The sequence below is a fragment of the Equus asinus genome, unplaced genomic scaffold (assembly GCF_041296235.1).
Source record: "Equus asinus isolate D_3611 breed Donkey unplaced genomic scaffold, EquAss-T2T_v2 contig_196, whole genome shotgun sequence".
Lineage (NCBI taxonomy): Eukaryota > Metazoa > Chordata > Mammalia > Perissodactyla > Equidae > Equus > Equus asinus.
In genome coordinates this window covers 3,257,011-3,394,390 of record NW_027224845.1, presented here as the reverse complement: position 1 = coordinate 3,394,390, position 137,380 = coordinate 3,257,011, and positions in this window count along the sequence as shown.

Here is a 137,380-nt window from a genome sequence, read left to right as displayed (position 1 = left end):
TGCTCTTACAGCCTACCGGGAACATCTCTTACCAAGGCCTGTGAAACGCCGTTTCCTGGCAGGCCTGATTTGGCTGAAGTAGAACTTCTGCTCTGGGTGTGCTCCATTGCCCTAGAGCTGCCAGGCCCAAGGTGCTGCCTTGTTTCCAAAGGGGCAGAGAGGCCCCAAAGCATCTTGCTTCCAGCTCTCTGGGAAGCTAAGAACCAACTCGCTCTGCCCCGTGCTCTTACAGCCTACCGGGAACATGTCTTTGAAAGGCCTGTGAAACGCAGTTTCTTGGCAGGCCTCATCTGGCTGAAGTAGAACTCCGGCTCTGGGTGTGCTCCATTGCCCTAGAGCTGCCAGGCCCAAAGTGGTGCCCTGTTTCCAAGGGGAAGAGAGGCCCAAAGCATCTTGCTTCCCGGTCTTTGCGAAGCTAAGACACAACTGGCTCTGCCCAGTGCTCTTACACCTACCGGGAACATCTCTTACCAAGGCCTGTCAAACGCTGTTTCTTTGCAGGCCTGATCAGGCTGAAGTAGAACTCCTGCTCTGCGTGTGCTCCATTGGCCTAGAGCTTCCCGACCCAAAAGGCTGCCTTTTTCCCAAACGGGCAGAGGGGTCCCAAGCATCTTGCTTCCAGCTTTTCAAGAAGGTAAGAAACAACTGGCTCTGCCCAGTGCTCTTACAGCCTACCGGGAACATCTCTTACCAAGGCCTGTGAAACGCAGTTTCCTGGCAGGCCTGATCTGGCTGAAGTAGAACTTCTGCTCTGGGTGTGCTCCATTGCCCTAGAGCTGCCAGGCCCAAAGGGCTGCCTTGTTTCCAAAGACGGAGAGTGGACCCAAAGCATCTTGCTCCCAGCTCTTCGGGAAGCTAAGAAACAGCTGGCTCTGCCCAGTGCTCTTACAGCCTAAGAGAACATCTCTTTGAAAGGCCTGTGAAACGCAGTTTCTTGGCAGGCCTGACCTGGCTGAAGTAGAACTTCTGTTCTGGTTGTGCTACATAGGCCTAGAGCTACCAGGACCTAAGGGCTGCCTTGTTTCCAAAGGGTGAGAGAGGCCCCAAAGCATCTTGCCTCCAGCACTTTGGGAAGCTAAAAAACAACTGGTTCTGCCCAGTGCTCTCACAGCCTACTGTGAACATCTCTTACCAAGGGCTGTGAAACGCAGTTTCTGGGCAGGACTGATCTGCCTGAAGTAGAACTTCTGCTGTGGGTGTGCTCCATTGGCCTAGAGCTGCCAGGCCCAAACGGCTGCCTTGTGTCCAAAGGGAGAGAGAGGCCCCAAAGCATCTTGCTTCCAGCTCTGTGGGAAGCTAAAGCAACTGGCTCTCCACAGTGCTCTCACAGCCTACCGGGAACATCTCTTACCAAGGCCTGTGAAACGCAGTTTCTTGGCAGGCCTGATCTGGCTGAAGTAGAACTCCTGCTCTGGGCGTGCTACTTTGGCCTAGAGCTGCCAGGCCCAAAGGGCCGCCTTGTTTCCAAAGGGGCTGAGAGTCCCCAAAGCATCTTGCTTCCAAATCTTTGGGAAGCTAAGAAACAACTGGCTCTGCACAGTGCTCTCACAGCCTACCGGCAACGTGACAGAGAAAGGCCTGTGAGACGCAGTTTCTTGGAAGGCCTGATCTGGCTGAGGTAGAACTTCTGCTCTGGGTGTACTCCATTGGCCTAGGGCTGCCAGGCCCAAAGGGCTGCCTTTATTTCCAAAGTGTGAGAGAGGCCCCAAAGCATCTTGCTTCCTGCTCTCTGGGAAGCTAAAACAACTGGCTCTGCACAGTGCTCTCAAAGCCAACCGGGAACGTCACATACAAAGGCCTGTGAAACGCAGCTTCTTGACAGGCCTTATCTGGCTGAGGTAGAACTTGTGCTCTGGGTGTGCTACTTTGGCCTAGAGCTGCCAGGCACAAAGGCTGCTTTGTTTCCAAAGGGGGAGCGAGGCCCCAAATCATGTTGCTTCCAGCTGTTTTTGAAGCTAAGAAACAACTCGCTCTGCCAGGTACTCTGACAGCCTTCCGGGAACACCTCTTACGAAGGCCTGTGAAAAGCAGTTTCTTGGCAGGCCTGATCTGGCTGAGGTAGAACTTCTGCTCTGGGTGTGCTCCATTGCCCTAGAGCTGAAAGGCCCAAAGGGCTGCCTTGTTTCCAAAGGGGGAGAGAGGCCCCAAAGCATCTTGCTTCCACCTCTTGGGAAGCTAAGAAACAACTGGCTGTGCCCAGTGCTCTTATAGCCTAAGAGAACATCTCTTATCAAGGCCTGGGAAACGCACTGTCTAGGCAGGCCTGATCTGGAAGAAGTAGAACTTCGGCTCTGGTTGTGCTCCATTGCCCTAGAGCTGCCAGACCCAACGTGCTGCCTTGTTTCCAAAGGGGCAGAGAGGCCCCAAAGCGTCTTGCTTCCAGCTGTTTGGGAAACAAGGAAACAACTGGCTCTGCACCGTGCTCTCACAGCCTACCGGGAACGTCACATACAAAGGCCTCTGAAACGCAGTTCCTTGGCAGGCCTGATCTGGCTGAAGTAGGACTTCTGCTCTGGGTGTGCTCCATTGGCCTAGAGCTGAAAGGCCCAAAGGTCGCCCTTGTTGGCAAAGGGGCAGGGAGCCCCCAAAGCATCTTGCTTCCAGCTCTTTGGGAAGCTAAGAAACAACTGTCTCTGCCCAGTGCTCTTACAGCCTAAGAGACAATCTCTTACCAAGGCCTGTGAAACGCACTTTGTTGGTGGCCTGATCTAGCTGAAGTAGAACTGCTGCTCTGGGTGTGCTCCATTGGCCTAGAGCTGCCTGGCCCAAAGGGCCGCCTTGTTTGCAAAGGGGATGAGAGGCCCCAAAGCATCTTGCTTCCAGCTCTTCGGGAAGCTAAGAAACATCTGGCGTTGCCCAGTGCTCTTACAGCCTACCGGGAACATCTCTTAGCAAGGCCTGTGAAACGCAGTTTCTTGGTGGCCTGAACTGGCCGAAGTAGAACTTCTGCTCTGGGTGTGCTCCACTGGCCTAGAGCTACCTGCCCCAAAGGGCTGCCTTGATTCCGAAGTGAGAGAGTGGCACCAAAGCATCTTGCTTCCAGCTCTTCGGGAAGCTAAGAAACATCTGGCGTTGCCCAGTGCTCTTACAGCCTACCGGGAACATCTCTTACCAAGGCCTGTGAAACGCCGTTTCCTGGCAGGCCTGATTTGGCTGAAGTAGAACTTCTGCTCTGGGTGTGCTCCATTGCCCTAGAGCTGCCAGGCCCAAGGTGCTGCCTTGTTTCCAAAGGGGCAGAGAGGCCCCAAAGCATCTTGCTTCCGGCTCTCTGGGAAGCTAAGAACCAACTCGCTCTGCCCCGTGCTCTTACAGCCTACCGGGAACATGTCTTTGAAAGGCCTGTGAAACGCAGTTTCTTGGCAGGCCTCATCTGGCTGAAGTAGAACTCCGGCTCTGGGTGTGCTCCATTGCCCTAGAGCTGCCAGGCCCAAAGTGGTGCCCTGTTTCCAAGGGGAAGAGAGGCCCAAAGCATCTTGCTTCCCGGTCTTTGCGAAGCTAAGACACAACTGGCTCTGCCCAGTGCTCTTACACCTACCGGGAACATCTCTTACCAAGGCCTGTCAAACGCTGTTTCTTTGCAGGCCTGATCAGGCTGAAGTAGAACTCCTGCTCTGCGTGTGCTCCATTGGCCTAGAGCTTCCCGACCCAAAAGGCTGCCTTGTTCCCAAACGGGCAGAGGGGTCCCAAGCATCTTGCTTCCAGCTTTTCAAGAAGGTAAGAAACAACTGGCTCTGCCCAGTGCTCTTACAGCCTACCGGGAACATCTCTTACCAAGGCCTGTGAAACGCAGTTTCCTGGCAGGCCTGATCTGGCTGAAGTAGTACTTCTGCTCTGGGTGTGCTCCATTGCCCTAGAGCTGCCAGGCCCAAAGGGCTGCCTTGTTTCCAAAGACGGAGAGTGGACCCAAAGCATCTTGCTCCCAGCTCTTCGGGAAGCTAAGAAACAGCTGGCTCTGCCCAGTGCTCTTACAGCCTAAGAGAACATCTCTTTGAAAGGCCTGTGAAACGCAGTTTCTTGGCAGGCCTGACCTGGCTGAAGTAGAACTTCTGTTCTGGTTGTGCTACATAGGCCTAGAGCTACCAGGACCTAAGGGCTGCCTTGTTTCCAAAGGGTGAGAGAGGCCCCAAAGCATCTTGCCTCCAGCACTTTGGGAAGCTAAAAAACAACTGGTTCTGCCCAGTGCTCTCACAGCCTACCGTGAACATCTCTTACCAAGGGCTGTGAAACGCAGTTTCTGGGCAGGACTGATCTGCCTGAAGTAGAACTTCTGCTGTGGGTGTGCTCCATTGGCCTAGAGCTGCCAGGCCCAAACGGCTGCCTTGTGTCCAAAGGGAGAGAGAGGCCCCAAAGCATCTTGCTTCCAGCTCTGTGGGAAGCTAAAGCAACTGGCTCTCCACAGTGCTCTCACAGCCTACCGGGAACATCTCTTACCAAGGCCTGTGAAACGCAGTTTCTTGGCAGGCCTGATCTGGCTGAAGTAGAACTCCTGCTCTGGGCGTGCTACTTTGGCCTAGAGCTGCCAGGCCCAAAGGGCCGCCTTGTTTCCAAAGGGGCTGAGAGTCCCCAAAGCATCTTGCTTCCAAATCTTTGGGAAGCTAAGAAACAACTGGCTCTGCACAGTGCTCTCACAGCCTACCGGCAACGTGACAGAGAAAGGCCTGTGAGACGCAGTTTCTTGGAAGGCCTGATCTGGCTGAGGTAGAACTTCTGCTCTGGGTGTACTCCATTGGCCTAGGGCTGCCAGGCCCAAAGGGCTGCCTTTATTTCCAAAGTGTGAGAGAGGCCCCAAAGCATCTTGCTTCCTGCTCTCTGGGAAGCTAAAACAACTGGCTCTGCACAGTGCTCTCAAAGCCAACCGGGAACGTCACATACAAAGGCCTGTGAAACACAGCTTCTTGACAGGCCTTATCTGGCTGAGGTAGAACTTGTGCTCTGGGTGTGCTACTTTGGCCTAGAGCTGCCAGGCACAAAGGCTGCTTTGTTTCCAAAGGGGGAGCGAGGCCCCAAATCATGTTGCTTCCAGCTGTTTTTGAAGCTAAGAAACAACTCGCTCTGCCAGGTACTCTGACAGCCTTCCGGGAACACCTCTTACGAAGGCCTGTGAAAAGCAGTTTCTTGGCAGGCCTGATCTGGCTGAGGTAGAACTTCTGCTCTGGGTGTGCTCCATTGCCCTAGAGCTGAAAGGCCCAAAGGGCTGCCTTGTTTCCAAAGGGGGAGAGAGGCCCCAAAGCATCTTGCTTCCACCTCTTGGGAAGCTAAGAAACAACTGGCTGTGCCCAGTGCTCTTATAGCCTAAGAGAACATCTCTTATCAAGGCCTGGGAAACGCACTGTCTAGGCAGGCCTGATCTGGAAGAAGTAGAACTTCGGCTCTGGTTGTGCTCCATTGCCCTAGAGCTGCCAGACCCAACGTGCTGCCTTGTTTCCAAAGGGGCAGAGAGGCCCCAAAGCGTCTTGCTTCCAGCTGTTTGGGAAACAAGGAAACAACTGGCTCTGCACCGTGCTCTCACAGCCTACCGGGAACGTCACATACAAAGGCCTCTGAAACGCAGTTCCTTGGCGGGCCTGATCTGGCTGAAGTAGGACTTCTGCTCTGGGTGTGCTCCATTGGCCTAGAGCTGAAAGGCCCAAAGGTCGCCCTTGTTGGCAAAGGGGCAGGGAGCCCCAAAGCATCTTGCTTCCAGCTCTTTGGGAAGCTAAGAAACAACTGGCTCTGCCCAGTGCTCTTACAGCCTAAGAGACAATCTCTTACCAAGGCCTGTGAAACGCACTTTGTTGGTGGCCTGATCTAGCTGAAGTAGAACTGCTGCTCTGGGTGTGCTCCATTGGCCTAGAGCTGCCTGGCCCAAAGGGCCGCCTTGTTTGCAAAGGGGATGAGAGGCCCCAAAGCATCTTGCTTCCAGCTCTTCGGGAAGCTAAGAAACATCTGGCGTTGCCCAGTGCTCTTACAGCCTACCGGGAACATCTCTTAGCAAGGCCTGTGAAACGCAGTTTGTTGGTGGCCTGAACTGGCCGAAGTAGAACTTCTGCTCTGGGTGTGCTCCACTGGCCTAGAGCTACCTGCCCCAAAGGGCTGCCTTGATTCCGAAGTGAGAGAGTGGCACCAAAGCATCTTGCTTCCAGCTCTTCGGGAAGCTAAGAAACATCTGGCGTTGCCCAGTGCTCTTACAGCCTACCGGGAACATCTCTTACCAAGGCCTGTGAAACGCCGTTTCCTGGCAGGCCTGATTTGGCTGAAGTAGAACTTCTGCTCTGGGTGTGCTCCATTGCCCTAGAGCTGCCAGGCCCAAGGTGCTGCCTTGTTTCCAAAGGGGCAGAGAGGCCCCAAAGCATCTTGCTTCCGGCTCTCTGGGAAGCTAAGAACCAACTCGCTCTGCCCCGTGCTCTTACAGCCTACCGGGAACATGTCTTTGAAAGGCCTGTGAAACGCAGTTTCTTGGCAGGCCTCATCTGGCTGAAGTAGAACTCCGGCTCTGGGTGTGCTCCATTGCCCTAGAGCTGCCAGGCCCAAAGTGGTGCCCTGTTTCCAAGGGGAAGAGAGGCCCAAAGCATCTTGCTTCCCGGTCTTTGCGAAGCTAAGACACAACTGGCTCTGCCCAGTGCTCTTACACCTACCGGGAACATCTCTTACCAAGGCCTGTCAAACGCTGTTTCTTTGCAGGCCTGATCAGGCTGAAGTAGAACTCCTGCTCTGCGTGTGCTCCATTGGCCTAGAGCTTCCCGACCCAAAAGGCTGCCTTGTTCCCAAACGGGCAGAGGGGTCCCAAGCATCTTGCTTCCAGCTTTTCAAGAAGGTAAGAAACAACTGGCTCTGCCCAGTGCTCTTACAGCCTACCGGGAACATCTCTTACCAAGGCCTGTGAAACGCAGTTTCCTGGCAGGCCTGATCTGGCTGAAGTAGAACTTCTGCTCTGGGTGTGCTCCATTGCCCTAGAGCTGCCAGGCCCAAAGGGCTGCCTTGTTTCCAAAGACGGAGAGTGGACCCAAAGCATCTTGCTCCCAGCTCTTCGGGAAGCTAAGAAACAGCTGGCTCTGCCCAGTGCTCTTACAGCCTAAGAGAACATCTCTTTGAAAGGCCTGTGAAACGCAGTTTCTTGGCAGGCCTGACCTGGCTGAAGTAGAACTTCTGTTCTGGTTGTGCTACATAGGCCTAGAGCTACCAGGACCTAAGGGCTGCCTTGTTTCCAAAGGGTGAGAGAGGCCCCAAAGCATCTTGCCTCCAGCACTTTGGGAAGCTAAAAAACAACTGGTTCTGCCCAGTGCTCTCACAGCCTACCGTGAACATCTCTTACCAAGGGCTGTGAAACGCAGTTTCTGGGCAGGACTGATCTGCCTGAAGTAGAACTTCTGCTGTGGGTGTGCTCCATTGGCCTAGAGCTGCCAGGCGCAAACGGCTGCCTTGTGTCCAAAGGGAGAGAGAGGCCCCAAAGCATCTTGCTTCCAGCTCTGTGGGAAGCTAAAGCAACTGGCTCTCCACAGTGCTCTCACAGCCTACCGGGAACATCTCTTACCAAGGCCTGTGAAACGCAGTTTCTTGGCAGGCCTGATCTGGCTGAAGTAGAACTCCTGCTCTGGGCGTGCTACTTTGGCCTAGAGCTGCCAGGCCCAAAGGGCCGCCTTGTTTCCAAAGGGGCTGAGAGTCCCCAAAGCATCTTGCTTCCAAATCTTTGGGAAGCTAAGAAACAACTGGCTCTGCACAGTGCTCTCACAGCCTACCGGCAACGTGACAGAGAAAGGCCTGTGAGACGCAGTTTCTTGGAAGGCCTGATCTGGCTGAGGTAGAACTTCTGCTCTGGGTGTACTCCATTGGCCTAGGGCTGCCAGGCCCAAAGGGCTGCCTTTATTTCCAAAGTGTGAGAGAGGCCCCAAAGCATCTTGCTTCCTGCTCTCTGGGAAGCTAAAACAACTGGCTCTGCACAGTGCTCTCAAAGCCAACCGGGAACGTCACATACAAAGGCCTGTGAAACGCAGCTTCTTGACAGGCCTTATCTGGCTGAGGTAGAACTTGTGCTCTGGGTGTGCTACTTTGGCCTAGAGCTGCCAGGCACAAAGGCTGCTTTGTTTCCAAAGGGGGAGAGAGGCCCCAAATCATGTTGCTTCCAGCTGTTTTTGAAGCTAAGAAACAACTCGCTCTGCCAGGTACTCTGACAGCCTTCCGGGAACACCTCTTACGAAGGCCTGTGAAAAGCAGTTTCTTGGCAGGCCTGATCTGGCTGAGGTAGAACTTCTGCTCTGGGTGTGCTCCATTGCCCTAGAGCTGAAAGGCCCAAAGGGCTGCCTTGTTTCCAAAGGGGGAGAGAGGCCCCAAAGCATCTTGCTTCCACCTCTTGGGAAGCTAAGAAACAACTGGCTGTGCCCAGTGCTCTTATAGCCTAAGAGAACATCTCTTATCAAGGCCTGTGAAACGCACTGTCTAGGCAGGCCTGATCTGGAAGAAGTAGAACTTCGGCTCTGGTTGTGCTCCATTGCCCTAGAGCTGCCAGACCCAACGTGCTGCCTTGTTTCCAAAGGGGCAGAGAGGCCCCAAAGCGTCTTGCTTCCAGCTGTTTGGGAAACAAGGAAACAACTGGCTCTGCACCGTGCTCTCACAGCCTACCGGGAACGTCACATACAAAGGCCTCTGAAACGCAGTTCCTTGGCAGGCCTGATCTGGCTGAAGTAGGACTTCTGCTCTGGGTGTGCTCCATTGGCCTAGAGCTGAAAGGCCCAAAGGTCGCCCTTGTTGGCAAAGGGGCAGGGAGCCCCCAAAGCATCTTGCTTCCAGCTCTTTGGGAAGCTAAGAAACAACTGTCTCTGCCCAGTGCTCTTACAGCCTAAGAGACAATCTCTTACCAAGGCCTGTGAAACGCACTTTGTTGGTGGCCTGATCTAGCTGAAGTAGAACTGCTGCTCTGGGTGTGCTCCATTGGCCTAGAGCTGCCTGGCCCAAAGGGCCGCCTTGTTTGCAAAGGGGATGAGAGGCCCCAAAGCATCTTGCTTCCAGCTCTTCGGGAAGCTAAGAAACATCTGGCGTTGCCCAGTGCTCTTACAGCCTACCGGGAACATCTCTTACCAAGGCCTGTGAAACGCAGTTTGTTGGTGGCCTGAACTGGCCGAAGTAGAACTTCTGCTCTGGGTGTGCTCCACTGGCCTAGAGCTACCTGCCCCAAAGGGCTGCCTTGATTCCAAAGTGAGAGAGTGGCACCAAAGCATCTTGCTTCCAGCTCTTCGGGAAGCTAAGAAACATCTGGCGTTGCCCAGTGCTCTTACAGCCTACCGGGAACATCTCTTACCAAGGCCTGTGAAACGCCGTTTCCTGGCAGGCCTGATTTGGCTGAAGTAGAACTTCTGCTCTGGGTGTGCTCCATTGCCCTAGAGCTGCCAGGCCCAAGGTGCTGCCTTGTTTCCAAAGGGGCAGAGAGGCCCCAAAGCATCTTGCTTCCAGCTCTCTGGGAAGCTAAGAACCAACTCGCTCTGCCCCGTGCTCTTACAGCCTACCGGGAACATGTCTTTGAAAGGCCTGTGAAACGCAGTTTCTTGGCAGGCCTCATCTGGCTGAAGTAGAACTCCGGCTCTGGGTGTGCTCCATTGCCCTAGAGCTGCCAGGCCCAAAGTGGTGCCCTGTTTCCCAGGGGAAGAGAGGCCCAAAGAATCTTGCTTCCCGGTCTTTGCGAAGCTAAGACACAACTGGCTCTGCCCAGTGCTCTTACACCTACCGGGAACATCTCTTACCAAGGCCTGTCAAACGCTGTTTCTTTGCAGGTCTGATCAGGCTGAAGTAGAACTCCTGCTCTGCGTGTGCTCCATTGGCCTAGAGCTTCCCGACCCAAAAGGCTGCCTTGTTCCCAAACGGGCAGAGGGGTCCCAAGCATCTTGCTTCCAGCTTTTCAAGAAGGTAAGAAACAACTGGCTCTGCCCAGTGCTCTTACAGCCTACCGGGAACATCTCTTACCAAGGCCTGTGAAACGCAGTTTCCTGGCAGGCCTGATCTGGCTGAAGTAGAACTTCTGCTCTGGGTGTGCTCCATTGCCCTAGAGCTGCCAGGCCCAAAGGGCTGCCTTGTTTCCAAAGACGGACAGTGGACCCAAAGCATCTTGCTCCCAGCTCTTCGGGAAGCTAAGAAACAGCTGGCTCTGCCCAGTGCTCTTACAGCCTAAGAGAACATCTCTTTGAAAGGCCTGTGAAACGCAGTTTCTTGGCAGGCCTGACCTGGCTGAAGTAGAACTTCTGTTCTGGTTGTGCTACATAGGCCTAGAGCTACCAGGACCTAAGGGCTGCCTTGTTTCCAAAGGGTGAGAGAGGCCCCAAAGCATCTTGCCTCCAGCACTTTGGGAAGCTAAAAAACAACTGGTTCTGCCCAGTGCTCTCACAGCCTACCGTGAACATCTCTTACCAAGGGCTGTGAAACGCAGTTTCTGGGCAGGACTGATCTGCCTGAAGTAGAACTTCTGCTGTGGGTGTGCTCCATTGGCCTAGAGCTGCCAGGCCCAAACGGCTGCCTTGTGTCCAAAGGGAGAGAGAGGCCCCAAAGCATCTTGCTTCCAGCTCTGTGGGAAGCTAAAGCAACTGGCTCTCCACAGTGCTCTCACAGCCTACCGGGAACATCTCTTACCAAGGCCTGTGAAACGCAGTTTCTTGGCAGGCCTGATCTGGCTGAAGTAGAACTCCTGCTCTGGGCGTGCTACTTTGGCCTAGAGCTGCCAGGCCCAAAGGGCCGCCTTGTTTCCAAAGGGGCTGAGAGTCCCCAAAGCATCTTGCTTCCAAATCTTTGGGAAGCTAAGAAACAACTGGCTCTGCACAGTGCTCTCACAGCCTACCGGCAACGTGACAGAGAAAGGCCTGTGAGACGCAGTTTCTTGGAAGGCCTGATCTGGCTGAGGTAGAACTTCTGCTCTGGGTGTACTCCATTGGCCTAGGGCTGCCAGGCCCAAAGGGCTGCCTTTATTTCCAAAGTGTGAGAGAGGCCCCAAAGCACCTTGCTTCCTGCTCTCTGGGAAGCTAAAACAACTGGCTCTGCACAGTGCTCTCAAAGCCAACCGGGAACGTCACATACAAAGGCCTGTGAAACGCAGCTTCTTGACAGGCCTTATCTGGCTGAGGTAGAACTTGTGCTCTGGGTGTGCTACTTTGGCCTAGAGCTGCCAGGCACAAAGGCTGCTTTGTTTCCAAAGGGGGAGCGAGGCCCCAAATCATGTTGCTTCCAGCTGTTTTTGAAGCTAAGAAACAACTCGCTCTGCCAGGTACTCTTACAGCCTTCCGGGAACACCTCTTACGAAGGCCTGTGAAAAGCAGTTTCTTGGCAGGCCTGATCTGGCTGAGGTAGAACTTCTGCTCTGGGTGTGCTCCATTGCCCTAGAGCTGAAAGGCCCAAAGGGCTGCCTTGTTTCCAAAGGGGGAGAGAGGCCCCAAAGCATCTTGCTTCCACCTCTTGGGAAGCTAAGAAACAACTGGCTGTGCCCAGTGCTCTTATAGCCTAAGAGAACATCTCTTATCAAGGCCTGTGAAACGCACTGTCTAGGCAGGCCTGATCTGGAAGAAGTAGAACTTCGGCTCTGGTTGTGCTCCATTGCCCTAGAGCTGCCAGACCCAACGTGCTGCCTTGTTTCCAAAGGGGCAGAGAGGCCCCAAAGCGTCTTGCTTCCAGCTGTTTGGGAAACAAGGAAACAACTGGCTCTGCACCGTGCTCTCACAGCCTACCGGGAACGTCACATACAAAGGCCTCTGAAACGCAGTTCCTTGGCAGGCCTGATCTGGCTGAAGTAGGACTTCTGCTCTGGGTGTGCTCCATTGGCCTTGAGCTGAAAGGCCCAAAGGTCGCCCTTGTTGGCAAAGGGGCAGGGAGCCCCCAAAGCATCTTGCTTCCAGCTCTTTGGGAAGCTAAGAAACAACTGTCTCTGCCCAGTGCTCTTACAGCCTAAGAGACAATCTCTTACCAAGGCCTGTGAAACGCACTTTGTTGGTGGCCTGATCTAGCTGAAGTAGAACTGCTGCTCTGGGTGTGCTCCATTGGCCTAGAGCTGCCTGGCCCAAAGGGCCGCCTTGTTTGCAAAGGGGATGAGAGGCCCCAAAGCATCTTGCTTCCAGCTCTTCGGGAAGCTAAGAAACATCTGGCGTTGCCCAGTGCTCTTACAGCCTACCGGGAACATCTCTTAGCAAGGCCTGTGAAACGCAGTTTGTTGGTGGCCTGAACTGGCCGAAGTAGAACTTCTGCTCTGGGTGTGCTCCACTGGCCTAGAGCTACCTGCCCCAAAGGGCTGCCTTGATTCCAAAGTGAGAGAGTGGCACCAAAGCATCTTGCTTCCAGCTCTTCGGGAAGCTAAGAAACATCTGGCGTTGCCCAGTGCTCTTACAGCCTACCGGGAACATCTCTTACCAAGGCCTGTGAAACGCCGTTTCCTGGCAGGCCTGATTTGGCTGAAGTAGAACTTCTGCTCTGGGTGTGCTCCATTGCCCTAGAGCTGCCAGGCCCAAGGTGCTGCCTTGTTTCCAAAGGGGCAGAGAGGCCCCAAAGCATCTTGCTTCCAGCTCTCTGGGAAGCTAAGAACCAACTCGCTCTGCCCCGTGCTCTTACAGCCTACCGGGAACATGTCTTTGAAAGGCCTGTGAAACGCAGTTTCTTGGCAGGCCTCATCTGGCTGAAGTAGAACTCCGGCTCTGGGTGTGCTCCATTGCCCTAGAGCTGCCAGGCCCAAAGTGGTGCCCTGTTTCCAAGGGGCAGAGAGGCCCAAAGCATCTTGCTTCCCGGTCTTTGCGAAGCTAAGACACAACTGGCTCTGCCCAGTGCTCTTACACCTACCGGGAACATCTCTTACCAAGGCCTGTCAAACGCTGTTTCTTTGCAGGCCTGATCAGGCTGAAGTAGAACTCCTGCTCTGCGTGTGCTCCATTGGCCTAGAGCTTCCCGACCCAAAAGGCTGCCTTGTTCCCAAACGGGCAGAGGGGTCCCAAGCATCTTGCTTCCAGCTTTTCAAGAAGGTAAGAAACAACTGGCTCTGCCCAGTGCTCTTACAGCCTACCGGGAACATCTCTTACCAAGGCCTGTGAAACGCAGTTTCCTGGCAGGCCTGATCTGGCTGAAGTAGAACTTCTGCTCTGGGTGTGCTCCATTGCCCTAGAGCTGCCAGGCACAAAGGGCTGCCTTGTTTCCAAAGACGGAGAGTGGACCCAAAGCATCTTGCTCCCAGCTCTTCGGGAAGCTAAGAAACAGCTGGCTCTGCCCAGTGCTCTTACAGCCTAAGAGAACATCTCTTTGAAAGGCCTGTGAAACGCAGTTTCTTGGCAGGCCTGACCTGGCTGAAGTAGAACTTCTGTTCTGGTTGTGCTACATAGGCCTAGAGCTACCAGGACCTAAGGGCTGCCTTGTTTCCAAAGGGTGAGAGAGGCCCCAAAGCATCTTGCCTCCAGCACTTTGGGAAGCTAAAAAACAACTGGTTCTGCCCAGTGCTCTCACAGCCTACCGTGAACATCTCTTACCAAGGGCTGTGAAACGCAGTTTCTGGGCAGGACTGATCTGCCTGAAGTAGAACTTCTGCTGTGGGTGTGCTCCATTGGCCTAGAGCTGCCAGGCGCAAACGGCTGCCTTGTGTCCAAAGGGAGAGAGAGGCCCCAAAGCATCTTGCTTCCAGCTCTGTGGGAAGCTAAAGCAACTGGCTCTCCACAGTGCTCTCACAGCCTACCGGGAACATCTCTTACCAAGGCCTGTGAAACGCAGTTTCTTGGCAGGCCTGATCTGGCTGAAGTAGAACTCCTGCTCTGGGCGTGCTACTTTGGCCTAGAGCTGCCAGGCCCAAAGGGCCGCCTTGTTTCCAAAGGGGCTGAGAGTCCCCAAAGCATCTTGCTTCCAAATCTTTGGGAAGCTAAGAAACAACTGGCTCTGCACAGTGCTCTCACAGCCTACCGGCAACGTGACAGAGAAAGGCCTGTGAGACGCAGTTTCTTGGAAGGCCTGATCTGGCTGAGGTAGAACTTCTGCTCTGGGTGTACTCCATTGGCCTAGGGCTGCCAGGCCCAAAGTGCTGCCTTTATTTCCAAAGTGTGAGAGAGGCCCCAAAGCATCTTGCTTCCTGCTCTCTGGGAAGCTAAAACAACTGGCTCTGCACAGTGCTCTCAAAGCCAACCGGGAACGTCACATACAAAGGCCTGTGAAACGCAGCTTCTTGACAGGCCTTATCTGGCTGAGGTAGAACTTGTGCTCTGGGTGTGCTACTTTGGCCTAGAGCTGCCAGGCACAAAGGCTGCTTTGTTTCCAAAGGGGGAGCGAGGCCCCAAATCATGTTGCTTCCAGCTGTTTTTGAAGCTAAGAAACAACTCGCTCTGCCAGGTACTCTTACAGCCTTCCGGGAACACCTCTTACGAAGGCCTGTGAAAAGCAGTTTCTTGGCAGGCCTGATCTGGCTGAGGTAGAACTTCTGCTCTGGGTGTGCTCCATTGCCCTAGAGCTGAAAGGCCCAAAGGGCTGCCTTCTTTCCAAAGGGGGAGAGAGGCCCCAAAGCATCTTGCTTCCACCTCTTGGGAAGCTAAGAAACAACTGGCTGTGCCCAGTGCTCTTATAGCCTAAGAGAACATCTCTTATCAAGGCCTGTGAAACGCACTGTCTAGGCAGGCCTGATCTGGAAGAAGTAGAACTTCGGCTCTGGTTGTGCTCCATTGCCCTAGAGCTGCCAGACCCAACGTGCTGCCTTGTTTCCAAAGGGGCAGAGAGGCCCCAAAGCGTCTTGCTTCCAGCTGTTTGGGAAACAAGGAAACAACTGGCTCTGCACCGTGCTCTCACAGCCTACCGGGAACGTCACATACAAAGGCCTCTGAAACGCAGTTCCTTGGCAGGCCTGATCTGGCTGAAGTAGGACTTCTGCTCTGGGTGTGCTCCATTGGCCTAGAGCTGCCAGGCCCAAAGGTCGCCCTTGTTGGCAAAGGGGCAGGGAGCCCCCAAAGCATCTTGCTTCCAGCTCTTTGGGAAGCTAAGAAACAACTGGCTCTGCCCAGTGCTCTTACAGCCTAAGAGACAATCTCTTACCAAGGCCTGTGAAACGCACTTTGTTGGTGGCCTGATCTAGCTGAAGTAGAACTGCTGCTCTGGGTGTGCTCCATTGGCCTAGAGCTGCCTGGCCCAAAGGGCCGCCTTGTTTGCAAAGGGGATGAGAGGCCCCAAAGCATCTTGCTTCCAGCTCTTCGGGAAGCTAAGAAACATCTGGCGTTGCCCAGTGCTCTTACAGCCTACCGGGAACATCTCTTAGCAAGGCCTGTGAAACGCAGTTTGTTGGTGGCCTGAACTGGCCGAAGTAGAACTTCTGCTCTGGGTGTGCTCCACTGGCCTAGAGCTACCTGCCCCAAAGGGCTGCCTTGATTCCAAAGTGAGAGAGTGGCACCAAAGCATCTTGCTTCCAGCTCTTCGGGAAGCTAAGAAACATCTGGCGTTGCCCAGTGCTCTTACAGCCTACCGGGAACATCTCTTACCAAGGCCTGTGAAACGCCGTTTCCTGGCAGGCCTGATTTGGCTGAAGTAGAACTTCTGCTCTGGGTGTGCTCCATTGCCCTAGAGCTGCCAGGCCCAAGGTGCTGCCTTGTTTCCAAAGGGGCAGAGAGGCCCCAAAGCATCTTGCTTCCGGCTCTCTGGGAAGCTAAGAACCAACTCGCTCTGCCCCGTGCTCTTACAGCCTACCGGGAACATGTCTTTGAAAGGCCTGTGAAACGCAGTTTCTTGGCAGGCCTCATCTGGCTGAAGTAGAACTCCGGCTCTGGGTGTGCTCCATTGCCCTAGAGCTGCCAGGCCCAAAGTGGTGCCCTGTTTCCAAGGGGAAGAGAGGCCCAAAGCATCTTGCTTCCCGGTCTTTGCGAAGCTAAGACACAACTGGCTCTGCCCAGTGCTCTTACACCTACCGGGAACATCTCTTACCAAGGCCTGTCAAACGCTGTTTCTTTGCAGGCCTGATCAGGCTGAAGTAGAACTCCTGCTCTGCGTGTGCTCCATTGGCCTAGAGCTTCCCGACCCAAAAGGCTGCCTTGTTCCCAAACGGGCAGAGGGGTCCCAAGCATCTTGCTTCCAGCTTTTCAAGAAGGTAAGAAACAACTGGCTCTGCCCAGTGCTCTTACAGCCTACCGGGAACATCTCTTACCAAGGCCTGTGAAACGCAGTTTCCTGGCAGGCCTGATCTGGCTGAAGTAGAACTTCTGCTCTGGGTGTGCTCCATTGCCCTAGAGCCGCCAGGCCCAAAGGGCTGCCTTGTTTCCAAAGACGGAGAGTGGACCCAAAGCATCTTGCTCCCAGCTCTTCGGGAAGCTAAGAAACAGCTGGCTCTGCCCAGTGCTCTTACAGCCTAAGAGAACATCTCTTTGAAAGGCCTGTGAAACGCAGTTTCTTGGCAGGCCTGACCTGGCTGAAGTAGAACTTCTGTTCTGGTTGTGCTACATAGGCCTAGAGCTACCAGGACCTAAGGGCTGCCTTGTTTCCAAAGGGTGAGAGAGGCCCCAAAGCATCTTGCCTCCAGCACTTTGGGAAGCTAAAAAACAACTGGTTCTGCCCAGTGCTCTCACAGCCTACCGTGAACATCTCTTACCAAGGGCTGTGAAACGCAGTTTCTGGGCAGGACTGATCTGCCTGAAGTAGAACTTCTGCTGTGGGTGTGCTCCATTGGCCTAGAGCTGCCAGGCGCAAACGGCTGCCTTGTGTCCAAAGGGAGAGAGAGGCCCCAAAGCATCTTGCTTCCAGCTCTGTGGGAAGCTAAAGCAACTGGCTCTCCACAGTGCTCTCACAGCCTACCGGGAACATCTCTTACCAAGGCCTGTGAAACGCAGTTTCTTGGCAGGCCTGATCTGGCTGAAGTAGAACTCCTGCTCTGGGCGTGCTACTTTGGCCTAGAGCTGCCAGGCCCAAAGGGCCGCCTTGTTTCCAAAGGGGCTGAGAGTCCCCAAAGCATCTTGCTTCCAAATCTTTGGGAAGCTAAGAAACAACTGGCTCTGCACAGTGCTCTCACAGCCTACCGGCAACGTGACAGAGAAAGGCCTGTGAGACGCAGTTTCTTGGAAGGCCTGATCTGGCTGAGGTAGAACTTCTGCTCTGGGTGTACTCCATTGGCCTAGGGCTGCCAGGCCCAAAGGGCTGCCTTTATTTCCAAAGTGTGAGAGAGGCCCCAAAGCACCTTGCTTCCTGCTCTCTGGGAAGCTAAAACAACTGGCTCTGCACAGTGCTCTCAAAGCCAACCGGGAACGTCACATACAAAGGCCTGTGAAACGCAGCTTCTTGACAGGCCTTATCTGGCTGAGGTAGAACTTGTGCTCTGGGTGTGCTACTTTGGCCTAGAGCTGCCAGGCACAAAGGCTGCTTTGTTTCCAAAGGGGGAGCGAGGCCCCAAATCATGTTGCTTCCAGCTGTTTTTGAAGCTAAGAAACAACTCGCTCTGCCAGGTACTCTTACAGCCTTCCGGGAACACCTCTTACGAAGGCCTGTGAAAAGCAGTTTCTTGGCAGGCCTGATCTGGCTGAGGTAGAACTTCTGCTCTGGGTGTGCTCCATTGCCCTAGAGCTGAAAGGCCCAAAGGGCTGCCTTGTTTCCAAAGGGGGAGAGAGGCCCCAAAGCATCTTGCTTCCACCTCTTGGGAAGCTAAGAAACAACTGGCTGTGCCCAGTGCTCTTATAGCCTAAGAGAACATCTCTTATCAAGGCCTGGGAAACGCACTGTCTAGGCAGGCCTGATCTGGAAGAAGTAGGACTTCGGCTCTGGTTGTGCTCCATTGCCCTAGAGCTGCCAGACCCAACGTGCTGCCTTGTTTCCAAAGGGGCAGAGAGGCCCCAAAGCGTCTTGCTTCCAGCTGTTTGGGAAACAAGGAAACAACTGGCTCTGCACCGTGCTCTCACAGCCTACCGGGAACGTCACATACAAAGGCCTCTGAAACGCAGTTCCTTGGCAGGCCTGATCTGGCTGAAGTAGGACTTCTGCTCTGGGTGTGCTCCATTGGCCTAGAGCTGCCAGGCCCAAAGGTCGCCCTTGTTGGCAAAGGGGCAGGGAGCCCCCAAAGCATCTTGCTTCCAGCTCTTTGGGAAGCTAAGAAACAACTGGCTCTGCCCAGTGCTCTTACAGCCTAAGAGACAAACTCTTACCAAGGCCTGTGAAACGCACTTTGTTGGTGGCCTGATCTAGCTGAAGTAGAACTGCTGCTCTGGGTGTGCTCCATTGGCCTAGAGCTGCCTGGCCCAAAGGGCCGCCTTGTTTGCAAAGGGGATGAGAGGCCCCAAAGCATCTTGCTTCCAGCTCTTCGGGAAGCTAAGAAACATCTGGCGTTGCCCAGTGCTCTTACAGCCTACCGGGAACATCTCTTAGCAAGGCCTGTGAAACGCAGTTTGTTGGTGGCCTGAACTGGCCGAAGTAGAACTTCTGCTCTGGGTGTGCTCCACTGGCCTAGAGCTACCTGCCCCAAAGGGCTGCCTTGATTCCAAAGTGAGAGAGTGGCACCAAAGCATCTTGCTTCCAGCTCTTCGGGAAGCTAAGAAACATCTGGCGTTGCCCAGTGCTCTTACAGCCTACCGGGAACATCTCTTACCAAGGCCTGTGAAACGCCGTTTCCTGGCAGGCCTGATTTGGCTGAAGTAGAACTTCTGCTCTGGGTGTGCTCCATTGCCCTAGAGCTGCCAGGCCCAAGGTGCTGCCTTGTTTCCAAAGGGGCAGAGAGGCCCCAAAGCATCTTGCTTCCGGCTCTCTGGGAAGCTAAGAACCAACTCGCTCTGCCCCGTGCTCTTACAGCCTACCGGGAACATGTCTTTGAAAGGCCTGTGAAACGCAGTTTCTTGGCAGGCCTCATCTGGCTGAAGTAGAACTCCGGCTCTGGGTGTGCTCCATTGCCCTAGAGCTGCCAGGCCCAAAGTGGTGCCCTGTTTCCAAGGGGAAGAGAGGCCCAAAGCATCTTGCTTCCCGGTCTTTGCGAAGCTAAGACACAACTGGCTCTGCCCAGTGCTCTTACACCTACCGGGAACATCTCTTACCAAGGCCTGTCAAACGCTGTTTCTTTGCAGGCCTGATCAGGCTGAAGTAGAACTCCTGCTCTGCGTGTGCTCCATTGGCCTAGAGCTTCCCGACCCAAAAGGCTGCCTTGTTCCCAAACGGGCAGAGGGGTCCCAAGCATCTTGCTTCCAGCTTTTCAAGAAGGTAAGAAACAACTGGCTCTGCCCAGTGCTCTTACAGCCTACCGGGAACATCTCTTACCAAGGCCTGTGAAACGCAGTTTCTTGGCAGGCCTGACCTGGCTGAAGTAGAACTTCTGCTCTGGGTGTGCTCCATTGCCCTAGAGCTGCCAGGCCCAAAGGGCTGCCTTGTTTCCAAAGACGGAGAGTGGACCCAAAGCATCTTGCTCCCAGCTCTTCGGGAAGCTAAGAAACAGCTGGCTCTGCCCAGTGCTCTTACAGCCTAAGAGAACATCTCTTTGAAAGGCCTGTGAAACGCAGTTTCTTGGCAGGCCTGACCTGGCTGAAGTAGAACTTCTGTTCCGGTTGTGCTACATAGGCCTAGAGCTACCAGGACCTAAGGGCTGCCTTGTTTCCAAAGGGTGAGAGAGGCCCCAAAGCCTCTTGCCTCCAGCACTTTGGGAAGCTAAAAAACAACTGGCTCTGCCCAGTGCTCTCACAGCCTACCGTGAACATCTCTTACCAAGGGCTCTGAAACGCAGTTTCTGGGCAGGACTGATCTGCCTGAAGTAGAACTTCTGCTGTGGGTGTGCTCCATTGGCCTAGAGCTGCCAGGCGCAAACGGCTGCCTTGTGTCCAAAGGGAGAGAGAGGCCCCAAAGCATCTTGCTTCCAGCTCTGTGGGAAGCTAAAGCAACTGGCTCTCCACAGTGCTCTCACAGCCTACCGGGAACATCTCTTACCAAGGCCTGTGAAACGCAGTTTCTTGGCAGGCCTGATCTGGCTGAAGTAGAACTCCTGCTCTGGGCGTGCTACTTTGGCCTAGAGCTGCCAGGCCCAAAGGGCCGCCTTGTTTCCAAAGGGGCTGAGAGTCCCCAAAGCATCTTGCTTCCAAATCTTTGGGAAGCTAAGAAACAACTGGCTCTGCACAGTGCTCTCACAGCCTACCGGCAACGTGACAGAGAAAGGCCTGTGAGACGCAGTTTCTTGGAAGGCCTGATCTGGCTGAGGTAGAACTTCTGCTCTGGGTGTACTCCATTGGCCTAGGGCTGCCAGGCCCAAAGGGCTGCCTTTATTTCCAAAGTGTGAGAGAGGCCCCAAAGCACCTTGCTTCCTGCTCTCTGGGAAGCTAAAACAACTGGCTCTGCACAGTGCTCTCAAAGCCAACCGGGAACGTCACATACAAAGGCCTGTGAAACGCAGCTTCTTGACAGGCCTTATCTGGCTGAGGTAGAACTTGTGCTCTGGGTGTGCTACTTTGGCCTAGAGCTGCCAGGCACAAAGGCTGCTTTGTTTCCAAAGGGGGAGCGAGGCCCCAAATCATGTTGCTTCCAGCTGTTTTTGAAGCTAAGAAACAACTCGCTCTGCCAGGTACTCTTACAGCCTTCCGGGAACACCTCTTACGAAGGCCTGTGAAAAGCAGTTTCTTGGCAGGCCTGATCTGGCTGAGGTAGAACTTCTGCTCTGGGTGTGCTCCATTGCCCTAGAGCTGAAAGGCCCAAAGGGCTGCCTTGTTTCCAAAGGGGGAGAGAGGCCCCAAAGCATCTTGCTTCCACCTCTTGGGAAGCTAAGAAACAACTGGCTGTGCCCAGTGCTCTTATAGCCTAAGAGAACATCTCTTATCAAGGCCTGGGAAACGCACTGTCTAGGCAGGCCTGATCTGGAAGAAGTAGAACTTCGGCTCTGGTTGTGCTCCATTGCCCTAGAGCTGCCAGACCCAACGTGCTGCCTTGTTTCCAAAGGGGCAGAGAGGCCCCAAAGCGTCTTGCTTCCAGCTGTTTGGGAAACAAGGAAACAACTGGCTCTGCACCGTGCTCTCACAGCCTACCGGGAACGTCACATACAAAGGCCTCTGAAACGCAGTTCCTTGGCAGGCCTGATCTGGCTGAAGTAGGACTTCTGCTCTGGGTGTGCTCCATTGGCCTAGAGCTGCCAGGCCCAAAGGTCGCCCTTGTTGGCAAAGGGGCAGGGAGCCCCCAAAGCATCTTGCTTCCAGCTCTTTGGGAAGCTAAGAAACAACTGGCTCTGCCCAGTGCTCTTACAGCCTAAGAGACAATCTCTTACCAAGGCCTGTGAAACGCACTTTGTTGGTGGCCTGATCTAGCTGAAGTAGAACTGCTGCTCTGGGTGTGCTCCATTGGCCTAGAGCTGCCTGGCCCAAAGGGCCGCCTTGTTTGCAAAGGGGATGAGAGGCCCCAAAGCATCTTGCTTCCAGCTCTTCGGGAAGCTAAGAAACATCTGGCGTTGCCCAGTGCTCTTACAGCCTACCGGGAACATCTCTTAGCAAGGCCTGTGAAACGCAGTTTGTTGGTGGCCTGAACTGGCCGAAGTAGAACTTCTGCTCTGGGTGTGCTCCACTGGCCTAGAGCTACCTGCCCCAAAGGGCTGCCTTGATTCCAAAGTGAGAGAGTGGCACCAAAGCATCTTGCTTCCAGCTCTTCGGGAAGCTAAGAAACATCTGGCGTTGCCCAGTGCTCTTACAGCCTACCGGGAACATCTCTTACCAAGGCCTGTGAAACGCCGTTTCCTGGCAGGCCTGATTTGGCTGAAGTAGAACTTCTGCTCTGGGTGTGCTCCATTGCCCTAGAGCTGCCAGGCCCAAGGTGCTGCCTTGTTTCCAAAGGGGCAGAGAGGCCCCAAAGCATCTTGCTTCCAGCTCTCTGGGAAGCTAAGAACCAACTCGCTCTGCCCCGTGCTCTTACAGCCTACCGGGAACATGTCTTTGAAAGGCCTGTGAAACGCAGTTTCTTGGCAGGCCTCATCTGGCTGAAGTAGAACTCCGGCTCTGGGTGTGCTCCATTGCCCTAGAGCTGCCAGGCCCAAAGTGCTGCCCTGTTTCCAAGGGGAAGAGAGGCCCAAAGCATCTTGCTTCCCGGTCTTTGCGAAGCTAAGACACAACTGGCTCTGCCCAGTGCTCTTACACCTACCGGGAACATCTCTTACCAAGGCCTGTCAAACGCTGTTTCTTTGCAGGCCTGATCAGGCTGAAGTAGAACTCCTGCTCTGCGTGTGCTCCATTGGCCTAGAGCTTCCCGACCCAAAAGGCTGCCTTGTTCCCAAACGGGCAGAGGGGTCCCAAGCATCTTGCTTCCAGCTTTTCAAGAAGGTAAGAAACAACTGGCTCTGCCCAGTGCTCTTACAGCCTACCGGGAACATCTATTACCAAGGCCTGTGAAACGCAGTTTCCTGGCAGGCCTGATCTGGCTGAAGTAGAACTTCTGCTCTTGGTGTGCTCCATTGCCCTAGAGCTGCCAGGCCCAAAGGGCTGCCTTGTTTCCAAAGACGGAGAGTGGACCCAAAGCATCTTGCTCCCAGCTCTTCGGGAAGCTAAGAAACAGCTGGCTCTGCCCAGTGCTCTTACAGCCTAAGAGAACATCTCTTTGAAAGGCCTGTGAAACGCAGTTTCTTGGCAGGCCTGACCTGGCTGAAGTAGAACTTCTGTTCTGGTTGTGCTACATAGGCCTAGAGCTACCAGGACCTAAGGGCTGCCTTGTTTCCAAAGGGTGAGAGAGGCCCCAAAGCATCTTGCCTCCAGCACTTTGGGAAGCTAAAAAACAACTGGTTCTGCCCAGTGCTCTCACAGCCTACCGTGAACATCTCTTACCAAGGGCTGTGAAACGCAGTTTCTGGGCAGGACTGATCTGCCTGAAGTAGAACTTCTGCTGTGGGTGTGCTCCATTGGCCTAGAGCTGCCAGGCCCAAACGGCTGCCTTGTGTCCAAAGGGAGAGAGAGGCCCCAAAGCATCTTGCTTCCAGCTCTGTGGGAAGCTAAAGCAACTGGCTCTCCACAGTGCTCTCACAGCCTACCGGGAACATCTCTTACCAAGGCCTGTGAAACGCAGTTTCTTGGCAGGCCTGATCTGGCTGAAGTAGAACTCCTGCTCTGGGCGTGCTACTTTGGCCTAGAGCTGCCAGGCCCAAAGGGCCGCCTTGTTTCCAAAGGGGCTGAGAGTCCCCAAAGCATCTTGCTTCCAAATCTTTGGGAAGCTAAGAAACAACTGGCTCTGCACAGTGCTCTCACAGCCTACCAGCAACGTGACAGAGAAAGGCCTGTGAGACGCAGTTTCTTGGAAGGCCTGATCTGGCTGAGGTAGAACTTCTGCTCTGGGTGTACTCCATTGGCCTAGGGCTGCCAGGCCCAAAGGGCTGCCTTTATTTCCAAAGTGTGAGAGAGGCCCCAAAGCATCTTGCTTCCTGCTCTCTGGGAAGCTAAAACAACTGGCTCTGCACAGTGCTCTCAAAGCCAACCGGGAACGTCACATACAAAGGCCTGTGAAACGCAGCTTCTTGACAGGCCTTATCTGGCTGAGGTAGAACTTGTGCTCTGGGTGTGCTACTTTGGCCTAGAGCTGCCAGGCACAAAGGCTGCTTTGTTTCCAAAGGGGGAGCGAGGCCCCAAATCATGTTGCTTCCAGCTGTTTTTGAAGCTAAGAAACAACTCGCTCTGCCAGGTACTCTGACAGCCTTCCGGGAACACCTCTTACGAAGGCCTGTGAAAAGCAGTTTCTTGGCAGGCCTGATCTGGCTGAGGTAGAACTTCTGCTCTGGGTGTGCTCCATTGCCCTAGAGCTGAAAGGCCCAAAGGGCTGCCTTGTTTCCAAAGGGGGAGAGAGGCCCCAAAGCATCTTGCTTCCACCTCTTGGGAAGCTAAGAAACAACTGGCTGTGCCCAGTGCTCTTATAGCCTAAGAGAACATCTCTTATCAAGGCCTGGGAAACGCACTGTCTAGGCAGGCCTGATCTGGAAGAAGTAGAACTTCGGCTCTGGTTGTGCTCCATTGCCCTAGAGCTGCCAGACCCAACGTGCTGCCTTGTTTCCAAAGGGGCAGAGAGGCCCCAAAGCGTCTTGCTTCCAGCTGTTTGGGAAACAAGGAAACAACTGGCTCTGCACCGTGCTCTCACAGCCTACCGGGAACGTCACATACAAAGGCCTCTGAAACGCAGTTCCTTGGCAGGCCTGATCTGGCTGAAGTAGGACTTCTGCTCTGGGTGTGCTCCATTGGCCTTGAGCTGAAAGGCCCAAAGGTCGCCCTTGTTGGCAAAGGGGCAGGGAGCCCCCAAAGCATCTTGCTTCCAGCTCTTTGGGAAGCTAAGAAACAACTGTCTCTGCCCAGTGCTCTTACAGCCTAAGAGACAATCTCTTACCAAGGCCTGTGAAACGCACTTTGTTGGTGGCCTGATCTAGCTGAAGTAGAACTGCTGCTCTGGGTGTGCTCCATTGGCCTAGAGCTGCCTGGCCCAAAGGGCCGCCTTGTTTGCAAAGGGGATGAGAGGCCCCAAAGCATCTTGCTTCCAGCTCTTCGGGAAGCTAAGAAACATCTGGCGTTGCCCAGTGCTCTTACAGCCTACCGGGAACATCTCTTAGCAAGGCCTGTGAAACGCAGTTTGTTGGTGGCCTGAACTGGCCGAAGTAGAACTTCTGCTCTGGGTGTGCTCCACTGGCCTAGAGCTACCTGCCCCAAAGGGCTGCCTTGATTCCGAAGTGAGAGAGTGGCACCAAAGCATCTTGCTTCCAGCTCTTCGGGAAGCTAAGAAACATCTGGCGTTGCCCAGTGCTCTTACAGCCTACCGGGAACATCTCTTACCAAGGCCTGTGAAACGCCGTTTCCTGGCAGGCCTGATTTGGCTGAAGTAGAACTTCTGCTCTGGGTGTGCTCCATTGCCCTAGAGCTGCCAGGCCCAAGGTGCTGCCTTGTTTCCAAAGGGGCAGAGAGGCCCCAAAGCATCTTGCTTCCGGCTCTCTGGGAAGCTAAGAACCAACTCGCTCTGCCCCGTGCTCTTACAGCCTACCGGGAACATGTCTTTGAAAGGCCTGTGAAACGCAGTTTCTTGGCAGGCCTCATCTGGCTGAAGTAGAACTCCGGCTCTGGGTGTGCTCCATTGCCCTAGAGCTGCCAGGCCCAAAGTGGTGCCCTGTTTCCAAGGGGAAGAGAGGCCCAAAGCATCTTGCTTCCCGGTCTTTGTGAAGCTAAGACACAACTGGCTCTGCCCAGTGCTCTTACACCTACCGGGAACATCTCTTACCAAGGCCTGTCAAACGCTGTTTCTTTGCAGGCCTGATCAGGCTGAAGTAGAACTCCTGCTCTGCGTGTGCTCCATTGGCCTAGAGCTTCCCGACCCAAAAGGCTGCCTTGTTCCCAAACGGGCAGAGGGGTCCCAAGCATCTTGCTTCCAGCTTTTCAAGAAGGTAAGAAACAACTGGCTCTGCCCAGTGCTCTTACAGCCTACCGGGAACATCTCTTACCAAGGCCTGTGAAACGCACTTTGTTGGTGGCCTGATCTAGCTGAAGTAGAACTTCTGCTCTGGGTGTGCTCCATTGGCCTAGAGCTGCCTGGCCCAAAGGTCGGCCTTGTTTGCAAAGGGGATGAGAGGCCCCAAAGCATCTTGCTTCCAGCTCTTCGGGAAGCTAAGAAACATCTGGCGTTGCCCAGTGCTCTTACAGCCTACCGGGAACATCTCTTACCAAGGCCTGTGAAACGCAGTTTGTTGGTGGCCTGAACTGGCCGAAGTAGAACTTCTGCTCTGGGTGTGCTCCACTGGCCTAGAGCTACCTGCCCCAAAGGGCTGCCTTGAGTCCAAAGTGAGAGAGTGGCACCAAAGCTTCTTGCTTCCAGCTCTTCGGGAAGCTAAGAAACATCTGGCGTTGCCCAGTGCTCTTACAGCCTACCGGGAACATCTCTTACCAAGGCCTGTGAAACGCAGTTTCCTGGCAGGCCTGATCTGGCTGAAGTAGAACTTCTGCTCTGGGTGTGCTCCATTGCCCTAGAGCTGCCAGGCCCAAAGGGCTGCCTTGTTTCCAAAGACGGACAGTGGACCCAAAGCATCTTGCTCCCAGCTCTTCGGGAAGCTAAGAAACAGCTGGCTCTGCCCAGTGCTCTTACAGCCTAAGAGAACATCTCTTTGAAAGGCCTGTGAAACGCAGTTTCTTGGCAGGCCTGACCTGGCTGAAGTAGAACTTCTGTTCTGGTTGTGCTACATAGGCCTAGAGCTACCAGGACCTAAGGGCTGCCTTGTTTCCAAAGGGTGAGAGAGGCCCCAAAGCATCTTGCCTCCAGCACTTTGGGAAGCTAAAAAACAACTGGTTCTGCCCAGTGCTCTCACAGCCTACCGTGAACATCTCTTACCAAGGGCTGTGAAACGCAGTTTCTGGGCAGGACTGATCTGCCTGAAGTAGAACTTCTGCTGTGGGTGTGCTCCATTGGCCTAGAGCTGCCAGGCCCAAAAGGCTGCCTTGTGTCCAAAGGGAGAGAGAGGCCCCAAGGCATCTTGCTTCCAGCTCTGTGGGAAGCTAAAGCAACTGGCTCTCCACAGTGCTCTCACAGCCTACCGGGAACATCTCTTACCAAGGCCTGTGAAACGCAGTTTCTTGGCAGGCCTGATCTGGCTGAAGTAGAACTCCTGCTCTGGGCGTGCTACTTTGGCCTAGAGCTGCCAGGCCCAAAGGGCCGCCTTGTTTCCAAAGGGGCTGAGAGTCCCCAAAGCATCTTGCTTCCAAATCTTTGGGAAGCTAAGAAACAACTGGCTCTGCACAGTGCTCTCACAGCCTACCGGCAACGTGACAGAGAAAGGCCTGTGAGACGCAGTTTCTTGGAAGGCCTGATCTGGCTGAGGTAGAACTTGTGCTCTGGGTGTGCTACTTTGGCCTAGAGCTGCCAGGCACAAAGGCTGCTTTGTTTCCAAAGGGGGAGCGAGGCCCCAAATCATGTTGCTTCCAGCTGTTTTTGAAGCTAAGAAACAACTCGCTCTGCCAGGTACTCTTACAGCCTTCCGGGAACACCTCTTACGAAGGCCTGTGAAAAGCAGTTTCTTGGCAGGCCTGATCTGGCTGAGGTAGAACTTCTGCTCTGGGTGTGCTCCATTGCCCTAGAGCTGAAAGGCCCAAAGGGCTGCCTTGTTTCCAAAGGGGGAGAGAGGCCCCAAAGCATCTTGCTTCCACCTCTTGGGAAGCTAAGAAACAACTGGCTGTGCCCAGTGCTCTTATAGCCTAAGAGAACATCTCTTATCAAGGCCTGGGAAACGCACTGTCTAGGCAGGCCTGATCTGGAAGAAGTAGAACTTCGGCTCTGGTTGTGCTCCATTGCCCTAGAGCTGCCGGACCCAACGTGCTGCCTTGTTTCCAAAGGGGCAGAGAGGCCCCAAAGCGTCTTGCTTCCAGCTGTTTGGGAAACAAGGAAACAACTGGCTCTGCACCGTGCTCTCACAGCCTACCGGGAACGTCACATACAAAGGCCTCTGAAACGCAGTTCCTTGGCAGGCCTGATCTGGCTGAAGTAGGACTTCTGCTCTGAGTGTGCTCCATTGGCCTAGAGCTGCCAGGCCCAAAGGTCGCCCTTGTTGGCAAAGGGACAGGGAGCCCCCAAAGCATCTTGCTTCCAGCTCTTTGGGAAGCTAAGAAACAACTGGCTCTGCCCAGTGCTCTTACAGCCTAAGAGACAATCTCTTACCAAGGCCTGTGAAACGCACTTTGTTGGTGGCCTGATCTAGCTGAAGTAGAACTGCTGCTCTGGGTGTGCTCCATTGGCCTAGAGCTGCCTGGCCCAAAGGGCCGCCTTGTTTGCAAAGGGGATGAGCGGCCCCAAAGCATCTTGCTTCCAGCTCTTCGGGAAGCTAAGAAACATCTGGCGTTGCCCAGTGCTCTTACAGCCTACCGGGAACATCTCTTAGCAAGGCCTGTGAAACGCAGTTTGTTGGTGGCCTGAACTGGCCGAAGTAGAACTTCTGCTCTGGGTGTGCTCCACTGGCCTAGAGCTACCTGCCCCAAAGGGCTGCCTTGATTCCAAAGTGAGAGAGTGGCACCAAAGCATCTTGCTTCCAGCTCTTCGGGAAGCTAAGAAACATCTGGCGTTGCCCAGTGCTCTTACAGCCTACCGGGAACATCTCTTACCAAGGCCTGTGAAACGCCGTTTCCTGGCAGGCCTGATTTGGCTGAAGTAGAACTTCTGCTCTGGGTGTGCTCCATTGCCCTAGAGCTGCCAGGCCCAAGGTGCTGCCTTGTTTCCAAAGGGGCAGAGAGGCCCCAAAGCATCTTGCTTCCAGCTCTCTGGGAAGCTAAGAACCAACTCGCTCTGCCCCGTGCTCTTACAGCCTACCGGGAACATGTCTTTGAAAGGCCTGTGAAACGCAGTTTCTTGGCAGGCCTCATCTGGCTGAAGTAGAACTCCGGCTCTGGGTGTGCTCCATTGCCCTAGAGCTGCCAGGCCCAAAGTGGTGCCCTGTTTCCAAGGGGAAGAGAGGCCCAAAGCATCTTGCTTCCCGGTCTTTGCGAAGCTAAGAAACAACTGGCTCTGCCCAGTGCTCTTACACCTACCGGGAACATCTCTTACCAAGGCCTGTCAAACGCTGTTTCTTTGCAGGCCTGATCAGGCTGAAGTAGAACTCCTGCTCTGCGTGTGCTCCATTGGCCTAGAGCTTCCCGACCCAAAAGGCTGCCTTGTTCCCAAACGGGCAGAGGGGTCCCAAGCATCTTGCTTCCAGCTTTTCAAGAAGGTAAGAAACAACTGGCTCTGCCCAGTGCTCTTACAGCCTACCGGGAACATCTCTTACCAAGGCCTGTGAAACGCAGTTTCCTGGCAGGCCTGATCTGGCTGAAGTAGAACTTCTGCTCTGGGTGTGCTCCATTGCCCTAGAGCTGCCAGGCCCAAAGGGCTGCCTTGTTTCCAAAGACGGAGAGTGGACCCAAAGCATCTTGCTCCCAGCTCTTCGGGAAGCTAAGAAACAGCTGGCTCTGCCCAGTGCTCTTACAGCCTAAGAGAACATCTCTTTGAAAGGCCTGTGAAACGCAGTTTCTTGGCAGGCCTGACCTGGCTGAAGTAGAACTTCTGTTCTGGTTGTGCTACATAGGCCTAGAGCTACCAGGACCTAAGGGCTGCCTTGTTTCCAAAGGGTGAGAGAGGCCCCAAAGCATCTTGCCTCCAGCACTTTGGGAAGCTAAAAAACAACTGGTTCTGCCCAGTGCTCTCACAGCCTACCGTGAACATCTCTTACCAAGGGCTGTGAAACGCAGTTTCTGGGCAGGACTGATCTGCCTGAAGTAGAACTTCTGCTGTGGGTGTGCTCCATTGGCCTAGAGCTGCCAGGCCCAAACGGCTGCCTTGTGTCCAAAGGGAGAGAGAGGCCCCAAAGCATCTTGCTTCCAGCTCTGTGGGAAGCTAAAGCAACTGGCTCTCCACAGTGCTCTCACAGCCTACCGGGAACATCTCTTACCAAGGCCTGTGAAACGCAGTTTCTTGGCAGGCCTGATCTGGCTGAAGTAGAACTCCTGCTCTGGGCGTGCTACTTTGGCCTAGAGCTGCCAGGCCCAAAGGGCCGCCTTGTTTCCAAAGGGGCTGAGAGTCCCCAAAGCATCTTGCTTCCAAATCTTTGGGAAGCTAAGAAACAACTGGCTCTGCACAGTGCTCTCACAGCCTACCGGCAACGTGACAGAGAAAGGCCTGTGAGACGCAGTTTCTTGGAAGGCCTGATCTGGCTGAGGTAGAACTTCTGCTCTGGGTGTACTCCATTGGCCTAGGGCTGCCAGGCCCAAAGGGCTGCCTTTATTTCCAAAGTGTGAGAGAGGCCCCAAAGCATCTTGCTTCCTGCTCTCTGGGAAGCTAAAACAACTGGCTCTGCACAGTGCTCTCAAAGCCAACCGGGAACGTCACATACAAAGGCCTGTGAAACGCAGCTTCTTGACAGGCCTTATCTGGCTGAGGTAGAACTTGTGCTCTGGGTGTGCTACTTTGGCCTAGAGCTGCCAGGCACAAAGGCTGCTTTGTTTCCAAAGGGGGAGCGAGGCCCCAAATCATGTTGCTTCCAGCTGTTTTTGAAGCTAAGAAACAACTCGCTCTGCCAGGTACTCTTACAGCCTTCCGGGAACACCTCTTACGAAGGCCTGTGAAAAGCAGTTTCTTGGCAGGCCTGATCTGGCTGAGGTAGAACTTCTGCTCTGGGTGTGCTCCATTGCCCTAGAGCTGAAAGGCCCAAAGGGCTGCCTTGTTTCCAAAGGGGGAGAGAGGCCCCAAAGCATCTTGCTTCCACCTCTTGGGAAGCTAAGAAACAACTGGCTGTGCCCAGTGCTCTTATAGCCTAAGAGAACATCTCTTATCAAGGCCTGGGAAACGCACTGTCTAGGCAGGCCTGATCTGGAAGAAGTAGAACTTCGGCTCTGGTTGTGCTCCATTGCCCTAGAGCTGCCAGACCCAACGTGCTGCCTTGTTTCCAAAGGGGCAGAGAGGCCCCAAAGCGTCTTGCTTCCAGCTGTTTGGGAAACAAGGAAACAACTGGCTCTGCACCGTGCTCTCACAGCCTACCGGGAACGTCACATACAAAGGCCTCTGAAACGCAGTTCCTTGGCAGGCCTGATCTGGCTGAAGTAGGACTTCTGCTCTGGGTGTGCTCCATTGGCCTAGAGCTGAAAGGCCCAAAGGTCGCCCTTGTTGGCAAAGGGGCAGGGAGCCCCCAAAGCATCTTGCTTCCAGCTCTTTGGGAAGCTAAGAAACAACTGTCTCTGCCCAGTGCTCTTACAGCCTAAGAGACAATCTCTTACCAAGGCCTGTGAAACGCACTTTGTTGGTGGCCTGATCTAGCTGAAGTAGAACTGCTGCTCTGGGTGTGCTCCATTGGCCTAGAGCTGCCTGGCCCAAAGGGCCGCCTTGTTTGCAAAGGGGATGAGCGGCCCCAAAGCATCTTGCTTCCAGCTCTTCGGGAAGCTAAGAAACATCTGGCGTTGCCCAGTGCTCTTACAGCCTACCGGGAACATCTCTTAGCAAGGCCTGTGAAACGCAGTTTGTTGGTGGCCTGAACTGGCCGAAGTAGAACTTCTGCTCTGGGTGTGCTCCACTGGCCTAGAGCTACCTGCCCCAAAGGGCTGCCTTGATTCCAAAGTGAGAGAGTGGCACCAAAGCATCTTGCTTCCAGCTCTTCGGGAAGCTAAGAAACATCTGGCGTTGCCCAGTGCTCTTACAGCCTACCGGGAACATCTCTTACCAAGGCCTGTGAAACGCCGTTTCCTGGCAGGCCTGATTTGGCTGAAGTAGAACTTCTGCTCTGGGTGTGCTCCATTGCCCTAGAGCTGCCAGGCCCAAGGTGCTGCCTTGTTTCCAAAGGGGCAGAGAGGCCCCAAAGCATCTTGCTTCCGGCTCTCTGGGAAGCTAAGAACCAACTCGCTCTGCCCCGTGCTCTTATAGCCTACCGGGAACATGTCTTTGAAAGGCCTGTGAAACGCAGTTTCTTGGCAGGCCTCATCTGGCTGAAGTAGAACTCCGGCTCTGGGTGTGCTCCATTGCCCTAGAGCTGCCAGGCCCAAAGTGGTGCCCTGTTTCCCAGGGGAAGAGAGGCCCAAAGCATCTTGCTTCCCGGTCTTTGCGAAGCTAAGACACAACTGGCTCTGCCCAGTGCTCTTATACCTACCGGGAACATCTCTTACCAAGGCCTGTCAAACGCTGTTTCTTTGCAGGCCTGATCAGGCTGAAGTAGAACTCCTGCTCTGCGTGTGCTCCATTGGCCTAGAGCTTCCCGACCCAAAAGGCTGCCTTGTTCCCAAACGGGCAGAGGGGTCCCAAGCATCTTGCTTCCAGCTTTTCAGGAAGGTAAGAAACAACTGGCTCTGCCCAGTGCTCTTACAGCCTACCGGGAACATCTCTTACCAAGGCCTGTGAAACGCAGTTTCCTGGCAGGCCTGATCTGGCTGAAGTAGAACTTCTGCTCTGGGTGTGCTCCATTGCCCTAGAGCTGCCAGGCCCAAAGGGCTGCCTTGTTTCCAAAGACGGAGAGTGGACCCAAAGCATCTTGCTCCCAGCTCTTCGGGAAGCTAAGAAACAGCTGGCTCTGCCCAGTGCTCTTACAGCCTAAGAGAACATCTCTTTGAAAGGCCTGTGAAACGCAGTTTCTTGGCAGGCCTGACCTGGCTGAAGTAGAACTTCTGTTCTGGTTGTGCTACATAGGACTAGAGCTACCAGGACCTAAGGGCTGCCTTGTTTCCAAAGGGTGAGAGAGGCCCCAAAGCATCTTGCCTCCAGCACTTTGGGAAGCTAAAAAACAACTGGTTCTGCCCAGTGCTCTCACAGCCTACCGTGAACATCTCTTACCAAGGGCTGTGAAACGCAGTTTCTGGGCAGGACTGATCTGCCTGAAGTAGAACTTCTGCTGTGGGTGTGCTCCATTGGCCTAGAGCTGCCAGGCCCAAACGGCTGCCTTGTGTCCAAAGGGAGAGAGAGGCCCCAAGGCATCTTGCTTCCAGCTCTGTGGGAAGCTAAAGCAACTGGCTCTCCACAGTGCTCTCACAGCCTACCGGGAACATCTCTTACCAAGGCCTGTGAAACGCAGTTTCTTGGCAGGCCTGATCTGGCTGAAGTAGAACTCCTGCTCTGGGCGTGCTACTTTGGCCTAGAGCTGCCAGGCCCAAAGGGCCGCCTTGTTTCCAAAGGGGCTGAGAGTCCCCAAAGCATCTTGCTTCCAAATCTTTGGGAAGCTAAGAAACAACTGGCTCTGCACAGTGCTCTCACAGCCTACCGGCAACGTGACAGAGAAAGGCCTGTGAGACGCAGTTTCTTGGAAGGCCTGATCTGGCTGAGGTAGAACTTGTGCTCTGGGTGTGCTACTTTGGCCTAGAGCTGCCAGGCACAAAGGCTGCTTTGTTTCCAAAGGGGGAGCGAGGCTCCAAATCATGTTGCTTCCAGCTGTTTTTGAAGCTAAGAAACAACTCGCTCTGCCAGGTACTCTTACAGCCTTCCGGGAACACCTCTTACGAAGGCCTGTGAAAAGCAGTTTCTTGGCAGGCCTGATCTGGCTGAGGTAGAACTTCTGCTCTGGGTGTGCTCCATTGCCCTAGAGCTGAAAGGCCCAAAGGGCTGCCTTGTTTCCAAAGGGGGAGAGAGGCCCCAAAGCATCTTGCTTCCACCTCTTGGGAAGCTAAGAAACAACTGGCTGTGCCCAGTGCTCTTATAGCCTAAGAGAACATCTCTTATCAAGGCCTGGGAAACGCACTGTCTAGGCAGGCCTGATCTGGAAGAAGTAGAACTTCGGCTCTGGTTGTGCTCCATTGCCCTAGAGCTGCCAGACCCAACGTGCTGCCTTGTTTCCAAAGGGGCAGAGAGGCCCCAAAGCGTCTTGCTTCCAGCTGTTTGGGAAACAAGGAAACAACTGGCTCTGCACCGTGCTCTCACAGCCTACCGGGAACGTCACATACAAAGGCCTCTGAAACGCAGTTCCTTGGCAGGCCTGATCTGGCTGAAGTAGGACTTCTGCTCTGGGTGTGCTCCATTGGCCTAGAGCTGCCAGGCCCAAAGGTCGCCCTTGTTGGCAAAGGGACAGGGAGCCCCCAAAGCATCTTGCTTCCAGCTCTTCGGGAAGCTAAGAAACAACTGGCTCTGCCCAGTGCTCTTACAGCCTAAGAGACAATCTCTTACCAAGGCCTGTGAAACGCACTTTGTTGGTGGCCTGATCTAGCTGAAGTAGAACTGCTGCTCTGGGTGTGCTCCATTGGCCTAGAGCTGCCTGGCCCAAAGGGCCGCCTTGTTTGCAAAGGGGATGAGCGGCCCCAAAGCATCTTGCTTCCAGCTCTTCGGGAAGCTAAGAAACATCTGGCGTTGCCCAGTGCTCTTACAGCCTACCGGGAACATCTCTTAGCAAGGCCTGTGAAACGCAGTTTGTTGGTGGCCTGAACTGGCCGAAGTAGAACTTCTGCTCTGGGTGTGCTCCACTGGCCTAGAGCTACCTGCCCCAAAGGGCTGCCTTGATTCCAAAGTGAGAGAGTGGCACCAAAGCATCTTGCTTCCAGCTCTTCGGGAAGCTAAGAAACATCTGGCGTTGCCCAGTGCTCTTACAGCCTACCGGGAACATCTCTTACCAAGGCCTGTGAAACGCCGTTTCCTGGCAGGCCTGATTTGGCTGAAGTAGAACTTCTGCTCTGGGTGTGCTCCATTGCCCTAGAGCTGCCAGGCCCAAGGTGCTGCCTTGTTTCCAAAGGGGCAGAGAGGCCCCAAAGCATCTTGCTTCCAGCTCTCTGGGAAGCTAAGAACCAACTCGCTCTGCCCCGTGCTCTTACAGCCTACCGGGAACATGTCTTTGAAAGGCCTGTGAAACGCAGTTTCTTGGCAGGCCTCATCTGGCTGAAGTAGAACTCCGGCTCTGGGTGTGCTCCATTGCCCTAGAGCTGCCAGGCCCAAAGTGGTGCCCTGTTTCCAAGGGGAAGAGAGGCCCAAAGCATCTTGCTTCCCGGTCTTTGCGAAGCTAAGAAACAACTGGCTCTGCCCAGTGCTCTTACACCTACCGGGAACATCTCTTACCAAGGCCTGTCAAACGCTGTTTCTTTGCAGGCCTGATCAGGCTGAAGTAGAACTCCTGCTCTGCGTGTGCTCCATTGGCCTAGAGCTTCCCGACCCAAAAGGCTGCCTTGTTCCCAAACGGGCAGAGGGGTCCCAAGCATCTTGCTTCCAGCTTTTCAAGAAGGTAAGAAACAACTGGCTCTGCCCAGTGCTCTTACAGCCTACCGGGAACATCTCTTACCAAGGCCTGTGAAACGCAGTTTCCTGGCAGGCCTGATCTGGCTGAAGTAGAACTTCTGCTCTGGGTGTGCTCCATTGCCCTAGAGCTGCCAGGCCCAAAGGGCTGCCTTGTTTCCAAAGACGGAGAGTGGACCCAAAGCATCTTGCTCCCAGCTCTTCGGGAAGCTAAGAAACAGCTGGCTCTGCCCAGTGCTCTTACAGCCTAAGAGAACATCTCTTTGAAAGGCCTGTGAAACGCAGTTTCTTGGCAGGCCTGACCTGGCTGAAGTAGAACTTCTGTTCTGGTTGTGCTACATAGGCCTAGAGCTACCAGGACCTAAGGGCTGCCTTGTTTCCAAAGGGTGAGAGAGGCCCCAAAGCATCTTGCCTCCAGCACTTTGGGAAGCTAAAAAACAACTGGTTCTGCCCAGTGCTCTCACAGCCTACCGTGAACATCTCTTACCAAGGGCTGTGAAACGCAGTTTCTGGGCAGGACTGATCTGCCTGAAGTAGAACTTCTGCTGTGGGTGTGCTCCATTGGCCTAGAGCTGCCAGGCCCAAACGGCTGCCTTGTGTCCAAAGGGAGAGAGAGGCCCCAAGGCATCTTGCTTCCAGCTCTGTGGGAAGCTAAAGCAACTGGCTCTCCACAGTGCTCTCACAGCCTACCGGGAACATCTCTTACCAAGGCCTGTGAAACGCAGTTTCTTGGCAGGCCTGATCTGGCTGAAGTAGAACTCCTGCTCTGGGCGTGCTACTTTGGCCTAGAGCTGCCAGGCCCAAAGGGCCGCCTTGTTTCCAAAGGGGCTGAGAGTCCCCAAAGCATCTTGCTTCCAAATCTTTGGGAAGCTAAGAAACAACTGGCTCTGCACAGTGCTCTCACAGCCTACCGGCAACGTGACAGAGAAAGGCCTGTGAGACGCAGTTTCTTGGAAGGCCTGATCTGGCTGAGGTAGAACTTGTGCTCTGGGTGTGCTACTTTGGCCTAGAGCTGCCAGGCACAAAGGCTGCTTTGTTTCCAAAGGGGGAGCGAGGCTCCAAATCATGTTGCTTCCAGCTGTTTTTGAAGCTAAGAAACAACTCGCTCTGCCAGGTACTCTTACAGCCTTCCGGGAACACCTCTTACGAAGGCCTGTGAAAAGCAGTTTCTTGGCAGGCCTGATCTGGCTGAGGTAGAACTTCTGCTCTGGGTGTGCTCCATTGCCCTAGAGCTGAAAGGCCCAAAGGGCTGCCTTGTTTCCAAAGGGGGAGAGAGGCCCCAAAGCATCTTGCTTCCACCTCTTGGGAAGCTAAGAAACAACTGGCTGTGCCCAGTGCTCTTATAGCCTAAGAGAACATCTCTTATCAAGGCCTGGGAAACGCACTGTCTAGGCAGGCCTGATCTGGAAGAAGTAGAACTTCGGCTCTGGTTGTGCTCCATTGCCCTAGAGCTGCCAGACCCAACGTGCTGCCTTGTTTCCAAAGGGGCAGAGAGGCCCCAAAGCGTCTTGCTTCCAGCTGTTTGGGAAACAAGGAAACAACTGGCTCTGCACCGTGCTCTCACAGCCTACCGGGAACGTCACATACAAAGGCCTCTGAAACGCAGTTCCTTGGCAGGCCTGATCTGGCTGAAGTAGGACTTCTGCTCTGGGTGTGCTCCATTGGCCTAGAGCTGCCAGGCCCAAAGGTCGCCCTTGTTGGCAAAGGGACAGGGAGCCCCCAAAGCATCTTGCTTCCAGCTCTTCGGGAAGCTAAGAAACAACTGGCTCTGCCCAGTGCTCTTACAGCCTAAGAGACAATCTCTTACCAAGGCCTGTGAAACGCACTTTGTTGGTGGCCTGATCTAGCTGAAGTAGAACTGCTGCTCTGGGTGTGCTCCATTGGCCTAGAGCTGCCTGGCCCAAAGGGCCGCCTTGTTTGCAAAGGGGATGAGCGGCCCCAAAGCATCTTGCTTCCAGCTCTTCGGGAAGCTAAGAAACATCTGGCGTTGCCCAGTGCTCTTACAGCCTACCGGGAACATCTCTTAGCAAGGCCTGTGAAACGCAGTTTGTTGGTGGCCTGAACTGGCCGAAGTAGAACTTCTGCTCTGGGTGTGCTCCACTGGCCTAGAGCTACCTGCCCCAAAGGGCTGCCTTGATTCCAAAGTGAGAGAGTGGCACCAAAGCATCTTGCTTCCAGCTCTTCGGGAAGCTAAGAAACATCTGGCGTTGCCCAGTGCTCTTACAGCCTACCGGGAACATCTCTTACCAAGGCCTGTGAAACGCCGTTTCCTGGCAGGCCTGATTTGGCTGAAGTAGAACTTCTGCTCTGGGTGTGCTCCATTGCCCTAGAGCTGCCAGGCCCAAGGTGCTGCCTTGTTTCCAAAGGGGCAGAGAGGCCCCAAAGCATCTTGCTTCCAGCTCTCTGGGAAGCTAAGAACCAACTCGCTCTGCCCCGTGCTCTTACAGCCTACCGGGAACATGTCTTTGAAAGGCCTGTGAAACGCAGTTTCTTGGCAGGCCTCATCTGGCTGAAGTAGAACTCCGGCTCTGGGTGTGCTCCATTGCCCTAGAGCTGCCAGGCCCAAAGTGGTGCCCTGTTTCCAAGGGGAAGAGAGGCCCAAAGCATCTTGCTTCCCGGTCTTTGCGAAGCTAAGAAACAACTGGCTCTGCCCAGTGCTCTTACACCTACCGGGAACATCTCTTACCAAGGCCTGTCAAACGCTGTTTCTTTGCAGGCCTGATCAGGCTGAAGTAGAACTCCTGCTCTGCGTGTGCTCCATTGGCCTAGAGCTTCCCGACCCAAAAGGCTGCCTTGTTCCCAAACGGGCAGAGGGGTCCCAAGCATCTTGCTTCCAGCTTTTCAAGAAGGTAAGAAACAACTGGCTCTGCCCAGTGCTCTTACAGCCTACCGGGAACATCTCTTACCAAGGCCTGTGAAACGCAGTTTCCTGGCAGGCCTGATCTGGCTGAAGTAGAACTTCTGCTCTGGGTGTGCTCCATTGCCCTAGAGCTGCCAGGCCCAAAGGGCTGCCTTGTTTCCAAAGACGGAGAGTGGACCCAAAGCATCTTGCTCCCAGCTCTTCGGGAAGCTAAGAAACAGCTGGCTCTGCCCAGTGCTCTTACAGCCTAAGAGAACATCTCTTTGAAAGGCCTGTGAAACGCAGTTTCTTGGCAGGCCTGACCTGGCTGAAGTAGAACTTCTGTTCTGGTTGTGCTACATAGGCCTAGAGCTACCAGGACCTAAGGGCTGCCTTGTTTCCAAAGGGTGAGAGAGGCCCCAAAGCATCTTGCCTCCAGCACTTTGGGAAGCTAAAAAACAACTGGTTCTGCCCAGTGCTCTCACAGCCTACCGTGAACATCTCTTACCAAGGGCTGTGAAACGCAGTTTCTGGGCAGGACTGATCTGCCTGAAGTAGAACTTCTGCTGTGGGTGTGCTCCATTGGCCTAGAGCTGCCAGGCGCAAACGGCTGCCTTGTGTCCAAAGGGAGAGAGAGGCCCCAAAGCATCTTGCTTCCAGCTCTGTGGGAAGCTAAAGCAACTGGCTCTCCACAGTGCTCTCACAGCCTACCGGGAACATCTCTTACCAAGGCCTGTGAAACGCAGTTTCTTGGCAGGCCTGATCTGGCTGAAGTAGAACTCCTGCTCTGGGCGTGCTACTTTGGCCTAGAGCTGCCAGGCCCAAAGTGCCGGCTTGTTTCCAAAGGGGCTGAGAGTCCCCAAAGCATCTTGCTTCCAAATCTTTGGGAAGCTAAGAAACAACTGGCTCTGCACAGTGCTCTCACAGCCTACCGGCAACGTGACAGAGAAAGGCCTGTGAGACGCAGTTTCTTGGAAGGCCTGATCTGGCTGAGGTAGAACTTCTGCTCTGGGTGTACTCCATTGGCCTAGGGCTGCCAGGCCCAAAGGGCTGCCTTTATTTCCAAAGTGTGAGAGAGGCCCCAAAGCATCTTGCTTCCTGCTCTCTGGGAAGCTAAAACAACTGGCTCTGCACAGTGCTCTCAAAGCCAACCGGGAACGTCACATACAAAGGCCTGTGAAACGCAGCTTCTTGACAGGCCTTATCTGGCTGAGGTAGAACTTGTGCTCTGGGTGTGCTACTTTGGCCTAGAGCTGCCAGGCACAAAGGCTGCTTTGTTTCCAAAGGGGGAGCGAGGCCCCAAATCATGTTGCTTCCAGCTGTTTTTGAAGCTAAGAAACAACTCGCTCTGCCAGGTACTCTTACAGCCTTCCGGGAACACCTCTTACGAAGGCCTGTGAAAAGCAGTTTCTTGGCAGGCCTGATCTGGCTGAGGTAGAACTTCTGCTCTGGGTGTGCTCCATTGCCCTAGAGCTGAAAGGCCCAAAGGGCTGCCTTGTTTCCAAAGGGGGAGAGAGGCCCCAAAGCATCTTGCTTCCACCTCTTGGGAAGCTAAGAAACAACTGGCTGTGCCCAGTGCTCTTATAGCCTAAGAGAACATCTCTTATCAAGGCCTGTGAAACGCACTGTCTAGGCAGGCCTGATCTGGAAGAAGTAGAACTTCGGCTCTGGTTGTGCTCCATTGCCCTAGAGCTGCCAGACCCAACGTGCTGCCTTGTTTCCAAAGGGGCAGAGAGGCCCCAAAGCGTCTTGCTTCCAGCTGTTTGGGAAACAAGGAAACAACTGGCTCTGCACCGTGCTCTCACAGCCTACCGGGAACGTCACATACAAAGGCCTCTGAAACGCAGTTCCTTGGCAGGCCTGATCTGGCTGAAGTAGGACTTCTGCTCTGGGTGTGCTCCATTGGCCTAGAGCTGAAAGGCCCAAAGGTCGCCCTTGTTGGCAAAGGGGCAGGGAGCCCCCAAAGCATCTTGCTTCCAGCTCTTTGGGAAGCTAAGAAACAACTGTCTCTGCCCAGTGCTCTTACAGCCTAAGAGACAATCTCTTACCAAGGCCTGTGAAACGCACTTTGTTGGTGGCCTGATCTAGCTGAAGTAGAACTGCTGCTCTGGGTGTGCTCCATTGGCCTAGAGCTGCCTGGCCCAAAGGGCCGCCTTGTTTGCAAAGGGGATGAGAGGCCCCAAAGCATCTTGCTTCCAGCTCTTCGGGAAGCTAAGAAACATCTGGCGTTGCCCAGTGCTCTTACAGCCTACCGGGAACATCTCTTACCAAGGCCTGTGAAACGCAGTTTGTTGGTGGCCTGAACTGGCCGAAGTAGAACTTCTGCTCTGGGTGTGCTCCACTGGCCTAGAGCTACCTGCCCCAAAGGGCTGCCTTGATTCCAAAGTGAGAGAGTGGCACCAAAGCATCTTGCTTCCAGCTCTTCGGGAAGCTAAGAAACATCTGGCGTTGCCCAGTGCTCTTACAGCCTACCGGGAACATCTCTTACCAAGGCCTGTGAAACGCCGTTTCCTGGCAGGCCTGATTTGGCTGAAGTAGAACTTCTGCTCTGGGTGTGCTCCATTGCCCTAGAGCTGCCAGGCCCAAGGTGCTGCCTTGTTTCCAAAGGGGCAGAGAGGCCCCAAAGCATCTTGCTTCCAGCTCTCTGGGAAGCTAAGAACCAACTCGCTCTGCCCCGTGCTCTTACAGCCTACCGGGAACATGTCTTTGAAAGGCCTGTGAAACGCAGTTTCTTGGCAGGCCTCATCTGGCTGAAGTAGAACTCCGGCTCTGGGTGTGCTCCATTGCCCTAGAGCTGCCAGGCCCAAAGTGGTGCCCTGTTTCCAAGGGGCAGAGAGGCCCAAAGCATCTTGCTTCCCGGTCTTTGCGAAGCTAAGACACAACTGGCTCTGCCCAGTGCTCTTACACCTACCGGGAACATCTCTTACCAAGGCCTGTCAAACGCTGTTTCTTTGCAGGCCTGATCAGGCTGAAGTAGAACTCCTGCTCTGCGTGTGCTCCATTGGCCTAGAGCTTCCCGACCCAAAAGGCTGCCTTGTTCCCAAACGGGCAGAGGGGTCCCAAGCATCTTGCTTCCAGCTTTTCAGGAAGGTAAGAAACAACTGGCTCTGCCCAGTGCTCTTACAGCCTACCGGGAACATCTCTTACCAAGGCCTGTGAAACGCAGTTTCCTGGCAGGCCTGATCTGGCTGAAGTAGAACTTCTGCTCTGGGTGTGCTCCATTGCCCTAGAGCTGCCCGGCCCAAAGGGCTGCCTTGTTTCCAAAGACGGAGAGTGGACCCAAAGCATCTTGCTCCCAGCTCTTCGGGAAGCTAAGAAACAGCTGGCTCTGCCCAGTGCTCTTACAGCCTAAGAGAACATCTCTTTGAAAGGCCTGTGAAACGCAGTTTCTTGGCAGGCCTGACCTGGCTGAAGTAGAACTTCTGTTCTGGTTGTGCTACATAGGCCTAGAGCTACCAGGACCTAAGGGCTGCCTTGTTTCCAAAGGGTGAGAGAGGCCCCAAAGCATCTTGCCTCCAGCACTTTGGGAAGCTAAAAAACAACTGGTTCTGCCCAGTGCTCTCACAGCCTACCGTGAACATCTCTTACCAAGGGCTGTGAAACGCAGTTTCTGGGCAGGACTGATCTGCCTGAAGTAGAACTTCTGCTGTGGGTGTGCTCCATTGGCCTAGAGCTGCCAGGCGCAAACGGCTGCCTTGTGTCCAAAGGGAGAGAGAGGCCCCAAAGCATCTTGCTTCCAGCTCTGTGGGAAGCTAAAGCAACTGGCTCTCCACAGTGCTCTCACAGCCTACCGTGAACATCTCTTACCAAGGGCTGTGAAACGCAGTTTCTGGGCAGGACTGATCTGCCTGAAGTAGAACTTCTGCTGTGGGTGTGCTCCATTGGCCTAGAGCTGCCAGGCGCAAACGGCTGCCTTGTGTCCAAAGGGAGAGAGAGGCCCCAAAGCATCTTGCTTCCAGCTCTGTGGGAAGCTAAAGCAACTGGCTCTCCACAGTGCTCTCACAGCCTACCGGGAACATCTCTTACCAAGGCCTGTGAAACGCAGTTTCTTGGCAGGCCTGATCTGGCTGAAGTAGAACTCCTGCTCTGGGCGTGCTACTTTGGCCTAGAGCTGCCAGGCCCAAAGGGCTGGCTTGTTTCCAAAGGGGCTGAGAGTCCCCAAAGCATCTTGCTTCCAAATCTTTGGGAAGCTAAGAAACAACTGGCTCTGCACAGTGCTCTCACAGCCTACCGGCAACGTGACAGAGAAAGGCCTGTGAGACGCAGTTTCTTGGAAGGCCTGATCTGGCTGAGGTAGAACTTCTGCTCTGGGTGTACTCCATTGGCCTAGGGCTGCCAGGCCCAAAGGGCTGCCTTTATTTCCAAAGTGTGAGAGAGGCCCCAAAGCATCTTGCTTCCTGCTCTCTGGGAAGCTAAAACAACTGGCTCTGCACAGTGCTCTCAAAGCCAACCGGGAACGTCACATACAAAGGCCTGTGAAACGCAGCTTCTTAACAGGCCTTATCTGGCTGAGGTAGAACTTGTGCTCTGGGTGTGCTACTTTGGCCTAGAGCTGCCAGGCACAAAGGCTGCTTTGTTTCCAAAGGGGGAGAGAGGCCCCAAATCATGTTGCTTCCAGCTGTTTTTGAAGCTAAGAAACAACTCGCTCTGCCAGGTACTCTTACAGCCTTCCGGGAACACCTCTTACGAAGGCCTGTGAAAAGCAGTTTCTTGGCAGGCCTGATCTGGCTGAGGTAGAACTTCTGCTCTGGGTGTGCTCCATTGCCCTAGAGCTGAAAGGCCCAAAGGGCTGCCTTGTTTCCAAAGGGGGAGAGAGGCCCCAAAGCATCTTGCTTCCACCTCTTGGGAAGCTAAGAAACAACTGGCTGTGCCCAGTGCTCTTATATCCTAAGAGAACATCTCTTGTCAAGGCCTGTGAAACGCACTGTCTAGGCAGGCCTGATCTGGAAGAAGTAGAACTTCGGCTCTGGTTGTGCTCCATTGCCCTAGAGCTGCCAGACCCAACGTGCTGCCTTGTTTCCAAAGGGGCAGAGAGGCCCCAAAGCGTCTTGCTTCCAGCTGTTTGGGAAACAAGGAAACAACTGGCTCTGCACCGTGCTCTCACAGCCTACCGGGAACGTCACATACAAAGGCCTCTGAAACGCAGTTCCTTGGCAGGCCTGATCTGGCTGAAGTAGGACTTCTGCTCTGGGTGTGCTCCATTGGCCTAGAGCTGAAAGGCCCAAAGGGATGCCTTGTTTGCAAAGGGGCAGAGAGGCCCCAAAACATCTTGCTTCCAGCTCTTTGGGAAGCTAAGAAACAACTGTCTCTGCCCAGTGCTCTGACAAGGTACCGGCAACATCTCTTACCAAAGCCTTTGAAACGCAGTTTCTTGGCAGGCCTTATCTGGCTCAGGTAGAACTTCTGCTCTGGATGTGCTCCATTGGCCTAGAGCTGAAAGGCCCAAAGGTCGGCCTTGTTGGCAAAGGGGCAGGGAGCCCCCAAAGCATCTTGCTTCCAGCTCTTTGGGAAGCTAAGAAACAACTGGCTCTGCCCAGTGCTCTTACAGCCTAAGAGAAAATCTCTTACCAAGGCCTGTGAAACGCACTTTGTTGGTGGCCTGATCTAGCTGAAGTAGAACTTTTGCTCTGGGTGTGCTCCATTGGCCTAGAGCTGCCTGGCCCAAAGGGCCGCCTTGTTTGCAAAGGGGATGAGAGGCCCCAAAGCATCTTGCCTCCAGCACTTTGGGAAGCTAAGAAACATCTGGCGTTGCCCAGTGCTCTTACAGCCTACCGGGAACATCTCTTACCAAGGCCTGTGAAACGCCGTTTCCTGGCAGGCCTGATTTGGCTGAAGTAGAACTTCTGCTCTGGTTGTGCTCCATTGCCCTAGAGCTGCCAGGCCCAAGGTGCTGCCTTGTTTCCAAAGAGGCAGAGAGGCCCTAAAGCATCTTGCTTCCAGCTCTCTGGGAAGCTAAGAACCAACTCGCTCTGGCCCGTGCTCTTACAGCCTACCGGGAACATGTCTTTGAAAGGCCTGTGAAACGCAGTTTCTTGGCAGGCCTCATCTGGCTGAAGTAGAACTCCGGCTCTGGGTGTGCTCCATTGCCCTAGGGCTGCCAGGCCCAAAGTGCTGCCCTGTTTCCAAGGGGCAGAGAGGCCCAAAGCATCTTGCTTCCCGGTCTTTGCAAAGCTAAGAAACAACTGGCTCTGCCCAGTGCTCTTACACCTACCGGGAACATCTCTTACCAAGGCCTGTCAAACGCTGTTTCTTTGCAGGCCTGATCAGGCTGAAGTAGAACTCCTGCTCTGCGTGTGCTCCATTGGCCTAGAGCTTCCCGACCCAAAAGGCTGCCTTGTTCCCAAACGGGCAGAGGGGTCCCATGCGTCTTGCTTCCAGCTTTTCAGGAAGGTAAGAAACAACTGGCTCTGCCCAGTGCTCTTACAGCCTACCGGGAACATCTCTTACCAAGGCCTGTGAAACGCAGTTTCCTGGCAGGCCTGATCTGGCTGAAGTAGAACTTCTGCTCTGGGTGTGCTCCATTGCCCTAGAGCTGCCAGGCCCAAAGGGCTGCCTTGTTTCCAAAGACGGAGAGTGGACCCAAAGCATCTTGCTCCCAGCTCTTCGGGAAGCTAAGAAACAGCTGGCTCTGCCCAGTGCTCTTACAGCCTAAGAGAACATCTCTTTGAAAGGCCTGTGAAACGCAGTTTCTTGGCAGGCCTGACCTGGCTGAAGTAGAACTTCTGTTCTGGTTGTGCTACATAGGCCTAGAGCTACCAGGACCTAAGGGCTGCCTTGTTTCCAAAGGGTGAGAGAGGCCCCAAAGCATCTTGCCTCCAGCACTTTGGGAAGCTAAAAAACAACTGGTTCTGCCCAGTGCTCTCACAGCCTACCGTGAACATCTCTTACCAAGGGCTGTGAAACGCAGTTTCTGGGCAGGACTGATCTGCCTGAAGTAGAACTTCTGCTGTGGGTGTGCTCCATTGGCCTAGAGCTGCCAGGCGCAAACGGCTGCCTTGTGTCCAAAGGGAGAGAGAGGCCCCAAAGCATCTTGCTTCCAGCTCTGTGGGAAGCTAAAGCAACTGGCTCTCCACAGTGCTCTCACAGCCTACCGGGAACATCTCTTACCAAGGCCTGTGAAACGCAGTTTCTTGGCAGGCCTGATCTGGCTGAAGTAGAACTCCTGCTCTGGGCGTGCTCCTTTGGCCTAGAGCTGCCAGGCCCAAAGGGCCGCCTTGTTTCCAGAGGGGCTGAGAGTCCCCAAAGTATCTTGCTTCCAAATCTTTGGGAAGCTAAGAAACAACTGGCTCTGCACAGTGCTCTCACAGCCTACTGGCAACGTGACAGAGAAAGGCCTGTGAGACGCAGTTTCTTGGAAGGCCTGATCTGGCTGAGGTAGAACTTCTGCTCTGGGTGTACTCCATTGGCCTAGGGCTGCCAGGCCCAAAGGGCTGCCTTTATTTCCAAAGTGTGAGAGAGGCCCCAAAGCATCTTGCTTCCTGCTCTCTGGGAAGCTAAAACAACTGGCTCTGCACAGTGCTCTCAAAGCCAACCGGGAACGTCACATACAATGCCTGTGAAACGCAGCTTCTTGACAGGCCTTTTCTGGCTGAGGTAGAACTTGTGCTCTGGGTGTGCTACTTTGGCCTAGAGCTGCCAGGCACAAAGGCTGCTTTGTTTCCAAAGGGGGAGAGAGGCCCCAAATCATGTTGCTTCCAGCTGTTTTTGAAGCTAAGAAACAACTCGCTCTGCCAGGTACTCTTACAGCCTTCCGGGAACACCTCTTACGAAGGCCTGTGAAAAGCAGTTTCTTGGCAGGCCTGATCTGGCTGAGGTAGAACTTCTGCTCTGGGTGTGCTCCATTGCCCTAGAGCTGAAAGGCCCAAAGGGCTGCCTTGTTTCCAAAGGGGGAGAGAGGCCCCAAAGCATCTTGCTTCCACCTCTTGGGAAGCTAAGAAACAACTGGCTGTGCCCAGTGCTCTTATAGCCTAAGAGAACATCTCTTATCAAGGCCTGTGAAACGCACTGTCTAGGCAGGCCTGATCTGGAAGAAGTAGAACTTCGGCTCTGGTTGTGCTCCATTGCCCTAGAGCTGCCAGACCCAACGTGCTGCCTTGTTTCCAAAGGGGCAGAGAGGCCCCAAAGCGTCTTGCTTCCAGCTGTTTGGGAAACAAGGAAACAACAGGCTCTGCACCGTGCTCTCACAGCCTACCGGGAAAGTCACATACAAAGGCCTCTGAAACGCAGTTCCTTGGCAGGCCTGATCTGGCTGAAGTAGGACTTCTGCTCTGGGTGTGCTCCATTGGCCTAGAGCTGAAAGGCCCAAAGGTCGGCCTTGTTGGCAATGGGGCAGGGAGCCCCCAAAGCATCTTGCTTCCAGCTCTTTGGGAAGCTAAGAAACAACTGGCTCAGCCCAGTGCTCTTACAGCCTGAGAGAAAATCTCTTACCAAGGCCTGTGAAACGCACTTTGTTGGTGGCCTGATCTAGCTGAAGTAGAACTTCTGCTCTGGGTGTGCTCCATTGGCCTAGAGCTGCCTGGCCCAAAGGGCCGCCTTGTTTGCAAAGGGGATGAGAGGCCCCAAAGCATCTTGCCTCCAGCACTTTGGGAAGCTAAAAAACAACTGGTTTTGCCCAGTGCTCTCACAGCCTACTGGGAACATCTCTTACCAAGGCCTGTGAAATGCAGTTTGTTGGTGGCCTGAACTGGCCGAAGTAGAACTTCTGCTCTGGGTGTGCTCCACTGGCCTGGAGCTACCTGCCCCAAAGGGCTGCCTTGATTCCAAAGTGAGAGAGTGGCACCAAAGCATCTTGCTTCCAGCTCTTCGGGAAGCTAAGAAACATCTGGCGTTGCCCAGTGCTCTTACAGCCTACCGGGAACATCTCTTACCAAGGCCTGTGAAACGCCGTTTCCTGGCATGCCTGATTTGGCTGAAGTAGAACTGCTGCTCTGGTTGTGCTCCATTGCCCTAGAGCTGCCAGGCCCAAGGTGCTGCCTTGTTTCCAAAGAGGCAGAGATGCCCTAAAGCATCTTGCTTCCAGCTCTCTGGGAAGCTAAGAACCAACTCGCTCTGCCCCGTGCTCTTACAGCCTACCGGGAACATGTCTTTGAAAGGCCTGTGAAACGCAGTTTCTTGGCAGGCCTCATCTGGCTGAAGTAGAACTCCGGCTCTGGGTGTGCTCCATTGCCCTAGGGCTGCCAGGCCCAAAGTGCTGCCCTGTTTCCAAGGGGCAGAGAGGCCCAAAGCATCTTGCTTCCCGGTCTTTGCAAAGCTAAGAAACAACTGGCTCTGCCCAGTGCTCTTACACCTACCGGGAACATCTCTTACCAAGGCCTGTCAAACGCTGTTTCTTTGCAGGCCTGATCAGGCTGAAGTAGAACTCCTGCTCTGCGTGTGCTCCATTGGCCTAGAGCTTCCCGACCCAAAAGGCTGCCTTGTTCCCAAACGGGCAGATGGGTCCCAAGCATCTTGCTTCCAGCTTTTCAGGAAGGTAAGAAACAACTGGCTCTGCCCAGTGCTCTTACAGCCTACCGGGAACATCTCTTACCAAGGCCTGTGAAACGCAGTTTCCTGGCAGGCCTGATCTGGCTGAAGTAGAACTCCTGCTCTGGGCGTGCTACTTTGGCCTAGAGCTGCCAGGCCCAAAGGGCCGCCTTGTTTCCAAAGGGGCTGAGAGTCCCCAAAGTATCTTGCTTCCAAATCTTTGGGAAGCTAAGAAACAAGTGGCTCTGCACAGTGCTCTCACAGCCTACCGGCAACGTGACAGAGAAAGGCCTGTGAGACGCAGTTTCTTGGAAGGCCTGATCTGGCTGAGGTAGAACTTCTGCTCTGGGTGTACTCCATTGGCCTAGGGCTGCCAGGCCCAAAGGGCTGCCTTTATTTCCAAAGTGTGAGAGAGGCCCCAAAGCATCTTGCTTCCTGCTCTCTGGGAAGCTAAAACAACTGGCTCTGCACAGTGCTCTCAAAGCCAACCGGGAACGTCACATACAAAGGCCTGTGAAACGCAGCTTCTTGACAGGCCTTATCTGGCTGAGGTAGAACTTGTGCTCTGGGTGTGCTACTTTGGCCTAGAGCTGCCAGGCACAAAGGCTGCTTTGTTTCCAAAGGGGGAGAGAGGCCCCAAATCATGTTGCTTCCAGCTGTTTTTGAAGCTAAGAAACAACTCGCTCTGCCAGGTACTCTTACAGCCTTCCGGGAACACCACTTACGAAGGCCTGTGAAAAGCAGTTTCTTGGCAGGCCTGATCTGGCTGAGGTAGAACTTCTGCTCTGGGTGTGCTCCATTGCCCTAGAGCTGAAAGGCCCAAAGGGATGCCTTGTTTGCAAAGGGGCAGAGAGGCCCCAAAGCATCTTGCTTCCAGCTCATTGGGAAGCTAAGAAACAACTGTCTCTGCCCAGTGCTCTGACAGAGTACCGGGAACATCTCTTACCAAAGCCTTTGAAACGCAGTTTCTTGGCAGGCCTTATCTGGCTGAGGTAGAACTTCTGCTCTGGGTGTGCTCCATTGGCCTAGAGCTGAAAGGCCCAAAGGTCGGCCTTGTTGGCAAAGGGGCAGGGAGCCCCCAAAGCATCTTGCTTCCAGCTCTTTGGGAAGCTAAGAAACAACTGGCTCTCCCAAGTGCTCTTACAGCCTGAGAGAAAATCTCTTACCAAGGCCTGTGAAACGCACTTTGTTGGTGGCCTGATCTAGCTGAAGTAGAACTTCTGCTCTGGGTGTGCTCCATTGGCCTAGAGCTGCCTGGCCCAAAGGGCCGCCTTGTTTGCAAAGGGGCAGAGAGGCCCCAAAGCATCTTGCTTCCAGCTCTTCGGGAAGCTAAGAAACATCTGGCGTTGCCCAGTGCTCTTACAGCCTACCGGGAACATCTCTTACCAAGGCCTGTGAAACGCAGTTTGTTGGTGGCCTGAACTGGCCGAAGTAGAACTTCTGCTCTGGGTGTGCTCCACTGGCCTGGAGCTACCTGCCCCAAAGGGCTGCCTTGATTCCAAAGTGAGAGAGTGGCACCAAAGCATCTTGCTTCCAGCTCTTCGGGAAGCTAAGAAACATCTGGCGTTGCCCAGTGCTCTTACAGCCTACCGGGAACATCTCTTACCAAGGCCTGTGAAACGCCGTTTCCTGGCAGGCCTGATTTGGCTGAAGTAGAACTTCTGCTCTGGGTGTGCTCCATTGCCCTAGAGCTGCCAGGCCCAAGGTGCTGCCTTGTTTCCAAAGGGGCAGAGAGGCCCTAAAGCATCTTGCTTCCAGCTCTTTGGGAAGCTAAGAACCAACTCGCTCTGCCCCGTGCTCTTACAGCCTACCGGGAACATGTCTTTGAAAGGCCTGTGAAACGCAGTTTCTTGGCAGGCCTCATCTGGCTGAAGTAGAACTCCGGCTCTGGTTGTGCTCCATTGCCCTAGAGCTGCCAGGCCCCAAGTGCTGCCCTGTTTCCAAGGGGCAGAGAGGCCCAAAGCATCTTGCTTCCCGGTCTTTGCGAAGCTAAGAAACAACTGGCTCTGCCCAGTGCTCTTACACCTACCGGGAACATCTCTTACCAAGGCCTGTCAAACGCTGTTTCTTTGCAGGCCTGATCAGGCTGAAGTAGAACTCCTGCTCTGCGTGTGCTCCATTGGCCTAGAGCTTCCCGACCCAAAAGGCTGCCTTGTTCCCAAACGGGCAGAGGGGTCCCAAGCGTCTTGCTTCCAGCTTTTCAGGAAGGTAAGAAACAACTGGCTCTGCCCAGTGCTCTTACAGCCTACCGGGAACATCTCTTACCAAGGCCTGTGAAACGCAGTTTCTTGGCAGGCCTGATCTGGCTGAAGTAGAACTCCTGCTCTGGGCGTGCTCCTTTGGCCTAGAGCTGCCAGGCCCAAAGGGCCGCCTTGTTTCCAAAGGGGCTGAGAGTCCCCAAAGTATCTTGCTTCCAAATCTTTGGGAAGCTAAGAAACAAGTGGCTCTGCACAGTGCTCTCACAGCCTACCGGCAACGTGACAGAGAAAGGCCTGTGAGACGCAGTTTCTTGGAAGGCCTGATCTGGCTGAGGTAGAACTTCTGCTCTGGGTGTACTCCATTGGCCTAGGGCTGCCAGGCCCAAAGGGCTGCCTTTATTTCCAAAGTGTGAGAGAGGCCCCAAAGCATCTTGCTTCCTGCTCTCTGGGAAGCTAAAACAACTGGCTCTGCACAGTGCTCTCAAAGCCAACCGGGAACGTCACATACAAAGGCCTGTGAAACGCAGCTTCTTGACAGGCCTTATCTGGCTGAGGTAGAACTTGTGCTCTGGGTGTGCTACTTTGGCCTAGAGCTGCCAGGCACAAAGGCTGCTTTGTTTCCAAAGGGGGAGAGAGGCCCCAAATCATGTTGCTTCCAGCTGTTTTTGAAGCTAAGAAACAACTCGCTCTGCCAGGTACTCTTACAGCCTTCCGGGAACACCTCTTACGAAGGCCTGTGAAAAGCAGTTTCTTGGCAGGCCTGATCTGGCTGAGGTAGAACTTCTGCTCTGGGTGTGCTCCATTGCCCTAGAGCTGAAAGGCCCAAAGGGATGCCTTGTTTGCAAAGGGGCAGAGAGGCCCCAAAGCATCTTGCTTCCAGCTCATTGGGAAGCTAAGAAACAACTGTCTCTGCCCAGTGCTCTGACAGAGTACCGGGAACATCTCTTACCAAAGCCTTTGAAACGCAGTTTCTTGGCAGGCCTTATCTGGCTGAGGTAGAACTTCTGCTCTGGGTGTGCTCCATTGGCCTAGAGCTGAAAGGCCCAAAGGTCGGCCTTGTTGGCAAAGGGGCAGGGAGCCCCCAAAGCATCTTGCTTCCAGCTCTTTGGGAAGCTAAGAAACAACTGGCTCTGCCAAGTGCTCTTACAGCCTGAGAGAAAATCTCTTACCAAGGCCTGTGAAACGCACTTTGTTGGTGGCCTGATCTAGCTGAAGTAGAACTTCTGCTCTGGGTGTGCTCCATTGGCCTAGAGCTGCCTGGCCCAAAGGGCCGCCTTGTTTGCAAAGGGGCAGAGAGGCCCCAAAGCATCTTGCTTCCAGCTCTTCGGGAAGCTAAGAAACATCTGGCGTTGCCCAGTGCTCTTACAGCCTACCGGGAACACCTCTTACCAAGGCCTGTGAAACGCAGTTTGTTGGTGGCCGGAACTGGCCGAAGTAGAACTTCTGCTCTGGGTGTGCTCCACTGGCCTGGAGCTACCTGCCCCAAAGGGCTGCCTTGATTCCAAAGTGAGAGAGTGGCACCAAAGCATCTTGCTTCCAGCTCTTCGGGAAGCTAAGAAACATCTGGCGTTGCCCAGTGCTCTTACAGCCTACCGGGAACATCTCTTACCAAGGCCTGTGAAATGCCGTTTCCTGGCAGGCCTGATTTGGCTGAAGTAGAACTTCTGCTCTGGGTGTGCTCCATTGCCCTAGAGCTGCCAGGCCCAAGGTGCTGCCTTGTTTCCAAAGGGGCAGAGAGGCCCTAAAGCATCTTGCTTCCAGCTCTCTGGGAAGCTAAGAACCAACTCGCTCTGCCCCGTGCTCTTACAGCCTACCGGGAACATGTCTTTGAAAGGCCTGTGAAACGCAGTTTCTTGGCAGGCCTCATCTGGCTGAAGTAGAACTCCGGCTCTGGGTGTGCTCCATTGCCCTAGAGCTGCCAGGCCCCAAGTGCTGCCCTGTTTCCAAGGGGCAGAGAGGCCCAAAGCATCTTGCTTCCCGGTCTTTGCGAAGCTAAGAAACAACTGGCTCTGCCCAGTGCTCTTACACCTACCGGGAACATCTCTTACCAAGGCCTGTCAAACGCTGTTTCTTTGCAGGCCTGATCAGGCTGAAGTAGAACTCCTGCTCTGCGTGTGCTCCATTGGCCTAGAGCTTCCCGACCCAAAAGGCTGCCTTGTTCCCAAACGGGCAGAGGGGTCCCAAGCGTCTTGCTTCCAGCTTTTCAGGAAGGTAAGAAACAACTGGCTCTGCCCAGTGCTCTTACAGCCTACCGGGAACATCTCTTACCAAGGCCTGTGAAATGCAGTTTCTTGGCAGGCCTGATCTGGCTGAAGTAGAACTCCTGCTCTGGGCGTGCTCCTTTGGCCTAGAGCTGCCAGGCCCAAAGGGCCGCCTTGTTTCCAAAGGGGCTGAGAGTCCCCAAAGTATCTTGCTTCCAAATCTTTGGGAAGCTAAGAAACAAGTGGCTCTGCACAGTGCTCTCAAAGCCTACCGGCAACGTGACAGAGAAAGGCCTGTGAGACGCAGTTTCTTGGAAGGCCTGATCTGGCTGAGGTAGAACTTCTGCTCTGGGTGTACTCCATTGGCCTAGGGCTGCCAGGCCCAAAGGGCTGCCTTTATTTCCAAAGTGTGAGAGAGGCCCCAAAGCATCTTGCTTCCTGCTCTCTGGGAAGCTAAAACAACTGGCTCTGCACAGTGCTCTCAAAGCCAACCGGGAACGTCACATACAAAGGCCTGTGAAACGCAGCTTCTTGACAGGCCTTATCTGGCTGAGGTAGAACTTGTGCTCTGGGTGTGCTACTTTGGCCTAGAGCTGCCAGGCACAAAGGCTGCTTTGTTTCCAAAGGGGGAGCGAGGCCCCAAATCATGTTGCTTCCAGCTGTTTTTGAAGCTAAGAAACAACTCGCTCTGCCAGGTACTCTTACAGCCTTCCGGGAACACCTCTTACGAAGGCCTGTGAAAAGCAGTTTCTTGGCAGGCCTGATCTGGCTGAGGTAGAACTTCTGCTCTGGGTGTGCTCCATTGCCCTAGAGCTGAAAGGCCCAAAGGGATGCCTTGTTTGCAAAGGGGCAGAGAGGCCCCAAAGCATCTTGCTTCCAGCTCATTGGGAAGCTAAGAAACAACTGTCTCTGCCCAGTGCTCTGACAGAGTACCGGGAACATCTCTTACCAAAGCCTTTGAAACGCAGTTTCTTGGCAGGCCTTATCTGGCTGAGGTAGAACTTCTGCTCTGGGTGTGCTCCATTGGCCTAGAGCTGAAAGGCCCAAAGGTCGGCCTTGTTGGCAAAGGGGCAGGGAGCCCCCAAAGCATCTTGCTTCCAGCTCTTTGGGAAGCTAAGAAACAACTGGCTCTGCCAAGTGCTCTTACAGCCTGAGAGAAAATCTCTTACCAAGGCCTGTGAAACGCACTTTGTTGGTGGCCTGATCTAGCTGAAGTAGAACTTCTGCTCTGGGTGTGCTCCATTGGCCTAGAGCTGCCTGGCCCAAAGGGCCGCCTTGTTTGCAAAGGGGCAGAGAGGCCCCAAAGCATCTTGCTTCCAGCTCTTCGGGAAGCTAAGAAACATCTGGCGTTGCCCAGTGCTCTTACAGCCTACCGGGAACATCTCTTACCAAGGCCTGTGAAACGCAGTTTGTTGGTGGCCTGAACTGGCCGAAGTAGAACTTCTGCTCTGGGTGTGCTCCACTGGCCTGGAGCTACCTGCCCCAAAGGGCTGCCTTGATTCCAAAGTGAGAGAGTGGCACCAAAGCATCTTGCTTCCAGCTCTTCGGGAAGCTAAGAAACATCTGGCGTTGCCCAGTGCTCTTACAGCCTACCGGGAACATCTCTTACCAAGGCCTGTGAAATGCCGTTTCCTGGCAGGCCTGATTTGGCTGAAGTAGAACTTCTGCTCTGGGTGTGCTCCATTGCCCTAGAGCTGCCAGGCCCAAGGTGCTGCCTTGTTTCCAAAGGGGCAGAGAGGCCCTAAAGCATCTTGCTTCCAGCTCTCTGGGAAGCTAAGAACCAACTCGCTCTGCCCCGTGCTCTTACAGCCTACCGGGAACATGTCTTTGAAAGGCCTGTGAAACGCAGTTTCTTGGCAGGCCTCATCTGGCTGAAGTAGAACTCCGGCTCTGGGTGTGCTCCATTGCCCTAGAGCTGCCAGGCCCCAAGTGCTGCCCTGTTTCCAAGGGGCAGAGAGGCCCAAAGCATCTTGCTTCCCGGTCTTTGCGAAGCTAAGAAACAACTGGCTCTGCCCAGTGCTCTTACACCTACCGGGAACATCTCTTACCAAGGCCTGTCAAACGCTGTTTCTTTGCAGGCCTGATCAGGCTGAAGTAGAACTCCTGCTCTGCGTGTGCTCCATTGGCCTAGAGCTTCCCGACCCAAAAGGCTGCCTTGTTCCCAAACGGGCAGAGGGGTCCCAAGCGTCTTGCTTCCAGCTTTTCAGGAAGGTAAGAAACAACTGGCTCTGCCCAGTGCTCTTACAGCCTACCGGGAACATCTCTTACCAAGGCCTGTGAAATGCAGTTTCTTGGCAGGCCTGATCTGGCTGAAGTAGAACTCCTGCTCTGGGCGTGCTCCTTTGGCCTAGAGCTGCCAGGCCCAAAGGGCCGCCTTGTTTCCAAAGGGGCTGAGAGTCCCCAAAGTATCTTGCTTCCAAATCTTTGGGAAGCTAAGAAACAAGTGGCTCTGCACAGTGCTCTCAAAGCCTACCGGCAACGTGACAGAGAAAGGCCTGTGAGACGCAGTTTCTTGGAAGGCCTGATCTGGCTGAGGTAGAACTTCTGCTCTGGGTGTACTCCATTGGCCTAGGGCTGCCAGGCCCAAAGGGCTGCCTTTATTTCCAAAGTGTGAGAGAGGCCCCAAAGCATCTTGCTTCCTGCTCTCTGGGAAGCTAAAACAACTGGCTCTGCACAGTGCTCTCAAAGCCAACCGGGAACGTCACATACAAAGGCCTGTGAAACGCAGCTTCTTGACAGGCCTTATCTGGCTGAGGTAGAACTTGTGCTCTGGGTGTGCTACTTTGGCCTAGAGCTGCCAGGCACAAAGGCTGCTTTGTTTCCAAAGGGGGAGCGAGGCCCCAAATCATGTTGCTTCCAGCTGTTTTTGAAGCTAAGAAACAACTCGCTCTGCCAGGTACTCTTACAGCCTTCCGGGAACACCTCTTACGAAGGCCTGTGAAAAGCAGTTTCTTGGCAGGCCTGATCTGGCTGAGGTAGAACTTCTGCTCTGGGTGTGCTCCATTGCCCTAGAGCTGAAAGGCCCAAAGGGATGCCTTGTTTGCAAAGGGGCAGAGAGGCCCCAAAGCATCTTGCTTCCAGCTCATTGGGAAGCTAAGAAACAACTGTCTCTGCCCAGTGCTCTGACAGAGTACCGGGAACATCTCTTACCAAAGCCTTTGAAACGCAGTTTCTTGGCAGGCCTTATCTGGCTGAGGTAGAACTTCTGCTCTGGGTGTGCTCCATTGGCCTAGAGCTGAAAGGCCCAAAGGTCGGCCTTGTTGGCAAAGGGGCAGGGAGCCCCCAAAGCATCTTGCTTCCAGCTCTTTGGGAAGCTAAGAAACAACTGGCTCTGCCAAGTGCTCTTACAGCCTGAGAGAAAATCTCTTACCAAGGCCTGTGAAACGCACTTTGTTGGTGGCCTGATCTAGCTGAAGTAGAACTTCTGCTCTGGGTGTGCTCCATTGGCCTAGAGCTGCCTGGCCCAAAGGGCCGCCTTGTTTGCAAAGGGGCAGAGAGGCCCCAAAGCATCTTGCTTCCAGCTCTTCGGGAAGCTAAGAAACATCTGGCGTTGCCCAGTGCTCTTACAGCCTACCGGGAACATCTCTTACCAAGGCCTGTGAAACGCAGTTTGTTGGTGGCCTGAACTGGCCGAAGTAGAACTTCTGCTCTGGGTGTGCTCCACTGGCCTGGAGCTACCTGCCCCAAAGGGCTGCCTTGATTCCAAAGTGAGAGAGTGGCACCAAAGCATCTTGCTTCCAGCTCTTCGGGAAGCTAAGAAACATCTGGCGTTGCCCAGTGCTCTTACAGCCTACCGGGAACATCTCTTAGCAAGGCCTGTGAAACGCAGTTTGTTGGTGGCCTGAACTGGCCGAAGTAGAACTTCTGCTCTGGGTGTGCTCCATTGCCCTAGAGCTGCCAGGCCCCAAGTGCTGCCCTGTTTCCAAGGGGCAGAGAGGCCCAAAGCATCTTGCTTCCCGGTCTTTGCGAAGCTAAGAAACAACTGGCTCTGCCCAGTGCTCTTACACCTACCGGGAACATCTCTTACCAAGGCCTGTCAAACGCTGTTTCTTTGCAGGCCTGATCAGGCTGAAGTAGAACTCCTGCTCTGCGTGTGCTCCATTGGCCCAGAGCTTCCCGACCCAAAAGGCTGCCTTGTTCCCAAACGGGCAGAGGGGTCCCAAGCGTCTTGCTTCCAGCTTTTCAGGAAGGTAAGAAACAACTGGCTCTGCCCAGTGCTCTTACAGCCTACCGGGAACATCTCTTACCAAGGCCTGTGAAACGCAGTTTCTTGGCAGGCCTGATCTGGCTGAAGTAGAACTCCTGCTCTGGGCGTGCTACTTTGGCCTAGAGCTGCCAGGCCCAAAGGGCCGCCTTGTTTCCAAAGGGGCTGAGAGTCCCCAAAGTATCTTGCTTCCAAATCTTTGGGAAGCTAAGAAACAAGTGGCTCTGCACAGTGCTCTCACAGCCTACCGGCAACGTGACAGAGAAAGGCCTGTGAGACGCAGTTTCTTGGAAGGCCTGATCTGGCTGAGGTAGAACTTCTGCTCTGGGTGTACTCCATTGGCCTAGGGCTGCCAGGCCCAAAGGGCTGCCTTTATTTCCAAAGTGTGAGAGAGGCCCCAAAGCATCTTGCTTCCTGCTCTCTGGGAAGCTAAAACAACTGGCTCTGCACAGTGCTCTCAAAGCCAACCGGGAACGTCACATACAAAGGCCTGTGAAACGCAGCTTCTTGACAGGCCTTATCTGGCTGAGGTAGAACTTGTGCTCTGGGTGTGCTACTTTGGCCTAGAGCTGCCAGGCACAAAGGCTGCTTTGTTTCCAAAGGGGGAGAGAGGCCCCAAATCATGTTGCTTCCAGCTGTTTTTGAAGCTAAGAAACAACTCGCTCTGCCAGGTACTCTTACAGCCTTCCGGGAACACCTCTTACGAAGGCCTGTGAAAAGCAGTTTCTTGGCAGGCCTGATCTGGCTGAGGTAGAACTTCTGCTCTGGGTGTGCTCCATTGCCCTAGAGCTGAAAGGCCCAAAGGGATGCCTTGTTTGCAAAGGGGCAGAGAGGCCCCAAAGCATCTTGCTTCCAGCTCATTGGGAAGCTAAGAAACAACTGTCTCTGCCCAGTGCTCTGACAGAGTACCGGGAACATCTCTTACCAAAGCCTTTGAAACGCAGTTTCTTGGCAGGCCTTATCTGGCTGAGGTAGAACTTCTGCTCTGGGTGTGCTCCATTGGCCTAGAGCTGAAAGGCCCAAAGGTCGGCCTTGTTGGCAAAGGGGCAGGGAGCCCCCAAAGCATCTTGCTTCCAGCTCTTTGGGAAGCTAAGAAACAACTGGCTCTGCCAAGTGCTCTTACAGCCTGAGAGAAAATCTCTTACCAAGGCCTGTGAAACGCACTTTGTTGGTGGCCTGATCTAGCTGAAGTAGAACTTCTGCTCTGGGTGTGCTCCATTGGCCTAGAGCTGCCTGGCCCAAAGGGCCGCCTTGTTTGCAAAGGGGCAGAGAGGCCCCAAAGCATCTTGCTTCCAGCTCTTCGGGAAGCTAAGAAACATCTGGCGTTGCCCAGTGCTCTTACAGCCTACCGGGAACATCTCTTACCAAGGCCTGTGAAACGCAGTTTGTTGGTGGCCTGAACTGGCCGAAGTAGAACTTCTGCTCTGGGTGTGCTCCACTGGCCTGGAGCTACCTGCCCCAAAGGGCTGCCTTGATTCCAAAGTGAGAGAGTGGCACCAAAGCATCTTGCTTCCAGCTCTTCGGGAAGCTAAGAAACATCTGGCGTTGCCCAGTGCTCTTACAGCCTACCGGGAACATCTCTTACCAAGGCCTGTGAAACGCAGTTTGTTGGTGGCCTGAACTGGCCGAAGTAGAACTTCTGCTCTGGGTGTGCTCCATTGCCCTAGAGCTGCCAGGCCCCAAGTGCTGCCCTGTTTCCAAGGGGCAGAGAGGCCCAAAGCATCTTGCTTCCCGGTCTTTGCGAAGCTAAGAAACAACTGGCTCTGCCCAGTGCTCTTACACCTACCGGGAACATCTCTTACCAAGGCCTGTCAAACGCTGTTTCTTTGCAGGCCTGATCAGGCTGAAGTAGAACTCCTGCTCTGCGTGTGCTCCATTGGCCTAGAGCTTCCCGACCCAAAAGGCTGCCTTGTTCCCAAACGGGCAGAGGGGTCCCAAGCGTCTTGCTTCCAGCTTTTCAGGAAGGTAAGAAACAACTGGCTCTGCCCAGTGCTCTTACAGCCTACCGGGAACATCTCTTACCAAGGCCTGTGAAACGCAGTTTCTTGGCAGGCCTGATCTGGCTGAAGTAGAACTCCTGCTCTGGGCGTGCTACTTTGGCCTAGAGCTGCCAGGCCCAAAGGGCCGCCTTGTTTCCAAAGGGGCTGAGAGTCCCCAAAGTATCTTGCTTCCAAATCTTTGGGAAGCTAAGAAACAAGTGGCTCTGCACAGTGCTCTCACAGCCTACCGGCAACGTGACAGAGAAAGGCCTGTGAGACGCAGTTTCTTGGAAGGCCTGATCTGGCTGAGGTAGAACTTCTGCTCTGGGTGTACTCCATTGGCCTAGGGCTGCCAGGCCCAAAGGGCTGCCTTTATTTCCAAAGTGTGAGAGAGGCCCCAAAGCATCTTGCTTCCTGCTCTCTGGGAAGCTAAAACAACTGGCTCTGCACAGTGCTCTCAAAGCCAACCGGGAACGTCACATACAAAGGCCTGTGAAACGCAGCTTCTTGACAGGCCTTATCTGGCTGAGGTAGAACTTGTGCTCTGGGTGTGCTACTTTGGCCTAGAGCTGCCAGGCACAAAGGCTGCTTTGTTTCCAAAGGGGGAGAGAGGCCCCAAATCATGTTGCTTCCAGCTGTTTTTGAAGCTAAGAAACAACTCGCTCTGCCAGGTACTCTTACAGCCTTCCGGGAACACCTCTTACGAAGGCCTGTGAAAAGCAGTTTCTTGGCAGGCCTGATCTGGCTGAGGTAGAACTTCTGCTCTGGGTGTGCTCCATTGCCCTAGAGCTGAAAGGCCCAAAGGGATGCCTTGTTTGCAAAGGGGCAGAGAGGCCCCAAAGCATCTTGCTTCCAGCTCATTGGGAAGCTAAGAAACAACTGTCTCTGCCCAGTGCTCTGACAGAGTACCGGGAACATCTCTTACCAAAGCCTTTGAAACGCAGTTTCTTGGCAGGCCTTATCTGGCTGAGGTAGAACTTCTGCTCTGGGTGTGCTCCATTGGCCTAGAGCTGAAAGGCCCAAAGGTCGGCCTTGTTGGCAAAGGGGCAGGGAGCCCCCAAAGCATCTTGCTTCCAGCTCTTTGGGAAGCTAAGAAACAACTGGCTCTGCCAAGTGCTCTTACAGCCTGAGAGAAAATCTCTTACCAAGGCCTGTGAAACGCACTTTGTTGGTGGCCTGATCTAGCTGAAGTAGAACTTCTGCTCTGGGTGTGCTCCATTGGCCTAGAGCTGCCTGGCCCAAAGGGCCGCCTTGTTTGCAAAGGGGCAGAGAGGCCCCAAAGCATCTTGCTTCCAGCTCTTCGGGAAGCTAAGAAACATCTGGCGTTGCCCAGTGCTCTTACAGCCTACCGGGAACATCTCTTACCAAGGCCTGTGAAACGCAGTTTGTTGGTGGCCTGAACTGGCCGAAGTAGAACTTCTGCTCTGGGTGTGCTCCACTGGCCTGGAGCTACCTGCCCCAAAGGGCTGCCTTGATTCCAAAGTGAGAGAGTGGCACCAAAGCATCTTGCTTCCAGCTCTTCGGGAAGCTAAGAAACATCTGGCGTTGCCCAGTGCTCTTACAGCCTACCGGGAACATCTCTTAGCAAGGCCTGTGAAACGCAGTTTGTTGGTGGCCTGAACTGGCCGAAGTAGAACTTCTGCTCTGGGTGTGCTCCATTGCCCTAGAGCTGCCAGGCCCCAAGTGCTGCCCTGTTTCCAAGGGGCAGAGAGGCCCAAAGCATCTTGCTTCCCGGTCTTTGCGAAGCTAAGAAACAACTGGCTCTGCCCAGTGCTCTTACACCTACCGGGAACATCTCTTACCAAGGCCTGTCAAACGCTGTTTCTTTGCAGGCCTGATCAGGCTGAAGTAGAACTCCTGCTCTGCGTGTGCTCCATTGGCCTAGAGCTTCCCGACCCAAAAGGCTGCCTTGTTCCCAAACGGGCAGAGGGGTCCCAAGCGTCTTGCTTCCAGCTTTTCAGGAAGGTAAGAAACAACTGGCTCTGCCCAGTGCTCTTACAGCCTACCGGGAACATCTCTTACCAAGGCCTGTGAAACGCAGTTTCTTGGCAGGCCTGATCTGGCTGAAGTAGAACTCCTGCTCTGGGCGTGCTACTTTGGCCTAGAGCTGCCAGGCCCAAAGGGCCGCCTTGTTTCCAAAGGGGCTGAGAGTCCCCAAAGTATCTTGCTTCCAAATCTTTGGGAAGCTAAGAAACAAGTGGCTCTGCACAGTGCTCTCACAGCCTACCGGCAACGTGACAGAGAAAGGCCTGTGAGACGCAGTTTCTTGGAAGGCCTGATCTGGCTGAGGTAGAACTTCTGCTCTGGGTGTACTCCATTGGCCTAGGGCTGCCAGGCCCAAAGGGCTGCCTTTATTTCCAAAGTGTGAGAGAGGCCCCAAAGCATCTTGCTTCCTGCTCTCTGGGAAGCTAAAACAACTGGCTCTGCACAGTGCTCTCAAAGCCAACCGGGAACGTCACATACAAAGGCCTGTGAAACGCAGCTTCTTGACAGGCCTTATCTGGCTGAGGTAGAACTTGTGCTCTGGGTGTGCTACTTTGGCCTAGAGCTGCCAGGCACAAAGGCTGCTTTGTTTCCAAAGGGGGAGAGAGGCCCCAAATCATGTTGCTTCCAGCTGTTTTTGAAGCTAAGAAACAACTCGCTCTGCCAGGTACTCTTACAGCCTTCCGGGAACACCTCTTACGAAGGCCTGTGAAAAGCAGTTTCTTGGCAGGCCTGATCTGGCTGAGGTAGAACTTCTGCTCTGGGTGTGCTCCATTGCCCTAGAGCTGAAAGGCCCAAAGGGATGCCTTGTTTGCAAAGGGGCAGAGAGGCCCCAAAGCATCTTGCTTCCAGCTCATTGGGAAGCTAAGAAACAACTGTCTCTGCCCAGTGCTCTGACAGAGTACCGGGAACATCTCTTACCAAAGCCTTTGAAACGCAGTTTCTTGGCAGGCCTTATCTGGCTGAGGTAGAACTTCTGCTCTGGGTGTGCTCCATTGGCCTAGAGCTGAAAGGCCCAAAGGTCGGCCTTGTTGGCAAAGGGGCAGGGAGCCCCCAAAGCATCTTGCTTCCAGCTCTTTGGGAAGCTAAGAAACAACTGGCTCTCCCAAGTGCTCTTACAGCCTGAGAGAAAATCTCTTACCAAGGCCTGTGAAACGCACTTTGTTGGTGGCCTGATCTAGCTGAAGGAGAACTTCTGCTCTGGGTGTGCTCCATTGGCCTAGAGCTGCCTGGCCCAAAGGGCCGCCTTGTTTGCAAAGGGGCAGAGAGGCCCCAAAGCATCTTGCTTCCAGCTCTTCGGGAAGCTAAGAGACATCTGGCGTTGCCCAGTGCTCTTACAGCCTACCGGGAACATCTCTTACCAAGGCCTGTGAAACGCAGTTTGTTGGTGGCCTGAACTGGCCGAAGTAGAACTTCTGCTCTGGGTGTGCTCCACTGGCCTGGAGCTACCTGCCCCAAAGGGCTGCCTTGATTCCAAAGTGAGAGAGTGGCACCAAAGCATCTTGCTTCCAGCTCTTCGGGAAGCTAAGAAACATCTGGCGTTGCCCAGTGCTCTTACAGCCTACCGGGAACATCTCTTACCAAGGCCTGTGAAACGCCGTTTCCTGGCAGGCCTGATTTGGCTGAAGTAGAACTTCTGCTCTGGGTGTGCTCCATTGCCCTAGAGCTGCCAGGCCCAAGGTGCTGCCTTGTTTCCAAAGGGGCAGAGAGGCCCTAAAGCATCTTGCTTCCAGCTCTCTGGGAAGCTAAGAACCAACTCGCTCTGCCCCGTGCTCTTACAGCCTACCGGGAACATGTCTTTGAAAGGCCTGTGAAACGCAGTTTCTTGGCAGGCCTCATCTGGCTGAAGTAGAACTCCGGCTCTGGGTGTGCTCCATTGCCCTAGAGCTGCCAGGCCCCAAGTGCTGCCCTGTTTCCAAGGGGCAGAGAGGCCCAAAGCATCTTGCTTCCCGGTCTTTGCGAAGCTAAGAAACAACTGGCTCTGCCCAGTGCTCTTACACCTACCGGGAACATCTCTTACCAAGGCCTGTCAAACGCTGTTTCTTTGCAGGCCTGATCAGGCTGAAGTAGAACTCCTGCTCTGCGTGTGCTCCATTGGCCTAGAGCTTCCCGACCCAAAAGGCTGCCTTGTTCCCAAACGGGCAGAGGGGTCCCAAGCGTCTTGCTTCCAGCTTTTCAGGAAGGTAAGAAACAACTGGCTCTGCCCAGTGCTCTTACAGCCTACCGGGAACATCTCTTACCAAGGCCTGTGAAACGCAGTTTCTTGGCAGGCCTGATCTGGCTGAAGTAGAACTCCTGCTCTGGGCGTGCTCCTTTGGCCTAGAGCTGCCAGGCCCAAAGGGCCGCCTTGTTTCCAAAGGGGCTGAGAGTCCCCAAAGTATCTTGCTTCCAAATCTTTGGGAAGCTAAGAAACAACTGGCTCTGCACAGTGCTCTCACAGCCTACCGGCAACGTGACAGAGAAAGGCCTGTGAGACGCAGTTTCTTGGAAGGCCTGATCTGGCTGAGGTAGAACTTCTGCTCTGGGTGTACTCCATTGGCCTAGGGCTGCCAGGCCCAAAGGGCTGCCTTTATTTCCAAAGTGTGAGAGAGGCCCCAAAGCATCTTGCTTCCTGCTCTCTGGGAAGCTAAAACAACTGGCTCTGCACAGTGCTCTCAAAGCCAACCGGGAACGTCACATACAAAGGCCTGTGAAACGCAGCTTCTTGACAGGCCTTATCTGGCTGAGGTAGAACTTGTGCTCTGGGTGTGCTACTTTGGCCTAGAGCTGCCAGGCACAAAGGCTGCTTTGTTTCCAAAGGGGGAGAGAGGCCCCAAATCATGTTGCTTCCAGCTGTTTTTGAAGCTAAGAAACAACTCGCTCTGCCAGGTACTCTTACAGCCTTCCGGGAACACCTCTTACGAAGGCCTGTGAAAAGCAGTTTCTTGGCAGGCCTGATCTGGCTGAGGTAGAACTTCTGCTCTGGGTGTGCTCCATTGCCCTAGAGCTGAAAGGCCCAAAGGGATGCCTTGTTTGCAAAGGGGCAGCGAGGGCCCAAAGCATCTTGCTTCCAGCTCATTGGGAAGCTAAGAAACAACTGTCTCTGCCCAGTGCTCTGACAGAGTACCGGGAACATCTCTTACCAAAGCCTTTGAAACGCAGTTTCTTGGCAGGCCTTATCTGGCTGAGGTAGAACTTCTGCTCTGGGTGTGCTCCATTGGCCTAGAGCTGAAAGGCCCAAAGGTCGGCCTTGTTGGCAAAGGGGCAGGGAGCCCCCAAAGCATCTTGCTTCCAGCTCTTTGGGAAGCTAAGAAACAACTGGCTCTGCCCAGTGCTCTTACAGCCTGAGAGAAAATCTCTTACCAAGGCCTGTGAAACGCACTTTGTTGGTGGCCTGATCTAGCTGAAGTAGAACTTCTGCTCTGGGTGTGCTCCATTGGCCTAGAGCTGCCTGGCCCAAAGGGCCGCCTTGTTTGCAAAGGGGCAGAGAGGCCCCAAAGCATCTTGCTTCCAGCTCTTCGGGAAGCTAAGAAACATCTGGCGTTGCCCAGTGCTGTTACAGCCTACCGGGAACATCTCTTACCAAGGCCTGTGAAACGCAGTTTGTTGGTGGCCTGAACTTGCCGAAGTAGAACTTCTGCTCTGGGTGTGCTCCACTGGCCTGGAGCTACCTGCCCCAAAGGGCTGCCTTGATTCCAAAGTGAGAGAGTGGCACCAAAGCATCTTGCTTCCAGCTCTTCGGGAAGCTAAGAAACATCTGGCGTTGCCCAGTGCTCTTACAGCCTACCGGGAACATCTCTTACCAAGGCCTGTGAAACGCCGTTTCCTGGCAGGCCTGATTTGGCTGAAGTAGAACTCCTGCTCTGCGTGTGCTCCATTGGCCTAGAGCTTCCCGACCCAAAAGGCTGCCTTGTTCCCAAACGGGCAGAGGGGTCCCAAGCGTCTTGCTTCCAGCTTTTCAGGAAGGTAAGAAACAACTGGCTCTGTCCAGTGCTCTTACAGCCTACCGGGAACATCTCTTACCAAGGCCTGTGAAACGCAGTTTCTTGGCAGGCCTGATCTGGCTGAAGTAGAACTCCTGGTCTGGGCGTGCTACTTTGGCCTAGAGCTGCCAGGCCCAAAGGGCCGCCTTGTTTCCAAAGGGGCTGAGAGTCCCCAAAGTATCTTGCTTCCAAATCTTTGGGAAGCTAAGAAACAACTGGCTCTGCACAGTGCTCTCACAGCCTGAGAGAAAATCTCTTACCAAGGCCTGTGAAACGCACTTTGTTGGTGGCCTGATCTAGCTGAAGTAGAACTTCTGCTCTGGGTGTGCTCCATTGGCCTAGAGCTGCCTCGCCCAAAGGGCCGCCTTGTTTGCAAAGGGGATGAGAGGCCCCAAAGCATCTTGCTTCCAGCTCTTCGGGAAGCTAAGAAACATCTGGCGTTGCCCAGTGCTCTTACAGCCTACCGGGAACATCTCTTACCAAGGCCTGTGAAACGCAGTTTGTTGGTGGCCTGAACAGGCCGAAGTAGAACTTCTGCTCTGGGTGTGCTCCACTGGCCTGGAGCTACCTGCCCCAAAGGGCTGCCTTGATTCCAAAGTGAGAGAGTGGCACCAAAGCATCTTGCTTCCAGCTCTTCGGGAAGCTAAGAAACATCTGGCGTTGCCCAGTGCTCTTACAGCCTACCGGGAACATCTCTTACCAAGGCCTGTGAAACGCCGTTTCCTGGCAGGCCTGATTTGGCTGAAGTAGAACTTCTGCTCTGGGTGTGCTCCATTGCCCTAGAGCTGCCAGGCCCAAGGTGCTGCCTTGTTTCCAAAGGGGCAGAGAGGCCCCAAAGCATCTTGCTTCCAGCTCTCTGGGAAGCTAAGAACCAACTCGCTCTGCCCCGTGCTCTTACAGCCTACCGGGAACATGTCTTTGAAAGGCCTGTGAAACGCAGTTTCTTGGCAGGCCTCATCTGGCTGAAGTAGAACTCCGGCTCTGGGTGTGCTCCATTGCCCTAGAGCTGCCAGGCCCCAAGTGCTGCCCTGTTTCCAAGGGGCAGAGAGGCCCAAAGCATCTTGCTTCCCGGTCTTTGCGAAGCTAAGAAACAACTGGCTCTGCCCAGTGCTCTTACACCTACCGGGAACATCTCTTACCAAGGCCTGTCAAACGCTGTTTCTTTGCAGGCCTGATCAGGCTGAAGTAGAACTCCTGCTCTGCGTGTGCTACATTGGCCTAGAGCTTCCCGACCCAAAAGGCTGCCTTGTTCCCAAACGGGCAGAGGGGTCCCAAGCATCTTGCTTCCAGCTTTTCAGGAAGGTAAGAAACAACTGGCTCTGCCCAGTGCTCTTACAGCCTACCGGGAACATCTCTTACCAAGGCCTGTGAAACGCAGTTTCTTGGCAGGCCTGATCTGGCTGAAGTAGAACTCCTGCTCTGGGCGTGCTACTTTGGCCTAGAGCTGCCAGGCCCAAAGGGCCGCCTTGTTTCCAAAGGGGCTGAGAGTCCCCAAAGTATCTTGCTTCCAAATCTTTGGGAAGCTAAGAAACAACTGGCTTTGCACAGCGCTCTCACAGCCTACCGGCAACGTGACAGAGAAAGGCCTGTGAGACGCAGTTTCTTGGAAGGCCTGATCTGGCTGAGGTAGAACTTCTGCTCTGGGTGTACTCCATTGGCCTAGGGCTGCCAGGCCCAAAGGGCTGCCTTTATTTCCAAAGTGTGAGAGAGGCCCCAAAGCATCTTGCTTCTTGCTCTCTGGGAAGCTAAAACAACTGGCTCTGCACAGTGCTCTCAAAGCCAACCGGGAACGTCACATACAAAGGCCTGTGAAACGCAGCTTCTTGACAGGCCTTATCTGGCTGAAGTAGAACTTGTGCTCTGGGTGTGCTACTTTGGCCTAGAGCTGCCAGGCACAAAGGCTGCTTTGTTTCCAAAGGGGGAGAGAGGCCCCAAATCATGTTGCTTCCAGCTGTTTTTGAAGCTAAGAAACAACTCGCTCTGCCAGGTAGTCTTACAGCCTTCCGGGAACACCTCTTACGAAGGCCTGTGAAAAGCAGTTTCTTGGCAGGCCTGATCTGGCTGAGGTAGAACTTCTGCTCTGGGTGTGCTCCATTGCCCTAGAGCTGAAAGGCCCAAAGGGCTGCCTTGTTTCCAAAGGGGGAGAGAGGCCCCAAAGCATCTTGCTTCCACCTCTTGGGAAGCTAAGAAACAACTGGCTGTGCCCAGTGCTCTTATAGCCTAAGAGAACATCTCTTATCAAGGCCTGTGAAACGCACTGTCTAGGCAGGCCTGATCTGGAAGAAGTAGAACTTCATCTCTGGTTGTGCTCCATTGCCCTAGAGCTGCCAGGCCCAAGGTGCTGCCTTGTTTCCAAAGGGGCAGAGAGGCCCCAAAGCGTCTTGCTTCCAGCTGTTTGGGAAACAAGGAAACAACTGGCTCTGCACCGTGCTCTCACAGCCTACCGGGAACGTCACATACAAAGTCCTCTGAAACGCAGTTCCTTGGCAGGACTGATCTGGCTGAAGTAGGACTTCTGCTCTGGGTGTGCTCCATTGGCCTAGAGCTGAAAGGCCCAAAGGTCGGCCTTGTTGGCAAAGGGGCAGGGAGCCCCCAAAGCATCTTGCTTCCAGCTCTTTGGGAAGCTAAGAAACAACTGGCTCTGCCCAGTGCTCTTACAGCCTGAGAGAAAATCTCTTACCAAGGCCTGTTAAACACACATTGTTGGTGGCCTGATCTAGCTGAAGTAGAACTTCTGCTCTGGGTGTGCTCCATTGGCCTAGAGCTGCCTGGCCCAAAGGGCCGCCTTGTTTGCAAAGGGGCAGAGAGGCCCCAAAGCATCTTGCTTCCAGCTCTTCGGGAAGCTAAGAAACATCTGGCGTTGCCCAGGGCTCTTACAGCCTACTGGGAACATCTCTTAGCAAGGCCTGTGAAACGCAGTTTGTTGGTGGCCTGAACTGTCCGAAGTAGAACTTCTGCTCTGGGTGTGCTCCACTGGCCTGGAGCTACCTGCCCCAAAGGGCTGCCTTGATTCCAAAGTGAGAGAGTGGCACCAAAGCATCTTGCTTCCAGCTCTTCGGGAAGCTAAGAAACATCTGGCGTTGCCCAGTGCTCTTACAGCCTACCGGGAACATCTCTTACCAAGGCCTGTGAAACGCCGTTTCCTGGCAGGCCTGATTTGGCTGAAGTAGAACTTCTGCTCTGGGTGTGCTCCATTGCCCTAGAGCTGCCAGGCCCAAGGTGCTGCCTTGTTTCCACAGGGGCAGAGAGGCCCCAAAGCATCTTGCTTCCAGCTCTCTGGGAAGCTAAGAACCAACTCGCTGTGGCCCGTGCTCTTACAGCCTACCGGGAACATGTCTTTGAAAGGCCTGTGAAACGCAGTTTCTTGGCAGGCCTCATCTGGCTGAAGTAGAACTCCGGCTCTGGGTGTGCTCCATTGCCCTAGAGCTGCCAGGCCCCAAGTGCTGCCCTGTTTCCAAGGAGCAGAGAGGCCCAAAGCATCTTGCTTCCCGGTCTTTGCGAAGCTAAGAAACAACTGGCTCTGCCCAGTGCTCTTACACCTACCGGGAACATCTCTTACCAAGGCCTGTCAAACGCTGTTTCTTTGCAGGCCTGATCAGGCTGAAGTAGAACTCCTGCTCTGCGTGTGCTCCATTGGCCTAGAGCTTCCCGACCCAAAAGGCTGCCTTGTTCCCAAACGGGCAGAGGGGTCCCAAGCGTCTTGCTTCCAGCTTTTCAGGAAGGTAAGAAACAACTGGCTCTGCCCAGTGCTCTTACAGCCTACCGGGAACATCTCTTACCAAACCTGTGAAACGCAGTTTCTTGGCAGGCCTGATCTGGCTGAAGTAGAACTCCTGCTCTGGGCGTGCTACTTTGGCCTAGAGCTGCCAGGCCCAAAGGGCCGCCTTGTTTCCAAAGGGGCTGAGAGTCCCCAAAGTATCTTGCTTCCAAATCTTTGGGAAGCTAAGAAACAACTGGCTCTGCACAGTGCTCTCACAGCCTACCGGCAACGTGACAGAGAAAGGCCTGTGAGACGCAGTTTCTTGAAAGGCCTGATCTGGCTGATGTAGAACTTCTGCTCTGGGTGTACTCCATTGGCCTAGGGCTGCCAGGCCCAAAGGGCTGCCTTTATTTCCAAAGTGTGAGAGAGGCCCCAAAGCATCTTGCTTCCTGCTCTCTGGGAAGCTAAAACAACTGGCTCTGCACAGTGCTCTCAAAGCCAACCGGGAACGTCACATACAAAGGCCTGTGAAACGCAGCTTCTTGACAGGCCTTATCTGGCTGAGGTAGAACTTGTGCTCTGGGTGTGCTACTTTGGCCTAGAGCTGCCAGGCACAAAGGCTGCTTTGTTTCCAAAGGGGGAGAGAGGCCCCAAATCATGTTGCTTCCAGCTGTTTTTGAAGCTAAGAAACAACTCGCTCTGCCAGGTACTCTTACAGCCTTCCGGGAACACCTCTTACGAAGGCCTGTGAAAAGCAGTTTCTTGGCAGGCCTGATCTGGCTGAGGTAGAACTTCTGCTCTGGGTGTGCTCCATTGCCCTAGAGCTGAAAGGCCCAAAGGGATGCCTTGTTTGCAAAGGGGCAGAGAGGCCCCAAAGCATCTTGCTTCCAGCTCATTGGGGAGCTAAGAAACAACTGTCTCTGCCCAGTGCTCTGACAGAGTACCGGGAACATCTCTTACCAAAGCCTTTGAAACGCAGTTTCTTGGCAGGCCTTATCTGGCTGAGGTAGAACTTCTGCTCTGGGTGTGCTCCATTGGCCTAGAGCTGAAAGGCCCAAAGGTTGGCCTTGTTGGCAAAGGGGCAGGGAGCCCCCAAAGCATCTTGCTTCCAGCTCCTTGGGAAGCTAAGAAACAACTGGCTCTGCCCAGTGCTCTTACAGCCTGAGAGAAAATCTCTTACCAAGGCCTGTGAAACGCACTTTGTTGGTGGCCTGATCTAGCTGAAGTAGGACTTCTGCTCTGGCTGTGCTCCATTGGCCTAGAGCTGCCTGGCCCAAAGGGCCGCCTTGTTTGCAAAGGGGCTGAGAGGCCCCAAAGCATCTTGCTTCCAGCTCTTCGGGAAGCTAAGAAACATCTGGCGTTGCCCAGTGCTCTTACAGCCTACCGGGAACATCTCTTACCAAGGCCTGTGAAACGCAGTTTGTTGGTGGCCTGAACTGGCCGAAGTAGAACTTCTGCTCTGGGTGTGCTCCATTGCCCTAGAGCTGCAAGGCCCAAAGGGCTGCCTTGTTTCCAAAGACGGAGAGTGGACCAAAAGCATCTTGCTCCCAGCTCTTCGGGAAGCTAAGAAACAGCTGGCTCTGCCCAGTGCTCTTACAGCCTAAGAGAACATCTCTTTGAAAGGCCTGTGAAACGCAGTTTCTTGGCAGGCCTGACCTGGCTGAAGTAGAACTTCTGTTCTGGTTGTGCTACATAGGCCTAGAGCTACCAGGACCTAAGGGCTGCCTTGTTTCCAAAGGGTGAGAGAGGCCCCAAAGCATCTTGCCTCCAGCACTTTGGGAAGCTAAAAAACAACTGGTTCTGCCCAGTGCTCTCACAGCCTACCGTGAACATCTCTTACCAAGGGCTGTGAAACGCAGTTTCTGGGCAGGACTGATCTGCCTGAAGTAGAACTTCTGCTGTGGGTGTGCTCCATTGGCCTAGAGCTGCCAGGCCCAAACGGCTGCCTTGTGTCCAAAGGGAGAGAGAGGCCCCAAAGCATCTTGCTTCCAGCTCTGTGGGAAGCTAAAGCAACTGGCTCTCCACAGTGCTCTCACAGCCTACCGGGAACATCTCTTACCAAGGCCTGTGAAACGCAGTTTCTTGGCAGGCCTGATCTGGCTGAAGTAGAACTCCTGCTCTGGGCGTGCTACTTTGGCCTAGAGCTGCCAGGCCCAAAGGGCCGCCTTGTTTCCAAAGGGGCTGAGAGTCCCCAAAGTATCTTGCTTCCAAATCTTTGGGAATCTAAGAAACAACTGGCTCTGCACAGTGCTCTTACACCTACCGGGAACATCTCTTACCAAGGCCTGTCAAACGCTGTTTCTTTGCAGGCCTGATCAGGCTGAAGTAGAACTCCTGCTCTGCGTGTGCTCCATTGGCCTAGAGCTTCCCGACCCAAAAGGCTGCCTTGTTCCCAAACGGGCAGAGGGGTCCCAAGCGTCTTGCTTCCAGATTTTCAGGAAGGTAAGAAACAACTGGCTCTGCCCAGTGCTCTTACAGCCTACCGGGAACATCTCTTACCAAGGCCTGTGAAACGCAGTTTCTTGGCAGGCCTGATCTGGCTGAAGTAGAACTCCTGCTCTGGGCGTGCTCCTTTGGCCTAGAGCTGCCAGGCCCAAAGGGCCGCCTTGTTTCCAAAGGGGCTGAGAGTCCCCAAAGTATCTTGCTTCCAAATCTTTGGGAAGCTAAGAAACAAGTGGCTCTGCACAGTGCTCTCACAGCCTACCGGCAACGTGACAGAGAAAGGCCTGTGAGACGCAGTTTCTTGGAAGGCCTGATCTGGCTGAGGTAGAACTTCTGCTCTGGGTGTACTCCATTGGCCTAGGGCTGCCAGGCCCAAAGGGCTGCCTTTATTTCCAAAGTGTGAGAGAGGCCCCAAAGCATCTTGCTTCCTGCTCTCTGGGAAGCTAAAACAACTGGCTCTGCACAGTGCTCTCAAAGCCAACCGGGAACGTCACATACAAAGGCCTGTGAAAGGCAGCTTCTTGACAGGCCTTATCTGGCTGAGGTAGAACTTGTGCTCTGGGTGTGCTACTTTGGCCTAGAGCTGCCAGGCACAAAGGCTGCTTTGTTTCCAAAGGGGGAGCGAGGCCCCAAATCATGTTGCTTCCAGCTGTTTTTGAAGCTAAGAAACAACTCGCTCTGCCAGGTACTCTTACAGCCTTCCGGGAACACCTCTTACGAAGGCCTGTGAAAAGCAGTTTCTTGGCAGGCCTGATCTGGCTGAGGTAGAACTTCTGCTCTGGGTGTGCTCCATTGCCCTAGAGCTGAAAGGCCCAAAGGGTTGCCTTGTTTCCAAAGGGGGAGAGAGGCCCCAAAGCATCTTGCTTCCACCTCTTGGGAAGCTGAGAAACAACTGGCTGTGCCCAGTGCTCTTATAGCCTAAGAGAACATCTCTTATCAAGGCCTGTGAAACGCACTTTCTAGGCAGGCCTGATCTGGAAGAAGTAGAACTTCTGCTCTGGTTGTGCTCCATTGCCCTAGAGCTGCCAGACGCAAAGTGCTGCCTTGTTTCCAAAGGGGCAGAGAGGCCCCAAAGCGTCTTGCTTCCAGCTGTTTGGGAAACAAGGAAACAACTGGCTCTGCACCGTGCTCTCACAGCCTACCGGGAACGTCACATACAAAGGCCTCTGAAACGCAGTTCCTTGGCAGGCCTGATCTGGCTGAAGTAGGACTTCTGCTCTGGCTGTGCTCCATTGGCCTAGAGCTGAAAGGCCCAAAGGGATGCCTTGTTTGCAAAGGGGCAGAGAGGCCCCAAAGCATCTTGCTTCCAGCTCTTTGGGAAGCTAAGAAACAACTGGCTCTGCCCAGTGCTCTTACAGCCTGAGAGAAAATCTCTTACCAAGGCCTGTGAAACGCACTTTGTTGGTGGCCTGATCTAGCTGAAGTAGAACTGCTGCTCTGGGTGTGCTCCATTGGCCTAGAGCTGCCTGGCCCAAAGGGCCGCCTTGTTTGCAAAGGGGATGAGAGGCCCCAAAGCATCTTGCTTCCAGCTCTTCGGGAAGCTAAGAAACATCTGGCGTTGCCCAGTGCTCTTACAGCCTACCGGGAACATCTCTTACCAAGGCCTGTGAAACGCAGTTTGTTGGTGGCCTGAACTGGCCGAAGTAGAACTTCTGCTCTGGGTGTGCTCCACTGGCCTAGAGCTACCTGCCCAAAAGGGCTGCCTTGATTCCAAAGTGAGAGAGTGGCACCAAAGCATCTTGCTTCCAGCTCTTCGGGAAGCTAAGAAACATCTGGCGTTGCCCAGTGCTCTTACAGCCTACCGGGAACATCTCTTACCAAGGCCTGTGAAACGCCGTTTCCTGGCAGGCCTGATTTGGCTGAAGTAGAACTTCTGCTCTGGGTGTGCTCCATTGCCCTAGAGCTGCCAGGCCCAAGGTGCTGCCTTGTTTCCAAAGTGGCAGAGAGGCCCCAAATCATCTTGCTTCCAGCTCTCTGGGAAGCTAAGAACCAACTCGCTCTGCCCCGTGCTCTTACAGCCTACCGGGAACATGTCTTTGAAAGGCCTGTGAAACGCAGTTTCTTGGCAGGCCTCATCTGGCTGAAGTAGAACTCCGGCTCTGGGTGTGCTCCATTGCCCTAGAGCTGCCAGGCCCCAAGTGCTGCCCTGTTTCCAAGGGGCAGAGAGGCCCAAAGCATCTTGCTTCCCGGTCTTTGCGAAGCTAAGAAACAACTGGCTCTGCCCAGTGCTCTTACACCTACCGGGAACATCTCTTACCAAGGCCTGTCAAACGCTGTTTCTTTGCAGGCCTGATCAGGCTGAAGTAGAACTCCTGCTCTGCGTGTGCTCCATTGGCCTAGAGCTTCCCGACCCAAAAGGCTGCCTTGTTCCCAAACGGGCAGAGGGGTCCCAAGCATCTTGCTTCCAGCTTTTCAGGAAGGTAAGAAACAACTGGCTCTGCCCAGTGCTCTTACAGCCTACCGGGAACATCTCTTACCAAGGCCTATGAAACGCAGTTTCCTGGCAGGCCTGATCTGGCTGAAGTAGAACTTCTGCTCTGGGCGTGCTCCATTTGCCCTAGAGCTGCCAGGCCCAAAGGGCTGCCTTGTTTCCAAAGACGGAGAGTGGACCCAAAGCATCTTGCTCCCAGCTCTTCGGGAAGCTAAGAAACAGCTGGCTCTGCCCAGTGCTCTTACAGCCTAAGAGAACATCTCTTTGAAAGGCCTGTGAAACGCAGTTTCTTGGCAGGCCTGACCTGGCTGAAGTAGAACTTCTGTTCTGGTTGTGCTACATAGGCCTAGAGCTACCAGGACCTAAGGGCTGCCTTGTTTCCAAAGGGTGAGAGAGGCCCCAAAGCATCTTGCCTCCAGCACTTTGGGAAGCTAAAAAACAACTGGTTCTGCCCAGTGCTCTCACAGCCTACCGTGAACATCTCTTACCAAGGGCTGTGAAACGCAGTTTCTGGGCAGGACTGATCTGCCTGAAGTAGAACTTCTGCTGTGGGTGTGCTCCATTGGCCTAGAGCTGCCAGGCGCAAACGGCTGCCTTGTGTCCAAAGGGAGAGAGAGGCCCCAAAGCATCTTGCTTCCAGCTCTGTGGGAAGCTAAAGCAACTGGCTCTCCACAGTGCTCTCACAGCCTACCGGGAACATCTCTTACCAAGGCCTGTGAAACGCAGTTTCTTGGCAGGCCTGATCTGGCTGAAGTAGAACTCCTGCTCTGGGCGTGCTACTTTGGCCTAGAGCTGCCAGGCCCAAAGGGCCGCCTTGTTTCCAAAGGGGCTGAGAGTCCCCAAAGTATCTTGCTTCCAAATCTTTGGGAAGCTAAGAAACAACTGGCTCTGCACAGTGCTCTCACAGCCTACCGGCAACGTGACAGAGAAAGGCCTGTGAGACGCAGTTTCTTGGAAGGCCTGATCTGGCTGAGGTAGAACTTCTGCTCTGGGTGTACTCCATTGGCCTAGGGCTGCCAGGCCCAAAGGGCTGCCTTTATTTCCAAAGTGTGAGAGAGGCCCCAAAGCATCTTGCTTCCTGCTCTCTGGGAAGCTAAAACAACTGGCTCTGCACAGTGCTCTCAAAGCCAACCGGGAACGTCACATACAAAGGCCTGTGAAACGCAGCTTCTTGACAGGCCTTATCTGGCTGAGGTAGAACTTGTGCTCTGGGTGTGCTACTTTGGCCTAGAGCTGCCAGGCACAAAGGCTGCTTTGTTTCCAAAGGGGGAGCGAGGCCCCAAATCATGTTGCTTCCAGCTGTTTTTGAAGCTAAGAAACAACTCGCTCTGCCAGGTACTCTTACAGCCTTCCGGGAACACCTCTTACGAAGGCCTGTGAAAAGCAGTTTCTTGGCAGGCCTGATCTGGCTGAGGTAGAACTTCTGCTCTGGGTGTGCTCCATTGCCCTAGAGCTGAAAGGCCCAAAGGGCTGCCTTGTTTCCAAAGGGGGAGAGAGGCCCCAAAGCATCTTGCTTCCACCTCTTGGGAAGCTAAGAAACAACTGGCTGTGCCCAGTGCTCTTATAGCCTAAGAGAACATCTCTTATCAAGGCCTGTGAAACGCACTTTCCAGGCAGGCCTGATCTGGAAGAAGAAGAACTTCTGCTCTGGTTGTGCTCCATTGCCCTAGAGCTGCCAGACCCAACGTGCTGCCTTGTTTCCAAAGGGGCAGAGAGGCCCCAAAGCGTCTTGCTTCCAGCTGTTTGGGAAACAAGGAAACAACTGGCTCTGCACCGTGCTCTCACAGCCTACCGGGAACGTCACATACAAAGGCCTCGTAAACGCAGTTCCTTGGCAGGCCTGATCTGGCTGAAGTAGGACTTCTGCTCTGGCTGTGCTCCATTGGCCTAGAGCTGAAAGGCCCAAAGGGATGCCTTGTTTGCAAAGGGGCAGAGAGGCCCCAAAGCATCTTGCTTCCAGCTCTTTGGGAAGCTAAGAAACAACTGTCTCTGCCCAGTGCTCTGACAGAGTACCGGCAACATCTCTTACCAAAGCCTTTGAAACGCAGTTTCTTGGCAGGCCTGATCTGGCTGAGGTAGAACTTCTGCTCTGGGTGTGCTCCATTGGCCTAGAGCTGAAAGGCCCAAAGGTCGGCCTTGTTGGCAAAGGGGCAGGGAGCCCCCAAAGCATCTTGCTTCCAGCTCTTTGGGAAGCTAAGAAACAACTGGCTCTGCCCAGTGCTCTTACAGCCTGAGAGAAAATCTCTTACCAAGGCCTGTGAAACGCACTTTGTTGGTGGCCTGATCTAGCTGAAGTAGAACTTCTGCTCTGGGTGTGCTCCATTGGCCTAGAGCTGCCTGGCTCAAAGGGCCGCCTTGTTTGCAAAGGGGATGAGAGGCCCCAAAGCATCTTGCTTCCAGCTCTTCGGGAAGCTAAGAAACATCTGGCGTTGCCCAGTGCTCTTACAGCCTACCGGGAACATCTCTTAGCAAGGCCTGTGAAACGCAGTTTGTTGGTGGCCTGAACTGGCCGAAGTAGAACTTCTGCTCTGGGTGTGCTCCACTGGCCTAGAGCTACCTGCCCCAAAGGGCTGCCTTGATTCCAAAGTGAGAGAGTGGCACCAAAGCATCTTGCTTCCAGCTCTTCGGGAAGCTAAGAAACATCTGGCGTTGCCCAGTGCTCTTACAGCCTACCGGGAACATCTCTTACCAAGGCCTGTGAAACGCCGTTTCCTGGCAGGCCTGATTTGGCTGAAGTAGAACTTCTGCTCTGGGTGTGCTCCATTGCCCTAGAGCTGCCAGGCCCAAGGTGCTGCCTTGTTTCCAAAGGGGCAGAGAGGCCCCAAAGCATCTTGCTTCCAGCTCTCTGGGAAGCTAAGAACCAACTCGCTCTGCCCCGTGCTCTTACAGCCTACCAGGAACATGTCTTTGAAAGGCCTGTGAAACGCAGTTTCTTGGCAGGCCTCATCTGGCTGAAGTAGAACTCCGGCTCTGGGTGTGCTCCATTGCCCTAGAGCTGCCAGGCCCCAAGTGCTGCCCTGTTTCCAAGGGGCAGAGAGGCCCAAAGCATCTTGCTTCCCGGTCTTTGCGAAGCTAAGAAACAACTGGCTCTGCCCAGTGCTCTTACACCTACCGGGAACATCTCTTACCAAGGCCTGTCAAACGCTGTTTCTTTGCAGGCCTGATCAGGCTGAAGTAGAACTCCTGCTCTGCGTGTGTTCCATTGGCCTAGAGCTTCCCGACCCAAAAGGCTGCCTTGTTCCCAAACGGGCAGAGGGGTCCCAAGCATCTTGCATCCAGCTTTTCAGGAAGGTAAGAAACAACTGGCTCTGCCCAGTGCTCTTACAGCCTACCGGGAACATCTCTTACCAAGGCCTGTGAAACGCAGTTTCCTGGCAGGCCTGATCTGGCTGAAGTAGAACTTCTGCTCTGGGCGTGCTCCATTTGCCCTAGAGCTGCCAGGCCCAAAGGGCTGCCTTGTTTCCAAAGACGGAGAGTGGACCCAAAGCATCTTGCTCCCAGCTCTTCGGGAAGCTAAGAAACAGCTGGCTCTGCCCAGTGCTCTTACAGCCTAAGAGAACATCTCTTTGAAAGGCCTGTGAAACGCAGTTTCTTGGCAGGCCTGACCTGGCTGAAGTAGAACTTCTGTTCTGGTTGTGCTACATAGGCCTAGAGCTACCAGGACCTAAGGGCTGCCTTGTTTCCAAAGGGTGAGAGAGGCCCCAAAGCATCTTGCCTCCAGCACTTTGGGAAGCTAAAAAACAACTGGTTCTGCCCAGTGCTCTCACAGCCTACCGTGAACATCTCTTACCAAGGGCTGTGAAACGCAGTTTCTGGGCAGGACTGATCTGCCTGAAGTAGAACTTCTGCTGTGGGTGTGCTCCATTGGCCTAGAGCTGCCAGGCGCAAACGGCTGCCTTGTGTCCAAAGGGAGAGAGAGGCCCCAAGGCATCTTGCTTCCAGCTCTGTGGGAAGCTAACGCAACTGGCTCTCCACAGTGCTCTCACAGCCTACCGGGAACATCTCTTACCAAGGCCTGTGAAACGCAGTTTCTTGGCAGGCCTGATCTGGCTGAAGTAGAACTCCTGCTCTGGGCGTGCTACTTTGGCCTAGAGCTGCCAGGCCCAAAGGGCCGCCTTGTTTCCAAAGGGGCTGAGAGTCCCCAAAGTATCTTGCTGCCAAATCTTTGGGAAGCTAAGAAACAACTGGCTCTGCACAGTGCTCTCACAGCCTACCGGCAACGTGACAGAGAAAGGCCTGTGAGACGCAGTTTCTTGGAAGGCCTGATCTGGCTGAGGTAGAACTTCTGCTCTGGGTGTACTCCATTGGCCTAGGGCTGCCAGGCCCAAAGGGCTGCCTTTATTTCCAAAGTGTGAGAGAGGCCCCAAAGCATCTTGCTTCCTGCTCTCTGGGAAGCTAAAACAACTGGCTCTGCACAGTGCTCTCAAAGCCAACCGGGAACGTCACATACAAAGGCCTGTGAAACGCAGCTTCTTGACAGGCCTTATCTGGCTGAGGTAGAACTTGTGCTCTGGGTGTGCTACTTTGGCCTAGAGCTGCCAGGCACAAAGGCTGCTTTGTTTCCAAAGGGGGAGCGAGGCCCCAAATCATGTTGCTTCCAGCTGTTTTTGAAGCTAAGAAACAACTCGCTCTGCCAGGTACTCTTACAGCCTTCCGGGAACACCTCTTACGAAGGCCTGTGAAAAGCAGTTTCTTGGCAGGCCTGATCTGGCTGAGGTAGAACTTCTGCTCTGGGTGTGCTCCATTGCCCTAGAGCTGAAAGGCCCAAAGGGCTGCCTTGTTTCCAAAGGGGGAGAGAGGCCCCAAAGCATCTTGCTTCCACCTCTTGGGAAGCTAAGAAACAACTGGCTGTGCCCAGTGCTCTTATAGCCTAAGAGAACATCTCTTATCAAGGCCTGTGAAACGCACTGTCTAGGCAGGCCTGATCTGGAAGAAGTAGAATTTCGGCTCTGGTTGTGCTCCATTGCCCTAGAGCTGCCAGACCCAACGTGCTGCCTTGTTTCCAAAGGGGCAGAGAGGCCCCAAAGCGTCTTGCTTCCAGCTGTTTGGGAAACAAGGAAACAACTGGCTCTGCACCGTGCTCTCACAGCCTACCGGGAACGTCACATACAAAGGCCTCGTAAACGCAGTTCCTTGGCAGGCCTGATCTGGCTGAAGTAGGACTTCTGCTCTGGCTGTGCTCCATTGGCCTAGAGCTGAAAGGCCCAAAGGGATGCCTTGTTTGCAAAGGGGCAGAGAGGCCCCAAAGCATCTTGCTTCCAGCTCTTTGGGAAGCTAAGAAACAACTGTCTCTGCCCAGTGCTCTGACAGAGTACCGGCAACATCTCTTACCAAAGCCTTTGAAACGCAGTTTCTTGGCAGGCCTGATCTGGCTGAGGTAGAACTTCTGCTCTGGGTGTGCTCCATTGGCCTAGAGCTGAAAGGCCCAAAGGTCGGCCTTGTTGGCAAAGGGGCAGGGAGCCCCCAAAGCATCTTGCTTCCAGCTCTTTGGGAAGCTAAGAAACAACTGGCTCTGCCCAGTGCTCTTACAGCCTGAGAGAAAATCTCTTACCAAGGCCTGTGAAACGCACTTTGTTGGTGGCCTGATCTAGCTGAAGTAGAACTTCTGCTCTGGGTGTGCTCCATTGGCCTAGAGCTGCCTGGCCCAAAGGGCCGCCTTGTTTGCAAAGGGGATGAGAGGCCCCAAAGCATCTTGCTTCCAGCTCTTCGGGAAGCTAAGAAACATCTGGCGTTGCCCAGTGCTCTTACAGCCTACCGGGAACATCTATTACCAAGGCCTGTGAAACGCAGTTTGTTGGTGGCCTGAACTGGCCGAAGTAGAACTTCTGCTCTGGGTGTGCTCCACTGGCCTAGAGCTACCTGCCCCAAAGGGCTGCCTTGATTCCAAAGTGAGAGAGTGGCACCAAAGCATCTTGCTTCCAGCTCTTCGGGAAGCTAAGAATCATCTGGCGTTGCCCAGTGCTCTTACAGCCTACCGGGAACATCTCTTACCAAGGCCTGTGAAACGCCGTTTCCTGGCAGGCCTGATTTGGCTGAAGTAGAACTTCTGCTCTGGGTGTGCTCCATTGCCCTAGAGCTGCCAGGCCCAAGGTGCTGCCTTGTTTCCAAAGGGGCAGAGAGGCCCCAAAGCATCTTGCTTCCAGCTCTCTGGGAAGCTAAGAACCAACTCGCTCTGCCCCGTGCTCTTACAGCCTACCAGGAACATGTCTTTGAAAGGCCTGTGAAACGCAGTTTCTTGGCAGGCCTCATCTGGCTGAAGTAGAACTCCGGCTCTGGGTGTGCTCCATTGCCCTAGAGCTGCCAGGCCCCAAGTGCTGCCCTGTTTCCAAGGGGCAGAGAGGCCCAAAGCATCTTGCTTCCCCGTCTTTGCGAAGCTAAGAAACAACTGGCTCTGCCCAGTGCTCTTACACCTACCGGGAACATCTCTTACCAAGGACTGTCAAACGCTGTTTCTTTTCAGGCCTGATCAGGCTGAAGTAGAACTCCTGCTCTGCGTGTGCTCCATTGGCCTAGAGCTTCCCGACCCAAAAGGCTGCCTTGTTCCCAAACGGGCAGAGGGGTCCCAAGCATCTTGCTTCCAGCTTTTCAGGAAGGTAAGAAACAACTGGCTCTGCCCAGTGCTCTTACAGCCTACCGGGAACATCTCTTACCAAGGCCTGTGAAACGCAGTTTCCTGGCAGGCCTGATCTGGCTGAAGTAGAACTTCTGCTCTGGGCGTGCTCCATTTGCCCTAGAGCTGCCAGGCCCAAAGGGCTGCCTTGTTTCCAAAGACGGAGAGTGGACCCAAAGCATCTTGCTCCCAGCTCTTCGGGAAGCTAAGAAACAGCTGGCTCTGCCCAGTGCTCTTACAGCCTAAGAGAACATCTCTTTGAAAGGCCTGTGAAACGCAGTTTCTTGGCAGGCCTGACCTGGCTGAAGTAGAACTTCTGTTCTGGTTGTGCTACATAGGCCTAGAGCTACCAGGACCTAAGGGCTGCCTTGTTTCCAAAGGGTGAGAGAGGCCCCAAAGCATCTTGCCTCCAGCACTTTGGGAAGCTAAAAAACAACTGGTTCTGCCCAGTGCTCTCACAGCCTACCGTGAACATCTCTTACCAAGGGCTGTGAAACGCAGTTTCTGGGCAGGACTGATCTGCCTGAAGTAGAACTTCTGCTGTGGGTGTGCTCCATTGGCCTAGAGCTGCCAGGCGCAAATGGCTGCCTTGTGTCCAAAGGGAGAGAGAGGCCCCAAGGCATCTTGCTTCCAGCTCTGTGGGAAGCTAAAGCAACTGGCTCTCCACAGTGCTCTCACAGCCTACCGGGAACATCTCTTACCAAGGCCTGTGAAACGCAGTTTCTTGGCAGGCCTGATCTGGCTGAAGTAGAACTCCTGCTCTGGGCGTGCTACTTTGGCCTAGAGCTGCCAGGCCCAAAGGGCCGCCTTGTTTCCAAAGGGGCTGAGAGTCCCCAAAGTATCTTGCTTCCAAATCTTTGGGAAGCTAAGAAACAACTGGCTCTGCACAGTGCTCTCACAGCCTACCGGCAACGTGACAGAGAAAGGCCTGTGAGACGCAGTTTCTTGGAAGGCCTGATCTGGCTGAGGTAGAACTTCTGCTCTGGGTGTTCTCCATTGGCCTAGGGCTGCCAGGCCCAAAGGGCTGCCTTTATTTCCAAAGTGTGAGAGAGGCCCCAAAGCATCTTGCTTCCTGCTCTCTGGGAAGCTAAAACAACTGGCTCTGCACAGTGCTCTCAAAGCCAACCGGGAACGTCACATACAAAGGCCTGTGAAACGCAGCTTCTTGACAGGCCTTATCTGGCTGAGGTAGAACTTGTGCTCTGGGTGTGCTACTTTGGCCTAGAGCTGCCAGGCACAAAGGCTGCTTTGTTTCCAAAGGGGGAGCGAGGCCCCAAATCATGTTGCTTCCAGCTGTTTTTGAAGCTAAGAAACAACTCGCTCTGCCAGGTACTCTTACAGCCTTCCGGGAACACCTCTTACGAAGGCCTGTGAAAAGCAGTTTCTTGGCAGGCCTGATCTGGCTGAGGTAGAACTTCTGCTCTGGGTGTGCTCCATTGCCCTAGAGCTGAAAGGCCCAAAGGGCTGCCTTGTTTCCAAAGGGGGAGAGAGGCCCCAAAGCATCTTGCTTCCACCTCTTGGGAAGCTAAGAAACAACTGGCTGTGCCCAGTGCTCTTATAGCCTAAGAGAACATCTCTTATCAAGGCCTGTGAAACGCACTGTCTAGGCAGGCCTGATCTGGAAGAAGTAGAACTTCGGCTCTGGTTGTGCTCCATTGCCCTAGAGCTGCCAGACCCAACGTGCTGCCTTGTTTCCAAAGGGGCAGAGAGGCCCCAAAGCGTCTTGCTTCCAGCTGTTTGGGAAACAAGGAAACAACTGGCTCTGCACCGTGCTCTCACAGCCTACCGGGAACGTCACATACAAAGGCCTCTGAAACGCAGTTCCTTGGCAGGCCTGATCTGGCTGAAGTAGGACTTCTGCTCTGGCTGTGCTCCATTGGCCTAGAGCTGAAAGGCCCAAAGGGATGCCTTGTTTGCGAAGGGGCAGAGAGGCCCCAAAGCATCTTGCTTCCAGCTCTTTGGGAAGCTAAGAAACAACTGTCTCTGCCCAGTGCTCTGACAGAGTACCAGGAATATCTCTTACCAAAGCCTTTGAAACGCAGTTTCTTGGCAGGCCTTATCTGGCTGAGGTAGAACTTCTGATCTGGGTGTGCTCCATTGGCCTAGAGCTGAAAGGCCCAAAGGTCGGCCTTGTTGGCAAAGGGGCAGGGAGCCCCCAAAGCATCTTGCTTCCAGCTCTTTGGGAAGCTAAGAAACAACTGGCTCTGCCCAGTGCTCTTACAGCCTGAGAGAAAATCTCTTACCAAGGCCTGTGAAACGCACTTTGTTGGTGGCCTGATCTAGCTGAAGTAGAACTTCTGCTCTGGGTGTGCTCCATTGGCCTAGAGCTGCCTGGCCCAAAGGGCCGCCTTGTTTGCAAAGGGGATGAGAGGCCCCAAAGCATCTTGCTTCCAGCTCTTCGGGAAGCTAAGAAACATCTGGCGTTGCCCAGTGCTCTTACAGCCTACCGGGAACATCTCTTAGCAAGGCCTGTGAAACGCAGTTTGTTGGTGGCCTGAACTTGCCGAAGTAGAACTTCTGCTCTGGGTGTGCTCCACTGGCCTAGAGCTACCTGCCCCAAAGGGCTGCCTTGATTCCAAAGTGAGAGAGTGGCACCAAAGCATCTTGCTTCCAGCTCTTCGGGAAGCTAAGAATCATCTGGCGTTGCCCAGTGCTCTTACAGCCTACCGGGAACATCTCTTACCAAGGCCTGTGAAACGCCGTTTCCTGGCAGGCCTGATTTGGCTGAAGTAGAACTTCTGCTCTGGGTGTGCTCCATTGCCCTAGAGCTGCCAGGCCCAAGGTGCTGCCTTGTTTCCAAAGGGGCAGAGAGGCCCCAAAGCATCTTGCTTCCAGCTCTCTGGGAAGCTAAGAACCAACTCGCTCTGCCCCGTGCTCTTACAGCCTACCGGGAACATGTCTTTGAAAGGCCTGTGAAACGCAGTTTCTTGGCAGGCCTCATCTGGCTGAAGTAGAACTCCGGCTCTGGGTGTGCTCCATTGCCCTAGAGCTGCCAGGCCCCAAGTGCTGCCCTGTTTCCAAGGGGCAGAGAGGCCCAAAGCATCTTGCTTCCCGGTCTTTGCGAAGCTAAGAAACAACTGGCTCTGCCCAGTGCTCTTACACCTACCGGGAACATCTCTTACCAAGGCCTGTCAAACGCTGTTTCTTTGCAGGCCTGATCAGGCTGAAGTAGAACTCCTGCTCTGTGTGTGCTCCATTGGCCTAGAGCTTCCCGACCCAAAAGGCTGCCTTGTTCCCAAACGGGCAGAGGGGTCCCAAGCATCTTGCTTCCAGCTTTTCAGGAAGGTAAGAAACAACTGGCTCTGCCCAGTGCTCTTACAGCCTACCGGGAACATCTCTTACAAAGGCCTGTGAAACGCAGTTTCCTGGCAGGCCTGATCTGGCTGAAGTAGAACTTCTGCTCTGGGCGTGCTCCATTTGGCCTAGAGCTGCCAGGCCCAAAGGGCTGCCTTGTTTCCAAAGACGGAGAGTGGACCCAAAGCATCTTGCTCCCAGCTCTGTGGGAAGCTAAAGCAACTGGCTCTCCACAGTGCTCTCACAGCCTACCGGGAACATCTCTTACCAAGGCCTGTGAAACGCAGTTTCTTGGCAGGCCTGATCTGGCTGAAGTAGAACTCCTGCTCTGGGCGTGCTACTTTGGCCTAGAGCTGCCAGGCCCAAAGGGCCGCCTTGTTTCCAAAGGGGCTGAGAGTCCCCAAAGTATCTTGCTTCCAAATCTTTGGGAAGCTAAGAAACAACTGGCTCTGCACAGTGCTCTCACAGCCTACCGGCAACGTGACAGAGAAAGGCCTGTGAGACGCAGTTTCTTGGAAGGCCTGATCTGGCTGAGGTAGAACTTCTGCTCTGGGTGTACTCCATTGGCCTAGGGCTGCCAGGCCCAAAGGGCTGCCTTTATTTCCAAAGTGTGAGAGAGGCCCCAAAGCATCTTGCTTCCTGCTCTCTGGGAAGCTAAAACAACTGGCTCTGCACAGTGCTCTCAAAGCCAACCGGGAACGTCACATACAAAGGCCTGTGAAACGCAGCTTCTTGACAGGCCTTATCTGGCTGAGGTAGAACTTGTGCTCTGGGTGTGCTACTTTGGCCTAGAGCTGCCAGGCACAAAGGCTGCTTTGTTTCCAAAGGGGGAGCGAGGCCCCAAATCATGTTGCTTCCAGCTGTTTTTGAAGCTAAGAAACAACTCGCTCTGCCTGGTACTCTTACAGCCTTCCGGGAACACCTCTTACGAAGGCCTGTGAAAAGCAGTTTCTTGGCAGGCCTGATCTGGCTGAGGTAGAACTTCTGCTCTGGGTGTGCTCCATTGCCCTAGAGCTGAAAGGCCCAAAGGGCTGCCTTGTTTCCAAAGGGGGAGAGAGGCCCCAAAGCATCTTGCTTCCACCTCTTGGGAAGCTAAGAAACAACTGGCTGTGCCCAGTGCTCTTATAGCCTAAGAGAACATCTCTTATCAAGGCCTGTGAAACGCACTGTCTAGGCAGGCCTGATCTGGAAGAAGTAGGACTTCGGCTCTGGTTGTGCTCCATTGCCCTAGAGCTGCCAGACCCAACGTGCTGCCTTGTTTCCAAAGGGGCAGAGAGGCCCCAAAGCGTCTTGCTTCCAGCTGTTTGGGAAACAAGGAAACAACTGGCTCTGCACCGTGCTCTCACAGCCTACCGGGAACGTCACATACAAAGGCCTCTGAAACGCAGTTCCTTGGCAGGCCTGATCTGGCTGAAGTAGGACTTCTGCTCTGGCTGTGCTCCATTGGCCTAGAGCTGAAAGGCCCAAAGGGATGCCTTGTTTGCAAAGGGGCAGAGAGGCCCCAAAGCATCTTGCTTCCAGCTCTTTGGGAAGCTAAGAAACAACTGTCTCTGCCCAGTGCTCTGACAGAGTACCGGCAACATCTCTTACCAAAGCCTTTGAAACGCAGTTTCTTGGCAGGCCTGATCTGGCTGAGGTAGAACTTCTGCTCTGGGTGTGCTCCATTGGCCTAGAGCTGAAAGGCCCAAAGGTCAGCCTTGTTGGCAAAGGGGCAGGGAGCCCCCAAAGCATCTTGCTTCCAGCTCTTTGGGAAGCTAAGAAACAACTGGCTCTGCCCAGTGCTCTTACAGCCTGAGAGAAAATCTCTTACCAAGGCCTGTGAAACGCACTTTGTTGGTGGCCTGATCTAGCTGAAGTAGAACTTCTGCTCTGGGTGTGCTCCATTGGCCTAGAGCTGCCTGGCCCAAAGGGCCGCCTTGTTTGCAAAGGGGATGAGAGGCCCCAAAGCATCTTGCTTCCAGCTCTTCGGGAAGCTAAGAAACATCTGGCGTTGCCCAGTGCTCTTACAGCCTACCGGGAACATCTCTTAGCAAGGCCTGTGAAACGCAGTTTGTTGGTGGCCTGAACTTGCCGAAGTAGAACTTCTGCTCTGGGTGTGCTCCACTGGCCTAGAGCTACCTGCCCCAAAGGGCTGCCTTGATTCCAAAGTGAGAGAGTGGCACCAAAGCATCTTGCTTCCAGCTCTTCGGGAAGCTAAGAATCATCTGGCGTTGCCCAGTGCTCTTACAGCCTACCGGGAACATCTCTTACCAAGGCCTGTGAAACGCCGTTTCCTGGCAGGCCTGATTTGGCTGAAGTAGAACTTCTGCTCTGGGTGTGCTCCATTGCCCTAGAGCTGCCAGGCCCAAGGTGCTGCCTTGTTTCCAAAGGGGCAGAGAGGCCCCAAAGCATCTTGCTTCCAGCTCTCTGGGAAGCTAAGAACCAACTCGCTCTGCCCCGTGCTCTTACAGCCTACCGGGAACATGTCTTTGAAAGGCCTGTGAAACGCAGTTTCTTGGCAGGCCTCATCTGGCTGAAGTAGAACTCCGGCTCTGGGTGTGCTCCATTGCCCTAGAGCTGCCAGGCCCCAAGTGCTGCCCTGTTTCCAAGGGGCAGAGAGGCCCAAAGCATCTTGCTTCCCGGTCTTTGCGAAGCTAAGAAACAACTGGCTCTGCCCAGTGCTCTTACACCTACCGGGAACATCTCTTACCAAGGCCTGTCAAACGCTGTTTCTTTGCAGGCCTGATCAGGCTGAAGTAGAACTCCTGCTCTGTGTGTGCTCCATTGGCCTAGAGCTTCCCGACCCAAAAGGCTGCCTTGTTCCCAAACGGGCAGAGGGGTCCCAAGCATCTTGCTTCCAGCTTTTCAGGAAGGTAAGAAACAACTGGCTCTGCCCAGTGCTCTTACAGCCTACCGGGAACATCTCTTACAAAGGCCTGTGAAACGCAGTTTCCTGGCAGGCCTGATCTGGCTGAAGTAGAACTTCTGCTCTGGGCGTGCTCCATTTGGCCTAGAGCTGCCAGGCCCAAAGGGCTGCCTTGTTTCCAAAGACGGAGAGTGGACCCAAAGCATCTTGCTCCCAGCTCTGTGGGAAGCTAAAGCAACTGGCTCTCCACAGTGCTCTCACAGCCTACCGGGAACATCTCTTACCAAGGCCTGTGAAACGCAGTTTCTTGGCAGGCCTGATCTGGCTGAAGTAGAACTCCTGCTCTGGGCGTGCTACTTTGGCCTAGAGCTGCCAGGCCCAAAGGGCCGCCTTGTTTCCAAAGGGGCTGAGAGTCCCCAAAGTATCTTGCTTCCAAATCTTTGGGAAGCTAAGAAACAACTGGCTCTGCACAGTGCTCTCACAGCCTACCGGCAACGTGACAGAGAAAGGCCTGTGAGACGCAGTTTCTTGGAAGGCCTGATCTGGCTGAGGTAGAACTTCTGCTCTGGGTGTACTCCATTGGCCTAGGGCTGCCAGGCCCAAAGGGCTGCCTTTATTTCCAAAGTGTGAGAGAGGCCCCAAAGCATCTTGCTTCCTGCTCTCTGGGAAGCTAAAACAACTGGCTCTGCACAGTGCTCTCAAAGCCAACCGGGAACGTCACATACAAAGGCCTGTGAAACGCAGCTTCTTGACAGGCCTTATCTGGCTGAGGTAGAACTTGTGCTCTGGGTGTGCTACTTTGGCCTAGAGCTGCCAGGCACAAAGGCTGCTTTGTTTCCAAAGGGGGAGCGAGGCCCCAAATCATGTTGCTTCCAGCTGTTTTTGAAGCTAAGAAACAACTCGCTCTGCCTGGTACTCTTACAGCCTTCCGGGAACACCTCTTACGAAGGCCTGTGAAAAGCAGTTTCTTGGCAGGCCTGATCTGGCTGAGGTAGAACTTCTGCTCTGGGTGTGCTCCATTGCCCTAGAGCTGAAAGGCCCAAAGGGCTGCCTTGTTTCCAAAGGGGGAGAGAGGCCCCAAAGCATCTTGCTTCCACCTCTTGGGAAGCTAAGAAACAACTGGCTGTGCCCAGTGCTCTTATAGCCTAAGAGAACATCTCTTATCAAGGCCTGTGAAACGCACTGTCTAGGCAGGCCTGATCTGGAAGAAGTAGGACTTCGGCTCTGGTTGTGCTCCATTGCCCTAGAGCTGCCAGACCCAACGTGCTGCCTTGTTTCCAAAGGGGCAGAGAGGCCCCAAAGCGTCTTGCTTCCAGCTGTTTGGGAAACAAGGAAACAACTGGCTCTGCACCGTGCTCTCACAGCCTACCGGGAACGTCACATACAAAGGCCTCTGAAACGCAGTTCCTTGGCAGGCCTGATCTGGCTGAAGTAGGACTTCTGCTCTGGCTGTGCTCCATTGGCCTAGAGCTGAAAGGCCCAAAGGGATGCCTTGTTTGCAAAGGGGCAGAGAGGCCCCAAAGCATCTTGCTTCCAGCTCTTTGGGAAGCTAAGAAACAACTGTCTCTGCCCAGTGCTCTGACAGAGTACCGGCAACATCTCTTACCAAAGCCTTTGAAACGCAGTTTCTTGGCAGGCCTGATCTGGCTGAGGTAGAACTTCTGCTCTGGGTGTGCTCCATTGGCCTAGAGCTGAAAGGCCCAAAGGTCAGCCTTGTTGGCAAAGGGGCAGGGAGCCCCCAAAGCATCTTGCTTCCAGCTCTTTGGGAAGCTAAGAAACAACTGGCTCTGCCCAGTGCTCTTACAGCCTGAGAGAAAATCTCTTACCAAGGCCTGTGAAACGCACTTTGTTGGTGGCCTGATCTAGCTGAAGTAGAACTTCTGCTCTGGGTGTGCTCCATTGGCCTAGAGCTGCCTGGCCCAAAGGGCCGCCTTGTTTGCAAAGGGGATGAGAGGCCCCAAAGCATCTTGCTTCCAGCTCTTCGGGAAGCTAAGAAACATCTGGCGTTGCCCAGTGCTCTTACAGCCTACCGGGAACATCTCTTAGCAAGGCCTGTGAAACGCAGTTTGTTGGTGGCCTGAACTTGCCGAAGTAGAACTTCTGCTCTGGGTGTGCTCCACTGGCCTAGAGCTACCTGCCCCAAAGGGCTGCCTTGATTCCAAAGTGAGAGAGTGGCACCAAAGCATCTTGCTTCCAGCTCTTCGGGAAGCTAAGAATCATCTGGCGTTGCCCAGTGCTCTTACAGCCTACCGGGAACATCTCTTACCAAGGCCTGTGAAACGCCGTTTCCTGGCAGGCCTGATTTGGCTGAAGTAGAACTTCTGCTCTGGGTGTGCTCCATTGCCCTAGAGCTGCCAGGCCCAAGGTGCTGCCTTGTTTCCAAAGGGGCAGAGAGGCCCCAAAGCATCTTGCTTCCAGCTCTCTGGGAAGCTAAGAACCAACTCGCTCTGCCCCGTGCTCTTACAGCCTACCGGGAACATGTCTTTGAAAGGCCTGTGAAACGCAGTTTCTTGGCAGGCCTCATCTGGCTGAAGTAGAACTCCGGCTCTGGGTGTGCTCCATTGCCCTAGAGCTGCCAGGCCCCAAGTGCTGCCCTGTTTCCAAGGGGCAGAGAGGCCCAAAGCATCTTGCTTCCCGGTCTTTGCGAAGCTAAGAAACAACTGGCTCTGCCCAGTGCTCTTACACCTACCGGGAACATCTCTTACCAAGGCCTGTCAAACGCTGTTTCTTTGCAGGCCTGATCAGGCTGAAGTAGAACTCCTGCTCTGTGTGTGCTCCATTGGCCTAGAGCTTCCCGACCCAAAAGGCTGCCTTGTTCCCAAACGGGCAGAGGGGTCCCAAGCATCTTGCTTCCAGCTTTTCAGGAAGGTAAGAAACAACTGGCTCTGCCCAGTGCTCTTACAGCCTACCGGGAACATCTCTTACAAAGGCCTGTGAAACGCAGTTTCCTGGCAGGCCTGATCTGGCTGAAGTAGAACTTCTGCTCTGGGCGTGCTCCATTTGCCCTAGAGCTGCCAGGCCCAAAGGGCTGCCTTGTTTCCAAAGACGGAGAGTGGACCCAAAGCATCTTGCTCCCAGCTCTTCGGGAAGCTAAGAAACAGCTGGCTCTGCCCAGTGCTCGTACAGCCTAAGAGAACATCTCTTTGAAAGGCCTGTGAAACGCAGTTTCTTGGCAGGCCTGACCTGGCTGAAGTAGAACTTCTGTTCTGGTTGTGCTACATAGGCCTAGAGCTACCAGGACCTAAGGGCTGCCTTGTTTCCAAAGGGTGAGAGAGGCCCCAAAGCATCTTGCCTCCAGCACTTTGGGAAGCTAAAAAACAACTGGTTCTGCCCAGTGCTCTCACAGCCTACCGTGAACATCTCTTACCAAGGGCTGTGAAACGCAGTTTCTGGGCAGGACTGATCTGCCTGAAGTAGAACTTCTGCTGTGGGTGTGCTCCATTGGCCTAGAGCTGCCAGGCGCAAACGGCTGCCTTGTGTCCAAAGGGAGAGAGAGGCCCCAAAGCATCTTGCTTCCAGCTCTGTGGGAAGCTAAAGCAACTGGCTCTCCACAGTGCTCTCACAGCCTACCGGGAACATCTCTTACCAAGGCCTGTGAAACGCAGTTTCTTGGCAGGCCTGATCTGGCTGAAGTAGAACTCCTGCTCTGGGCGTGCTACTTTGGCCTAGAGCTGCCAGGCCCAAAGGGCCGCCTTGTTTCCAAAGGGGCTGAGAGTCCCCAAAGTATCTTGCTTCCAAATCTTTGGGAAGCTAAGAAACAACTGGCTCTGCACAGTGCTCTCACAGCCTACCGGCAACGTGACAGAGAAAGGCCTGTGAGACGCAGTTTCTTGGAAGGCCTGATCTGGCTGAGGTAGAACTTCTGCTCTGGGTGTACTCCATTGGCCTAGGGCTGCCAGGCCCAAAGGGCTGCCTTTATTTCCAAAGTGTGAGAGAGGCCCCAAAGCATCTTGCTTCCTGCTCTCTGGGAAGCTAAAACAACTGGCTCTGCACAGTGCTCTCAAAGCCAACCGGGAACGTCACATACAAAGGCCTGTGAAACGCAGCTTCTTGACAGGCCTTATCTGGCTGAGGTAGAACTTGTGCTCTGGGTGTGCTACTTTGGCCTAGAGCTGCCAGGCACAAAGGCTGCTTTGTTTCCAAAGGGGGAGCGAGGCCCCAAATCATGTTGCTTCCAGCTGTTTTTGAAGCTAAGAAACAACTCGCTCTGCCAGGTACTCTTACAGCCTTCCGGGAACACCTCTTACGAAGGCCTGTGAAAAGCAGTTTCTTGGCAGGCCTGATCTGGCTGAGGTAGAACTTCTGCTCTGGGTGTGCTCCATTGCCCTAGAGCTGAAAGGCCCAAAGGGCTGCCTTGTTTCCAAAGGGGGAGAGAGGCCCCAAAGCATCTTGCTTCCACCTCTTGGGAAGCTAAGAAACAACTGGCTGTGCCCAGTGCTCTTATAGCCTAAGAGAACATCTCTTATCAAGGCCTGTGAAACGCACTGTCTAGGCAGGCCTGATCTGGAAGAAGTAGAACTTCGGCTCTGGTTGTGCTCCATTGCCCTAGAGCTGCCAGACCCAACGTGCTGCCTTGTTTCCAAAGGGGCAGAGAGGCCCCAAAGCGTCTTGCTTCCAGCTGTTTGGGAAACAAGGAAACAACTGGCTCTGCACCGTACTCTCACAGCCTACCGGGAACGTCACATACAAAGGCCTCTGAAACGCAGTTCCTTGGCAGGCCTGATCTGGCTGAAGTAGGACTTCTGCTCTGGCTGTGCTCCATTGGCCTAGAGCTGAAAGGCCCAAAGGGATGCCTTGTTTGCAAAGGGGCAGAGAGGCCCCAAAGCATCTTGCTTCCAGCTCTTTGGGAAGCTAAGATACAACTGTCTCTGCCCAGTGCTCTGACAGAGTACCGGCAACATCTCTTACCAAAGCCTTTGAAACGCAGTTTCTTGGCAGGCCTGATCTGGCTGAGGTAGAACTTCTGCTCTGGGTGTGCTCCATTGGCCTAGAGCTGAAAGGCCCAAAGGTCGGCCTTGTTGGCAAAGGGGCAGGGAGCCCCCAAAGCATCTTGCTTCCAGCTCTTTGGGAAGCTAAGAAACAACTGGCTCTGCCGAGTGCTCTTACAGCCTGAGAGAAAATCTCTTACCAAGGCCTGTGAAACGCACTTTGTTGGTGGCCTGATCTAGCTGAAGTAGAACTTCTGCTCTGGGTGTGCTCCATTGGCCTAGAGCTGCCTGGCCCAAAGGGCCGCCTTGTTTGCAAAGGGGATGAGAGGCCCCAAAGCATCTTGCTTCCAGCTCTTCGGGAAGCTAAGAAACATCTGGCGTTGCCCAGTGCTCTTACAGCCTACCGGGAACATCTCTTAGCAAGGCCTGTGAAACGCAGTTTGTTGGTGGCCTGAACTGGCCGAAGTAGAACTTCTGCTCTGGGTGTGCTCCACTGGCCTAGAGCTACCTGCCCCAAAGGGCTGCCTTGATTCCAAAGTGAGAGAGTGGCACCAAAGCATCTTGCTTCCAGCTCTTCGGGAAGCTAAGAATCATCTGGCGTTGCCCAGTGCTCTTACAGCCTACCAGGAACATCTCTTACCAAGGCCTGTGAAACGCCGTTTCCTGGCAGGCCTGATTTGGCTGAAGTAGAACTTCTGCTCTGGGTGTGCTCCATTGCCCTAGAGCTGCCAGGCCCAAGGTGCTGCCTTGTTTCCAAAGGGGCAGAGAGGCCCCAAAGCATCTTGCTTCCAGCTCTCTGGGAAGCTAAGAACCAACTCGCTCTGCCCCGTGCTCTTACAGCCTACCGGGAACATGTCTTTGAAAGGCCTGTGAAACGCAGTTTCTTGGCAGGCCTCATCTGGCTGAAGTAGAACTCCGGCTCTGGGTGTGCTCCATTGCCCTAGAGCTGCCAGGCCCCAAGTGCTGCCCTGTTTCCAAGGGGCAGAGAGGCCCAAAGCATCTTGCTTCCCGGTCTTTGCGAAGCTAAGAAACAACTGGCTCTGCCCAGTGCTCTTACACCTACCGGGAACATCTCTTACCAAGGCCTGTCAAACGCTGTTTCTTTGCAGGCCTGATCAGGCTGAAGTAGAACTCCTGCTCTGCGTGTGCTCCATTGGCCTAGAGCTTCCCGACCCAAAAGGCTGCCTTGTTCCCAAACGGGCAGAGGGGTCCCAAGCATCTTGCTTCCAGCTTTTCAGGAAGGTAAGAAACAACTGGCTCTGCCCAGTGCTCTTACAGCCTACCGGGAACATCTCTTACCAAGGCCTGTGAAACGCAGTTTCCTGGCAGGCCTGATCTGGCTGAAGTAGAACTTCTGCTCTGGGCGTGCTCCATTTGCCCTAGAGCTGCCAGGCCCAAAGGGCTGCCTTGTTTCCAAAGACGGAGAGTGGACCCAAAGCATCTTGCTCCCAGCTCTTCGGGAAGCTAAGAAACAGCTGGCTCTGCCCAGTGCTCTTACAGCCTAAGAGAACATCTCTTTGAAAGGCCTGTGAAACGCAGTTTCTTGGCAGGCCTGACCTGGCTGAAGTAGAACTTCTGTTCTGGTTGTGCTACATAGGCCTAGAGCTACCAGGACCTAAGGGCTGCCTTGTTTCCAAAGGGTGAGAGAGGCCCCAAAGCATCTTGCCTCCAGCACTTTGGGAAGCTAAAAAACAACTGGTTCTGCCCAGTGCTCTCACAGCCTACCGTGAACATCTCTTACCAAGGGCTGTGAAACGCAGTTTCTGGGCAGGACTGATCTGCCTGAAGTAGAACTTCTGCTGTGGGTGTGCTCCATTGGCCTAGAGCTGCCAGGCGCAAACGGCTGCCTTGTGTCCAAAGGGAGAGAGAGGCCCCAAAGCATCTTGCTTCCAGCTCTGTGGGAAGCTAAAGCAACTGGCTCTCCACAGTGCTCTCACAGCCTACCGGGAACATCTCTTACCAAGGCCTGTGAAACGCAGTTTCTTGGCAGGCCTGATCTGGCTGAAGTAGAACTCCTGCTCTGGGCGTGCTACTTTGGCCTAGAGCTGCCAGGCCCAAAGGGCCGCCTTGTTTCCAAAGGGGCTGAGAGTCCCCAAAGTATCTTGCTTCCAAATCTTTGGGAAGCTAAGAAACAACTGGCTCTGCACAGTGCTCTCACAGCCTACCGGCAACGTGACAGAGAAAGGCCTGTGAGACGCAGTTTCTTGGAAGGCCTGATCTGGCTGAGGTAGAACTTCTGCTCTGGGTGTACTCCATTGGCCTAGGGCTGCCAGGCCCAAAGGGCTGCCTTTATTTCCAAAGTGTGAGAGAGGCCCCAAAGCATCTTGCTTCCTGCTCTCTGGGAAGCTAAAACAACTGGCTCTGCACAGTGCTCTCAAAGCCAACCGGGAACGTCACATACAAAGGCCTGTGAAACGCAGCTTCTTGACAGGCCTTATCTGGCTGAGGTAGAACTTGTGCTCTGGGTGTGCTACTTTGGCCTAGAGCTGCCAGGCACAAAGGCTGCTTTGTTTCCAAAGGGGGAGCGAGGCCCCAAATCATGTTGCTTCCAGCTGTTTTTGAAGCTAAGAAACAACTCGCTCTGCCTGGTACTCTTACAGCCTTCCGGGAACACCTCTTACGAAGGCCTGTGAAAAGCAGTTTCTTGGCAGGCCTGATCTGGCTGAGGTAGAACTTCTGCTCGGGTGTGCTCCATTGCCCTAGAGCTGAAAGGCCCAAAGGGCTGCCTTGTTTCCAAAGGGGGAGAGAGGCCCCAAAGCATCTTGCTTCCACCTCTTGGGAAGCTAAGAAACAACTGGCTGTGCCCAGTGCTCTTATAGCCTAAGAGAACATGTCTTATCAAGGCCTGTGAAACGCACTGTCTAGGCAGGCCTGATCTGGAAGAAGTAGAACTTCGGCTCTGGTTGTGCTCCATTGCCCTAGAGCTGCCAGACCCAACGTGCTGCCTTGTTTCCAAAGGGGCAGAGAGGCCCCAAAGCGTCTTGCTTCCAGCTGTTTGGGAAACAAGGAAACAACTGGCTCTGCACCGTGCTCTCACAGCCTACCGGGAAAGTCACATACAAAGGCATCTGAAACGCAGTTCCTTGGCAGGCCTGATCTGGCTGAAGTAGGACTTCTGCTCTGGCTGTGCTCCATTGGCCTAGAGCTGAAAGGCCCAAAGGGATGCCTTGTTTGCAAAGGGGCAGAGAGGCCCCAAAGCATCTTGCTTCCAGCTCTTTGGGAAGCTAAGAAACAACTGTCTCTGCCCAGTGCTCTTACAGCCTAAGAGACAATCTCTTACCAAGGCCTGTGAAACGCACTTTGTTGGTGGCCTGATCTAGCTGAAGTAGAACTGCTGCTCTGGGTGTGCTCCATTGGCCTAGAGCTGCCTGGCCCAAAGGGCCGCCTTGTTTGCAAAGGGGATGAGAGGCCCCAAAGCATCTTGCTTCCAGCTCTTCGGGAAGCTAAGAAACATCTGGCGTTGCCCAGTGCTCTTACAGCCTACCGGGAACATCTCTTAGCAAGGCCTGTGAAACGCAGTTTGTTGGTGGCCTGAACTGGCCGAAGTAGAACTTCTGCTCTGGGTGTGCTCCACTGGCCTAGAGCTACCTGCCCCAAAGGGCTGCCTTGATTCCAAAGTGAGAGAGTGGCACCAAAGCATCTTGCTTCCAGCTCTTCGGGAAGCTAAGAATCATCTGGCGTTGCCCAGTGCTCTTACAGCCTACCAGGAACATCTCTTACCAAGGCCTGTGAAACGCCGTTTCCTGGCAGGCCTGATTTGGCTGAAGTAGAACTTCTGCTCTGGGTGTGCTCCATTGCCCTAGAGCTGCCAGGCCCAAGGTGCTGCCTTGTTTCCAAAGGGGCAGAGAGGCCCCAAAGCATCTTGCTTCCAGCTCTCTGGGAAGCTAAGAACCAACTCGCTCTGCCCCGTGCTCTTACAGCCTACCGGGAACATGTCTTTGAAAGGCCTGTGAAACGCAGTTTCTTGGCAGGCCTCATCTGGCTGAAGTAGAACTCCGGCTCTGGGTGTGCTCCATTGCCCTAGAGCTGCCAGGCCCCAAGTGCTGCCCTGTTTCCAAGGGGCAGAGAGGCCCAAAGCATCTTGCTTCCCGGTCTTTGCGAAGCTAAGAAACAACTGGCTCTGCCCAGTGCTCTTACACCTACCGGGAACATCTCTTACCAAGGCCTGTCAAACGCTGTTTCTTTGCAGGCCTGATCAGGCTGAAGTAGAACTCCTGCTCTGCGTGTGCTCCATTGGCCTAGAGCTTCCCGACCCAAAAGGCTGCCTTGTTCCCAAACGGGCAGAGGGGTCCCAAGCATCTTGCTTCCAGCTTTTCAGGAAGGTAAGAAACAACTGGCTCTGCCCAGTGCTCTTACAGCCTACCGGGAACATCTCTTACCAAGGCCTGTGAAACGCAGTTTCCTGGCAGGCCTGATCTGGCTGAAGTAGAACTTCTGCTCTGGGCGTGCTCCATTTGCCCTAGAGCTGCCAGGCCCAAAGGGCTGCCTTGTTTCCAAAGACGGAGAGTGGACCCAAAGCATCTTGCTCCCAGCTCTTCGGGAAGCTAAGAAACAGCTGGCTCTGCCCAGTGCTCTTACAGCCTAAGAGAACATCTCTTTGAAAGGCCTGTGAAACGCAGTTTCTTGGCAGGCCTGACCTGGCTGAAGTAGAACTTCTGTTCTGGTTGTGCTACATAGGCCTAGAGCTACCAGGACCTAAGGGCTGCCTTGTTTCCAAAGGGTGAGAGAGGCCCCAAAGCATCTTGCCTCCAGCACTTTGGGAAGCTAAAAAACAACTGGTTCTGCCCAGTGCTCTCACAGCCTACCGTGAACATCTCTTACCAAGGGCTGTGAAACGCAGTTTCTGGGCAGGACTGATCTGCCTGAAGTAGAACTTCTGCTGTGGGTGTGCTCCATTGGCCTAGAGCTGCCAGGCGCAAACGGCTGCCTTGTGTCCAAAGGGAGAGAGAGGCCCCAAAGCATCTTGCTTCCAGCTCTGTGGGAAGCTAAAGCAACTGGCTCTCCACAGTGCTCTCACAGCCTACCGGGAACATCTCTTACCAAGGCCTGTGAAACGCAGTTTCTTGGCAGGCCTGATCTGGCTGAAGTAGAACTCCTGCTCTGGGCGTGCTACTTTGGCCTAGAGCTGCCAGGCCCAAAGGGCCGCCTTGTTTCCAAAGGGGCTGAGAGTCCCCAAAGTATCTTGCTTCCAAATCTTTGGGAAGCTAAGAAACAACTGGCTCTGCACAGTGCTCTCACAGCCTACCGGCAACGTGACAGAGAAAGGCCTGTGAGACGCAGTTTCTTGGAAGGCCTGATCTGGCTGAGGTAGAACTTCTGCTCTGGGTGTACTCCATTGGCCTAGGGCTGCCAGGCCCAAAGGGCTGCCTTTATTTCCAAAGTGTGAGAGAGGCCCCAAAGCATCTTGCTTCCTGCTCTCTGGGAAGCTAAAACAACTGGCTCTGCACAGTGCTCTCAAAGCCAACCGGGAACGTCACATACAAAGGCCTGTGAAACGCAGCTTCTTGACAGGCCTTATCTGGCTGAGGTAGAACTTGTGCTCTGGGTGTGCTACTTTGGCCTAGAGCTGCCAGGCACAAAGGCTGCTTTGTTTCCAAAGGGGGAGCGAGGCCCCAAATCATGTTGCTTCCAGCTGTTTTTGAAGCTAAGAAACAACTCGCTCTGCCTGGTACTCTTACAGCCTTCCGGGAACACCTCTTACGAAGGCCTGTGAAAAGCAGTTTCTTGGCAGGCCTGATCTGGCTGAGGTAGAACTTCTGCTCGGGTGTGCTCCATTGCCCTAGAGCTGAAAGGCCCAAAGGGCTGCCTTGTTTCCAAAGGGGGAGAGAGGCCCCAAAGCATCTTGCTTCCACCTCTTGGGAAGCTAAGAAACAACTGGCTGTGCCCAGTGCTCTTATAGCCTAAGAGAACATGTCTTATCAAGGCCTGTGAAACGCACTGTCTAGGCAGGCCTGATCTGGAAGAAGTAGAACTTCGGCTCTGGTTGTGCTCCATTGCCCTAGAGCTGCCAGACCCAACGTGCTGCCTTGTTTCCAAAGGGGCAGAGAGGCCCCAAAGCGTCTTGCTTCCAGCTGTTTGGGAAACAAGGAAACAACTGGCTCTGCACCGTGCTCTCACAGCCTACCGGGAAAGTCACATACAAAGGCATCTGAAACGCAGTTCCTTGGCAGGCCTGATCTGGCTGAAGTAGGACTTCTGCTCTGGCTGTGCTCCATTGGCCTAGAGCTGAAAGGCCCAAAGGGATGCCTTGTTTGCAAAGGGGCAGAGAGGCCCCAAAGCATCTTGCTTCCAGCTCTTTGGGAAGCTAAGAAACAACTGTCTCTGCCCAGTGCTCTGACAGAGTACCGGCAACATCTCTTACCAAAGCCTTTGAAACGCAGTTTCTTGGCAGGCCTGATCTGGCTGAGGTAGAACTTCTGCTCTGGGTGTGCTCCATTGGCCTAGAACTGAAAGGCCCAAAGGTCGGCCTTGTTGGCAAAGGGGCAGGGAGCCCCCAAAGCATCTTGCTTCCAGCTCTTTGGGAAGCTAAGAAACAACTGGCTCTGCCCAGTGCTCTTACGGCCTGAGAGAAAATCTCTTACCAAGGCCTGTGAAACGCACTTTGTTGGTGGCCTGATCTAGCTGAAGTAGAACTTCTGCTCTGGGTGTGCTCCATTGGCCTAGAGCTGCCTGGCCCAAAGGGCCGCCTTGTTTGCAAAGGGGATGAGAGGCCCCAAAGCATCTTGCTTCCAGCTCTTCGGGAAGCTAAGAAACATCTGGCGTTGCCCAGTGCTCTTACAGCCTACCGGGAACATCTCTTAGCAAGGCCTGTGAAACGCAGTTTGTTGGTGGCCTGAACTGGCCGAAGTAGAACTTCTGCTCTGGGTGTGCTCCACTGGCCTAGAGCTACCTGCCCCAAAGGGCTGCCTTGATTCCAAAGTGAGAGAGTGGCACCAAAGCATCTTGCTTCCAGCTCTTCGGGAAGCTAAGAATCATCTGGCGTTGCCCAGTGCTCTTATAGCCTACCGGGAACATCTCTTACCAAGGCCTGTGAAACGCCGTTTCCTGGCAGGCCTGATTTGGCTGAAGTAGAACTTCTGCTCTGGGTGTGCTCCATTGCCCTAGAGCTGCCAGGCCCAAGGTGCTGCCTTGTTTCCAAAGGGGCAGAGAGGCCCCAAAGCATCTTGCTTCCAGCTCTCTGGGAAGCTAAGAACCAACTCGCTCTGCCCCGTGCTCTTACAGCCTACCGGGAACATGTCTTTGAAAGGCCTGTGAAACGCAGTTTCTTGGCAGGCCTCATCTGGCTGAAGTAGAACTCCGGCTCTGGGTGTGCTCCATTGCCCTAGAGCTGCCAGGCCCCAAGTGCTGCCCTGTTTCCAAGGGGCAGAGAGGCCCAAAGCATCTTGCTTCCCGGTCTTTGCGAAGCTAAGAAACAACTGGCTCTGCCCAGTGCTCTTACACCTACCGGGAACATCTCTTACCAAGGCCTGTCAAACGCTGTTTCTTTGCAGGCCTGATCAGGCTGAAGTAGAACTCCTGCTCTGCGTGTGCTCCATTGGCCTAGAGCTTCCCGACCCAAAAGGCTGCCTTGTTCCCAAACGGGCTGAGGGGTCCCAAGCATCTTGCTTCCAGCTTTTCAGGAAGGTAAGAAACAACTGGCTCTGCCCAGTGCTCTTACAGCCTACCGGGAACATCTCTTACAAAGGCCTGTGAAACGCAGTTTCCTGGCAGGCCTGATCTGGCTGAAGTAGAACTTCTGCTCTGGGCGTGCTCCATTTGCCCTAGAGCTGCCAGGCCCAAAGGGCTGCCTTGTTTCCAAAGACGGAGAGTGGACCCAAAGCATCTTGCTCCCAGCTCTTCGGGAAGCTAAGAAACAGCTGGCTCTGCCCAGTGCTCTTACAGCCTAAGAGAACATCTCTTTGAAAGGCCTGTGAAACGCAGTTTCTTGGCAGGCCTGACCTGGCTGAAGTAGAACTTCTGTTCTGGTTGTGCTACATAGGCCTAGAGCTACCAGGACCTAAGGGCTGCCTTGTTTCCAAAGGGTGAGAGAGGCCCCAAAGCATCTTGCCTCCAGCACTTTGGGAAGCTAAAAAACAACTGGTTCTGCCCAGTGCTCTCACAGCCTACCGTGAACATCTCTTACCAAGGGCTGTGAAACGCAGTTTCTGGGCAGGACTGATCTGCCTGAAGTAGAACTTCTGCTGTGGGTGTGCTCCATTGGCCTAGAGCTGCCAGGAGCAAACGGCTGCCTTGTGTCCAAAGGGAGAGAGAGGCCCCAAAGCATCTTGCTTCCAGCTCTGTGGGAAGCTAAAGCAACTGGCTCTCCACAGTGCTCTCACAGCCTACCGGGAACATCTCTTACCAAGGCCTGTGAAACGCAGTTTCTTGGCAGGCCTGATCTGGCTGAAGTAGAACTCCTGCTCTGGGCGTGCTACTTTGGCCTAGAGCTGCCAGGCCCAAAGGGCCGCCTTGTTTCCAAAGGGGCTGAGAGTCCCCAAAGTATCTTGCTTCCAAATCTTTGGGAAGCTAAGAAACAACTGGCTCTGCACAGTGCTCTCACAGCCTACCGGCAACGTGACAGAGAAAGGCCTGTGAGACGCAGTTTCTTGGAAGGCCTGATCTGGCTGAGGTAGAACTTCTGCTCTGGGTGTACTCCATTGGCCTAGGGCTGCCAGGCCCAAAGGGCTGCCTTTATTTCCAAAGTGTGAGAGAGGCCCCAAAGCATCTTGCTTCCTGCTCTCTGGGAAGCTAAAACAACTGGCTCTGCACAGTGCTCTCAAAGCCAACCGGGAACGTCACATACAAAGGCCTGTGAAACGCAGCTTCTTGACAGGCCTTATCTGGCTGAGGTAGAACTTGTGCTCTGGGTGTGCTACTTTGGCCTAGAGCTGCCAGGCACAAAGGCTGCTTTGTTTCCAAAGGGGGAGCGAGGCCCCAAATCATGTTGCTTCCAGCTGTTTTTGAAGCTAAGAAACAACTCGCTCTGCCAGGTACTCTTACAGCCTTCCGGGAACACCTCTTACGAAGGCCTGTGAAAAGCAGTTTCTTGGCAGGCCTGATCTGGCTGAGGTAGAACTTCTGCTCTGGGTGTGCTCCATTGCCCTAGAGCTGAAAGGCCCAAAGGGCTGCCTTGTTTCCAAAGGGGGAGAGAGGCCCCAAAGCATCTTGCTTCCACCTCTTGGGAAGCTAAGAAACAACTGGCTGTGCCCAGTGCTCTTATAGCCTAAGAGAACATCTCTTATCAAGGCCTGTGAAACGCACTTTCTAGGCAGGCCTGATCTGGAAGAAGTAGAACTTCTGCTCTGGTTGTGCTCCATTGCCCTAGAGCTGCCAGACCCAACGTGCTGCCTTGTTTCCAAAGAGGCAGAGAGGCCCCAAAGCGTCTTGCTTCCAGCTGTTTGGGAAACAAGGAAACAACTGGCTCTGCACCGTGCTCTCACAGCCTACCGGGAAGGTCACATACAAAGGCCTCTGAAACGCAGTTCCACGGCAGGCCTGATCTGGCTGAAGTAGGACTTCTGCTCTGGCTGTGCTCCATTGGCCTAGAGCTGAAAGGCCCAAAGGGATGCCTTGTTTGCAAAGGGGCAGAGAGGCCCCAAAGCATCTTGCTTCCAGCTCTTTGGGAAGCTAAGAAACAACTGTCTCTGCCCAGTGCTCTGACAGAGTACCGGCAACATCTCTTACCAAAGCCTTTGAAACGCAGTTTCTTGGCAGGCCTTATCTGGCTGAGGTAGAACTTCTGCTCTGGGTGTGCTCCATTGGCCTAGAGCTGAAAGGCCCAAAGGTCGGCCTTGTTGGCAAAGGGGCAGGGAGCCCCCAAAGCATCTTGCTTCCAGCTATTCGGGAAGCTAAGAAACAACTGGCTCTGCCCAGTGCTCTTACAGCCTGAGAGAAAATCTCTTACCAAGGCCTGTGAAACGCACTTTGTTGGTGGCCTGATCTAGCTGAAGTAGAACTTCTGCTCTGGGTGTGCTCCATTGGCCTAGAGCTGCCTGGCCCAAAGGGCCGCCTTGTTTGCAAAGGGGCAGAGAGGCCCCAAAGCATCTTGCTTCCAGCTCTTCGGGAAGCTAAGAAACATCTGGCGTTGCCCAGTGCTCTTACAGCCTACCGGGAACATCTCTTAGCAAGGCCTGTGAAACGCAGTTTGTTGGTGGCCTGAACTGGCCGAAGTAGAACTTCTGCTCTGGGTGTGCTCCACTGGCCTAGAGCTACCTGCCCCAAAGGGCTGCCTTGATTCCAAAGTGAGAGAGTGGCACCAAAGCATCTTGCTTCCAGCTCTTCGGGAAGCTAAGAAACATCTGGCGTTGCCCAGTGCTCTTACAGCCTACCGGGAACATCTCTTACCAAGGCCTGTGAAACGCCATTTCCTGGCAGGCCTGATTTGGCTGAAGTAGAACTTCTGCTCTGGGTGTGCTCCATTGCCCTAGAGCTGCCAGGCCCAAGGTGCTGCCTTGTTTCCAAAGGGGCAGAGAGGCCCCAAAGCATCTTGCTTCCAGCTCTCTGGGAAGCTAAGAACCAACTCGCTCTGCCCCGTGCTCTTACAGCCTACCGGGAACATGTCTTTGAAAGGCCTGTGAAACGCAGTTTCTTGGCAGGCCTCATCTGGCTCAAGTAGAACTCCGGCTCTGGGTGTGCTCCACTGCCCTAGAGCTGCCAGGCCCCAAGTGCTGCCCTGTTTCCAAGGGGCAGAGAGGCCCAAAGCATCTTGCTTCCCGGTCTTTGCGAAGCTAAGAAACAACTGGCTCTGCCCAGTGCTCTTACACCTACCGGGAACATCTCTTACCAAGGCCTGTCAAACGCTGTTTCTTTGCAGGCCTGATCAGGCTGAAGTAGAACTCCTGCTCTGCGTGTGCTCCATTGGCCTAGAGCTTCCCGACCCAAAAGGCTGCCTTGTTCCCAAACGGGCAGAGGGGTCCCAAGCATCTTGCTTCCAGCTTTTCAGGAAGGTAAGAAACAACTGGCTCTGCCCAGTGCTCTTACAGCCTACCGGGAACATCTCTTACCAAGGCCTGTGAAACGCAGTTTCCTGGCAGGCCTGATCTGGCTGAAGTAGAACTTCTGCTCTGGGCGTGCTCCATTGCCCTAGAGCTGCCAGGGGCAAAGGGCTGCCTTGTTTCCAAAGACGGAGAGTGGACCCAAAGCATCTTGCTCCCAGCTCTTCGGGAAGCTAAGAAACAGCTGGCTCTGCCCAGTGCTCTTATAGCCTAAGAGAACATCTCTTTGAAAGGCCTGTGAAACGCAGTTTCTTCGCAGGCCTGACCTGGCTGAAGTAGAACTTCTGTTCTGGTTGTGCTACATAGGCCTAGAGCTACCAGGACCTAAGGGCTGCCTTGTTTCCAAAGGGTGAGAGAGGCCCCAAAGCATCTTGCCTCCAGCACTTTGGGAAGCTAAAAAACAACTGGTCCTGCCCAGTGCTCTCACAGCCTACCGTGAACATCTCTTACCAAGGGTTGTGAAACGCAGTTTCTGGGCAGGACTGATCTGCCTGAAGTAGAACTTCTGCTGTGGGTGTGCTCCATTGGCCTAGAGCTGCCAGACCCAAACGGCTGCCTTGTGTCCAAAGGGAGAGAGAGGCCCCAAAGCATCTTGCTTCCAGCTCTGTGGGAAGCTAAAGCAACTGGCTCTCCACAGTGCTCTCACAGCCTACCGGGAACATCTCTTACCAAGGCCTGTGAAACGCAGTTTCTTGGCAGGCCTGATCTGGCTGAAGTAGAACTCCTGCTCTGGGCGTGCTACTTTGGCCTAGAGCTGCCAGGCCCAAAGGTCGGCCTTGTCGGCAAAGGGCCAGGGAGCCCCCAAAGCATCTTGCTTCCAGCTCTTTGGGAAGCTAAGAAACAACTGGCTCTGCCCAGTGCTCTTACAGCCTGAGAGAAAATCTCTTACCAAGGCCTGTGAAACGCACTTTGTTGGTGGCCTGATCTAGCTGAAGTAGAACTTCTGCTCTGGGTGTGCTCCATTGGCCTAGAGCTGCCTGGCCCAAAGGGCCGCCTTGTTTGCAAAGGGGATGAGAGGCCCCAAAGCATCTTGCTTCCAGCTCTTCGGGAAGCTAAGAAACATCTGGCGTTGCCCAGTGCTCTTACAGCCTACCGGGAACATCTCTTACCAAGGCCTGTGAAACGCAGTTTGTTGGTGGCCTGAACTGGCCGAAGTAGAACTTCTGCTCTGGGTGTGCTCCACTGGCCTAGAGCTACCTGCCCCAAAGGGCTGCCTTGATTCCAAAGTGAGAGAGTGGCACCAAAGCATCTTGCTTCCAGCTCTTCGGGAAGCTAAGAAACATCTGGCGTTGCCCAGTGCTCTTACAGCCTACCGGGAACATCTCTTACCAAGGCCTGTGAAACGCCGTTTCCTGGCAGGCCTGATTTGGCTGAAGTAGAACTTCTGCTCTGGGTGTGCTCCATTGCCCTAGAGCTGCCAGGCCCAAGGTGCTGCCTTGTTTCCAAAGGGGCAGAGAGGCCCCAAAGCATCTTGCTTCCAGCTCTCTGGGAAGCTAAGAACCAACTCGCTCTGCCCCGTGCTCTTACAGCCTACCGGGAACATGTCTTTGAAAGGCCTGTGAAACGCAGTTTCTTGGCAGGCCTCATCTGGCTGAAGTAGAACTCCGGCTCTGGGTGTGCTCCACTGCCCTAGAGCTGCCAGGCCCCAAGTGCTGCCCTGTTTCCAAGGGGCAGAGAGGCCCAAAGCATCTTGCTTCCCGGTCTTTGCGAAGCTAAGAAACAACTGGCTCTGCCCAGTGCTCTTACACCTACCGGGAACATCTCTTACCAAGGCCTGTCAAACGCTGTTTCTTTGCAGGCCTGATCAGGCTGAAGTAGAACTCCTGCTCTGCGTGTGCTCCATTGGCCTAGAGCTTCCCGACCCAAAAGGCTGCCTTGTTCCCAAACGGGCAGAGGGGTCCCAAGCATCTTGCTTCCAGCTTTTCAGGAAGGTAAGAAACAACTGGCTCTGCCCAGTGCTCTTACAGCCTACCGGGAACATCTCTTACCAAGGCCTGTGAAACGCAGTTTCCTGGCAGGCCTGATCTGGCTGAAGTAGAACTTCTGCTCTGGGTGTGCTCCATTGCCCTAGAGCTGCCAGGCCCAAAGGGCTGCCTTGTTTCCAAAGACGGAGAGTGGACCCAAAGCATCTTGCTCCCAGCTCTTCGGGAAGCTAAGAAACAGCTGGCTGTGTCCAGTGCTCTTACAGCCTAAGAGAACATCTCTTTGAAAGGCCTGTGAAACGCGGTTTCTTGGCAGGCCCGACCTGGCTGAAGTAGAACTTCTGTTCTGGTTGTGCTACATAGGCCTAGAGCTACCAGGACCTAAGGGCTGCCTTGTTTCCAAAGGGTGAGAGAGGCCCCAAAGCATCTTGCCTCCAGCACTTTGGGAAGCTAAAAAACAACTGGTTCTGCCCAGTGCTCTCACAGCCTACCGTGAACATCTCTTACCAAGGGCTGTGAAACGCAGTTTCTGGGCAGGACTGATCTGCCTGAAGTAGAACTTCTGCTGTGGGTGTGCTCCATTGGCCTAGAGCTGCCAGGCGCAAACGGCTGCCTTGTGTCCAAAGGGAGAGAGAGGCCCCAAAGCATCTTGCTTCCAGCTCTGTGGGAAGCTAAAGCAACTGGCTCTCCACAGTGCTCTCACAGCCTACCGGGAACATCTCTTACCAAGGCCTGTGAAACGCAGTTTCTTGGTAGGCCTGATCTGGCTGAAGTAGAACTCCTGCTCTGGGCGTGCTACTTTGGCCTAGAGCTGCCAGGCCCAAAGGGCCGCCTTGTTTCCAAAGGGGCTGAGAGTCCCCAAAGTATCTTGCTTCCAAATCTTTGGGAAGCTAAGAAACAACTGGCTCTGCACAGTGCTCTCACAGCCTACCGGCAACGTGACAGAGAAAGGCCTGTGAGACGCAGTTTCTTGGAAGGCCTGATCTGGCTGAGGTAGAACTTCTGCTCTGGGTGTACTCCATTGGCCTAGGGCTGCCAGGCCCAAAGGGCTGCCTTTATTTCCAAAGTGTGAGAGAGGCCCCAAAGCATCTTGCTTCCTGCTCTCTGGGAAGCTAAAACAACTGGCTCTGCACAGTGCTCTCAAAGCCAACCGGGAACGTCACATACAAAGGCCTCTGAAACGCAGCTTCTTGGCAGGCCTGATCTGGCTGAAGTAGAACTCCTGCTCTGGGCGTGCTACTTTGGCCTAGAGCTGCCAGGCCCAAAGGTCGGCCTTGTTGGCAAAGGGGCAGGGAGCCCCCAAAGCATCTTGCTTCCAGCTCTTTGGGAAGCTAAGAAACAACTGGCTCTGCCCAGTGCTCTTACAGCCTGAGAGAAAATCTCTTACCAAGGCCTGTGAAACGCACTTTGTTGGTGGCCTGATCTAGCTGAAGTAGAACTTCTGCTCTGGGTGTGCTCCATTGGCCTAGAGCTGCCTGGCCCAAAGGGCCGCCTTGTTTGCAAAGGGGATGAGAGGCCCCAAAGCATCTTGCTTCCAGCTCTTCGGGAAGCTAAGAAACATCTGGCGTTGCCCAGTGCTCTTACAGCCTACCGGGAACATCTCTTACCAAGGCCTGTGAAACGCAGTTTGTTGGTGGCCTGAACTGGCCGAAGTAGAACTTCTGCTCTGGGTGTGCTCCACTGGCCTAGAGCTACCTGCCCCAAAGGGCTGCCTTGATTCCAAAGTGAGAGAGTGGCACCAAAGCATCTTGCTTCCAGCTCTTCGGGAAGCTAAGAAACATCTGGCGTTGCCCAGTGCTCTTACAGCCTACCGGGAACATCTCTTACCAAGGCCTGTGAAACGCCGTTTCCTGGCAGGCCTGATTTGGCTGAAGTAGAACTTCTGCTCTGGGTGTGCTCCATTGCCCTAGAGCTGCCAGGCCCAAGGTGCTGCCTTGTTTCCAAAGGGGCAGAGAGGCCCCAAAGCATCTTGCTTCCAGCTCTCTGGGAAGCTAAGAACCAACTCGCTCTGCCCCGTGCTCTTACAGCCTACCGGGAACATGTCTTTGAAAGGCCTGTGAAACGCAGTTTCTTGGCAGGCCTCATCTGGCTGAAGTAGAACTCCGGCTCTGGGTGTGCTCCACTGCCCTAGAGCTGCCAGGCCCCAAGTGCTGCCCTGTTTCCAAGGGGCAGAGAGGCCCAAAGCATCTTGCTTCCCGGTCTTTGCGAAGCTAAGAAACAACTGGCTCTGCCCAGTGCTCTTACACCTACCGGGAACATCTCTTACCAAGGCCTGTCAAACGCTGTTTCTTTGCAGGCCTGATCAGGCTGAAGTAGAACTCCTGCTCTGCGTGTGCTCCATTGGCCTAGAGCTTCCCGACCCAAAAGGCTGCCTTGTTCCCAAACGGGCAGAGGGGTCCCAAGCATCTTGCTTCCAGCTTTTCAGGAAGGTAAGAAACAACTGGCTCTGCCCAGTGCTCTTACAGCCTACCGGGAACATCTCTTACCAAGGCCTGTGAAACGCAGTTTCCTGGCAGGCCTGATCTGGCTGAAGTAGAACTTCTGCTCTGGGTGTGCTCCATTGCCCTAGAGCTGCCAGGCCCAAAGGGCTGCCTTGTTTCCAAAGACGGAGAGTGGACCCAAAGCATCTTGCTCCCAGCTCTTCGGGAAGCTAAGAAACAGCTGGCTCTGTCCAGTGCTCTTACAGCCTAAGAGAACATCTCTTTGAAAGGCCTGTGAAACGTGGTTTCTTGGCAGGCCCGACCTGGCTGAAGTAGAACTTCTGTTCTGGTTGTGCTACATAGGCCTAGAGCTACCAGGACCTAAGGGCTGCCTTGTTTCCAAAGGGTGAGAGAGGCCCCAAAGCATCTTGCCTCCAGCACTTTGGGAAGCTAAAAAACAACTGGTTCTGCCCAGTGCTCTCACAGCCTACCGTGAACATCTCTTACCAAGGGCTGTGAAACGCAGTTTCTGGGCAGGACTGATCTGCCTGAAGTAGAACTTCTGCTGTGGGTGTGCTCCATTGGCCTAGAGCTGCCAGGCCCAAACGGCTGCCTTGTGTCCAAAGGGAGAGAGAGGCCCCAAAGCATCTTGCTTCCAGCTCTGTGGGAAGCTAAAGCAACTGGCTCTCCACAGTGCTCTCACAGCCTACCGGGAACATCTCTTACCAAGGCCTGTGAAACGCAGTTTCTTGGCAGGCCTGATCTGGCTGAAGTAGAACTCCTGCTCTGGGCGTGCTACTTTGGCCTAGAGCTGCCAGGCCCAAAGGGCCGCCTTGTTTCCAAAGGGGCTGAGAGTCCCCAAAGTATCTTGCTTCCAAATCTTTGGGAAGCTAAGAAACAAGTGGCTCTGCACAGTGCTCTCACAGCCTACCGGCAACGTGACAGAGAAAGGCCTGTGAGACGCAGTTTCTTGGAAGGCCTGATCTGGCTGAGGTAGAACTTCTGCTCTGGGTGTACTCCATTGGCCTAGGGCTGCCAGGCCCAAAGGGCTGCCTTTATTTCCAAAGTGTGAGAGAGGCCCCAAAGCATCTTGCTTCCTGCTCTCTGGGAAGCTAAAACAACTGGCTCTGCACAGTGCTCTCAAAGCCAACCGGGAACGTCACATACAAAGGCCTGTGAAACGCAGCTTCTTGACAGGCCTTATCTGGCTGAGGTAGAACTTGTGCTCTGGGTGTGCTACTTTGGCCTAGAGCTGCCAGGCACAAAGGCTGCTTTGTTTCCAAAGGGGGAGCGAGGCCCCAAATCATGTTGCTTCCAGCTGTTTTTGAAGCTAAGAAACAACTCGCTCTGCCAGGTACTCTTACAGCCTTCCGGGAACACCTCTTACGAAGGCCTGTGAAAAGCAGTTTCTTGGCAGGCCTGATCTGGCTGAGGTAGAACTTCTGCTCTGGGTGTGCTCCATTGCCCTAGAGCTGAAAGGCCCAAAGGGCTGCCTTGTTTCCAAAGGGGGAGAGAGGCCCCAAAGCATCTTGCTTCCACCTCTTGGGAAGCTAAGAAACAACTGGCTGTGCCCAGTGCTCTTATAGCCTAAGAGAACATCTCTTATCAAGGCCTGTGAAACGCACTTTCTAGGCAGGCCTGATCTGGAAGAAGTAGAACTTCTGCTCTGGTTGTGCTCCATTGCCCTAGAGCTGCCAGACCCAACGTGCTGCCTTGTTTCCAAAGAGGCAGAGAGGCCCCAAAGCGTCTTGCTTCCAGCTGTTTGGGAAACAAGGAAACAACTGGCTCTGCACCGTGCTCTCACAGCCTACCGGGAAGGTCACATACAAAGGCCTCTGAAACGCAGTTCCACGGCAGGCCTGATCTGGCTGAAGTAGGACTTCTGCTCTGGCTGTGCTCCATTGGCCTAGAGCTGAAAGGCCCAAAGGGATGCCTTGTTTGCAAAGGGGCAGAGAGGCCCCAAAGCATCTTGCTTCCAGCTCTTTGGGAAGCTAAGAAACAACTGTCTCTGCCCAGTGCTCTGACAGAGTACCGGCAACATCTCTTACCAAAGCCTTTGAAACGCAGTTTCTTGGCAGGCCTTATCTGGCTGAGGTAGAACTTCTGCTCTGGGTGTGCTCCATTGGCCTAGAGCTGAAAGGCCCAAAGGTCGGCCTTGTTGGCAAAGGGGCAGGGAGCCCCCAAAGCATCTTGCTTCCAGCTATTCGGGAAGCTAAGAAACAACTGGCTCTGCCCAGTGCTCTTACAGCCTGAGAGAAAATCTCTTACCAAGGCCTGTGAAACGCACTTTGTTGGTGGCCTGATCTAGCTGAAGTAGAACTTCTGCTCTGGGTGTGCTCCATTGGCCTAGAGCTGCCTGGCCCAAAGGGCCGCCTTGTTTGCAAAGGGGCAGAGAGGCCCCAAAGCATCTTGCTTCCAGCTCTTCGGGAAGCTAAGAAACATCTGGCGTTGCCCAGTGCTCTTACAGCCTACCGGGAACATCTCTTAGCAAGGCCTGTGAAACGCAGTTTGTTGGTGGCCTGAACTGGCCGAAGTAGAACTTCTGCTCTGGGTGTGCTCCACTGGCCTAGAGCTACCTGCCCCAAAGGGCTGCCTTGATTCCAAAGTGAGAGAGTGGCACCAAAGCATCTTGCTTCCAGCTCTTCGGGAAGCTAAGAAACATCTGGCGTTGCCCAGTGCTCTTACAGCCTACCGGGAACATCTCTTACCAAGGCCTGTGAAACGCCGTTTCCTGGCAGGCCTGATTTGGCTGAAGTAGAACTTCTGCTCTGGGTGTGCTCCATTGCCCTAGAGCTGCCAGGCCCAAGGTGCTGCCTTGTTTCCAAAGGGGCAGAGAGGCCCCAAAGCATCTTGCTTCCAGCTCTCTGGGAAGCTAAGAACCAACTCGCTCTGCCCCGTGCTCTTACAGCCTACCGGGAACATGTCTTTGAAAGGCCTGTGAAACGCAGTTTCTTGGCAGGCCTCATCTGGCTCAAGTAGAACTCCGGCTCTGGGTGTGCTCCACTGCCCTAGAGCTGCCAGGCCCCAAGTGCTGCCCTGTTTCCAAGGGGCAGAGAGGCCCAAAGCATCTTGCTTCCCGGTCTTTGCGAAGCTAAGAAACAACTGGCTCTGCCCAGTGCTCTTACACCTACCGGGAACATCTCTTACCAAGGCCTGTCAAACGCTGTTTCTTTGCAGGCCTGATCAGGCTGAAGTAGAACTCCTGCTCTGCGTGTGCTCCATTGGCCTAGAGCTTCCCGACCCAAAAGGCTGCCTTGTTCCCAAACGGGCAGAGGGGTCCCAAGCATCTTGCTTCCAGCTTTTCAGGAAGGTAAGAAACAACTGGCTCTGCCCAGTGCTCTTACAGCCTACCGGGAACATCTCTTACCAAGGCCTGTGAAACGCAGTTTCCTGGCAGGCCTGATCTGGCTGAAGTAGAACTTCTGCTCTGGGCGTGCTCCATTGCCCTAGAGCTGCCAGGGGCAAAGGGCTGCCTTGTTTCCAAAGACGGAGAGTGGACCCAAAGCATCTTGCTCCCAGCTCTTCGGGAAGCTAAGAAACAGCTGGCTCTGCCCAGTGCTCTTATAGCCTAAGAGAACATCTCTTTGAAAGGCCTGTGAAACGCAGTTTCTTCGCAGGCCTGACCTGGCTGAAGTAGAACTTCTGTTCTGGTTGTGCTACATAGGCCTAGAGCTACCAGGACCTAAGGGCTGCCTTGTTTCCAAAGGGTGAGAGAGGCCCCAAAGCATCTTGCCTCCAGCACTTTGGGAAGCTAAAAAACAACTGGTCCTGCCCAGTGCTCTCACAGCCTACCGTGAACATCTCTTACCAAGGGTTGTGAAACGCAGTTTCTGGGCAGGACTGATCTGCCTGAAGTAGAACTTCTGCTGTGGGTGTGCTCCATTGGCCTAGAGCTGCCAGACCCAAACGGCTGCCTTGTGTCCAAAGGGAGAGAGAGGCCCCAAAGCATCTTGCTTCCAGCTCTGTGGGAAGCTAAAGCAACTGGCTCTCCACAGTGCTCTCACAGCCTACCGGGAACATCTCTTACCAAGGCCTGTGAAACGCAGTTTCTTGGCAGGCCTGATCTGGCTGAAGTAGAACTCCTGCTCTGGGCGTGCTACTTTGGCCTAGAGCTGCCAGGCCCAAAGGTCGGCCTTGTCGGCAAAGGGCCAGGGAGCCCCCAAAGCATCTTGCTTCCAGCTCTTTGGGAAGCTAAGAAACAACTGGCTCTGCCCAGTGCTCTTACAGCCTGAGAGAAAATCTCTTACCAAGGCCTGTGAAACGCACTTTGTTGGTGGCCTGATCTAGCTGAAGTAGAACTTCTGCTCTGGGTGTGCTCCATTGGCCTAGAGCTGCCTGGCCCAAAGGGCCGCCTTGTTTGCAAAGGGGATGAGAGGCCCCAAAGCATCTTGCTTCCAGCTCTTCGGGAAGCTAAGAAACATCTGGCGTTGCCCAGTGCTCTTACAGCCTACCGGGAACATCTCTTACCAAGGCCTGTGAAACGCAGTTTGTTGGTGGCCTGAACTGGCCGAAGTAGAACTTCTGCTCTGGGTGTGCTCCACTGGCCTAGAGCTACCTGCCCCAAAGGGCTGCCTTGATTCCAAAGTGAGAGAGTGGCACCAAAGCATCTTGCTTCCAGCTCTTCGGGAAGCTAAGAAACATCTGGCGTTGCCCAGTGCTCTTACAGCCTACCGGGAACATCTCTTACCAAGGCCTGTGAAACGCCGTTTCCTGGCAGGCCTGATTTGGCTGAAGTAGAACTTCTGCTCTGGGTGTGCTCCATTGCCCTAGAGCTGCCAGGCCCAAGGTGCTGCCTTGTTTCCAAAGGGGCAGAGAGGCCCCAAAGCATCTTGCTTCCAGCTCTCTGGGAAGCTAAGAACCAACTCGCTCTGCCCCGTGCTCTTACAGCCTACCGGGAACATGTCTTTGAAAGGCCTGTGAAACGCAGTTTCTTGGCAGGCCTCATCTGGCTGAAGTAGAACTCCGGCTCTGGGTGTGCTCCACTGCCCTAGAGCTGCCAGGCCCCAAGTGCTGCCCTGTTTCCAAGGGGCAGAGAGGCCCAAAGCATCTTGCTTCCCGGTCTTTGCGAAGCTAAGAAACAACTGGCTCTGCCCAGTGCTCTTACACCTACCGGGAACATCTCTTACCAAGGCCTGTCAAACGCTGTTTCTTTGCAGGCCTGATCAGGCTGAAGTAGAACTCCTGCTCTGCGTGTGCTCCATTGGCCTAGAGCTTCCCGACCCAAAAGGCTGCCTTGTTCCCAAACGGGCAGAGGGGTCCCAAGCATCTTGCTTCCAGCTTTTCAGGAAGGTAAGAAACAACTGGCTCTGCCCAGTGCTCTTACAGCCTACCGGGAACATCTCTTACCAAGGCCTGTGAAACGCAGTTTCCTGGCAGGCCTGATCTGGCTGAAGTAGAACTTCTGCTCTGGGTGTGCTCCATTGCCCTAGAGCTGCCAGGCCCAAAGGGCTGCCTTGTTTCCAAAGACGGAGAGTGGACCCAAAGCATCTTGCTCCCAGCTCTTCGGGAAGCTAAGAAACAGCTGGCTGTGTCCAGTGCTCTTACAGCCTAAGAGAACATCTCTTTGAAAGGCCTGTGAAACGCGGTTTCTTGGCAGGCCCGACCTGGCTGAAGTAGAACTTCTGTTCTGGTTGTGCTACATAGGCCTAGAGCTACCAGGACCTAAGGGCTGCCTTGTTTCCAAAGGGTGAGAGAGGCCCCAAAGCATCTTGCCTCCAGCACTTTGGGAAGCTAAAAAACAACTGGTTCTGCCCAGTGCTCTCACAGCCTACCGTGAACATCTCTTACCAAGGGCTGTGAAACGCAGTTTCTGGGCAGGACTGATCTGCCTGAAGTAGAACTTCTGCTGTGGGTGTGCTCCATTGGCCTAGAGCTGCCAGGCGCAAACGGCTGCCTTGTGTCCAAAGGGAGAGAGAGGCCCCAAAGCATCTTGCTTCCAGCTCTGTGGGAAGCTAAAGCAACTGGCTCTCCACAGTGCTCTCACAGCCTACCGGGAACATCTCTTACCAAGGCCTGTGAAACGCAGTTTCTTGGTAGGCCTGATCTGGCTGAAGTAGAACTCCTGCTCTGGGCGTGCTACTTTGGCCTAGAGCTGCCAGGCCCAAAGGGCCGCCTTGTTTCCAAAGGGGCTGAGAGTCCCCAAAGTATCTTGCTTCCAAATCTTTGGGAAGCTAAGAAACAACTGGCTCTGCACAGTGCTCTCACAGCCTACCGGCAACGTGACAGAGAAAGGCCTGTGAGACGCAGTTTCTTGGAAGGCCTGATCTGGCTGAGGTAGAACTTCTGCTCTGGGTGTACTCCATTGGCCTAGGGCTGCCAGGCCCAAAGGGCTGCCTTTATTTCCAAAGTGTGAGAGAGGCCCCAAAGCATCTTGCTTCCTGCTCTCTGGGAAGCTAAAACAACTGGCTCTGCACAGTGCTCTCAAAGCCAACCGGGAACGTCACATACAAAGGCCTCTGAAACGCAGCTTCTTGGCAGGCCTGATCTGGCTGAAGTAGAACTCCTGCTCTGGGCGTGCTACTTTGGCCTAGAGCTGCCAGGCCCAAAGGTCGGCCTTGTTGGCAAAGGGGCAGGGAGCCCCCAAAGCATCTTGCTTCCAGCTCTTTGGGAAGCTAAGAAACAACTGGCTCTGCCCAGTGCTCTTACAGCCTGAGAGAAAATCTCTTACCAAGGCCTGTGAAACGCACTTTGTTGGTGGCCTGATCTAGCTGAAGTAGAACTTCTGCTCTGGGTGTGCTCCATTGGCCTAGAGCTGCCTGGCCCAAAGGGCCGCCTTGTTTGCAAAGGGGATGAGAGGCCCCAAAGCATCTTGCTTCCAGCTCTTCGGGAAGCTAAGAAACATCTGGCGTTGCCCAGTGCTCTTACAGCCTACCGGGAACATCTCTTACCAAGGCCTGTGAAACGCAGTTTGTTGGTGGCCTGAACTGGCCGAAGTAGAACTTCTGCTCTGGGTGTGCTCCACTGGCCTAGAGCTACCTGCCCCAAAGGGCTGCCTTGATTCCAAAGTGAGAGAGTGGCACCAAAGCATCTTGCTTCCAGCTCTTCGGGAAGCTAAGAAACATCTGGCGTTGCCCAGTGCTCTTACAGCCTACCGGGAACATCTCTTACCAAGGCCTGTGAAACGCCGTTTCCTGGCAGGCCTGATTTGGCTGAAGTAGAACTTCTGCTCTGGGTGTGCTCCATTGCCCTAGAGCTGCCAGGCCCAAGGTGCTGCCTTGTTTCCAAAGGGGCAGAGAGGCCCCAAAGCATCTTGCTTCCAGCTCTCTGGGAAGCTAAGAACCAACTCGCTCTGCCCCGTGCTCTTACAGCCTACCGGGAACATGTCTTTGAAAGGCCTGTGAAACGCAGTTTCTTGGCAGGCCTCATCTGGCTGAAGTAGAACTCCGGCTCTGGGTGTGCTCCACTGCCCTAGAGCTGCCAGGCCCCAAGTGCTGCCCTGTTTCCAAGGGGCAGAGAGGCCCAAAGCATCTTGCTTCCCGGTCTTTGCGAAGCTAAGAAACAACTGGCTCTGCCCAGTGCTCTTACACCTACCGGGAACATCTCTTACCAAGGCCTGTCAAACGCTGTTTCTTTGCAGGCCTGATCAGGCTGAAGTAGAACTCCTGCTCTGCGTGTGCTCCATTGGCCTAGAGCTTCCCGACCCAAAAGGCTGCCTTGTTCCCAAACGGGCAGAGGGGTCCCAAGCATCTTGCTTCCAGCTTTTCAGGAAGGTAAGAAACAACTGGCTCTGCCCAGTGCTCTTACAGCCTACCGGGAACATCTCTTACCAAGGCCTGTGAAACGCAGTTTCCTGGCAGGCCTGATCTGGCTGAAGTAGAACTTCTGCTCTGGGTGTGCTCCATTGCCCTAGAGCTGCCAGGCCCAAAGGGCTGCCTTGTTTCCAAAGACGGAGAGTGGACCCAAAGCATCTTGCTCCCAGCTCTTCGGGAAGCTAAGAAACAGCTGGCTCTGTCCAGTGCTCTTACAGCCTAAGAGAACATCTCTTTGAAAGGCCTGTGAAACGTGGTTTCTTGGCAGGCCCGACCTGGCTGAAGTAGAACTTCTGTTCTGGTTGTGCTACATAGGCCTAGAGCTACCAGGACCTAAGGGCTGCCTTGTTTCCAAAGGGTGAGAGAGGCCCCAAAGCATCTTGCCTCCAGCACTTTGGGAAGCTAAAAAACAACTGGTTCTGCCCAGTGCTCTCACAGCCTACCGTGAACATCTCTTACCAAGGGCTGTGAAACGCAGTTTCTGGGCAGGACTGATCTGCCTGAAGTAGAACTTCTGCTGTGGGTGTGCTCCATTGGCCTAGAGCTGCCAGGCCCAAACGGCTGCCTTGTGTCCAAAGGGAGAGAGAGGCCCCAAAGCATCTTGCTTCCAGCTCTGTGGGAAGCTAAAGCAACTGGCTCTCCACAGTGCTCTCACAGCCTACCGGGAACATCTCTTACCAAGGCCTGTGAAACGCAGTTTCTTGGCAGGCCTGATCTGGCTGAAGTAGAACTCCTGCTCTGGGCGTGCTACTTTGGCCTAGAGCTGCCAGGCCCAAAGGGCCGCCTTGTTTCCAAAGGGGCTGAGAGTCCCCAAAGTATCTTGCTTCCAAATCTTTGGGAAGCTAAGAAACAAGTGGCTCTGCACAGTGCTCTCACAGCCTACCGGCAACGTGACAGAGAAAGGCCTGTGAGACGCAGTTTCTTGGAAGGCCTGATCTGGCTGAGGTAGAACTTCTGCTCTGGGTGTACTCCATTGGCCTAGGGCTGCCAGGCCCAAAGGGCTGCCTTTATTTCCAAAGTGTGAGAGAGGCCCCAAAGCATCTTGCTTCCTGCTCTCTGGGAAGCTAAAACAACTGGCTCTGCACAGTGCTCTCAAAGCCAACCGGGAACGTCACATACAAAGGCCTGTGAAACGCAGCTTCTTGACAGGCCTTATCTGGCTGAGGTAGAACTTGTGCTCTGGGTGTGCTACTTTGGCCTAGAGCTGCCAGGCACAAAGGCTGCTTTGTTTCCAAAGGGGGAGCGAGGCCCCAAATCATGTTGCTTCCAGCTGTTTTTGAAGCTAAGAAACAACTCGCTCTGCCAGGTACTCTTACAGCCTTCCGGGAACACCTCTTACGAAGGCCTGTGAAAAGCAGTTTCTTGGCAGGCCTGATCTGGCTGAGGTAGAACTTCTGCTCTGGGTGTGCTCCATTGACCTAGAGCTGAAAGGCCCAAAGGGCTGCCTTGTTTCCAAAGGGGGAGAGAGGCCCCAAAGCATCTTGCTTCCACCTCTTGGGAAGCTAAGAAACAACTGGCTGTGCCCAGTGCTCTTATAGCCTAAGAGAACATCTCTTATCAAGGCCTGTGAAACGCACTTTCTAGGCAGGCCTGATCTGGAAGAAGTAGAACTTCTGCTCTGGTTGTGCTCCATTGCCCTAGAGCTGCCAGACCCAACGTGCTGCCTTGTTTCCAAAGAGGCAGAGAGGCCCCAAAGCGTCTTGCTTCCAGCTGTTTGGGAAACAAGGAAACAACTGGCTCTGCACCGTGCTCTCACAGCCTACCGGGAAGGTCACATACAAAGGCCTCTGAAACGCAGTTCCACGGCAGGCCTGATCTGGCTGAAGTAGGACTTCTGCTCTGGCTGTGCTCCATTGGCCTAGAGCTGAAAGGCCCAAAGGGATGCCTTGTTTGCAAAGGGGCAGAGAGGCCCCAAAGCATCTTGCTTCCAGCTCTTTGGGAAGCTAAGAAACAACTGTCTCTGCCCAGTGCTCTGACAGAGTACCGGCAACATCTCTTACCAAAGCCTTTGAAACGCAGTTTCTTGGCAGGCCTTATCTGGCTGAGGTAGAACTTCTGCTCTGGGTGTGCTCCATTGGCCTAGAGCTGAAAGGCCCAAAGGTCGGCCTTGTTGGCAAAGGGGCAGGGAGCCCCCAAAGCATCTTGCTTCCAGCTCTTTGGGAAGCTAAGAAACAACTGGCTCTGCCCAGTGCTCTTACAGCCTGAGAGAAAATCTCTTACCAAGGCCTGTGAAACGCACTTTGTTGGTGGCCTGATCTAGCTGAAGTAGAACTTCTGCTCTGGGTGTGCTCCATTGGCCTAGAGCTGCCTGGCCCAAAGGGCCGCCTTGTTTGCAAAGGGGATGAGAGGCCCCAAAGCATCTTGCTTCCAGCTCTTCGGGAAGCTAAGAAACATCTGGCGTTGCCCAGTGCTCTTACAGCCTACCGGGAACATCTCTTACCAAGGCCTGTGAAACGCAGTTTGTTGGTGGCCTGAACTGGCCGAAGTAGAACTTCTGCTCTGGGTGTGCTCCAGTGGCCTAGAGCTACCTGCCCCAAAGGGCTGCCTTGATTCCAAAGTGAGAGAGTGGCACCAAAGCATCTTGCTTCCAGCTCTTCGGGAAGCTAAGAAACATCTGGCGTTGCCCAGTGCTCTTACAGCCTACCGGGAACATCTCTTACCAAGGCCTGTGAAACGCCGTTTCCCGGCAGGCCTGATTTGGCTGAAGTAGAACTTCTGCTCTGGGTGTGCTCCATTGCCCTAGAGCTGCCAGGCCCAAGGTGCTGCCTTGTTTCCAAAGGGGCAGAGAGGCCCCAAAGCATCTTGCTTCCAGCTCTCTGGGAAGCTAAGAACCAACTCGCTCTGCCCCGTGCTCTTACAGCCTACCGGGAACATGTCTTTGAAAGGCCTGTGAAACGCAGTTTCTTGGCAGGCCTCATCTGGCTGAAGTAGAATCCGGCTCTGGGTGTGCTCCACTGCCCTAGAGCTGCCAGGCCCCAAGTGCTGCCCTGTTTCCAAGGGGCAGAGAGGCCCAAAGCATCTTGCTTCCCGGTCTTTGCGAAGCTAAGAAACAACTGGCTCTGCCCAGTGCTCTTACACCTACCGGGAACATCTCTTACCAAGGCCTGTCAAACGCTGTTTCTTTGCAGGCCTGATCAGGCTGAAGTAGAACTCCTGCTCTGCGTGTGCTCCATTGGCCTAGAGCTTCCCGACCCAAAAGGCTGCCTTGTTCCCAAACGGGCAGAGGGGTCCCAAGCATCTTGCTTCCAGCTTTTCAGGAAGGTAAGAAACAACTGGCTCTGCCCAGTGCTCTTACAGCCTACCGGGAACATCTCTTACCAAGGCCTGTGAAACGCAGTTTCCTGGCAGGCCTGATCTGGCTGAAGTAGAACTTCTGCTCTGGGCGTGCTCCATTGCCCTAGAGCTGCCAGGCCCAAAGGGCTGCCTTGTTTCCAAAGACGGAGAGTGGACCCAAAGCATCTTGCTCCCAGCTCTTCGGGAAGCTAAGAAACAGCTGGCTCTGCCCAGTGCTCTTACAGCCTAAGAGAACATCTCTTTGAAAGGCCTGTGAAACGCAGTTTCTTGGCAGGCCTGACCTGGCTGAAGTAGAACTTCTGTTCTGGTTGTGCTACATAGGCCTAGAGCTACCAGGACCTAAGGGCTGCCTTGTTTCCAAAGGGTGAGAGAGGCCCCAAAGCATCTTGCCTCCAGCACTTTGGGAAGCTAAAAAACAACTGGTTCTGCCCAGTGTTCTCACAGCCTACCGTGAACATCTCTTACCAAGGGCTGTGAAACGCAGTTTCTGGGCAGGACTGATCTGCCTGAAGTAGAACTTCTGCTGTGGGTGTGCTCCATTGGCCTAGAGCTGCCAGGCCCAAACGGCTGCCTTGTGTCCAAAGGGAGAGAGAGGCCCCAAAGCATCTTGCTTCCAGCTCTGTGGGAAGCTAAAGCAACTGGCTCTCCACAGTGCTCTCACAGCCTACCGGGAACATCTCTTACCAAGGCCTGTGAAACGCAGTTTCTTGGCAGGCCTGATCTGGCTGAAGTAGAACTCCTGCTCTGGGCGTGCTACTTTGGCCTAGAGCTGCCAGGCCCAAAGGTCGGCCTTGTTGGCAAAGGGGCAGGGAGCCCCCAAAGCATCTTGCTTCCAGCTCTTTGGGAAGCTAAGAAACAACTGGCTCTGCCCAGTGCTCTTACAGCCTGAGAGAAAATCTCTTACCAAGGCCTGTGAAACGCACTTTGTTGGTGGCCTGATCTAGCTGAAGTAGAACTTCTGCTCTGGGTGTGCTCCATTGGCCTAGAGCTGCCTGGCCCAAAGGGCCGCCTTGTTTGCAAAGGGGATGAGAGGCCCCAAAGCATCTTGCTTCCAGCTCTTCGGGAAGCTAAGAAACATCTGGCGTTGCCCAGTGCTCTTACAGCCTACCGGGAACATCTCTTACCAAGGCCTGTGAAACGCAGTTTGTTGGTGGCCTGAACTGGCCGAAGTAGAACTTCTGCTCTGGGTGTGCTCCACTGGCCTAGAGCTACCTGCCCCAAAGGGCTGCCTTGATTCCAAAGTGAGAGAGTGGCACCAAAGCATCTTGCTTCCAGCTCTTCGGGAAGCTAAGAAACATCTGGCGTTGCCCAGTGCTCTTACAGCCTACCGGGAACATCTCTTACCAAGGCCTGTGAAACGCCGTTTCCTGGCAGGCCTGATTTGGCTGAAGTAGAACTTCTGCTCTGGGTGTGCTCCATTGCCCTAGAGCTGCCAGGCCCAAGGTGCTGCCTTGTTTCCAAAGGGGCAGAGAGGCCCCAAAGCATCTTGCTTCCAGCTCTCTGGGAAGCTAAGAACCAACTCGCTCTGCCCCGTGCTCTTACAGCCTACCGGGAACATGTCTTTGAAAGGCCTGTGAAACGCAGTTTCTTGGCAGGCCTCATCTGGCTGAAGTAGAACTCCGGCTCTGGGTGTGCTCCACTGCCCTAGAGCTGCCAGGCCCCAAGTGCTGCCCTGTTTCCAAGGGGCAGAGAGGCCCAAAGCATCTTGCTTCCCGGTCTTTGCGAAGCTAAGAAACAACTGGCTCTGCCCAGTGCTCTTACACCTACCGGGAACATCTCTTACCAAGGCCTGTCAAACGCTGTTTCTTTGCAGGCCTGATCAGGCTGAAGTAGAACTCCTGCTCTGCGTGTGCTCCATTGGCCTAGAGCTTCCCGACCCAAAAGGCTGCCTTGTTCCCAAACGGGCAGAGGGGTCCCAAGCATCTTGCTTCCAGCTTTTCAGGAAGGTAAGAAACAACTGGCTCTGCCCAGTGCTCTTACAGCCTACCGGGAACATCTCTTACCAAGGCCTGTGAAACGCAGTTTCCTGGAAGGCCTGATCTGGCTGAAGTAAAACTTCTGCTCTGGGCGTGCTCCATTGCCCTAGAGCTGCCAGGCCCAAAGGGCTGCCTTGTTTCCAAAGACGGAGAGTGGACCCAAAGCATCTTGCTCCCAGCTCTTCGGGAAGCTAAGAAACAGCTGGCTCTGCCCAGTGCTCTTACAGCCTAAGAGAACATCTCTTTGAAAGGCCTGTGAAACGCAGTTTCTTGGCAGGCCTGACCTGGCTGAAGTAGAACTTCTGTTCTGGTTGTGCTACATAGGCCTAGAGCTACCAGGACCTAAGGGCTGCCTTGTTTCCAAAGGGTGAGAGAGGCCCCAAAGCATCTTGCCTCCAGCACTTTGGGAAGCTAAAAAACAACTGGTTCTGCCCAGTGCTCTCACAGCCTACCGTGAACATCTCTTACCAAGGGCTGTGAAACGCAGTTTCTGGGCAGGACTGATCTGCCTGAAGTAGAACTTCTGCTGTGGGTGTGCTCCATTGGCCTAGAGCTGCCAGGCCCAAACGGCTGCCTTGTGTCCAAAGGGAGAGAGAGGCCCCAAAGCATCTTGCTTCCAGCTCTGTGGGAAGCTAAAGCAACTGGCTCTCCACAGTGCTCTCACAGCCTACCGGGAACATCTCTTACCAAGGCCTGTGAAACGCAGTTTCTTGGCAGGCCTGATCTGGCTGAAGTAGAACTCCTGCTCTGGGCGTGCTACTTTGGCCTAGAGCTGCCAGGCCCAAAGGGCCGCCTTGTTTCCAAAGGGGCTGAGAGTCCCCAAAGTATCTTGCTTCCAAATCTTTGGGAAGCTAAGAAACAACTGGCTCTGGACAGTGCTCTCACAGCCTACCGGCAACGTGACAGAGAAAGGCCTGTGAGACGCAGTTTCTTGGAAGGCCTGATCTGGCTGAGGTAGAACTTCTGCTCTGGGTGTACTCCATTGGCCTAGGGCTGCCAGGCCCAAAGGGCTGCCTTTATTTCCAAAGTGTGAGAGAGGCCCCAAAGCATCTTGCTTCCTGCTCTCTGGGAAGCTAAAACAACTGGCTCTGCACAGTGCTCTCAAAGCCAACCGGGAACGTCACATACAAAGGCCTGTGAAACGCAGCTTCTTGACAGGCCTTATCTGGCTGAGGTAGAACTTGTGCTCTGGGTGTGCTACTTTGGCCTAGAGCTGCCAGGCACAAAGGCTGCTTTGTTTCCAAAGGGGGAGCGAGGCCCCAAATCATGTTGCTTCCAGCTGTTTTTGAAGCTAAGAAACAACTCGCTCTGCCAGGTACTCTTACAGCCTTCCGGGAACACCTCTTACGAAGGCCTGTGAAAAGCAGTTTCTTGGCAGGCCTGATCTGGCTGAGGTAGAACTTCTGCTCTGGGTGTGCTCCATTTGCCTAGAGCTGAAAGGCCCAAAGGTCGGCCTTGTTGGCAAAGGGGCAGGGAGCCCCCAAAGCATCTTGCTTCCAGCTCTTTGGGAAGCTAAGAAACAACTGGCTCTGCCCAGTGCTCTTACAGCCTGAGAGAAAATCTCTTACCAAGGCCTGTGAAACGCACTTTGTTGGTGGCCTGATCTAGCTGAAGTAGAACTTCTGCTCTGGGTGTGCTCCATTGGCCTAGAGCTGCCTGGCCCAAAGGGCCGCCTTGTTTGCAAAGGGGATGAGAGGCCCCAAAGCATCTTGCTTCCAGCTCTTCGGGAAGCTAAGAAACATCTGGCGTTGCCCAGTGCTCTTACAGCCTACCGGGAACATCTCTTACCAAGGCCTGTGAAACGCAGTTTGTTGGTGGCCTGAACTGGCCGAAGTAGAACTTCTGCTCTGGGTGTGCTCCAGTGGCCTAGAGCTACCTGCCCCAAAGGGCTGCCTTGATTCCAAAGTGAGAGAGTGGCACCAAAGCATCTTGCTTCCAGCTCTTCGGGAAGCTAAGAAACATCTGGCGTTGCCCAGTGCTCTTACAGCCTACCGGGAACATCTCTTACCAAGGCCTGTGAAACGCCGTTTCCCGGCAGGCCTGATTTGGCTGAAGTAGAACTTCTGCTCTGGGTGTGCTCCATTGCCCTAGAGCTGCCAGGCCCAAGGTGCTGCCTTGTTTCCAAAGGGGCAGAGAGGCCCCAAAGCATCTTGCTTCCAGCTCTCTGGGAAGCTAAGAACCAACTCGCTCTGCCCCGTGCTCTTACAGCCTACCGGGAACATGTCTTTGAAAGGCCTGTGAAACGCAGTTTCTTGGCAGGCCTCATCTGGCTGAAGTAGAACTCCGGCTCTGGGTGTGCTCCACTGCCCTAGAGCTGCCAGGCCCCAAGTGCTGCCCTGTTTCCAAGGGGCAGAGAGGCCCAAAGCATCTTGCTTCCCGGTCTTTGCGAAGCTAAGAAACAACTGGCTCTGCCCAGTGCTCTTACACCTACCAGGAACATCTCTTACCAAGGCCTGTCAAACGCTGTTTCTTTGCAGGCCTGATCAGGCTGAAGTAGAACTCCTGCTCTGCGTGTGCTCCATTGGCCTAGAGCTTCCCGACCCAAAAGGCTGCCTTGTTCCCAAACGGGCAGAGGGGTCCCAAGCATCTTGCTTCCAGCTTTTCAGGAAGGTAAGAAACAACTGGCTCTGCCCAGTGCTCTTACAGCCTACCGGGAACATCTCTTACCAAGGCCTGTGAAACGCAGTTTCCTGGCAGGCCTGATCTGGCTGAAGTAGAACTTCTGCTCTGGGCGTGCTCCATTGCCCTAGAGCTGCCAGGCCCAAAGGGCTGCCTTGTTTCCAAAGACGGAGAGTGGACCCAAAGCATCTTGCTCCCAGCTCTTCGGGAAGCTAAGAAACAGCTGGCTCTGCCCAGTGCTCTTATAGCCTAAGAGAACATCTCTTTGAAAGGCCTGTGAAACGCAGTTTCTTGGCAGGCCTGACCTGGCTGAAGTAGAACTTCTGTTCTGGTTGTGCTACATAGGCCTAGAGCTACCAGGACCTAAGGGCTGCCTTGTTTCCAAAGGGTGAGAGAGGCCCCAAAGCATCTTGCCTCCAGCACTTTGGGAAGCTAAAAAACAACTGGTTCTGCCCAGTGCTCTCACAGCCTACCGTGAACATCTCTTACCAAGGGCTGTGAAACGCAGTTTCTGGGCAGGACTGATCTGCCTGAAGTAGAACTTCTGCTGTGGGTGTGCTCCATTGGCCTAGAGCTGCCAGGCCCAAACGGCTGCCTTGTGTCCAAAGGGAGAGAGAGGCCCCAAAGCATCTTGCTTCCAGCTCTGTGGGAAGCTAAAGCAACTGGCTCTCCACAGTGCTCTCACAGCCTACCGGGAACATCTCTTACCAAGGCCTGTGAAACGCAGTTTCTTGGCAGGCCTGATCTGGCTGAAGTAGAACTCCTGCTCTGGGCGTGCTACTTTGGCCTAGAGCTGCCAGGCCCAAAGGTCGGCCTTGTTGGCAAAGGGGCAGGGAGCCCCCAAAGCATCTTGCTTCCAGCTCTTTGGGAAGCTAAGAAACAACTGGCTCTGCCCAGTGCTCTTACAGCCTGAGAGAAAATCTCTTACCAAGGCCAGTGAAACGCACTTTGTTGGTGGCCTGATCTAGCTGAAGTAGAACTTCTGCTCTGGGTGTGCTCCATTGGCCTAGAGCTGCCTGGCCCAAAGGGCCGCCTTGTTTGCAAAGGGGATGAGAGGCCCCAAAGCATCTTGCTTCCAGCTCTTCGGGAAGCTAAGAAACATCTGGCGTTGCCCAGTGCTCTTACAGCCTACCGGGAACATCTCTTACCAAGGCCTGTGAAACGCAGTTTGTTGGTGGCCTGAACTGGCCGAAGTAGAACTTCTGCTCTGGGTGTGCTCCAGTGGCCTAGAGCTACCTGCCCCAAAGGGCTGCCATGATTCCAAAGTGAGAGAGTGGCACCAAAGCATCTTGCTTCCAGCTCTTCGGGAAGCTAAGAAACATCTGGCGTTGCCCAGTGCTCTTACAGCCTACCGGGAACATCTCTTACCAAGGCCTGTGAAACGCCGTTTCCCGGCAGGCCTGATTTGGCTGAAGTAGAACTTCTGCTCTGGGTGTGCTCCATTGCCCTAGAGCTGCCAGGCCCAAGGTGCTGCCTTGTTTCCAAAGGGGCAGAGAGGCCCCAAAGCATCTTGCTTCCAGCTCTCTGGGAAGCTAAGAACCAACTCGCTCTGCCCCGTGCTCTTACAGCCTACCGGGAACATGTCTTTGAAAGGCCTGTGAAACGCAGTTTCTTGGCAGGCCTCATCTGGCTGAAGTAGAATCCGGCTCTGGGTGTGCTCCACTGCCCTAGAGCTGCCAGGCCCCAAGTGCTGCCCTGTTTCCAAGGGGCAGAGAGGCCCAAAGCATCTTGCTTCCCGGTCTTTGCGAAGCTAAGAAACAACTGGCTCTGCCCAGTGCTCTTACACCTACCGGGAACATCTCTTACCAAGGCCTGTCAAACGCAGTTTGTTGGTGGCCTGAACTGGCCCAAGTAGAACTTCTGCTCTGGGTGTGCTCCACTGGCCTAGAGCTGCCCGACCCAAAAGGCTGCCTTGTTCCCAAACGGGCAGAGGGGTCCCAAGCATCTTGCTTCCAGCTTTTCAGGAAGGTAAGAAACAACTGGCTCTGCCCAGTGCTCTTACAGCCTACCGGGAACATCTCTTACAAAGGCCTGTGAAACGCAGTTTCTGGGCAGGACTGATCTGGCTGAAGTAGAACTTCTGCTCTGGGCGTGCTCCATTTGCCCTAGAGCTGCCAGGCCCAAAGGGCTGCCTTGTTTCCAAAGACGGAGAGTGGACCCAAAGCATCTTGCTCCCAGCTCTTCGGGAAGCTAAGAAACAGCTGGCTCTGCCCAGTGCTCTTACAGCCTAAGAGAACATCTCTTTGAAAGGCCTGTGAAACGCAGTTTCTTGGCAGGCCTGACCTGGCTGAAGTAGAACTTCTGTTCTGGTTGTGCTACATAGGCCTAGAGCTACCAGGACCTAAGGGCTGCCTTGTTTCCAAAGGGTGAGAGAGGCCCCAAAGCATCTTGCCTCCAGCACTTTGGGAAGCTAAAAAACAACTGGTTCTGCCCAGTGCTCTCACAGCCTACCGTGAACATCTCTTACCAAGGGCTGTGAAACGCAGTTTCTGGGCAGGACTGATCTGCCTGAAGTAGAACTTGTGCTGTGGGTGTGCTCCATTGGCCTAGAGCTGCCAGGCGCAAACGGCTGCCTTGTGTCCAAAGGGAGAGAGAGGCCCCAAAGCATCTTGCTTCCAGCTCTGTGGGAAGCTAAAGCAACTGGCTCTCCACAGTGCTCTCACAGCCTACCGGGAACATCTCTTACCAAGGCCTGTGAAACGCAGTTTCTTGGCAGGCCTGATCTGGCTGAAGTAGAACTCCTGCTCTGGGCATGCTACTTTGGCCTAGAGCTGCCAGGCCCAAAGGGCCGCCTTGTTTCCAAAGGGGCTGAGCGTCCCCAAAGTATCTTGCTTCCAAATCTTTGGGAAGCTAAGAAACAACTGGCTCTGCACAGTGCTCTCACAGCCTACCAGCAACGTGACAGAGAAAGGCCTGTGAGACGCAGTTTCTTGGAAGGCCTGATCTGGCTGAGGTAGAACTTCTGCTCTGGGTGTACTCCATTGGCCTAGGGCTGCCAGGCCCAAAGGGCTGCCTTTATTTCCAAAGTGTGAGAGAGGCCCCAAAGCATCTTGCTTCCTGCTCTCTGGGAAGCTAAAACAACTGGCTCTGCACAGTGCTCTCAAAGCCAACCGGGAACGTCACATACAAAGGCCTGTGAAACGCAGCTTCTTGACAGGCCTTATCTGGCTGAGGTAGAACTTGTGCTCTGGGTGTGCTACTTTGGCCTAGAGCTGCCAGGCACAAAGGCTGCTTTGTTTCCAAAGGGGGAGCGAGGCCCCAAATCATGTTGCTTCCAGCTGTTTTTGAAGCTAAGAAACAACTCGCTCTGCCAGGTACTCTTACAGCCTTCCGGGAACACCTCTTACGAAGGCCTGTGAAAAGCAGTTTCTTGGCAGGCCTGATCTGGCTGAGGTAGAACTTCTGCTCTGGGTGTGCTCCATTGCCCTAGAGCTGAAAGGCCCAAAGGGCTGCCTTGTTTCCAAAGGGGGAGAGAGGCCCCAAAGCATCTTGCTTCCACCTCTTGGGAAGCTAAGAAACAACTGGCTGTGCCCAGTGCTCTTATAGCCTAAGAGAACATCTCTTATCAAGGCCTGTGAAACGCACTTTCTAGGCAGGCCTGATCTGGAAGAAGTAGAACTTCTGCTCTGGTTGTGCTCCATTGCCCTAGAGCTGCCAGACCCAACGTGCTGCCTTGTTTCCAAAGAGGCAGAGAGGCCCCAAAGCGTCTTGCTTCCAGCTGTTTGGGAAACAAGGAAACAACTGGCTCTGCACCGTGCTCTCACAGCCTACCGGGAAGGTCACATACAAAGGCCTCTGAAACGCAGTTCCACGGCAGGCCTGATCTGGCTGAAGTAGGACTTCTGCTCTGGCTGTGCTCCATTGGCCTAGAGCTGAAAGGCCCAAAGGGATGCCTTGTTTGCAAAGGGGCAGAGAGGCCCCAAAGCATCTTGCTTCCAGCTCTTTGGGAAGCTAAGAAACAACTGTCTCTGCCCAGTGCTCTGACAGAGTACCGGCAACATCTCTTACCAAAGCCTTTGAAACGCAGTTTCTTGGCAGGCCTTATCTGGCTGAGGTAGAACTTCTGCTCTGGGTGTGCTCCATTGGCCTAGAGCTGAAAGGCCCAAAGGTCGGCCTTGTTGGCAAAGGGGCAGGGAGCCCCCAAAGCATCTTGCTTCCAGCTATTCGGGAAGCTAAGAAACAACTGGCTCTGCCCAGTGCTCTTACAGCCTGAGAGAAAATCTCTTACCAAGGCCTGTGAAACGCACTTTGTTGGTGGCCTGATCTAGCTGAAGTAGAACTTCTGCTCTGGGTGTGCTCCATTGGCCTAGAGCTGCCTGGCCCAAAGGGCCGCCTTGTTTGCCAAGGGGCAGAGAGGCCCCAAAGCATCTTGCTTACAGCTCTTCGGGAAGCTAAGAAACATCTGGCGTTGCCCAGTGCTCTTACAGCCAACCGGGAACATCTCTTACCAAGGCCTGTGAAACGCAGTTTGTTGGTGGCCTGAACTGGCCGAAGTAGAACTTCTGCTCTGGGTGTGCTCCACTGGCCTAGAGCTACCTGCCCCAAAGGGCTGCCTTGATTCCAAAGTGAGAGAGTGGCACCAAAGCATCTTGCTTCCAGCTCTTCGGGAAGCTAAGAAACATCTGGCGTTGCCCAGTGCTCTTACAGCCTACCGGGAACATCTCTTACCAAGGCCTGTGAAACGCCGTTTCCTGGCAGGCCTGATTTGGCTGAAGTAGAACTTCTGCTCTGGGTGTGCTCCATTGCCCTAGAGCTGCCAGGCCCAAGGTGCTGCCTTGTTTCCAAAGGGGCAGAGAGGCCCCAAAGCATCTTGCTTCCAGCTCTCTGGGAAGCTAAGAACCAACTCGCTCTGCCCCGTGCTCTTACAGCCTACCGGGAACATGTCTTTGAAAGGCCTGTGAAACGCAGTTTCTTGGCAGGCCTCATCTGGCTGAAGTAGAACTCCGGCTCTGGGTGTGCTCCACTGCCCTAGAGCTGCCAGGCCCCAAGTGCTGCCCTGTTTCCAAGGGGCAGAGAGGCCCAAAGCATCTTGCTTCCCGGTCTTTGCGAAGCTAAGAAACAACTGGCTCTGCCCAGTGCTCTTACACCTACCGGGAACATCTCTTACCAAGGCCTGTCAAACGCTGTTTCTTTGCAGGCCTGATCAGGCTGAAGTAGAACTCCTGCTCTGCGTGTGCTCCATTGGCCTAGAGCTTCCCGACCCAAAAGGCTGCCTTGTTCCCAAACGGGCAGAGGGGTCCCAAGCATCTTGCTTCCAGCTTTTCAGGAAGGTAAGAAACAACTGGCTCTGCCCAGTGCTCTTACAGCCTACCGGGAACATCTCTTACCAAGGCCTGTGAAACGCAGTTTCCTGGCAGGCCTGATCTGGCTGAAGTAGAACATCTGCTCTGGGCGTGCTCCATTGCCCTAGAGCTGCCAGGGGCAAAGGGCTGCCTTGTTTCCAAAGACGGAGAGTGGACCCAAAGCATCTTGCTCCCAGCTCTTCGGGAAGCTAAGAAACAGCTGGCTCTGCCCAGTGCTCTTATAGCCTTAGAGAACATCTCTTTGAAAGGCCTGTGAAACGCAGTTTCTTCGCAGGCCTGACCTGGCTGAAGTAGAACTTCTGTTCTGGTTGTGCTACATAGGCCTAGAGCTACCAGGACCTAAGGGCTGCCTTGTTTCCAAAGGGTGATAGAGGCCCCAAAGCATCTTGCCTCCAGCACTTTGGGAAGCTAAAAAACAACTGGTCCTGCCCAGTGCTCTCACAGCCTACCGTGAACATCTCTTACCAAGGGTTGTGAAACGCAGTTTCTGGGCAGGACTGATCTGCCTGAAGTAGAACTTCTGCTGTGGGTGTGCTCCATTGGCCTAGAGCTGCCAGACCCAAACGGCTGCCTTGTGTCCAAAGGGAGAGAGAGGCCCCAAAGCATCTTGCTTCCAGCTCTGTGGGAAGCTAAAGCAACTGGCTCTCCACAGTGCTCTCACAGCCTACCGGGAACATCTCTTACCAAGGCCTGTGAAACGCAGTTTCTTGGCAGGCCTGATCTGGCTGAAGTAGAACTCCTGCTCTGGGCGTGCTACTTTGGCCTAGAGCTGCCAGGCCCAAAGGTCGGCCTTGTTGGCAAAGGGGCAGGGAGCCCCCAAAGCATCTTGCTTCCAGCTCTTTGGGAAGCTAGGAAACAACTGGCTCTGCCCAGTGCTCTTACAGCCTGAGAGAAAATCTCTTACCAAGGCCTGTGAAACGCACTTTGTTGGTGGCCTGATCTAGCTGAAGTAGAACTTCTGCTCTGGGTGTGCTCCATTGGCCTAGAGCTGCCTGGCCCAAAGGGCCGCCTTTTTTGCAAAGGGGATGAGAGGCCCCAAAGCATCTTGCTTCCAGCTCTTCGGGAAGCTAAGAAACATCTGGCGTTGCCCAGTGCTCTTACAGCCTACCGGGAACATCTCTTACCAAGGCCTGTGAAACGCAGTTTGTTGGTGGCCTGAACTGGCCGAAGTAGAACTTCTGCTCTGGGTGTGCTCCACTGGCCTAGAGCTACCTGCCCCAAAGGGCTGCCTTGATTCCAAAGTGAGAGAGTGGCACCAAAGCATCTTGCTTCCAGCTCTTCGGGAAGCTAAGAAACATCTGGCGTTGCCCAGTGCTCTTACAGCCTACCGGGAACATCTCTTACCAAGGCCTGTGAAACGCCGTTTCCTGGCAGGCCTGATTTGGCTGAAGTAGAACTTCTGCTCTGGGTGTGCTCCATTGCCCTAGAGCTGCCAGGCCCAAGGTGCTGCCTTGTTTCCAAAGGGGCAGAGAGGCCCCAAAGCATCTTGCTTCCAGCTCTCTGGGAAGCTAAGAACCAACTCGCTCTGCCCCGTGCTCTTACAGCCTACCGGGAACATGTCTTTGAAAGGCCTGTGAAACGCAGTTTCTTGGCAGGCCTCATCTGGCTGAAGTAGAACTCCGGCTCTGGGTGTGCTCCACTGCCCTAGAGCTGCCAGGCCCCAAGTGCTGCCCTGTTTCCAAGGGGCAGAGAGGCCCAAAGCATCTTGCTTCCCGGTCTTTGCGAAGCTAAGAAACAACTGGCTCTGCCCAGTGCTCTTACACCTACCGGGAACATCTCTTACCAAGGCCTGTCAAACGCTGTTTCTTTGCAGGCCTGATCAGGCTGAAGTAGAACTCCTGCTCTGCGTGTGCTCCATTGGCCTAGAGCTTCCCGACCCAAAAGGCTGCCTTGTTCCCAAACGGGCAGAGGGGTCCCAAGCATCTTGCTTCCAGCTTTTCAGGAAGGTAAGAAACAACTGGCTCTGCCCAGTGCTCTTACAGCCTACCGGGAACATCTCTTACCAAGGCCTGTGAAACGCAGTTTCCTGGCAGGCCTGATCTGGCTGAAGTAGAACTTCTGCTCTGGGCGTGCTCCATTGCCCTAGAGCTGCCAGGCCCAAAGGGCTGCCTTGTTTCCAAAGACGGAGAGTGGACCCAAAGCATCTTGCTCCCAGCTCTTCGGGAAGCTAAGAAACAGCTGGCTCTGTCCAGTGCTCTTACAGCCTAAGAGAACATCTCTTTGAAAGGCCTGTGAAACGTGGTTTCTTGGCAGGCCCGACCTGGCTGAAGTAGAACTTCTGTTCTGGTTGTGCTACATAGGCCTAGAGCTACCAGGACCTAAGGGCTGCCTTGTTTCCAAAGGGTGAGAGAGGCCCCAAAGCATCTTGCCTCCAGCACTTTGGGAAGCTAAAAAACAACTGGTTCTGCCCAGTGCTCTCACAGCCTACCGTGAACATCTCTTACCAAGGGCTGTGAAACGCAGTTTCTGGGCAGGACTGATCTGCCTGAAGTAGAACTTCTGCTGTGGGTGTGCTCCATTGGCCTAGAGCTGCCAGGCCCAAACGGCTGCCTTGTGTCCAAAGGGAGAGAGAGGCCCCAAAGCATCTTGCTTCCAGCTCAGTGGGAAGCTAAAGCAACTGGCTCTCCACAGTGCTCTCACAGCCTACCGGGAACATCTCTTACCAAGGCCTGTGAAACGCAGTTTCTTGGCAGGCCTGATCTGGCTGAAGTAGAACTCCTGCTCTGGGCGTGCTACTTTGGCCTAGAGCTGCCAGGCCCAAAGGTCGGCCTTGTTGGCAAAGGGGCAGGGAGCCCCCAAAGCATCTTGCTTCCAGCTCTTTGGGAAGCTAAGAAACAACTGGCTCTGCCCAGTGCTCTTACAGCCTGAGAGAAAATCTCTTACCAAGGCCAGTGAAACGCACTTTGTTGGTGGCCTGATCTAGCTGAAGTAGAACTTCTGCTCTGGGTGTGCTCCATTGGCCTAGAGCTGCCTGGCCCAAAGGGCCGCCTTGTTTGCAAAGGGGATGAGAGGCCCCAAAGCATCTTGCTTCCAGCTCTTCGGGAAGCTAAGAAACATCTGGCGTTGCCCAGTGCTCTTACAGCCTACCGGGAACATCTCTTACCAAGGCCTGTGAAACGCAGTTTGTTGGTGGCCTGAACTGGCCGAAGTAGAACTTCTGCTCTGGGTGTGCTCCAGTGGCCTAGAGCTACCTGCCCCAAAGGGCTGCCATGATTCCAAAGTGAGAGAGTGGCACCAAAGCATCTTGCTTCCAGCTCTTCGGGAAGCTAAGAAACATCTGGCGTTGCCCAGTGCTCTTACAGCCTACCGGGAACATCTCTTACCAAGGCCTGTGAAACGCCGTTTCCTGGCAGGCCTGATTTGGCTGAAGTAGAACTTCTGCTCTGGGTGTGCTCCATTGCCCTAGAGCTGCCAGGCCCAAGGTTCTGCCTTGTTTCCAAAGGGGCAGAGAGGCCCCAAAGCATCTTGCTTCCAGCTCTCTGGGAAGCTAAGAACCAACTCGCTCTGCCCCGTGCTCTTACAGCCTACCGGGAACATGTCTTTGAAAGGCCTGTGAAACGCAGTTTCTTGGCAGGCCTCATCTGGCTGAAGTAGAATCCGGCTCTGGGTGTGCTCCACTGCCCTAGAGCTGCCAGGCCCCAAGTGCTGCCCTGTTTCCAAGGGGCAGAGAGGCCCAAAGCATCTTGCTTCCCGGTCTTTGCGAAGCTAAGAAACAACTGGCTCTGCCCAGTGCTCTTACACCTACCGGGAACATCTCTTACCAAGGCCTGTCAAACGCTTTTCTTTGCAGGCCTGATCAGGCTGAAGTAGAACTCCTGCTCTGCGTGTGCTCCATTGGCCTAGAGCTTCCCGACCCAAAAGGCTGCCTTGTTCCCAAACGGGCAGAGGGGTCCCAAGCATCTTGCTTCCAGCTTTTCAGGAAGGTAAGAAACAACTGGCTCTGCCCAGTGCTCTTACAGCCTACCGGGAACATCTCTTACAAAGGCCTGTGAAACGCAGTTTCCTGGCAGGCCTGATCTGGCTGAAGTAGAACTTCTGCTCTGGGCGTGCTCCATTTGCCCTAGAGCTGCCAGGCCCAAAGGGCTGCCTTGTTTCCAAAGACGGAGAGTGGACCCAAAGCATCTTGCTCCCAGCTCTTCGGGAAGCTAAGAAACAGCTGGCTCTGCCCAGTGCTCTTACAGCCTAAGAGAACATCTCTTTGAAAGGCCTGTGAAACGCAGTTTCTTGGCAGGCCTGACCTGGCTGAAGTAGAACTTCTGTTCTGGTTGTGCTACATAGGCCTAGAGCTACCAGGACCTAAGGGCTGCCTTGTTTCCAAAGGGTGAGAGAGGCCCCAAAGCATCTTGCCTCCAGCACTTTGGGAAGCTAAAAAACAACTGGTTCTGCCCAGTGCTCTCACAGCCTACCGTGAACATCTCTTACCAAGGGCTGTGAAACGCAGTTTCTGGGCAGGACTGATCTGCCTGAAGTAGAACTTGTGCTGTGGGTGTGCTCCATTGGCCTAGAGCTGCCAGGCGCAAACGGCTGCCTTGTGTCCAAAGGGAGAGAGAGGCCCCAAAGCATCTTGCTTCCAGCTCTGTGGGAAGCTAAAGCAACTGGCTCTCCACAGTGCTCTCACAGCCTACCGGGAACATCTCTTACCAAGGCCTGTGAAACGCAGTTTCTTGGCAGGCCTGATCTGGCTGAAGTAGAACTCCTGCTCTGGGCATGCTACTTTGGCCTAGAGCTGCCAGGCCCAAAGGGCCGCCTTGTTTCCAAAGGGGCTGAGCGTCCCCAAAGTATCTTGCTTCCAAATCTTTGGGAAGCTAAGAAACAACTGGCTCTGCACAGTGCTCTCACAGCCTACCAGCAACGTGACAGAGAAAGGCCTGTGAGACGCAGTTTCTTGGAAGGCCTGATCTGGCTGAGGTAGAACTTCTGCTCTGGGTGTACTCCATTGGCCTAGGGCTGCCAGGCCCAAAGGGCTGCCTTTATTTCCAAAGTGTGAGAGAGGCCCCAAAGCATCTTGCTTCCTGCTCTCTGGGAAGCTAAAACAACTGGCTCTGCACAGTGCTCTCAAAGCCAACCGGGAACGTCACATACAAAGGCCTGTGAAACGCAGCTTCTTGACAGGCCTTATCTGGCTGAGGTAGAACTTGTGCTCTGGGTGTGCTACTTTGGCCTAGAGCTGCCAGGCACAAAGGCTGCTTTGTTTCCAAAGGGGGAGCGAGGCCCCAAATCATGTTGCTTCCAGCTGTTTTTGAAGCTAAGAAACAACTCGCTCTGCCAGGTACTCTTACAGCCTTCCGGGAACACCTCTTACGAAGGCCTGTGAAAAGCAGTTTCTTGGCAGGCCTGATCTGGCTGAGGTAGAACTTCTGCTCTGGGTGTGCTCCATTGCCCTAGAGCTGAAAGGCCCAAAGGGCTGCCTTGTTTCCAAAGGGGGAGAGAGGCCCCAAAGCATCTTGCTTCCACCTCTTGGGAAGCTAAGAAACAACTGGCTGTGCCCAGTGCTCTTATAGCCTAAGAGAACATCTCTTATCAAGGCCTGTGAAACGCACTTTCTAGGCAGGCCTGATCTGGAAGAAGTAGAACTTCTGCTCTGGTTGTGCTCCATTGCCCTAGAGCTGCCAGACCCAACGTGCTGCCTTGTTTCCAAAGAGGCAGAGAGGCCCCAAAGCGTCTTGCTTCCAGCTGTTTGGGAAACAAGGAAACAACTGGCTCTGCACCGTGCTCTCACAGCCTACCGGGAAGGTCACATACATAGGCCTCTGAAACGCAGTTCCACGGCAGGCCTGATCTGGCTGAAGTAGGACTTCTGCTCTGGCTGTGCTCCATTGGCCTAGAGCTGAAAGGCCCAAAGGTCGGCCTTGTTGGCAAAGGGGCAGGGAGCCCCCAAAGCATCTTGCTTCCAGCTATTCGGGAAGCTAAGAAACAACTGGCTCTGCCCAGTGCTCTTACAGCCTGAGAGAAAATCTCTTACCAAGGCCTGTGAAACGCACTTTGTTGGTGGCCTGATCTAGCTGAAGTAGAACTTCTGCTCTGGGTGTGCTCCATTGGCCTAGAGCTGCCTGGCCCAAAGGGCCGCCTTGTTTGCAAAGGGGCAGAGAGGCCCCAAAGCATCTTGCTTACAGCTCTTCGGGAAGCTAAGAAACATCTGGCGTTGCCCAGTGCTCTTACAGCCAACCGGGAACATCTCTTACCAAGGCCTGTGAAACGCAGTTTGTTGGTGGCCTGAACTGGCCGAAGTAGAACTTCTGCTCTGGGTGTGCTCCACTGGCCTAGAGCTACCTGCCCCAAAGGGCTGCCTTGATTCCAAAGTGAGAGAGTGGCACCAAAGCATCTTGCTTCCAGCTCTTCGGGAAGCTAAGAAACATCTGGCGTTGCCCAGTGCTCTTACAGCCTACCGGGAACATCTCTTACCAAGGCCTGTGAAACGCCGTTTCCTGGCAGGCCTGATTTGGCTGAAGTAGAACTTCTGCTCTGGGTGTGCTCCATTGCCCTAGAGCTGCCAGGCCCAAGGTGCTGCCTTGTTTCCAAAGGGGCAGAGAGGCCCCAAAGCATCTTGCTTCCAGCTCTCTGGGAAGCTAAGAACCAACTCGCTCTGCCCCGTGCTCTTACAGCCTACCGGGAACATGTCTTTGAAAGGCCTGTGAAACGCAGTTTCTTGGCAGGCCTCATCTGGCTGAAGTAGAACTCCGGCTCTGGGTGTGCTCCACTGCCCTAGAGCTGCCAGGCCCCAAGTGCTGCCCTGTTTCCAAGGGGCAGAGTGGCCCAAAGCATCTTGCTTCCCGGTCTTTGCGAAGCTAAGAAACAACTGGCTCTGCCCAGTGCTCTTACACCTACCGGGAACATCTCTTACCAAGGCCTGTCAAACGCTGTTTCTTTGCAGGCCTGATCAGGCTGAAGTAGAACTCCTGCTCTGCGTGTGCTCCATTGGCCTAGAGCTTCCCGACCCAAAAGGCTGCCTTGTTCCCAAACGGGCAGAGGGGTCCCAAGCATCTTGCTTCCAGCTTTTCAGGAAGGTAAGAAACAACTGGCTCTGCCCAGTGCTCTTACAGCCTACCGGGAACATCTCTTACCAAGGCCTGTGAAACGCAGTTTCCTGGCAGGCCTGATCTGGCTGAAGTAGAACATCTGCTCTGGGCGTGCTCCATTGCCCTAGAGCTGCCAGGGGCAAAGGGCTGCCTTGTTTCCAAAGACGGAGAGTGGACCCAAAGCATCTTGCTCCCAGCTCTTCGGGAAGCTAAGAAACAGCTGGCTCTGCCCAGTGCTCTTATAGCCTTAGAGAACATCTCTTTGAAAGGCCTGTGAAACGCAGTTTCTTCGCAGGCCTGACCTGGCTGAAGTAGAACTTCTGTTCTGGTTGTGCTACATAGGCCTAGAGCTACCAGGACCTAAGGGCTGCCTTGTTTCCAAAGGGTGATAGAGGCCCCAAAGCATCTTGCCTCCAGCACTTTGGGAAGCTAAAAAACAACTGGTCCTGCCCAGTGCTCTCACAGCCTACCGTGAACATCTCTTACCAAGGGTTGTGAAACGCAGTTTCTGGGCAGGACTGATCTGCCTGAAGTAGAACTTCTGCTGTGGGTGTGCTCCATTGGCCTAGAGCTGCCAGACCCAAACGGCTGCCTTGTGTCCAAAGGGAGAGAGAGGCCCCAAAGCATCTTGCTTCCAGCTCTGTGGGAAGCTAAAGCAACTGGCTCTCCACAGTGCTCTCACAGCCTACCGGGAACATCTCTTACCAAGGCCTGTGAAACGCAGTTTCTTGGCAGGCCTGATCTGGCTGAAGTAGAACTCCTGCTCTGGGCGTGCTACTTTGGCCTAGAGCTGCCAGGCCCAAAGGTCGGCCTTGTTGGCAAAGGGGCAGGGAGCCCCCAAAGCATCTTGCTTCCAGCTCTTTGGGAAGCTAGGAAACAACTGGCTCTGCCCAGTGCTCTTACAGCCTGAGAGAAAATCTCTTACCAAGGCCTGTGAAACGCACTTTGTTGGTGGCCTGATCTAGCTGAAGTAGAACTTCTGCTCTGGGTGTGCTCCATTGGCCTAGAGCTGCCTGGCCCAAAGGGCCGCCTTGTTTGCAAAGGGGATGAGAGGCCCCAAAGCATCTTGCTTCCAGCTCTTCGGGAAGCTAAGAAACATCTGGCGTTGCCCAGTGCTCTTACAGCCTACCGGGAACATCTCTTACCAAGGCCTGTGAAACGCAGTTTGTTGGTGGCCTGAACTGGCCGAAGTAGAACTTCTGCTCTGGGTGTGCTCCACTGGCCTAGAGCTACCTGCCCCAAAGGGCTGCCTTGAATCCAAAGTGAGAGAGTGGCACCAAAGCATCTTGCTTCCAGCTCTTCGGGAAGCTAAGAAACATCTGGCGTTGCCCAGTGCTCTTACAGCCTACCGGGAACATCTCTTACCAAGGCCTGTGAAACGCCGTTTCCTGGCAGGCCTGATTTGGCTGAAGTAGAACTTCTGCTCTGGGTGTGCTCCATTGCCCTAGAGCTGCCAGGCCCAAGGTGCTGCCTTGTTTCCAAAGGGGCAGAGAGGCCCCAAAGCATCTTGCTTCCAGCTCTCTGGGAAGCTAAGAACCAACTCGCTCTGCCCCGTGCTCTTACAGCCTACCGGGAACATGTCTTTGAAAGGCCTGTGAAACGCAGTTTCTTGGCAGGCCTCATCTGGCTGAAGTAGAACTCCGGCTCTGGGTGTGCTCCACTGCCCTAGAGCTGCCAGGCCCCAAGTGCTGCCCTGTTTCCAAGGGGCAGAGAGGCCCAAAGCATCTTGCTTCCCGGTCTTTGCGAAGCTAAGAAACAACTGGCTCTGCCCAGTGCTCTTACACCTACCGGGAACATCTCTTACCAAGGCCTGTCAAACGCTGTTTCTTTGCAGGCCTGATCAGGCTGAAGTAGAACTCCTGCTCTGCGTGTGCTCCATTGGCCTAGAGCTTCCCGACCCAAAAGGCTGCCTTGTTCCCAAACAGGCAGAGGGGTCCCAAGCATCTTGCTTCCAGCTTTTCAGGAAGGTAAGAAACAACTGGCTCTGCCCAGTGCTCTTACAGCCTACCGGGAACATCTCTTACCAAGGCCTGTGAAACGCAGTTTCCTGGCAGGCCTGATCTGGCTGAAGTAGAACTTCTGCTCTGGGTGTGCTCCATTGCCCTAGAGCTGCCAGGCCCTAAGGGCTGCCTTGTTTCCAAAGACGGAGAGTGGACCCAAAGCATCTTGCTCCCAGCTCTTCGGGAAGCTAAGAAACAGCTGGCTCTGCCCAGTGCTCTTACAGCCTAAGAGAACATCTCTTTGAAAGGCCTGTGAAACGCAGTTTCTTGGCAGGCCTGACCTGGCTGAAGTAGAACTTCTGTTCTGGTTGTGCTACATAGGCCTAGAGCTACCAGGACCTAAGGGCTGCCTTGTTTCCAAAGGGTGAGAGAGGCCCCAAAGCATCTTGCCTCCAGCACTTTGGGAAGCTAAAAAACAACTGGTTCTGCCCAGTGCTCTCACAGCCTACCGTGAACATCTCTTACCAAGGGCTGTGAAACGCAGTTTCTGGGCAGGACTGATCTGCCTGAAGTAGAACTTGTGCTGTGGGTGTGCTCCATTGGCCTAGAGCTGCCAGGCGCAAACGGCTGCCTTGTGTCCAAAGGGAGAGAGAGGCCCCAAAGCATCTTGCTTCCAGCTCTGTGGGAAGCTAAAGCAACTGGCTCTCCACAGTGCTCTCACAGCCTACCGGGAACATCTCTTACCAAGGCCTGTGAAACGCAGTTTCTTGGCAGGCCTGATCTGGCTGAAGTAGAACTCCTGCTCTGGGCGTGCTACTTTGGCCTAGAGCTGCCAGGCCCAAAGGGCCGCCTTGTTTCCAAAGGGGCTGAGAGTCCCCAAAGTATCTTGCTTCCAAATCTTTGGGAAGCTAAGAAACAACTGGCTCTGCACTGTGCTCTCACAGCCTACCAGCAACGTGACAGAGAAAGGCCTGTGAGACGCAGTTTCTTGGAAGGCCTGATCTGGCTGAGGTAGAACTTCTGCTCTGGGTGTACTCCATTGGCCTAGGGCTGCCAGGCCCAAAGGGCTGCCTTTATTTCCAAAGTGTGAGAGAGGCCCCAAAGCATCTTGCTTCCTGCTCTCTGGGAAGCTAAAACAACTGGCTCTGCACAGTGCTCTCAAAGCCAACCGGGAACGTCACATACAAAGGCCTGTGAAACGCAGCTTCTTGACAGGCCTTATCTGGCTGAGGTAGAACTTGTGCTCTGGGTGTGCTACTTTGGCCTAGAGCTGCCAGGCACAAAGGCTGCTTTGTTTCCAAAGGGGGAGCGAGGCCCCAAATCATGTTGCTTCCAGCTGTTTTTGAAGCTAAGAAACAACTCGCTCTGCCAGGTACTCTTACAGCCTTCCGGGAACACCTCTTACGAAGGCCTGTGAAAAGCAGTTTCTTGGCAGGCCTGATCTGGCTGAGGTAGAACTTCTGCTCTGGGTGTGCTCCATTGCCCTAGAGCTGAAAGGCCCAAAGGGCTGCCTTGTTTCCAAAGGGGGAGAGAGGCCCCAAAGCATCTTGCTTCCACCTCTTGGGAAGCTAAGAAACAACTGGCTGTGCCCAGTGCTCTTATAGCCTAAGAGAACATCTCTTATCAAGGCCTGTGAAACGCACTTTCTAGGCAGGCCTGATCTGGAAGAAGTAGAACTTCTGCTCTGGTTGTGCTCCATTGCCCTAGAGCTGCCAGACCCAACGTGCTGCCTTGTTTCCAAAGGGGCAGAGAGGCCCCAAAGCGTCTTGCTTCCAGCTGTTTGGGAAACAAGGAAACAACTGGCTCTGCACCGTGCTCTCACAGCCTACCGGGAAGGTCACATACAAAGGCCTCTGAAACGCAGTTCCACGGCAGGCCTGATCTGGCTGAAGTAGGACTTCTGCTCTGGCTGTGCTCCATTGGCCTAGAGCTGAAAGGCCCAAAGGGATGCCTTGTTTGCAAAGGGGCAGAGAGGCCCCAAAGCATCTTGCTTCCAGCTCTTTGGGAAGCTAAGAAACAACTGTCTCTGCCCAGTGCTCTGACAGAGTACCGGCAACATCTCTTACCAAAGCCTTTGAAACGCAGTTTCTTGGCAGGCCTTATCTGGCTGAGGTAGAACTTCTGCTCTGGGTGTGCTCCATTGGCCTAGAGCTGAAAGGCCCAAAGGTCGGCCTTGTTGGCAAAGGGGCAGGGAGCCCCCAAAGCATCTTGCTTCCAGCTATTCGGGAAGCTAAGAAACAACTGGCTCTGCCCAGTGCTCTTACAGCCTGAGAGAAAATCTCTTACCAAGGCCTGTGAAACGCACTTTGTTGGTGGTCTGATCTAGCTGAAGTAGAACTTCTGCTCTGGGTGTGCTCCATTGGCCTAGAGCTGCCTGGCCCAAAGGGCCGCCTTGTTTGCAAAGGGGATGAGAGGCCCCAAAGCATCTTGCTTCCAGCTCTTCGGGAAGCTAAGAAACATCTGGCGTTGCCCAGTGCTCTTACAGCCTACCGGGAACATCTCTTACCAAGGCCTGTGAAACGCAGTTTGTTGGTGGCCTGAACTGGCCGAAGTAGAACTTCTGCTCT